This window comes from Dysidea avara, chromosome 10 (assembly GCF_963678975.1).
Source record: "Dysidea avara chromosome 10, odDysAvar1.4, whole genome shotgun sequence".
Lineage (NCBI taxonomy): Eukaryota > Metazoa > Porifera > Demospongiae > Dictyoceratida > Dysideidae > Dysidea > Dysidea avara.
The window spans coordinates 2,269,148-2,412,225 of record NC_089281.1 but is presented as its reverse complement, the minus strand read 5'-3'; the positions used below and the strand labels follow the sequence as shown (position 1 = coordinate 2,412,225).

The 143,078-nt window shown below is 37.9% G+C and overlaps 12 protein-coding genes, 1 long non-coding RNA gene and 3 other non-coding genes across 25 annotated transcripts in view; 11 read left to right on the top strand and 5 right to left on the bottom strand.

The window, feature by feature from the left end:
• Positions 1 to 9,367, top strand: part of LOC136236897 (inositol 1,4,5-trisphosphate receptor type 2-like) — a 62,733-nt gene extending 53,366 nt beyond the window's left edge. Inside the window, exons 59-75 of one of the 2 annotated variants that reach the window (XM_066027126.1) lie at positions 4,108 to 4,371; positions 4,417 to 4,506; positions 4,557 to 4,730; positions 6,176 to 6,278; positions 6,342 to 6,520; positions 7,034 to 7,156; positions 7,210 to 7,256; positions 7,307 to 7,393; positions 7,446 to 7,766; positions 7,818 to 7,935; positions 7,988 to 8,111; positions 8,163 to 8,356; positions 8,409 to 8,555; positions 8,603 to 8,683; positions 8,736 to 8,855; positions 8,909 to 9,046; positions 9,093 to 9,367. In XM_066027126.1, coding sequence (XP_065883198.1) covers positions 4,108 to 4,371; positions 4,417 to 4,506; positions 4,557 to 4,730; positions 6,176 to 6,278; positions 6,342 to 6,520; positions 7,034 to 7,156; positions 7,210 to 7,256; positions 7,307 to 7,393; positions 7,446 to 7,766; positions 7,818 to 7,935; positions 7,988 to 8,111; positions 8,163 to 8,356; positions 8,409 to 8,555; positions 8,603 to 8,683; positions 8,736 to 8,855; positions 8,909 to 9,046; positions 9,093 to 9,173 — 2,391 coding nt within the window. In that variant the 3' untranslated portion in view covers positions 9,174 to 9,367. Of the gene's footprint in view, positions 1 to 4,107; positions 4,372 to 4,416; positions 4,507 to 4,556; positions 4,831 to 6,175; positions 6,279 to 6,341; positions 6,521 to 7,033; positions 7,157 to 7,209; positions 7,257 to 7,306; positions 7,394 to 7,445; positions 7,767 to 7,817; positions 7,936 to 7,987; positions 8,112 to 8,162; positions 8,357 to 8,408; positions 8,556 to 8,602; positions 8,684 to 8,735; positions 8,856 to 8,908; positions 9,047 to 9,092 lie in introns of those variants that run through there. The other variant, XM_066027128.1, reaches the window with a different exon arrangement.
• A 921-nt stretch (positions 9,368 to 10,288) lies between these two features.
• Positions 10,289 to 15,123, bottom strand: LOC136236899 (uncharacterized). The gene is made up of 4 exons (XM_066027129.1): positions 14,850 to 15,123; positions 12,862 to 13,595; positions 12,093 to 12,194; positions 10,289 to 11,303 (listed from the first exon to the last, which is right to left on the bottom strand). Exons 1-4 carry the CDS (start codon positions 15,103 to 15,105, stop codon positions 10,386 to 10,388), a joined length of 2,010 nt encoding a protein of 669 aa, XP_065883201.1. The 5' UTR covers positions 15,106 to 15,123; the 3' UTR covers positions 10,289 to 10,385.
• Positions 15,124 to 15,214: 91 nt separating this feature from the next.
• Positions 15,215 to 23,964, top strand: LOC136268710 (inositol 1,4,5-trisphosphate receptor type 3-like). The gene is made up of 14 exons (XM_066064153.1): positions 15,215 to 15,363; positions 21,210 to 21,280; positions 21,750 to 21,872; positions 21,932 to 21,978; positions 22,029 to 22,115; positions 22,172 to 22,475; positions 22,524 to 22,626; positions 22,674 to 22,797; positions 22,850 to 23,034; positions 23,082 to 23,228; positions 23,283 to 23,363; positions 23,413 to 23,532; positions 23,578 to 23,712; positions 23,778 to 23,964. The coding sequence occupies exons 6-14, from the start codon at positions 22,426 to 22,428 to the stop codon at positions 23,844 to 23,846; spliced, it is 1,014 nt and encodes a 337-aa protein (XP_065920225.1). The 5' UTR covers positions 15,215 to 15,363; positions 21,210 to 21,280; positions 21,750 to 21,872; positions 21,932 to 21,978; positions 22,029 to 22,115; positions 22,172 to 22,425; the 3' UTR covers positions 23,847 to 23,964.
• Positions 23,965 to 26,821: 2,857 nt separating this feature from the next.
• Positions 26,822 to 33,479, top strand: LOC136236216 (receptor-interacting serine/threonine-protein kinase 2-like). Its single transcript, XM_066026339.1, has 3 exons — positions 26,822 to 27,122; positions 28,921 to 29,633; positions 32,358 to 33,479. Exons 1-3 carry the CDS (start codon positions 26,870 to 26,872, stop codon positions 33,294 to 33,296), a joined length of 1,905 nt encoding a protein of 634 aa, XP_065882411.1. The 5' UTR covers positions 26,822 to 26,869; the 3' UTR covers positions 33,297 to 33,479.
• A 3,251-nt stretch (positions 33,480 to 36,730) lies between these two features.
• LOC136236320 (probable serine/threonine-protein kinase DDB_G0281745) lies at positions 36,731 to 55,228 on the top strand. 2 transcript variants are annotated; one of them, XM_066026464.1, is made up of 5 exons: positions 36,731 to 37,096; positions 45,484 to 46,196; positions 53,286 to 53,396; positions 53,500 to 53,867; positions 54,443 to 55,228. In XM_066026464.1, exons 1-3 carry the CDS (start codon positions 36,844 to 36,846, stop codon positions 53,361 to 53,363), a joined length of 1,044 nt encoding a protein of 347 aa, XP_065882536.1. In that variant the 5' UTR covers positions 36,731 to 36,843; the 3' UTR covers positions 53,364 to 53,396; positions 53,500 to 53,867; positions 54,443 to 55,228. The 2 variants fall into 2 exon arrangements, with proteins under 2 accessions (XP_065882536.1, XP_065882535.1); XM_066026463.1 differs by having other exon boundaries at positions 53,497 to 53,867.
• A 2,588-nt stretch (positions 55,229 to 57,816) lies between these two features.
• LOC136269026 (uncharacterized) lies at positions 57,817 to 59,195 on the bottom strand. Of its 3 annotated transcripts, XR_010707193.1 has the most exons (8): positions 59,069 to 59,195; positions 58,954 to 59,015; positions 58,571 to 58,882; positions 58,405 to 58,519; positions 58,308 to 58,355; positions 58,203 to 58,253; positions 58,068 to 58,154; positions 57,817 to 58,013 (listed from the first exon to the last, which is right to left on the bottom strand). It is a non-coding gene; the product is annotated as an uncharacterized lncRNA (long non-coding RNA). The 3 variants fall into 3 exon arrangements; XR_010707192.1 differs by having other exon boundaries at positions 58,566 to 58,882; positions 58,954 to 59,195; XR_010707191.1 differs by having other exon boundaries at positions 58,954 to 59,195.
• A 3,783-nt stretch (positions 59,196 to 62,978) lies between these two features.
• Positions 62,979 to 98,715, top strand: LOC136268548 (spermatogenesis-defective protein 39 homolog). The gene is made up of 19 exons (XM_066063927.1): positions 62,979 to 63,070; positions 63,126 to 63,203; positions 65,506 to 65,672; positions 65,804 to 65,851; positions 65,896 to 65,987; positions 66,395 to 66,463; positions 67,482 to 67,574; positions 68,684 to 68,717; positions 71,061 to 71,163; positions 71,216 to 71,243; positions 90,293 to 90,366; positions 93,715 to 93,802; positions 93,856 to 93,972; positions 94,161 to 94,202; positions 94,430 to 94,519; positions 95,639 to 95,722; positions 96,516 to 96,605; positions 97,247 to 97,351; positions 98,523 to 98,715. The coding sequence occupies exons 1-19, from the start codon at positions 63,063 to 63,065 to the stop codon at positions 98,535 to 98,537; spliced, it is 1,425 nt and encodes a 474-aa protein (XP_065919999.1). The 5' UTR covers positions 62,979 to 63,062; the 3' UTR covers positions 98,538 to 98,715.
• Positions 75,939 to 77,170, bottom strand: LOC136268676 (uncharacterized). Its single transcript, XM_066064078.1, has one exon. It carries the CDS (start codon positions 77,142 to 77,144, stop codon positions 75,939 to 75,941), a length of 1,206 nt encoding a protein of 401 aa, XP_065920150.1. The 5' UTR covers positions 77,145 to 77,170.
• On the top strand, positions 82,480 to 84,573 carry LOC136236507 (uncharacterized). Its single transcript, XM_066026669.1, has one exon. It carries the CDS (start codon positions 83,533 to 83,535, stop codon positions 84,367 to 84,369), a length of 837 nt encoding a protein of 278 aa, XP_065882741.1. The 5' UTR covers positions 82,480 to 83,532; the 3' UTR covers positions 84,370 to 84,573.
• On the bottom strand, positions 95,884 to 110,758 carry LOC136268547 (polypeptide N-acetylgalactosaminyltransferase 5-like). 4 transcript variants are annotated; one of them, XM_066063923.1, is made up of 9 exons: positions 110,647 to 110,758; positions 109,301 to 110,589; positions 109,082 to 109,254; positions 108,084 to 108,462; positions 107,405 to 107,528; positions 107,030 to 107,350; positions 105,305 to 105,406; positions 102,366 to 102,515; positions 99,636 to 99,850 (listed from the first exon to the last, which is right to left on the bottom strand). In XM_066063923.1, the coding sequence occupies exons 2-9, from the start codon at positions 110,485 to 110,487 to the stop codon at positions 99,716 to 99,718; spliced, it is 2,571 nt and encodes an 856-aa protein (XP_065919995.1). In that variant the 5' UTR covers positions 110,488 to 110,589; positions 110,647 to 110,758; the 3' UTR covers positions 99,636 to 99,715. The 4 variants fall into 4 exon arrangements, with proteins under 4 accessions (XP_065919997.1, XP_065919995.1, XP_065919998.1 ...); XM_066063925.1 differs by lacking the exons at positions 99,636 to 99,850; positions 110,647 to 110,758 and adding an exon at positions 95,884 to 96,121 and having other exon boundaries at positions 109,301 to 110,640; XM_066063926.1 differs by lacking the exon at positions 110,647 to 110,758 and having other exon boundaries at positions 99,636 to 99,837; positions 109,301 to 110,640.
• A 2,241-nt stretch (positions 110,759 to 112,999) lies between these two features.
• On the top strand, positions 113,000 to 142,543 carry LOC136268105 (protein artemis-like). Of its 2 annotated transcripts, none has more exons than XM_066063336.1 (15): positions 113,000 to 113,223; positions 113,309 to 113,360; positions 131,257 to 131,338; positions 131,716 to 131,775; positions 132,219 to 132,274; positions 132,322 to 132,423; positions 133,419 to 133,491; positions 133,546 to 133,583; positions 134,435 to 134,534; positions 135,323 to 135,430; positions 135,484 to 135,620; positions 136,026 to 136,086; positions 137,256 to 137,347; positions 139,018 to 139,328; positions 141,930 to 142,543. In XM_066063336.1, exons 1-15 carry the CDS (start codon positions 113,112 to 113,114, stop codon positions 142,397 to 142,399), a joined length of 1,854 nt encoding a protein of 617 aa, XP_065919408.1. In that variant the 5' UTR covers positions 113,000 to 113,111; the 3' UTR covers positions 142,400 to 142,543. The 2 variants fall into 2 exon arrangements, with proteins under 2 accessions (XP_065919408.1, XP_065919409.1); XM_066063337.1 differs by lacking the exon at positions 113,000 to 113,223 and adding an exon at positions 113,427 to 113,607 and having other exon boundaries at positions 113,332 to 113,360.
• Positions 121,894 to 121,965, top strand: Trnae-uuc (transfer RNA glutamic acid (anticodon UUC)). Its single transcript has one exon. It is a non-coding gene; the product is annotated as a tRNA-Glu (tRNA).
• Positions 121,939 to 125,393, top strand: LOC136268107 (uncharacterized). Of its 2 annotated transcripts, none has more exons than XM_066063338.1 (2): positions 121,939 to 122,162; positions 122,218 to 125,393. In XM_066063338.1, exon 2 carries the CDS (start codon positions 122,243 to 122,245, stop codon positions 123,839 to 123,841), a length of 1,599 nt encoding a protein of 532 aa, XP_065919410.1. In that variant the 5' UTR covers positions 121,939 to 122,162; positions 122,218 to 122,242; the 3' UTR covers positions 123,842 to 125,393. Both variants share the same exon structure in this region, with proteins under 2 accessions (XP_065919410.1, XP_065919411.1).
• LOC136268108 (uncharacterized) lies at positions 125,077 to 127,759 on the bottom strand. The gene is made up of 3 exons (XM_066063340.1): positions 127,635 to 127,759; positions 127,332 to 127,580; positions 125,077 to 126,876 (listed from the first exon to the last, which is right to left on the bottom strand). The coding sequence occupies exons 1-3, from the start codon at positions 127,690 to 127,692 to the stop codon at positions 126,872 to 126,874; spliced, it is 312 nt and encodes a 103-aa protein (XP_065919412.1). The 5' UTR covers positions 127,693 to 127,759; the 3' UTR covers positions 125,077 to 126,871.
• Positions 129,744 to 129,815, top strand: Trnae-uuc (transfer RNA glutamic acid (anticodon UUC)). The gene has a single exon. It is a non-coding gene; the product is annotated as a tRNA-Glu (tRNA).
• Positions 131,132 to 131,203, top strand: Trnae-cuc (transfer RNA glutamic acid (anticodon CUC)). The gene has a single exon. It is a non-coding gene; the product is annotated as a tRNA-Glu (tRNA).
• Positions 142,544 to 143,078: the final 535 nt, after the last annotated feature.

The following is a 143,078-nucleotide window of genomic DNA, read 5'->3' as shown; positions in this document are numbered from 1 at the left end:
GTGATTCATAGGTGAATTCTTGGCTGGCCGCTACACGTTTTAGACAGGTGACCACGTAGTACAGACCACAATGCATATATTTGTATGGGAAAATATTTGGGACCTCGTGACCATGGCTGTTATACAAAGGTGACCACTTAATTCAGGTGATTGTTAACACAGGCTCCACTGTACATGGCATTGCAGCTGCTAACAGTTACGTTACTTGGCCAACAATCACTTTGTCCTTTGGCATACCGCAAAGGGTTCCTTATATTTCTTAGACTAGATTCAAACTCTCTTTAATTATCCTTATAGATATGGTAGCTAGATCTAACCATGAATGCAGCAGCTAATGATGGTGAAAGAATTCATCATCCGTATCATATTTGCACTAGTACATACAACAAAAAATAGTTAGCTACATCCAGTGTTGGGCAAGTTACTTTGTAAAAGTAACTAGTTATATATTACATATTACCTATTAAATAAAGTAATTGTAATAATATTACATATTATATTACTTTGTGTCTACAGCCTTAAGCTGTCACGTGTGAAACTACCACCTTATCACGTGACATGATTGCATTGTTGGACAATGTGCAAATCTTGGTTATAAGTAAGAAGCTGGTGAATAAGCTTCATTCAGTAGGCTTCATTACTTCGTTGTGGCTAGGCGTTACTCAGTGTATTACTAATGAGATTAGTAACTTCATTACTTGTAGTAATAATATTACATAATATTAAATTCGTTACGGTAACTATATTACTTAGGTAACGCCTTACATTTGTAAGTAAATTAACTTGAGTTATATTATCTGTTTTTATAGCGTATTGTATAGTTATACAACGGCCACGAGTACTCTGCCTGATATAAACGCACGAGCCTGAGGGCCGTTAGGCCCGAAGGCAAGTGCGTTTATACAGGCAGAGCACGAGTGCACGTTGTATAACTGTTATATGTACCACTCTGCGTGGGCAGTTCAAAGGCATCGCCAGTGCCATAATTTGTATATTGCACTGCTGCAAACCATAGCGAGTGCATTATAACTTATAACGCACTGGTTGCGGTTTTGTAGACCACAACGAGTGCATTATAAGCTATAATGCACCGACCGCAGTGCAATATACAGATATTGTACTGGCTGCGGTTTTGTGCAGCATAGCACAAGTGCCGGTGGCGAAGACCACTACGACACCTCACCTAATAGGTGGAAGGACACTTCACAGATAACTCGAATTCTTTTATAGCCTGACATGTAAAGGTTGATTGTGGGCCATAACGTCACCAATATGTATAATGTTTACAAGCAGCCAATGGCGATTGAAAAAGCCAACACGGGTGGCCACAACTCTAGTCTACATATATATAAACGTACTTATACACCTTACTAGTCTGGTGCCATCTTAGCCCAGATTAAACTGTAGTCCACTTCGACAATGACTCAATAAAACAAATATATTCTAAATAATACTAACCTTTACGTTCGATTGTGGTAACCAGTTTTGTCATGCCACCAGATTCAAGTTTAGCCAGTGTGAATAGTAAGAATTAGACTAGTATCGTTTAGTAGTTAGGTTTTGTTTACTTAAAACGTCTATTTAGCTACTTTTTTTCGCTCGAGGGAATCACTATGGCGATTAGTCTGGCGCTTAGTCTATATGGCGATTGAGTGATCACGCTGGCATGTAGAGCACTGCATAATGAGAGTCGAACAGCGAATGCAGGTTAGTGATATAACCCATAGCGTACTAGCTTTCAATATCTCAGGTGGCTGCAGTACTGCAGGGGGAATGTCATCGCAACGTCCGGCTTGGTTACCCACAATCAGTGTTAGAACCTGGCCTTTATAAGTGTTACAGCTGTCTTGTGAGACTCTCCCCACCTATTAGGTGAGTGGTACATAACAGTTATACAACGGCCACGAGTGCTCTGCCTGATATAAACGCACGAGCCTGAGGGCCGTTACTTATAAAGGCCAGGTTTCTAACATCGATTGTGGGTAACCAAACCGGACGTTGGGATGACGTTTCCCCTGCAGTACTGCAGCCACCTGAGATATTGAAAGCTAGTACACTTATATCACTAACCTGCATTCGCTGTTCGACTCTCATCATGTAGTGCTCAGCATGCCAGCGTGATCACTCAATCGCCATACAGACTAAGCGCCAGACTAATCACCATAGTGATTCTCTCAAGCGAAAAAAAGCAGCTAAATAGACGGTTTAAGTAAACAAAACCTAACTACTAAACGATACTAGTCTAATTCTTACTATTCACACTGGCTAAACTCGAATCTGGTGGCATGACAAAACTGGTTACCACAATCGAACGTAAAGGTTAGTATTATTTAGAATATATTAGTTTTATTGAGTCATTGTCGAAGTGGACTACAGTTTAATCTGGGCTAAGATGGCACCAGACTAGTAAGGTGTATAAGTACGTTTATATATATGTAGAGTAGAGTCGTGGCCACCCGTGTTGGCTTTTTCGATCGCCATTGGCTGCTTGTAAACATTATACGTATTGGTGACATTATGGCCCACAATCGACCTTTACATGTCAGGCTATAAAAGAATTCGAGTGATCTGTCAAGTGTCTTTCCACCTATTAGGTGAGTTGTCGTAGTGGTCTTGGCTACCGTCACTTGTGCTATGCTGCACAAAACCGCAGCCAGTGCAATATCTGTATATTGCACTGCGGTCGGTGCATTATAACTTATAATGCACTTGTTGTGGTCTACAAAACCGCAACCAGTGCGTTATAAGTTATAATGCACTCGCTGCGGTCTGCAGCAGTGCAATATACAAATTATGGCACTGGCGGTTCCTTTGAACTTCCCACGCAGAGTGGTACATTTCGTTATATTCACTAAAGTAATAATGCGTTACTCCCAACACTGGCTACATCATAGATAATATACCCCCCTATACCTATATTATCTATGGCTACACAATATATGAAATTTTCATGAATTTTATTTTCCCAGTTGCTCTGTTAACCATGAAACCCATGAAAATTACAGGTAGTTTTGTACTGTGAAAATTTCTGTGCATACAGTATATCTTGAGAATGGTTAGAGCTAATTCGATCAAATTTGGTGTGTGGTTTGCTTTACCTATAATCAAAATGTAATACAAAAAATATGCTTTGGAAAAGGGTCTATGGAGGTATATACCGTATAATGGGAATGATTCACAGAAGAAACTATTTCCTCATTCACAAGAAAACATTCATGATTTATTGCATAAAGTAATTTAATAATTGGGTACGTGCCTACAACGAAGTAATCTTTTTTTCCATGGATAGGGAAAGCTCAACTATATGGCTGACTCTGACATGTTGCGTGCTACGCATATTAGTAGCCATGCATAATTGCTGTTTCGCTGGAGAAGTAGGCATTCACGATAATGAGCGTGGACGATAGGCACACCTATAGCTAGCCTTGGGGGTGGCACTACAACCGAGGCTAAGACACGCCATTTCAGCATAATGAATCGATGGGCTGCAATTATATATATTTACCCCATTTAGTAGCACTGATTTTTCCACTATCACTGAAGTTTGCATCTCTGTTCAAATCACATGCCACGATCCTGCGCCTCACTGGCTATACCGTCACACAAGGCGAGTAGCTACCTGCTTATGCACTCATTACATGAATGCTACATCAACTGATCCATGAAAATAAAACTTTTTAATTGTAAACATTCGCAAATGCACCTAAAATCACGAAATTCATAAATGTTTTCTTCCGCAAATTATTCCCATTATACGGTATATTATGCACACATGAAAATTTTGTTTTTCTTTTTTTCTTGGTACAACACACTACTGTGTGGTAAAAATTTATATTTCGTAGATCTATCAGTAAATTGTTCTAGAACATTCTATGTTAGATATGCTCAGAAAAAAATGTGTGCTCTCTTAGAGTATTACAAAATATTAAAATAGGTTATATGACACAATAAATACTTAGATTCGCACAAAAATCATGATTCCTGCAGTAGAGAAGAAAAAAAAAGTTAAAAGGAAGCCTCAAAGTCAACCATAGGCTGACTTTGGAGCTTGCAATCACCTCCCTTTTCACATCTTGGCCGTTTTGATACAGATTTTATTTATTCTAGTACACTGATATTGGTGACAAAGCTGATCTACTGAAGTTCAAGGATCATTCACACATTAAACTGACACTTCATTTGCTTGGCCTGTTGTGTGATAACCAGTATAGTCCGATGCAAGACTATCTTCAACAGCAACCACTCTCTCTCAAGAATATCAACATGGTGACAGAAACTTGTGATTTTTTGTCAACATTTATTGATGATGTCAGCAAGGATAATATCAAGTTAATCATTCAGGTGCTTCAAACACTGATTGAAATGAGCGGGGTGAGTCTCATTTGTATAACTATATTTTAAATTGTCTTTTTCCAGGGAAATTTCAAAAACCAGAAGGTTCTTCTTGATCATCATGTTGTGGACACCATCAACCACTTTTTAAGGATAATGGACATTGAGACACATGTAAGGAACAACTCCATAGTCACTGGTCTTGGTACGTTTATTAAACTTAGGGATTTAAAGAACTTTGTAAACTAAAGGAGAAGGCAGTTGAACTACTAGAAATTATATGTGAAGAAACACATTCAGAAACTGATAAACTTGTTCAGAGTCTATGCAGGAATATTGATATTGATGCCCTTTATGACACGCTAGTTTGGTTTTATCAGTGTAGCCAATCAGCAAAGGTTTGTAGGATGTTACTAATTACTAGACTGGACTACTGGACTGGAACACTGGATTGGACTACTGGATTGACATATTTTTGGTTTTTTCACACAAGCTAAGGTTGGATTTATTGAGTCTTGCTAGTTAAGGGCCTTGCAACCTGCTACTAAATGATCGATATAAAGCAGTGGAATAAACGAAAACTGACCTCTAAGGATTTCATTCTACAGCACTTATACACTCCGTACTATTGTGCTGCATGGAATCCTATCTTAGCTAAATTCCTTCCTAATATGCAAAAACATTATGCAACTGTATAGGGCCTATAGTTTTTACATTTGCTAGGCCTACCACGTGTGATTGAATTATTTTGTACAAGCTTGCCGCTAAGGGCCTTCAGGGAATCTGTAGCCTGCTACTAAAATGATGAAATAATTATAGTTCTAGTACTATTTGTAACTGTCTTAGCAACAATCTGCCTAGTTCACACAACTTCCAAAATTCTCTTTATTTCTCAGCATCGTCTACAGTGTCTAGGAAATGAATCACCAAAATTTCAGCCTATTATGGTGAGTAGTTTTGGAATTATTGCACTAACAGTAGGAAGAGCAAAGTAATTGATATGTACAGCTACAATATGAAACTACAGGTGTTAAATTTTCAACCATAACTTCTGTTTGTATTGGTCCACAGAGATAGGATTTGGCTTAAAATAATGTTCGCCATGAAATGGAAAAGCAATTAAGGTATAGCTTTATCTCTGTAGTCACCTACACATGCAGTATGAAATTGTTTTGTAAGAGGAAATGAAGATGATAAATTATTGTTTAACTCTACTGCATCAAAACAAATGCATGTGACACACATACTGTTGGGGGCTACTAAAACAAAACAAAGATGTTTGAACTCTTCATGAGCAGGCAAATAACATGGTGTATAGGTGAGAGTAGCTTCCCTGAGTATTGACTCAATTAAAACTTGTGTATTTTTCTTTGTAGTATGCTTAGATTTCATTTTCTCCCAACGCATGCTTGTGTGAACTAGGTGGGTTTTTGCTGAGACAGTCACATTTATTGTGCTCTATGGCACTTACATAGCCCTAAACATTATGCTGCAGGGAAGGTGATAGCGATGGCTACCCAACAATAAAGTCTTGAAGAGCACTATGAAGACTCAATAAACACAAAACCAAAATTAACATCTCAGGCAAGCCAGTGAGCACTGACACTTTAGCTTATAGGCTAATTTGGGGGAAAAGATTGGGCAATGTTTCATTAGTACAATCCAGATGGGCCTGTTTTTGCTCTTCCATGTTGCCTTTTCTGTTAACTTAAATTTACTAGGGTAAATTGGTATTATGTCAGCCCAGTAGTCCAGTCCAGTAATTAGTAACACCTTAGTTTGTAGATTATGTTTCTGTATCTTTCACTTCACGTTTTCGTCATTTCAATTGTGTTATCTTAAGGACAAAAACGAGCAAGAGGAGGCAGAAAAAGTTGCATTTAGTACATATCATGTATTAGTGCACATGGCAGATTTTGAAGGAATTGTACTAGATGATAATGCAGGTATAGATCCCTGTAGTTCTTCTCTATTACAATATATATATATATATTAAATGTTTTATTCAGGAATAACACTTGTCGGATCAAACAGTGGTGTCAACTCTAAGGACTTGAAGAGAAGTACTGAGTTTGTGAAAGCTTGGAAGCATTACAAAAGGCAATCCAGGAGCATAGAAGTGTTTTATAAAAATGATGATGAGGACAAAAAGGTTTTGGCAACCGTGCACTTTAGATACTTCCCTACAGTAAGTTTACATCTTACAATCAATGGATTCTCATTGTAAATGGTAAATTTAGAAATTTAAATACTGGTAACTATTATAACATGAAAACAAACCTTAATAATTACACTTACCTCCACGTTATCTGTAATGTGGGTGTGGTCCATATTTGAAAACATTCTGAAATGCTTATAAATGTGCTAGAAGACTAGTTCTCACCTTTGACTAACGTTTCCTAACTTGTAGAATGGCAAGGATACTGAAACTCCTACACCTGAGTGTTTCTTGTGGCGAGACTCCAATTTGTGACAATAGTCACATGAGCATTAATTTATTCCCATAATTGATTTCAGTCTGAGCTTTTATAAAACAAACAGGAGGGTATTATACAGATCATTAATGTCTAATCACAGGGTAATGTGAAATGGTGATCTGCCCACGCGAAGTATTACAAAATAATCTTAGCATTGCACAATTTGAGAAAGCGAACTATAAGTTACTACATGTGTTCATATAAGCAACAACTTGTATTTGTAGGATGAACTACCAGAAAACATAATTGACAAAGTAAAGTTTAAAGTGAGTCGTGAATCTCCTGAGGACAAAGTCAGAGACTTTTTGAAATGGATGAAATCAGTGGAGAAAGAGATCAGCCATTTGGTACCATAAGTACTAACATTTCCATTGTATTATTGGTTTATTACCATATATAGAGTGCACTCCGTAGACACTGGTTTGCCAAGATATTTGTAGATGGATTGTAAGTTCATTGACTTCATGTATAATTTTGATTTCTACTTGTAAAAACAGAGAGTTCAAGAATTACTTGCTTATACTCTGGACACTTGTGATGAACATAATGCTGGTAATTGCTTGGAATGATGTTGAGCTCAAATCGTGAGGTCCCGCATGAAAAAATCTTTATAATTTGTTAGAATATTACATACAGGGGCTACACGTACAATACACCTGAACGTGGATTATCAGATAATGAGAGGATGCTAAACAATTATTGTGTGGAAACTTCGTGCTATAACAATTTGATTAGCAACACTACCTTTACACCTAGTGACTGTAACCAGAGCTTATGTACAGTGGCTAAGATACTCACTCCAACTATTCCTGAGGACAGAGATCACTGGTTTTTTGATCATGCCTTATATGTTGGTGGGGCTATTCATTTTCTAATGAGTCTGTCAATGTTGATATCTTACACTCTTATTAACGCATCCAATTTTGTCCTGCCAGATATAGCTGCTTATGAAGACAAGTAAGTATCAAATCGTGAAGTGTATATTATCTAGCATTCTCTGTACTGTAGAATTCAAAAAGTAACACTTGTTAGAAAACTGTGGCCGAAAAAATTATTTGCAAAGTTTAAAAGAGAACCCACTTACTCTGATGAGCCACTCTTTGGGTGGAGACCACTGTATCACATTGTAAGTAATTGTATCACGATTCTTAAAAATTATTAACTTCATTTTTGTACAGCTTTTTGTAGCATGTTCACTACTGTCACTACCATTTTATGGATACTTCTATTGTTTTTGTCTTCTTCACATCGTGATTGTTAATGATTTACTGAATCGAGTGCTACGATCTGTTACCAAGAATGGTATGAAGTGGTAAGATTTACCAGTAATCAACTACTCCTTGTTCATTGCAGGTTATTCACTGATATGGGTTGGTGCACTAGGCCTAGTAGTGATATACATTTACAGTGTAGCAGCATTTGCCCTTTTGCCCAATGAGTTTAATGACCCTGATCCTGAGGGAGAGGACAATGTTCTCTTCTGTCATACTCTTCTAGAATGCTTTATCAGTGTGCTGGAATATGGTCTACTAGACACTTTAGGTTCAGTAAGTAAACAAAACACAGTGAATTGCTTTGTATAGTATATCTTCCATGTAGGCTGTAGATTTACCAATGAAGTTTCAAAGTGCTGCCCTCCGAGTGATTTTGCTAGATTTAACCTTCTTCATAATTGTGACCACTATTGGACTAAATGTTGTGTTTGGTATTATTGTGGATACATTCTCTGAATTAAGAGATGAAAAGGTACAAGTTATAAGATCAGAGCTAGTTAATATTGCCCTCTCTTGCAGTGGAAAATAGAAGAGGATAAACAGGGTTACTGCTTCATCTGTAGCACACCAAGTTATGAATTTGAACGGAAAACCAAAATAGTAAATGCATTTATTATAGAGTATAATGATTATCTTGTTTTCCTACTTGCAGACATTTGCTCATCACATAAAACATGATCACTGCATGTGGAACTACATATACTACTACTTGCACTTGAAGAGAATTGATATTAGTGATCACAATGCTATAGAAAAATACGTGTATAACTTGGTATGTACATATGCTCAACCATATGTAGTATTTACTAAAACAATTCATTATAGATTAAAGAAGACAATACAGATTTTTTCCCCTTGTTTGCAGCAAAAAGATTGGAAAAGTTTGCTACAGACGAGACTCTGGATAAACTTGATAAGCTAAGTGCTGACGTCCATAAAGTAATGGAATGTTTAAAACAACAGGTAACAAAAAGGTCTTAATGTTACATGAAACTTTCATACAAAACAGGAACAAGCCACAGCTTTGCATAAGAAAGAAATGGAGGAGCAATGGTGGGATGAAGAGTTTGTTCCTAAAGATGAGCATTAGTAACTTTTAGGCTCAACGCTTGTAGTACAAAATAATTATCACATATGTACCTGTATAGCTATGTAGTTGTGTAGAAGTAGTTTATACCCAAAGTGGAAATTGGCTATTTCCCAGTCATCCAAAATCAAACAATTGTAAGTCTAATCATTTATACAGCTTGTTTATGACATATATGGCAATTTGGTTTACTGAAACTGTACTATAGCTACTTTTGATGTAAGACACTTTTCACATTCTGATCATGACTATAACCATGAAGCATGCATTGTACAGTCACACTTGTACTGACAAGCTTATAGGCCAATACAGTGGAACCTCTCTATTGTGGACATTTCAGGACCCAGAATTTTTGACTACTTCTTGCTATAATATAGAGGTTTTCCTCTTTTAGAAGTAAAAATGTACTAACCAGATCTGTTGGACCAAAATGTTTGTCCTTATTATGGAGGTATTTTCTCTATTGTGTCCTTAATTCAGGGAGTTTGTTAGAGAGGTTCCACTTTATATTATTGCTTGTTTTATTTCCTGTCCCTATAGCCAGATACAGTAACATCAGCAAATAAAAATGTGTATGTCATGCAGTGTATATGACTGTATGATTATCAGCTATATTATTACTGATGTATTAGAGTATATATCTCATTCTTATAATTGCAAAGGATCGATATGTGTACTCTGTCAAACAGAAGTGGGGAAGCCCCAATCTCCCCAGTTACCTTTGTTATGTTAAACTCCACACTATGGCTCTTTATCCCATCACTGTTGCACATTGCACTGCTTGAAGGTTCTTAGTTTACTAATTTGTTAAGATGCTTTACTGTTGTTGTACTGATAGTAAAATGTCAGTAACTTTAAGTATATGGAACATAATTGTTTTACTAAGTTTTAAACTCTCAGTAAACATCAGTGAATGCAGGTTTACTGAAAAACTACTAAAATAACAAACAATGAACTGTTCCATATACTGGGGATATACCACTCTAGTAAACTAAGAAACTTCAAGCAGTGTTGCCTTATATCAAATAATTAATTGTTAATGTGCATGCATGTAGCTATAGCTAGCTGCCTAAAACTCTATGTAGGTCGTGACAGGAAACAACGAGGAAAGTATGTCCTTAGGATTATCATTTATAATGAGTAATAAAATCAAGAAGACAATAAATTGCAATTGGCAAATATACGTACGCTCTGTATGCTAAAAATACATACACACTACAGACATAACCCGATCCATACAGTACTACTATAAATCTCAGAAGTCATTCCATCATAAATCACTCCCCCAATAATAACTACTTTATCATCAGCTATGTTGACCACAGAGGGTGCATCTGTTCCTAACGGTGTGTAGCCAACTTGTTCCCAGCTGTGATTGGCCATGTTGAGCATGTATGCGTCATTGCTACATACATAACCTTTCTTTGTTGATTTAACTCCTCCAAATAATAGTATATGTGTACCAAACACTGCAGCAGGGGCTGAACGATACCATGGTGTATCCTTTTCAAAGCCCCATTTCAGTTTATGCATTGATGGAATGTTCAGCATAGTGGTATACACTAATGAAGAATAGTGACCATGCTCATCAAAGCCCCCCAAAACGTACACAGTATTGTTGACTACAACAGATTGTAACCAGTAATGTGGCCGTGGTAAGTTGTCACAAATATACCATTGTTCAGTGGCACTATCAAATAGTTCAACAGAGGACAATACCTCTACACCAACTTTTCCACCTACAATTAACAGCACCATTTGGTGACCAACGGCCGTTGCACAACATCTTGGTCGTTTCATTATAGTGAACTTCTTCAACAGATTATTGCTCATTGTAAAGATCTTATTAGTAACCTTGCCATTGTGATTTTTTCCACCAACAATGAGCAAACGGTTGTTAAGAGATGTCAAAGCAAAGAAGCAGTTCTCAGTTGCAATAGAAGAACTCCATGAATCATTGCTAACACTATAAACATCTATCTGGTAGAGTGGCACTAAATAGCTCTTCTCTCCACCTCCGATATAGATCTTTCCATCAAGGAATACAGCTGTATGTGCTGACTGACCCACTGGTGCAGGGGATCCCTCTTTCCATTGCATGTTCCCTGGTTTACTCTGCATGTCTTTCAACATCTGGTATCAATATACAAACGTACATTACTTAAACTTTTACATCAATTCAAAGGTATAGTGACAAAAGGACTGATACAAACTACAAACAACAGTAAGACAACAAAATATTCCCATCCTCACATTAAGCACAAAAGGGTGTGAGGGAAAAACATTTTTAAAAAAACACATGCAAATACTAACTGCTATGTGCGAGAGTCACACCATTCGCTTTAGGGGATCACTTCTATACAGTACTACCAATGCATACTGTATGATGTGGTACTTAAACTTAATGAATTTTATCAGGAAAATTTAAAAAATGTATTTTATGCTCACAGCTGAATACTTAATTACTGTAATAGCATATCATTTGATAAGAATACTGATACAGCAGAAACACCTCAAAGTAAACTGGGGTGCTCTCATTTTGAAATATCCAGCCATAAATTGCATAGTGTCACGTCCCAATTAAGTCCTTAATTTTTTGTATTGAATTTTGCATTGATCAGTCAATCACAAAAAAACCACATCGATTGAGCCCAAATAGAGATCTGTGTGTGTCTACATGCTGGCTTGTTATCTTGTTACTTTTGTTTTTTGGTGATATCTATTTCCCATAATTTTTTTTTACTATAAGAGTAGATTGATACTTACACTTATGATTGATTCATTACAGAAACGAAGCACAGCAACCACCCCCTCTTAATAATATAGCTGAATTATAAATCACTGGTTTTGCCATCAAAAACTGACCACAATACATCACTGCAGAAAAGTGACCACACCCCTTGATCACACTGAAGTGCACACCTTGTTTTTAGCTGTCAACTGTGCTATCTCATCCTTCAAAGCACTGTTTTCCTCTTTTAAACTCGTCACCATTTTCTGCAGTTTTGCAGTTGAAGGAGCTTCCTATGGCAACAACAACATCATTTACACATCCTGCCTAATGTGTTTCAAACACTGGACTCAGTATAGTTCTATCATAACATAGAACAGATATGGTAACTGTATGGATATTGCTAGACAGATCAAAGTAGTATTGCTCTAGTTGTATAATACACAGTTAGGTAAATGCTGCAGGTCTAATACTATGATGATCCAAATATCCTATTCTCATCTGCCAAGTCTACTTTCTATGTCATTCAAGTTTTAGTATCATAGGGCAATTATGATGACATTGTAGCTAGTACTAAGAGCTCAAAATCTATGTATGAATTACTATTATTATACGTAAATAGTTATGGAGTTAAACAGTAGCAAATAGAAATTGTATTATCAGCAATGCAGATGCCCTCAATTTGACAAGAATTACTCTACAAATACGGATTACGTCAAAATGCTATCCCCCTAGGCTTTCCATCTTGAATGAATAGTTCAACTTAGCAGGCAAGGTGACTCTATCACCAGTAACTTCACTAACAGAGAATCTTAAAACATAACCAACTACTTTGAATATGAAATTCCTGCTCATTGACTGTGGTTATGGCAGAGTATTGGTGAGACTGTACATGTCCTTATTAACAGAAAGATCTTATGTTGTTACTAATAATAACAATTGGTTTAGTAGCTAACTAACCTGTGATAGTTGCTGTGGTGAATGTGATGCAGATGAAAATGATGATGAATGCAGCTGTACTTCAGTAAGCCATTCCATGACACTTTTCCCATCATGACCACCCATCTGACTGTAGGACTCTTTAACTCTCCTAATGGCCATGGATACATCTTTCACTAATGGACGCTTCTTAGGAATATCACCCAAACAAGATATCACTAATGGTTTGAGATCTGCAGTATATCCAGTCATTTTATCCAAGTAGCGCTGACGACGCTGTACTTCTGTAAGCACATTTTTATTGCCGGTCTCAGGATCAAACTGTACCCATTCTGTTGGTTCAGGCCACAGTTCAGTAGTAACAAACAGGACCACTCCACCATAAGAAAACACATCTAGTGGTAGACCATAGACTGGGTGGTCAGCTACTGATTCAGGAGGCATGAAATGCCTTGTACCAGGTGCTTTAGTCATGGATCGTGATGTTGTTGTGTGCAGGACCTGTGCAACACCAAGGTCTGTAATTTTGGCTTCAAGAAAAGAGCTTAGTAATATGTTGTTAGGAGTGAGGTCACGGTGTACAATTGGTGGGTTCCTGGTATGGAGGTACCTTAGACCAAGGCACACTTCATCTAGTTTGGACAGTTTAACATGCAGTGGAATATTGTCATACATATCCACCAGCTGTCTCAGACTGTATTTCATCTTCTCCATTATAATAACAGGTATTGAAGCCATTTTTGGATAGTACACACCTGGTAACAACAAATACATCATTACTGCAAGGGATATCATTAAACGAAGTATAGAATTTAGCTATCGAATTACTGTTACAAAAAGTTTACTTTTGGTTACTTGCTACAAAGCTAAAAATTCAAGCCTATAGCCTTAGCTGTTATTGACTTATGCTTGTCTGAAGGCATCAGGCAGTCAGTCAGTAGTAAAAAATTCCACAGAATAGTATTTTTGTAAACAAAAAATTGTAGCAATGTATTGGAAATGTTTCAGGTCGTACTAAAAACACTCAGTTATGCCTCCAAGGTCCCATGAAGGTATTGTGAGGCTTTTTTTTAGGGTGACCAGAGAAACCCAAAACTTCATAATCTCTATGAAAATTTACAGATTAATTAGCACTTATGTACTGATTAATTACTTAATCAGTATGTAAGTGATTAATTGGGGAGATGTCATGAGGTCATTGCCATGGGGAGATGTCTTGCATACTTTTAGACTAAGGCCAGGCCAAATTAATTCACAGTTTATCGTCACCGCCCGCATGGGTTTTTAGGAATAGAGCAATAATTTCATAATTCATTATTTCTCACGTGATAATCATTGCTTACGCTTCCGAACTCGTTTTTGTATATTAAAACATGGTGTGTGCACCAAACGTGACGATTATCCCCAGCCTGGACTCGTTAGTACCTTCAATAAAATTATAATGGATTTCTAAAGAGAGATTGCATAAACGAATAGCTAAGTATTAACAGTGACGTAATCAAATAAGCTCTGCAATCATTGTTAAAGTAGCTAGCAACTGTGTGAAGCTATACTTTTAAAATGTTTGTCCATGTTAAAAAATTATGAAATATGAAAAATGACCTCCCGCCCGCATGACTTTTTCAAATATCCTGGACGATAAACTGTCAATCAACTTGGCCTGGCCTAACAATTTGTGTTACAACGCTATTCAAACAGTCAGTTTCATTCACACTTCCTTCTATGCAGCCATAATACTGTGTTGTGGTAAGCACTAAGCACTTCTAACAATTTGCATCTACTTATTATTATTAACACTTTACAGTGACCAGCACTCTTATGTACACTTGTTTTCTGCCAATTAAGGATGAGCCTCCAAATTTCATTTTACCTAGGCCTCGGCCAATGATTTGGTATATTTTGGCTTCACCTTTCTAGCTCTGCAAAATACCAAATTTTGTGGCCACTTGGTGAGAAAGAAGTAATCAAATTAACTTGGGCTTTCAGCTCAGTATTAAATCTAATCAAACCTAGAAACTGGACGATGGAAGGATGGCGAAGAGTGCTCCAAATCTGACACTCCCTTAGGAAGTCGTCCTTGATCTTTTCGAGTTCATCATCTAGCGCATCTTGTACTAATAGTGTATGTATCTCTTTTGCAGCACAAAGAGTTCCTTCGTAGTCGACCTCAAAAACTCTACCGTAAGCACCTCTACCAATTTCCTCTCTGCCTGTCGGGTTTACTCCAACCAGAATTAAATTGTCAACAACTTGAGCACTAGTCATTTTTTCGCTAAACGTCCCCTGAAACAATCACGTGATTTACCTTTGAGGGCTTCTGGTATCTCGTGATTCGGAAGTAAAAATAGACACACCCAAATTTCCATATAGTACCGTAGTTGCGCGTAGTTGTGTCAATGTCATGGCTGTTTCAGAACAACAAAAGCAGCAACAAGTTTTGCATTTTGGAGATGTCATATTTCTCTATTATGACGCTACTGATCTAGGCGGGAACAGCGGCTACGTGTTTTCTGAGCCATCCAGGTAAGTGCTGTGCACTGCACACTTCAAGTGGCACACTTTAGTAGAGTCTATATGATTTAATATACAAGTATGTGCAAACCACAATACTTTTTTTCCCCCTCCGGCCTTAATGGCACTCCCTTCCATCCACACGTCTCTATGGAAAACAAGCTAGAAGAAAAACATAAAAAGGGAAAAAGAAAGAATTTGCCTACAGAAAAGACACCTAAAAGAACCTACAGAAGCCCAGAGAATGTTAGTGAACTGGTAGATGCCCCTCTGCAGCGGCGAGATCTATTGCCGGGGGCACACCAGGACGCCGCTTAGACCGTGATCGAGAACCACGGATGTACATGATGGAGGAGCGAAGCAAGGAGAACCCCAAACTGCAACGGAGCCAGCCCATCACCAATGAATATGGGGAACTCCACTTCTCACTGAGTAATTGAGCCAAATGCTTATAGGTGGTAGTGGCTGCTTTCCGAGGAGGAAAAAACTAATGGGGTAAAGCTGCCATGCTCTACTTCACGTATACGTTCCTCATAAGCATGCACAATGCTTCTCAGCCTCATGCCTACGAAAAGTGGTAGCCAAGGTGGTAGACCGATTGGAGGCTGCAAAAGAATTAAAAATGCGAACTTCAAAAAAGGTGCGATGATGTAAGCACCTCCAAAAACCAGATGCTCTGATATCCACTCTGGCATTATCATCAAGCACAGCTGAACGGTGATGCATAACCTCACCAGACAGGGCATGTAACCACAATACTTAACAATTGTCTATATCGTACAATGAACCAGGATGGGTTGGTACACGGCTCAGCCGATTGTGTGGAGTTAAAACAATGAATCGACAGATCAAATCATCATCATGCTGGGATGCCAAAGTGGTGCCATTTAGAAAGTATTATACCAGTAATGAATTTCGAGGTGACAGGGCTGCCCACGCCACCTGCCACCTCTAAATTCATTACTGCTATAATTGACACTAGTTCATTACTGCTGTAATACTTTCTAAATGGCAACACTATAAAGTATACTGTTCTCCGCCCTAGCATGATGATGATTTTTGTCCACAAAAGGACAAACGTTGCTCCAGAAAGGCAAATATAAGCGCCACTCCAAATATATTCTCTGTTTCCCATCCTGGGCCGCGGGACTCAGGCATATTTGCATGTGGGCAGGCAGTTCATTCAAGGCCGGAGGAGATGGTCCGGTTGGTCAGGCCTGAGCCGGACCAATAATCATCTAGAGCTGGACCAACTATGTAGCTGACCAGCTTGAACTACATTACTCCCATGCAATCTCTGGATGGTAATATCTGCACATACATTTTATAGATGTTGTTGAAAATGCATGGCACGAGTAGTTACCTATAGTTTCTCAGCCTAACTAAAGCACAAAACTACACATACAATACTTCCAATTACCTTACAGTACAGCATAACATTTGCATCGTTTTGTACAGAAATAATTGTGGGTTCTACGTATCACATTAACAGCTGGCATTAATTTATCACATGTACGGCAGGTTCCTTCTTTGTCTAAACCAGCACACTTATATCGCAATTCAATCTTCATAAAATAATCAATAGCATTTCTTGGTTTGTCACTCTTGGTTTCTTTTATTGGGCGAAGGGCCAGCAGTGACAAACTAGCTAGGCACCTCATTCCGCAGCAGAAGCTGTACACCCAGCCATACATTATATGGCGGCCATCTGGATGAGATTTTGAGTAGAAATCACTCCTCTTCAACTACGCACTTATCCTGTCGAGATACTGAGCAAACTCTCAGTCAGAGTCTCACCCCACATTGCGCCATTTTTGAATAATGATTGGTCTCGTGACTGTCCACCAGTATATTTACGTGATGATCCATTCACTTCATTGCATACAAACCAGTATAGTAGTAGTATACTGCATTTTTGTAGCTGTGTAAATTCACTGTATACAGCTAGCTGCCTAGTTGTAAATAATAAATTGATTATATGCTATTCTATAAAGGTGCCATGCTGCATGGGTTCCCTGTGAAATTTGGGGAAAAAGTTACAAGTTGCTCGCTAGTTTTACTTTAAAAATTAGCATCAATTTTAAGGCATTTTCAAGCCTTTAAATTGCAAAAGCTCTGCAGCTCCTGGGGGTTGCACCCCCAGACCCCCTGCACTTCTAATTGCTATAACTAAATGTACACTGAGCCATATGGTATAGATAGTCTGAGGAGCAACAGATAGGCTTGAGCATATTTAGCTAGCTAGTAGTAAAATATCACTAAAATTACATATCTGACTCTCTAATTTTTAAACATTTCCTGTGGGGGGGCATGCCCCCAGACCCCCCACACACCTAGAATGTGCTTCGCACACTGTGCAGCAACTACTCTCTCATTGGCAACACCATGTATATAGTAGAAAATTCAACATATACAATGACCTGACCAATTCAATTTTCCTCCTCTGACCCTGCCATTTCCATTATTCCATTACAAGATTGACAGCTTTTGTTTATTTTTTGCCTTCCCAGTTCTCCAGTTATTATAGTAACTTGGTAACCCTGAGCCTCACCCCTTGTAATTATTGGACATGTAATTGTCAAATTATTATGGCCACTTTTGCAACTGAAAATGAAGGTGCAAGCTTACGCATGCTTTTATGTAGTTTTTTTTCATTTATGGTTGTGCCAGGCAAATGATCACAAACGAGAGATAAATGTCATGATGATTTGACAATTACATGTACAATATAATTACAAGGGGTAAGGAGGCTCAGGGTTACCAAGTTACTAAAAAGGTAATAATAAGTGGAGCCCTGGCAAGACAAAAAAATAAACAAGCAAATCGTAGCTACTTATAATTATACATGGCATAGCTATCAACATTTCAACAGATTGACAATATCCCATGATGCTGAAGCCCAACAGTTAAATATCCTGTATGTCAGTATGAACAGGAGATTGCAACACGAGCTGCCTGCTGAAGTAGGCATACATTGCTAAGCTTTGTGACAATCACTGGCTTAAATGTCCTAGACAACCAACTTCATTTGTCACAAGATCAACTGGAAATCCGGCATGTTGAAGGTCAAGAACCATAGCGATCTTCTTTACGATTCCTTGCAGCTAAAAGTGATGCAGAGTATTAGTAACCACAGAGAGCTCTAATAGCATTATGGAATCTGTAGAAACTAACATAAGATCCGGTCTGCTTAGAGTAGATGTGATATAAGGTGGAATAGTACTTGGGCACTAACTCTTGTCTGGTAGCTAGGAAGATCAGCATAGAGCTTATAACATGGCATGAATTTGTGCCAACTTAATAACTGACTGCTGACACTGTTACAAGATAAATTTACTGAGCCTGTACAGTATGCAGGAATAACTGGAAGAATACGGAATAATGGAATATTTAGAGCTGACAGTAACCAGGTATGGGTGGTGGATGGGAAACTGAGAATTTATTTGGAGTCGCCTAAGCTTTAAGTAGGCATTCCAGTATCCGAGATTTTTTAATAAAAAACTTCTCTATATATTCCCCAATAGAACCCTGGTACAAAATAACAACACCGTTTCACTTAGGATTGCTCCATCATCTGAGCTCCAATGGGAATGAAAATCGTTTTGGGGTTTGTCCACATGCTGATCATCATGGAAATCTTAGTTGTATCATGCACGTTACATCTAAGTGAGTTTTGTGTCGTATTAAAGCCTTGTAATGTAATGTTTGAAGAATACTTGAAAGTGTTAAAAAACATACTGATGTATGGAAGGTAGTCAGTCACTGGTGCTTACTTTAAAGTGCGTAGTTGCTCGGGTTAGCAATTTTCAGCCACATAACAGTTCTCTGATAGTTGTGTCACTAACTCAAAAGTATGAACCATTTCAAAGTCTGTATAACAATACCATAATTGAATCCACAACTCCACCTTAGGTATTGTTGCATCATTGTGACACCTCCACTTTAGTTGTTTACTTTTATAAGTTGTTAACTTGATCTTTTTACTTACTTGAGATAGCCACTTGCCTATGGGTATGCACCATTGTATTGACAAGTGTGCAGTAGGTGAAACATATTTGCTCACCACAAAGCATGTAAAGACCACTGAGATCCAATAGACCCTGAAGTTACTCTCATTACATGTACCCAACCCAACAAACTATATATGTGACCCAGTCTGGAAAAACTGGTCTTATCGCGTATTTAAAGTATTGAGAAATGCCGGTTTTAAGTATTTAGTGTGTTGTAGTTCTCCAATGGTTGAAGCTATGTGTACCAAATTTTCACACATTTTATAATTTCCAGAGCATCCACTGTGCAAGTAGCCAACAACTAAGTTTCCTGCCATTTTAGATAGTTTTAAACCGAGGTTGACTGTATCAGGTGAGCTCCAAAATGGGAGGGAGGTAGGGGCCCAGAAGAAGGGCAAGAGGCTATTCAAAAAATTGAAAAGGAAGGCGTAGGGATGAACTAGGCCACGTTATGGGCCATTTCAGGTCTCACAACTGGCTAAAATAAAAGTACATTAACAGCAGAGGTGTTTATTCAACACCACAGAGCTGTACAGCCACATACAGCCATCCCCAAGCTGATCAGAGCTCCATTAAGGCCCCACACCGCACATATGGATTGCCACAGGGCTTGGGAAAAGCAGCAAGCAAAACCAGATCACTCAAGTCTAGCTGATTTTGATTGTGAAATTAGATAATTTATTCTTGTAGCTTTGTGTTCTTGGTGAAAAATTGAAACTGCTGACATGGGCGATAAGATTGGTTTTCCCAGACTGTATCACATATTTCTGAGATCGGCAATCACTACTCTATCTATTGAGCACATAAAAGTCCATTTTTCCAAAATTTATAAATCAGGCTGGAATGCCTAGGCTTTAATCCCTGTAGTGACAGATAACCTGTCATGATGAATAATGAAAAATGACCCCCTGCTCACATGAAAATCAAGGAAGTGGCTGATGAGAAACTAACAGTGTATTTTGCCTTATTAGGCATCAGATAGATGGCTTATGCACTTGTTATGTATAGATATACATCTGTTAATACTTAATGCATATATATTAAAGTTTCTGTGGTTCTGCTAAATGTTCTATTAGAGTAGTTAGGTGACTGCTCTATTAGAGTATCTTGATCTGTTTCACTCCTAATACTGATTCATGTAGTATTCCATTTTTGCATAACTAATAAGGCAAAGTAAGTTGACTAAAATGGTTGCTGTATACTTAGCTTCTGAGCAACTGAAAAGGTGTGAGGAACTGTTCTCCATTGAGGGGAACTGCCCCTTCTCATCATTATGATCAGTGCAAATCACTGACTCTAGCCTAGGATTGACCTACAAGAAGTCCAAAGTGCAGACTAAAAGCCTAAACATGGACTATCTATGACTGAAAGACTCCACTAACAGCTCATGATCACAGAGCCGAGCTCAACTTGAGATCCGTTGACCTACCTATTGGCCATGGCCCTACTCGCTATACTTAAGTCCAAGTGCTCTTACAGAACATTCAACCACTCTAATAGAAGATACAAAGTTTTTTTAAATTTTCTCTTTCTTCTTGACTCTTTTCATCTTCAATATAATATGATTGACAACATTTGAGGCTATCACTCCCTTAATGGACATGGCATGCTGATAACAGTGCAAACAGAAGCCAAGAAGAGAAGATACATATTTTAGCCCACTCAGTAGTATATTTCTTAAATTCTTTTGTGTGTTGTTGTTTAATGTTCCATAAGAGTATTTTCTTTTGAAAAAAACCACTATGCAGTATTGGCTACAAAGGTAGCAAATTGAAGCTCTTAAAAAATGTCACAGAACTGCTTGCAGCCTTTTCTTTAGATTATATGGCTGTTCTTTTTTGTGTGTAGCTCAGAATATTCAACATTAGCTGTCCGGCAAGTGTATAGACATGATGATCCAAACATTCCAGATTTGCACAGTAAGTGAATGTCTGTACTATGTGCAAAGTGACTTAGTCATACTCATGAAATGAAGCTAATTTGAGTTTGTTTGTGGATTGTGCATGTGTTTGTGTGCATCCTTATGTGAAGCATGATCAGAGGTAACTCTAGAAAATCTGCTTAAAAGTTACCCACAGCATTGTTTCACAACTGAAATAAGAATGGTAATCATGATGCTGGTAATGGAGGCCCTTGATGATCGAATGAAAAGGGGATGGTATAGCACTTCACCAATGGGAAGCTCTAGCACAGAAGTATTTTTGAGAGAAAGTACCACCTTTTTATATAACTTGAATCATATATAAATTGCTTTAATTTTATACAAATTATATAACACATTGTCCTTAAATTAGGTGCCGAGTACATGTGCTTATATCATTCGTGCAATCGTGGATAGACACTTGTGCTGTATATAGTACATTAATACTCTTACTGTCATTATGTTAGGATAAAATATCAGCAATAACACAAGAAATAGTGAAATATAAAGTAAACCGTGATTCTACTGAAGAAAAAGTTCAGGATTTTTTAAAATGGATGAAGGCAGTAGAGAAGGAAATTAATCATTTGGTAAGAGCATTCAATAATTGCATGCATTGTTACTTATTTGATGCACGCTGCATCATCAGGCTCATCTACAGAAATACTGGTACACTAAGCTGTTCATAACCTACCTGTAAGTTAATAAACTTTATATTTTGCTTAACTGTCTTATTAATGGAATAGACATCGGAGAAACCAGATACTCATGGTCTGGACTTTGCTGATGAATTTATTACTTTTGATTGCATGGAGTGATGTGCAACTAAAACAGTGAGTACATCCCACTACATTTTTGATACCTTTGTTGTTCATAATTGAATATCCAGGGACTACAATTCAGCACATAACACAAGCTGGCCAGGCAACAAATCAGAGCTAAATGATTACTGTTTGCAAACATCCTGTTACAACAACCACGTGCCTGTAGGAAGTTTTACACCTAATGATTGTGACCACACGTTATGTACAGTGGATACTCCCACTAAGCCAGAGAGTGATAATGATCACTGGTTCTTTAACCATGTGTTGTATTACTGTGGGACTATTCATTTAATAATGAGTATATCTATGTTAATTTCTTATGTACTCATCAAAGCATCCAACTTTGTTCTACCAGATGTTTTTCTATTGGTACGCATTTAACTGTATATACCCTATGTTATGTTTGACTGTTTGCAGGCTTCGAAATAAGGTTTACAAATATCTGCATAAACCTCAGGTAGTAAGAGAACACAGCTATTCAGATGAGCCAGTGTTTGGTGTAAGACCTATATACCACATAGTAAGCATCCTTGTCATTGAAGTTGCATAATCATTGTGTTGATTTAGGTATTCGTGATGTGCTCAGTGTTATCATTACGATATTATGGATACTTCTATTGTCTGTGCTTACTACATATTGTGATTGACAATGATATATTAAAGAGAGTACTAAAGTCTGTTACAAAACATGGTAAAGTATTGAAGTGTGTTATCCTCTGTCATGTACTGGGTATTTGTTATAGTTGGTGCATTACTATGGATTGGCACACTTGGTTTGATTATATTGTTTATTTATGCTGAGGGCACATTTGCATTTCTTGCCAATGAGTTTGACAACCGTGACAGCAATAATGTTCTATTTTGCAGTTCCCTTGCACAGTGTTTCATCACTGTACTAAGATATGGCCTTCCAGATCCCATCAGTTTGGTAAGTAAACATTCTAATGACCCAGCTAAATTACAATTCTGTTACAGGCTGCGGATTTGCCACAAAAATTTGAGAGTGCTGCATTTCGTGTTATTTTCTATGATGTGACATATTTCATTATTGTAGCCAGTATTGGTATGGCCATTGTGTTTGCTGTCATAGTGGATACATTCACTGAGCTACGAGATCAAAGGGTAATATAGTTGGTGGTATACATAGTTACATTGTGACATCATTATCCATAACAGTGGCATATAGAAGAAGACAAGAAAGCATATTGCTTTATTTGTGGTTATCCGAGTGTTGAGTTTGAAAGGAAAACTAAAACAGTAAGCTACCTGTTATTGTCTTAGTGTTACCTTATATGTACGTCAACAGACATTTGACCATCATGTCAAATATGAGCACTGCATGTGGGACTACATCTACTACTACTTGCACTTGAAGAGGATTGATGTCAATGACCACACTGCTATAGAGTGCTATGTGTATAACTTGGTGAGATTTGATTGTTTGGTAATAATGATTATATGCATTGGTCAGATTGAAAGTGATGAAGTTGATTTCTTTCCTCTGCATGATGCAAAATGCATTACAACTGCTTCAGATGAGGCTCTGAAAGAGATTGAGAAGTTGAATAAAAAAGTTGATAAGTTAGTAGAGTCCTTTGAACATCAGGTAAGTGATCATGGTAGTAATAAAATATGTGGTGTGGTTATATTATCTTCATTAACATAATGCAGAAACAAGCTGCAGCTTTGCGTAAGAAGAGGATGGAAGAGAAGCAATGGGATAAAAAATTTACCACATGAGTGAACTAATGTACTAAGGATTTATTAACAATTATTATATATTTATAGTACATCTATGATCTAATATATTATAGTACATCTATGATCTGGAACTGTGTGTACAACTGTTTTAGTAATGAAATTGTGAATTCTATAAGTTTCCAGTGAAACAGTCTGAATGCAGGACAGTTTTCATAAACCTAACAAAAAATACTCAGCAGTGTATTGTAAGTTACATGTAAAGGGCCCTTAATTACGTAAGCTATTGCATCAAACTTGGTAGGGGCAAACCCACACAAAATTGTCTGGAGCATCTGATCAAACATACAAAAGTAATTTTGATTGTATAGCTACTATTAGCTAGCTCAAACATTACATTTCTTACACTGCTGAGACTACAGAATGGCTTTGATTGTAGGTAAATTTATTTATTTTATTATTACTTTATGGCAAGTATGCCAAGGGTCTGCAAGCAACTGGTGCTTGCAGCCTAAAACACAAGTTATACATACATTATAATTACTTTAACTAATTATAACTTAGCTATAGTGTTTGAAAGTTTGATGGTGGCAAGAGATCGTGACATTTGCTGCACGGACATAGATAACGGTAGGTAAAGTTTTAACCTTCCAGCATTCAGAATTTGTCAGCAGCTGGAGATTGGATGTACCCAGCTACCCGAGCCACTTACTGTTAATTTTTAGCTATGTGTGCATAGCCCCTTTTTGTGCTTAGATAGCATGCCAATTCCATGCATATATAAACTCCCTGAAGATAACAAGTTTATTTGCTATTTTATTAGTGTTATTATTGTTGTTACTGTGCAGACTATTGAAGAGCACAAAAAACTGAGGAAATTGAAGTAAGTATAGACAATGGACTCGACAACGGAAGAGGATGGAGTTGTGCATGACCTGTCCACATTTATTGTTCAATGCTTGCAACAACGGATCAGAATACAGCAGCTGATCACTCTATAGATTAGTTACTAATCACTGTCCTCTAGTGACATATATACAAGAAAGCTACTATACTAAAACTTTGTGTATAGCATATCAATATGATTCATCAAGGTCAGTATCTACTGTATTGCCGTTAAGCAAACAACTATACATACATGTCCAGTTACACATGTTTGAACATATAGGCTTGGCTGATTGTAGCTGTATATATAGTGTGAGGAATTGGAGTCACATGACAATCAAAAAAACAACCATAAAGGGGCCAAGGACTTTCACAGTGTCTTTTAGCACAATACTACTTTCCTCCTGTATATTATATAGATAACCTCAAGCTCTTCATGTAGTTCATCACCTTTCTGCAAGAGGTAGCTCACAAACTGGGACTCTTGTACACTATCTGAGAAATCCAATTATAAATCCATGAAATATTTATTGAAATAATACAGAAATACTTTAATATTGGGACTCTCGTACACAATTTAGAAGTTTACGTGGGCGGTTAGCTACCCCTTGCCTTTAATTTCTGTGTACAACCTCACAGAAGAGTATTTCTTTGTATTACACATGCATATATGATATTGCTTTAACTCTGGATTTGGCAAGATATCTCAGTGCAGTAGCTCATACATATAATCAAGTGTGTGGCTATTCAACCAACAAAAGAAAAGAAATTATGTAGCTATATAATTATCCCCAGTGGGCTACAGTGGAACCTCAGTTAATATTATTATTATTAGCACTTTACAGTGGCCAGCACTGAAGGTCTGACCTCGGGTCTGACAGCAACATGTGCTGCAGCACTAGTCTCGCGTGCCAGACAGTTTGTGTGGGGGCGGTAAATTGTTTATTTGCCGCCCCCACACAAACCGTCTGGCACGCGAGACTACTGCAGCACTTGAAAATAAGAACTGCATAATCTGGACACTTGGTAATGGTCCCAAAGTATCCCTTAGCATGTAAACTGACCTGGAAAATCAGGACACCTTGATAATCAGGACACTTTGGCCGGTCCCAAGGTGTCCGCCTTAATACACAGGTTTCACTGTACTGCCAGTACCGGTATGATAGCTACCCTAAGGAAAACTATTGAGATATGTAAGGCAATGGCTCTCTACAAATATGCCAGCATAAAAAGCATAGATAACTGTTCTGTTCTTAGACTACTGACTACTTATATACACGTTGCCACGAGGACGACTCGCACGGCGCTTATCGATAAGGTAAGTGCGCCTAATTCCGGACAGTTCCTAACTCCAGACACTTCCAATGTTTGGCGTCATATCTCCAAAACTATCTACAGCATTTACTTGAAATTTTAGGTGATTAATGCTTCATATACAATGATGTTGTAATCCTAAAATCAGCTTAAAAGGCCTGCTAGATTTTCCAAACGAGGTAATTATTTATTGCCGTGTGTGGCAAAATTATCAAAAATTCTTCGATAATCGCTGTTTATTCCCAAACTCAAAGAGCTATCTGGCTGATTTTCATACAGTGCAGAGGGACAAATATGACCTACCACTGTACCAAGTTTCGTTTGCAAACAATCAGCCAAACACTTACTATGGACGATTTTGTAAGAGCCAGTTTCATTGGAGCTACATAAATATTTGCGTAAATACACCTAGATTTGAAATACTCATAACTCGGCAACGAAAGGTACTATGACTCTCAAAATCGAGTATGAGGTGGGAAATAGATGTACGTTTAACGTGGCGGTGTTTAAAATTCGAAATTAACTTCTGAAGTGCTGTATCAGGCGTGATAAAAAGTGTCCGGAGTTAGGAGCATGCGCGAAATTTACACATAGTTGAATATTGGAGTGCAGCTCCTCGACGGATGGAGATATTTTAATGAAACTTGCAGGACTGATGCACCATAGGATAGGCTTTATCACCATATTTTAAGGATTGAGAAATTCGCTTGCATGGCGGAGATAGAGCACCGAAAGCAAAAACTGTCCGGAGTTAGGTGCACTTACCTTAGGAAATTATCTATAAGTTAAGCGCCTGTAACTTAGCTTCCAATCGATAAGCTCTGTGCGAAGCGAGACTATATAGCCACAACACTATTCGAGTCAAAATGAGTGCACCGAGTGTCGCTGACAGTTTAATTCTTTACCGAGTTAATTCAACGGGGGAGGAAATCGGTAGAGGTGCTTACGGTAGAGTTTTTGAAGTTGACTATGAAGGGACTCTTTGTGCTGCAAAGGAAATTCATTCACTTCTGCTCGAGTATTCCAAAGGTGATGAACTTTCAAAGATCAGAGAAAATTTCCTTCGGGAGTGTCAGATCTGGAGTGCACTTCGTCATCCTTTCATTGTCCAGTTTCTGGGTGTGTTTACTGAATGCATTAGTTAGTAACTGAACAGTAGTTAGTAACATTATGAACTCTTGGTAGCGGGGTACTAGCATGTAGCAGGCAAGGGGGTGACACAGACACTCACTGTAGGTAAATCTGTGACTGCAGTCAAACTCTAATTCAAGGGTCAAGCCTACCAAATTCGTCAAATCAATGGTCAAGGGCAAAATTTCCAGCCCACAATCAAAAATCATTGCTATGTCGCAGATCAAAGATTGGAAAAGACTTACTCAAAGGTCACAGTGAAATTTCGGCAGGTCAAGACTGACTGCAGTCACAGATATACCTACAGTACATGCCTACATGACACAACCTTGGCAGGGTAGTGGATAAGAAATGGCCGTGGCTGTACGAGTGATACCATCAAATTTGTAACATCAAAACAAATGCCACAAGAATTTAGTAATTACCAACAACACAATCTGATTGGTGTTTTCTGTAACACTACAAATTTTGAATGCTAGAGTGAGACCAGACCCTATGCGAAGGGGCAGGCGCCACCAGACTAAGTACAGCCTACCGAGTGCCTGAGAAGACGATACATATTCTGAACAGTAAGAACTTCATCTTGGGGAATTAATGTGTAATAGCTAACCTGGCTAGACAACACTACAGACATCTCACTACCGTACCAGTCTGGTGGTGCCCGCCCCTTCACATGTAGTGCTACATGCAAAGGGGTGGGCACTGCCAGACTACTATGGTACAGTATTGACATACCATATATACTCATTAAAGTTTTTGCATATTCATTGTGGGAAAAATTGTTGGTGATGGTTGCAGTTCTGGGCGAGTTTCTGTGATTTCAATAGAAGCTCCCTTTGAAATTTAGCTCAGTGGAGCTGTAGCTCTATTATTGCTGTACTAACAAATTAACAATTTATCATAGCAAAAACACTATATACAGTAGGACCTTGTTTATCCGAACCTGTTGGGCCCAAGCCCTGTTCATAACTTTGGATAATCTGTAACTTTGAATCATCCATTAGTGCATGCATAAATGCAGTCACTTATTCACTATACTGATGGTACTCAATGGTCTACACTGTAATAAGAGCACTTAGACTTCAATACAAGTAGGTCTGCTATAGGGTTTAGCCTGTGGTTACCACCAAGCTATCAACAAATTAACCAATGGTTACCACCAAACCATCATCAAACCATCTAATTACATGCCAATGTCTTTGAATGGCTGCCCTCCAGCTGGCAAGCTGATAATTTACAACCACTTCCATTAGTCATGTGCAGTACTTCAGACCCGTTCCGTTAACCAAGTGTCCGGATGTTTGGGGTCCGGATAAACGAGGTCTTACTGTACCAATGTATTCAGCAGCACGCATACAATTGCATTTGACTAGCATCCGATATAGTTATGAAACCCTTAGCAACACTACTTTTACCTCCCACTGCTTTTGGATTCTCCAATAGAACAGTCAAGTAACTATTCTAATAGAGCAATCAAAGGTACAGCTTATAGTCACATTTTTGTCCCACAGTTCATAGCACTGGATTTACTGTGATTGTTAAGTTATAGTAAACCCCACCATGATTAGGATACCGTTAGGCCAAGGAGAAGCCGAGGTTGAGGTATTTGTAACAGAATTCCTACAAGTGCAGGTGAGGTTTAAGTTATGGGGATACAATTCAATCTCAGCTTTTAAAACCTCAAAATTTTGAGAACTTATTGTTTTAAATTGGCATATTGAATGTATGTGTGTGTGTGTGTTGTGTGTGTGTGTAAGCTTTATTCCCTCATGTATCATAATAATAGGAGTGTACTATCCTACAATGGGTACAATACCTGTTATGATAATGGAAAAGATGAAGTATAGCCTAAGACAGCTGGTGGAGAAGTACAACAACCTTCCACTCAATGTCAAACTAAATATACTACATGAAGTGTGCCTTGGTCTAAGGTACCTTCATACTAGGAACCCCCCAATTGTCCATCGTGATCTCACTCCAAACAATATTCTACTAAGCTCTTTCCTTGAAGCCAAAATTAGTGACCTGGGTGTTGCAAAAGCTGTACAAGCAACATCATCATGGACAATGACTGTAGCTCCAGGTACTACAGATTTCATGCCTCCTGAATCACTAGCTGACCGGCCAGTATATGGTCTACCATTAGATGTATTTTCCTATGGTGGAGTGGTTCTGTTTACTATTACTGAACAGTGGCCACAGCCAGCATCCTGGGTGAAGTTTGATACTGAGACTGGCAATAAAACTGTGCTCTCAGAAGTTCAACGTCGTCAACAGTACTTGCAAAAAATGATTGGCAGTGCTACAGATCTCAAACCATTGGTGACATCTTGTTTAGATGATAATCCTAAACAACGCCCATCAGTGGAAGAAGTTTCCATCACCATTAAAACAGTTAAAGAATCTTGTAGTCAGATGAGTGGTCATGATGGGAAGAGTGTTATTTCATGGCTGGCCAAGCAAGAGTCATCATCAACTTCTGATTCACAACAGCAACATGTTAGTTGGCTACAACCACCATATATGTTTCAAATACAAGGAAGATTACAAATTTTAATTCAAATGTATAGGCTACTACATTTAATCCCTAGCAATTAAATATCCACTAGTATAGCTGCAGGTATAGGTGACCTTCCTTGTTTCACTAATTTTATTTCTATGATTCTTACTTATAATTTTTTTTTAAAGTTTCCCTTGCACTATAGTACAATTTTATTATTATTATTATTATTATTATTGTTTACTGAGCAGTCAGCCCTGCTGGTGTGCTCAGGAATCACATAAACAAATACATTAGGTACAATAATATGATTGGAGTCTAGCTGTAAATAGATCAGTATCTGCAATTTCAATTGTGTCAGTTGGTAGTATGTTCCACTCGTTTATTGTTCTTGAGAAATAGCTGTTTTGGTATGCCGTGGTGGATGAGGTAGGTAAAATATAGTGAAGATGGTGGTATTGTCTTGTTGGTCGTGTTTTTGGTAAGTAATAATGAGGAGTTTGGAGTGATAACTGTTGGTAGTGTATCTTATGCAATATTTGTAACCTAGATAATTTCCGACGAATTTGTAATGTAGGCCATTTCAGCTGATCCAACATTAGAGAAACTGAACTGAATCTGCCATAGTCATTCAACACCCAGCGCGCTGCTCTTCGTTGTACTTTCTCTAACTCTGAAATATCTCCAATGTGGTAGGGATCCCAGACAGCAGATGCATACTCTAGTTGTGGTCTCACCATTGTTAGGTAATTTATGACTGGTGAGCCTCCCTATACCACATCAAAGGAAATACTGGTGCCAGACATATCATAAAATTATTTTTGCATCTAAATGAGTGCTCTGAATATCAATTACTAATGAGCAAAATGTCCATTGTAAAATATCAAAAGTGAAGAAGAGCATGACTGAGTGTAATGGAATACAAGTACTGTACAATTCTCACAAACTATCTTCGCTAGGGCTATACCAATACCTCAATTTACAGCCGATACATTTATTGTCTATTTCCTGTACAGGTTTTCTAATGAACCAATATCATATACACAGCTGATACTTCAAAGTCAAACCGATATGCTTTACAGCATAATAGAGTATGTAGCATGGTCGTTATGGCTCTGTGTTAATTACTACAATTCATATGCTTTTCAACAATGTAATACTTTTATCAAGAGTTCATAATATAATTATGAACTCTTGCTTTTATTTGTTAGTACTTACGACTGTTTACAAAAAAGTCTTGTCTGTTTTACAAACCACAGGACAAAAAAATCGATCACCAAAAAAGTTGTGCAAAAGAAAAAAAACTTGCACAACCTGATATTAGAACCTGATATTAGAACCCAGGCCAACCCATACTAGTTAAGAACTTTACCGATTGACAACTAAGTCACTTTAGCCAATATGTTGCTTTTTATTGTACTTATACTTCTTTTAGTAGTGTTTGTAACTCTAGTGAAATATCTGTATTGTAGACTTGCAATTGACTGGTACTGATACTTGTAATATTGGTACCGATATCGATATAATATCAGTATTGGTACAGCCCTAATCTTTGCCTTTTAAAAATAATGTAAAGTTTTGTAAATGTCTGTAGCTCTGTGGTAGTAACCTCTGCCTTTTTCTTGTACCAACTTCCTCGTTGTGACCCCCTTGCCTGGTTCTGGGTTAACCACTGGACAACAAGTACCGTATTGCCTAAATATTTTGGGGGGCAATTTTTTTAGGTTAAGCTATGTTGCTAAAAATAATTGTTTCGTGGATTTGCAAACACTCCCAAAATGTATTAGACTATATGGAGGTCTAAATATTTCAAGGATAAAATTTTTGCTGATAACCATGAAATCAGCGAAAATTTCCCCCCTCAAAATATAAATATATATATTAGGCTATGCAATATAGAGAAAGACCGTGTATGTCAGACATGCAAATAATTTTGCTCTGTTGTTTTGAATGTATCATGATCTTTCTGTATTGTCACATCTTGAGTCTTTGTTGGGTTCATATAGCATCCAATATATTGAGCAAGGCAGTATAGAAAACTAAATCATTTTTTTAGCAGTGTTAATTGTGTTGCAGGAATAGACTTAAGTTAGGATCATGATGGTTTGTACTTTTCCACAAAAAATTGACCAGAAACCAGCCTCACAATACCATCATGGTACCTTGGCCAGGGACGGAGGAGACACCATTATTGGGGGGGGGGGGGGGGGGGGGGGTAGTTTGGTGATGCCATGGCCTAGATGCAAGCCAAAGACCAAAAAAACAGAAAAGATGACTACCTGTTGACAATAGCTGCCCTCCACCAACTATATCTCCTAATTTATAACTTTAGTGGAATTTTCTGACTGACTGACTGACCGACTGATTTGATGATTCTCAACACTGATAGGGTTTCTATAGCAGTGCAGTAATAGAATTATATTGAAAGCAATTACGTTAATGTTTCTGTTTTATCGTATTGCAAAATGAAACACAATGACAGAATATCTATGTGATTGCCAACAGTTACATAAATATCTAAATTCCTTACACAAGGGACTTTGGCATGGTAATTTTACATGTAAGGCATGGGCACACTTATTACAGCAATTTATTTAACCAACAGCTAATTACTGGGTGATCTCCCTTTCAAAGATTTTACCCTTACAAATAATAACATTAAATGAAATCTTATAGCTGACTATATTACATAAACTTTTACTTGTATTGTTGTTATACTTTAGCAACATCAAATTACAAAAGAGTCAGGTGCAGTCAGTGGCCCATCCAGATCAGTAAACATCAAGTGGAAAGAAGGAGCTCCATCACCAGTGGGTCACTCAGCACATACTGCAGTGTTCCTTAATGGAAAGATATACATAGGAGGTGGAGAAATGCTTCTTCTTCAACCTCTGTATCAGATAGATGTTTACGACGTTAGCAATGATTCATGGGACTCTTCCATTAGCACTCTGTACTGCTACTTTGCTATGTCATCTCTTAACAACAGTTTGATCATTGCTGGAGGGATTGATCACAGAGGAGATCCCACTAATCAAATATTCACTTTAAAGAATGGTCTGTTGAAGAAGTACACTAAAATGAAAAGGCCAAGATATTGTGCTGCAGCAATTGGTCATCAAGGAATGCTGTTGATGGTGGGAGGTAAAGTTGGTGCAGAGGTGCTGGCCTCTACTGAACTATTTGACAGTAAAACTGGACAGTGGTCTGTTTGTGAGATTTTACCACAACCACAGTATTGGCTACAGTCAATTGTTGTGAACAACACAATTTATTTGCTTGGGGGGTTTGATGAAGATCGCAGGTGTTCCTCACATGTATTTACTGCCCATTTGGATACTCTGTCAAGCCACAAGTTGCAATGGAATTCTGTGAAAAATGCACCATGGGGTCGTTCAGCTCCTGCTTCTGTATTCGGTACACACATACTGTTGTTCGGAGGAGTTAAAACATCAGAGTTGAGACATTATACTTGCACCACAAATGTTTATATGCTCAACGATGCCAGTCACAATTGGGAATTAGTCGATCACACTCCATCAACAAGAGATGGACTGACAGTTGTTAACATTGCTGATGATAAAGTTGCTGTACTTGGTGGAGTGAATCATAGTGACGAGGCAAAATACACCAATACTGTGTGGATTGGCTTATGTACATAACTTAAAATGCATGCACTTATACGTTACTTACCTGCTGTAGCTACATGCATGCACAATTGTACACACACAGATAGCTAGATGGTTTTTGTGTTGTAGATAGTCCTTTTATCTTTTTTTCTGTTTACTTGTATTGCTTTTGTATTAGTGTATTGTCCTTGTATCAACGTTGAAACCGTTGAAACGCTGCCTTGTATCTTTTGTTTGTTATTTGTATGTGCTTGTGGGGAGCACATTTGCAGGCCCAGTCTTCTGTGCTTCCATCCCTCCTGAGCGTGGCACTTGACTAGACATTGGGTGGCCTGCAGTTTGAATCCTGTATGGGGTTGGTCCAGGATTTTTTTTCCTTTCTTTGGCCCATTTTCTGTTTCACCTTATTGATTAAAATCCCAATATCTGCTTATATGCATATAGGTTAGGTGATTAAAGGTTGTACTGAGCACACTACACAGCAGTCGAAACGCAAGTGGCAAAAATATGCTTTATTACGCATATTTAATTGCACAGCTTGTTTTCCCGCGAAGAAACAAGCGCTTCTTCGGGTTGAACACCATCTGACTACAAACGCTTGTAGCTTCCAGATGCAACGCTCTTTACTGTTTGCACTGGGTGTCACGCAACAACAAGTCACTTGTCTTTCCCACAGCAACCAAATTCGGCAGCTGCAGTTAGTTAGCAACAAGCTACAAAGCACTGAACAAAGTTGGTGAGTAATAACAAGGTGCTTTTGATGTGTAGTACAAATTTGTTTCAAGCCATATTAGTGTTTCTAATTAATTTGCACAACTAGACAAAAGCCCAAACTTGATAATTATGTTGTAAAAAGTTGTGCACTTTGGCTGCTGTTTACACATACAGTGATTGTTGACAAATAGCATTTTAAATCAACAATTTCTATAAAAGTTATCAGGCGGAGACTTCCTGTGCCAGAATACTGCTGCTACTACTCCGAGTTGACCAGAGATGAAAGTTTCTACCATCAAATTCAATAATAACTTGTAACTGCTTGGGTACAGCCATCTTCAAGGACTCCATTCCTACTGTGTCCAGGGTAAATCCCGCACAGTACTGCTCCTGTCATGGAGATACACAGAGGTCTGGTCATCCATCACAGTCCTAACCTGTATTAGTTTCAAAAATACAACTGGATGTACTAGCTGTTAGAACGCAGTATTACTAAATACATAGAATGTGAGGTAAATTGGTCAAAAGAAAAGTAAAAATGTTATCAAGAGTTAATAATAGTGGAGTATTAACTCTTGATGTTACTAAAATCTATTGAGGAATGGATAGCTAGCTACACTGAAAGAGAGCAGTCACAACAGACCAATTTACGTACCAAGGCCACTTTCATCTAGCCAAATTATTGTTGCTTCAGAAGGGCTTTCTCATTCCAAAACAGAGTTATCATGGTACGATCAGTTTGTTCTGAAAGCTTTAACAAACCAAGGTTATCATCAGTTACCTGTACAGTTCATACGTCTCAAGTACACATGGGTACACATGAGACTTTAAAAGACCATCATTCTAAATCAGGGGAAGATCCAGGATTTCACAAGCTAACAGGAACAAAATTTGTAAAGCAGGGACTCAGAAAAGAGATACCATATGACAAGAAAATTTGATGAATCTACATTTCAGCAGTTTTGGTGAATTACTATAAACATCCTTAAAAATCGAGAAATTATAGATCTAAACACATACTTTTAAAGGTGCTTATGAGCATTTATGAATTTATAGTTTACAATCTAAACTAATTATGTCAAATTTTCTCGAGCAAAATTTCCTGCCTTATGGTAAGCATCCATTTTGAGTAATTATCAATTTCCAGCAGTGATTACGATTTTAAAACTTCAAGAAGTTATATGTATTACTATATTATATATAGTAGCTCCATGTTTCTAATTTTATGTACTGGTAAAGTTTCATAGTGAAACACATAGTGAAACACATTAAGCAACTGCAACTGGTCTAAATAAAGCTTGTCAAAAATTCAGGGTACCGTGGGACAACATTTAAATCTACATAATATACAGCAATGCTCTAAATTGCCAGATTTTGCTGTGGGAAGCCCTTACCAATGGATGTGAATCACAAGTTCCTGAATTCAGCTGCACTGCAAGAGTCTGACCTAGTAGAAGAGGTCGTAACTGATTGATCTATTTTTAACATGTGCACCACTAAGGTAGCAGTAACGATTATTTCTCAAGATGTGGGATAAAAAGATTGCATGGATTTTGTAGGCATCTGATAATGTAGGGATTTGCAATGGTGATGTCTTTCCATAGGAATTAATAGTTTTATGCACGGGCAATCCTTGTTATGAGTCCAGACTATCTCACTAACTCAACTTTGCTTCCTCGTGAAATATCTTGATAGTTTCAATTTTACATTGGGTGAGTGTTATCAAATCACAGTGGCATGCAGCCAGTTTATTCCAAACTTCATCGCTATGGTTGCCCAGGTTTAACTATTTCAAAGCATCAAGACAAGGTATGAGAATTTTTTCAGTATTAGCAAAGATTTGCATGAAGGTTACATTTCTGTAAACTGAGGCTGATACTGTTGACTACTGAACTTGTAATGAGGATTGTCCATGTTATGAATCTCTACTTACACAGTACATGTACTAAAGGTGTGGAGCAACTGAGATATTTTCACTATTGAGAGAGCTATATCTGAACCACAAAAATTTCTTTCAAAAATGTTTTTACATTTTGGCAATCCACAAAAGTTGTTTTATCACCTTATGACACTGTGATGTATGGTTTATTGTGTATTACAAGATACTGAATAACAACCTCTTCTATATTAACAGAGTACAAATTTGTTTCACAAATGTATACAGTTTCATACAGCTACTAGACGTGCTCTATACAAACCTTATCACTTTCGTTGACTCAGATTTTGTGCACTCTTTTTCGTTTATCCACAGCAAAGTGAAATCGGGAGCAGTTAAATTCTTGTTCAATTCTAACACTAAAATACTTTCAGCCCGCACGTTTCAAGCTTAAATAAACTTAATAATTGTCTCCATAAATCATCTCCTCAAGTGTTTTTATTCGAAAATACGCCAGAAATTTACTGGTTGAACGCCATTTCTCTCGTCCGCGTGGCCGGCGAAAACGCCATTTTGGACTTGTCGTAAATTGCGCGTGCAAGTAAAAACTCCCGTTTTTTGTCGCTTGCGTTTCGACTGACAGCAGCACAAGTTGCCCATAGACCTTCAGCTCTGGTCACTGTAAAAACCCTTAGCTAATTGTCATTTGACAAAAATTCCTTGAATTTGATATTGTTGTGATTTCATTTAATAGTGGTTCCCCTTCTGAATTTAACAGGTTTCTCTTCTGGTTGTTATCTTGAAATACTTTGAAATCACGCCGCCGGATGTCAGGCCGAATGATCAGTGGAAAAAATCATAAAATCTAACCGGAAGTTGAAACGTTTTAGCTACATGCACCTAGTAGTGTGCCTATACGTACATGCCCAGTTGGGTGCCTGCTGTGTGCTGAGTCTAATTATAGCTAGCTAGGTCTATCAGCTTGACAAAATGACAGCTAGGGTTGTTGACGATCTAATTCCGACTCTGAGAGTAAATCCGACAGGACAGGAAATCGGTAGAGGTGCATATGGTAGAGTTTTTGAGGTCAACTACGATGGTACGCTCTGTGCCGCAAAGGAGATACATTTGCTACTACAACAGTATGCACAAGGTGACGAATTTGAAAAGTTGAGAAGAGACTTTCTTCGGGAGTGTCAGATCTGGAGTACACTACGTCATCCGTCGATTGTTCAGTTTCTAGGTTGGTCACAATTGTGTTGTGTGTTTTTTTTAATATTAGAGGCTATGCCCCTCGTCACTGCAGTGTGCCAGGGCATAAGGGCGTGACGTCGATTAAAGTGGATGAGCTCATTGAGCTGCTTATATATGAAAAGGGCTGATCAGCGATTCACGCAATCAGCTGTGTATACGTATAACTCAGGTTTATTAGACCATAGATATTCGAGTACAATCTATGATTAGACAATCATCAGAATCATAATTATTATATACAATCAAACGTGTATGATATCACGAGACCTCATGTGAGTACATGCCGTGAGCATACAGAGCCTAAATATAATAATCGTGTATGCATCTATTATAGTGTTCAGTCCGTTACACTACATCCCCCTTTCTCTAGAGGTTCAGTCTGTCTGGAGGATGTATGGCTTTCCCATGCAGTCCTAGTTCTAGTAGCAACAGGACTTTGTGCTGGGACCACACTTCTGTCGACAGTCATTGGAGCCATAGAGGATTTGTCTGGTCTAGAATGTAGATGACATCTGTTCCTTCTAACAACTCCAGAGGGGGTTTGTACTTCATATGACCAGTCTCTAGTACTCTGTACAATTGTTCCAGGTGAAGGGTTTGTACCTGGTCTAGTCGCAACAAACACTGGATCATCACTCTCAAACTCTGGCAGGTTTGTTACTCTGTGTCTCTCATCAAAGTTACGCTTCTGAGCCTGCTTAAACTGTTCATCTGAGTTGTGGAATTTCTGTAAATCTGGCCACTTAGGGTTGAGCAATTTAGCAAGACATTGGTACTGTTGAACGAATCTGTCTCCTCATCAGCAACTGGGCTGGAGACAATTGACACCAAGATAGTGGGGTTGATCTGTAAGCCAATAAAGGAAGATTAGGGTCAGTGTTTCCTTTCAGGAGTTTCTTGGCTGTTTTGATAGCTCTTTCTGCCTCACTGTTGCCCTGGGGGTGATGTGGGCTACTTGTGACGTGCTTGAAATTAAAATTCTTTGCAAATTCACCAAATTCTCGGGACGAGTACTGTGGACCGTTGTCGGAGACTATGACATCTGGTATTCCATATCTAGCAAAGATAGGCATCATTGCTGAAATGACACTCTTCGTAGTAGTAGCTGTCAACTTCACGACCTTGATAAAACTGGAGTAGTAGTCCACTAGTAGTATAGATAAGTAATGCACTTCAACTCGAACAAATCGGTTGCTATCTTCTCCCATGGTCGGCTTGACAGTGTAGATGGCTCACAACGTGTTTGAAAATTCTGACAACAGTCTTTGCAGTTTTGAATCATTGTATTAATTTGCTGAGATAGGCCTGGCCCCAAACAGATGTGCGAGCACAAAGTCTACATTTGACAATTCCTTGATGTCCCTGGTGAATACGTGATAGTACAGCGTACGTCCTGCTGAAGACATGTAGGAATGACAATTCTATCAGCACACAACAACAGTTCATTATGTATGCATAACTCACTTCGTACACACCAGTACTGTTTCACTGGACCCTTGATGTGGTGTTTGGCTGGCCAACCTTCTTGGCAATATTTCAGTACTTGTGACAAGGTGGAGTCTTCCTGTTGTACTTGGTGTATCTGTTTTAAGCAGTCAGTACTTGCTGGAATAGCTTCAATAACAGCAGTTATATATGCTTCCACTACTTCTTGTAATTCACAGGAATCGGTGGACTGTAACTGTAAAGGAGCTCTTGAGAGAGTATTTGCTGTGGTAAGAGCCTTTCCTGCAACATGAATGATATGAAAACTGTATCTCATCAGACGTAATCTGAAACATAAAATATGAAGTGGTAAACTGTCCAAATTCTTGTGTCCAAGCAAGGAGATCAGAGGTTTATGATCAATTTCTAGAATGAACAATTTTCCAATGAGGTATGTGGAAAACTTCTCGCACACCCATGTCAGTGCGAGAGCTTCCTTTTCTATCTGTGCATAGCGCACTTCAGTGTTTGTCATTGTGTGTGAAGCGAATGCAACAGGTCTCCAAGTAGAGTCATCCTGAGCCTTCTGCATGATCACCGCTCCCAGCCTAAATGATGAAGCATCTGCTGAAACTTTTGTTTCTGCTTGAGGTTCATACAATGCTAGAAGTGGAGCGTTCGTCAATTTCTCTTTAATGTCTGCAAAGGCTTTACTCTGGCTTGGTCCCCACTGGAAAACTTGTTTAGAACTGAGCAATTCTGTCAGTAGTTTCATCAACTCTGCTCTACATGGGACAAACTTCAATAGTTGATTCGTCATGCCAACAAATCATCGCATCTCTGAAATATTTTTTGGTAGTTACATCTTTAAGCTTGCTTTTGTCTTGTCTGGGTCAGCTTGTATTCCATGTTGATTGACAATGTGTCCAAGGAACTTGAGTTCAGATTTAGAAAATTCGCATTTATTGGTATTGAGTGCAACACCAGCTGAGACTAGTCATTTCAAGACTGCTTCCCAATGTTCATCTGATTCATACCAAACACAAGGATATTGTCCATTAAACAAACTACACCTGACAATCCAGTCAATACAGAGCTCATGCGTCACTGAAAAAGTTCAGGAGCACTAGTTATACCGAAGGGTAGTTTGTGGACACAATACCTTCCAAAGGGAGTTATAAACGTAGTTAGAAGACGTGAGTTTCTGGCAAGTGGGATCTGCCAGAACCCACTGTTAGTATCTAGCTTTATAAATACTCGCACTCCTGTCAGCTACACTAAAGTCTCCTCGACACAGGGTAAGGGGTGAAACTCTTGTTGAACGTTCTGATTTAAATGTTTGAGATCTACACAGATTCTGACTTGTCCATACGGCTTCGGGACAACAACCATGCCGGAACACCATGGTAAAGGTTTACTCACAGGGGGAATAACACTCATTGATTCCATATGTTTCAATTCATCACGCACTTTGCTACGTAATGGAAGCGGCACATTTCTAGCTGTATGAAGAGCAATTGGCTTGGCATCATCCTTCAGTGATACCTCATACTCATCCCCTAAAGTTCCAAGTCCTTGAAATAACTGAGGGTAGAGCTTCTGAACATTTGTAGAGTTGAGGTCAACAGAGTTTAGTCTGAAAATCAGGTTCAGGGAAGTGATGGCAGGCAGTCCCAATAGATTCTGCTTGAGGGCTTTCACTACAATTACAGTTTGCTTGCAGGAAGTATGCTTGTAAGCTAAATTGGCTGTGAACTGTCCTGTTACTTTCAGGCGTGACATTGCTGGGCCATAAAGATTTCTGGTAGGCTTCTTCAACTGAACAGTCTGTAATTGCCTTAAAGTGGTCTCACTGATAGCTGAAACCTCTACTCCAGTATTGATTTTGAAAGTAGCGGTCACATCATTCACCTTTAACTCAGTCAGCCACTGTGTTTTCTGCTTTGAGTCCACTGTACCTAGAAAGTTGTCATCAACATCCTCATCATTGTCACTGACAGTGATTGTGTCAGTACCCTGAACTGAATTTGTAGTGGTCTTCTTTGATAGACACATACTGCTGTAATGACGCCTCTTACGGCATTTATAACATGTGGCATCTTTTGCAGGGCATTTCTCTCAAGGATGCTGAGCCTTTCCACAGTGTGTGCATTTCTTATGGATTACTGTAGAGCTCGAGGGTAGGTCATGTTTCTTAACTGATTTATGCTTGTATGTAATCCCCTCAAGATCACTGGCAGATTTGTCTATTTTCCCCTTCAGAATGTCACTCTGCTGTTGGACTGCTTCCTTTTGCCTTATACGTTTCTTGGCCTTATCAAGGGTTAGCTCAGGATCCATTTGCAACTGCTGAGAAAGAGCCTGGTCTCTGATGCCTACTACCAGTCTGTCGCGAATCAAGTCTTCTTTCAGATTTCCAAAATTGCAGGTGTCAGCTAGATGATACACAGCGGTAATGTACTGCTCAAAACTTTCGCCGTCCAGTTGAACTCGCTTGTTAAACTTTGCTCTTTCAAAAATGATGTTTTGTCTAACTTTGAAGTGTTCAGCGAACTTAGCCAGGACGTCGTCGTACTTTTTCAGTTGCTCCTCCGTTATGTTTGTGGACAATAAAACGTCATCACCTAAAGAGTACAGAAGCGTACTTATTTGGCTTTGTTCTGCCACGGCTGAGAGACCAGATGCGTCACAAAAATGTTCAAATCTCTTTTTCCATCTTTGCCAATCGTTGGGATCGTTGAAGTTTAACTGCTTTGGAGGGTCGATGTTGAGTGTAGCCATTGTTCTTTCGTTTCTCGCTTCTGACACCATGTATAGTTCAGGTTTATTAGACAATCATCAGAATCATAATATATACAATCAAATGTGTATGACATCACGAGACCTCATGTTAGTACATGTGAGCATAAAGAGCCTAAATATAATAATTGTGTATGCATCTATTGTAGCGTTCAGTCCGTTACACTACAATCTGGTTGCCGACCAAGAACCTCTTGCTAGCTACCTACCCTGTATTTTGCTGGATGGCATGGGATACCGGCTCAGTAACGATATCCGGTTATGATCTGGTTGTATCTTGTAGGCCCGCTGGAGGCCACAACTAGATCAAATCAAATCCCGAAAGTAGGGAAATGTGGTTAAATGGATCAATCATGCAAATTTGGCACAGGCACTCAAATACCAGCCAGACCTAGTTTTGTGCAGCCAGACCGCTTTTTTTGTCTTTTGTGTGTGGGTGGAGAAAAAAGGGTCTGGTGAACATAGCCTATAGCACTGTTGTTCTGGCAGTCGACAGATTCTGGGGATTGTTGAACTGTTTCTGGCTGGAAGAAAAGATGACATCGATCTCATAATAACTCAAGCTCGCGTCATTTATGCGGTGACGTTGTGTCGAAGGTGATCTTGTGTCAAAATTAATCATGGATTTAGGCAAAGTGATAAAGGACGTATCAAGGGAAATTGGAGTGATTTTCAAACCTTCTATATCAAAACTTCTCTGATGGTTTCTAGGTGTGGCAACATTTTGATCAGTATGCTTTGGAGGTGCGGAAGATACCAGTATTGTCGGTATGTTTGATAACGGCCATCACTGGAACTCGTAGAGCTGACTCCATTGAAAATTGTTTGCTATATCATGCTTAAATGCCTCGAGGTCCTTCTATAATGTTGCAATCTTTTTAAGCATTTCCATACACGAGTTACAAATACAAATAATGCAACTTCACAGCACTGCTGGACACATGCAGCCAAAGTAGCTTTACCATTGTTGAACTTTCCACCATTTAGTTTTTTGTGTCGGTTTTTCCCTATCGCTGTTGCTAAAGATGATTTGCAAACACAGTATATTATTGATAACCTTTGACCATAGATAATATATAACCTCTGTCCGGAGGTAGCTATATATGCTATATAATTATTATCTATGTTTTGACACAAGGTCACCGCATAAATGATGTAGTCTTGTGTTGATATCATTCTTTCTTTCGGCCAGAAATTGTTCAACAATCCCTAGAATCTGTCGACTGTCAGTACAACAGTGCTATGCTGTGTTCACCAGACCCTTTTTTCCCCACCCACACACAAAAGGAAAAAAAGCAGTCTGGCTGCACGAGACTAAGCCAGATCACCAAGGCAATTAGTTTGGCGCCATCCGCCACTTCGCAAAAAGTTTGTGAAGGGGTTGTCACAAAAAATTGGACCCCCTGGTTCAAATATATCGAAAAATTTGGACCCCCCGGAACAAAAATGTTTGAAATATATGGACCCCCTCTGAAATATTTTATCCCCTTACAAAATTCATTATTAACGCCATTTGCACTCATTCAAAGGGAGTCCAGCTGAAATATTCGATCCCCCTGTCTATACTATATCCTTGCCGCATTCAGCTAACTACCACAGTCTCTATATACAGAAAAGTGACAAGTGTAATACCGTATAAAGTGTCTAACTATAAGGCAAGCTAGTGTTCATGCATCACAGAGTAAAGGGTCAGCCGCAGGGAAGTAGGAGAACATTTATTCTCCTGTGTATACAATTAGGATAATATAGCTATTAATTTCTTTTTGGAATACAGCTAGGGTATTATTATTGCTGGTTATTATTATTATTATTAGTCTAGTCACAAAAATGACAAGGTGAATACAAAAGGCTATAGGCCTATACCATACACAAAGCATAGTTAAGTACAAAATAATTCAGTACACAAAGACATGCAAAACTATTTATTTAATTATTTATTACACAAAGATTAATTACACAAGTACAAATACAGCTGAGACTTCAATACAATACGATTAGACAAAGAAACTTCTAATGTACACAATTCCAAAAGAACACACTATTTACAAAAAGAGACTCTATAACAATTAAGCGATGCCTGCTTACAACGGATAGTATGTGAATGTGATCTGCCTGGTAGGGACAGAAGACAGAGTAAAATATTTTTCAACATCTAAGCAATGATGGTGGTTCAAAATGTTATGGACAGATAGGATGGTAAAAAAAAAAATGCGATGAGATAGGAGGGAAGGCGGATGTATGTCAGTAATAGTGGTGTCCAATGAAATTAATTCAGGGTAGAACAATTAAATTGATCACCACATAATTGAACTGATTCTAATTGCTTAATACTCTGTTGGGTGTGAGGATTCCATACTTGACAGGCATAGCTACTCCTACAAAAAGGAAAAATGATTAAATGGCAAGTAAATCTTTGGGCGCATGTGACCAAACAGGACCACAACATAAAGGACCTGTGTGGACAGGTGTGGTTACAAAATTAAAATTTAGCATACATCAGTAAAATACAGTTATTATAATAAGTATGATTGGCTGAGTCCACCCACTCTTTGTATAACTGAGCTATGAAAATTCTTTCAGAAGATGAAATCTATTAATCTATTGCAGGCAGCATCATTCAACACCTTCCTAACAAACAACATGGAAGATGCTGTTGATTCAGCAGATTGTTCACGGAGACTGGCTGGTAGTGGCCAAGCAATGTACAGTAATTTCAAGTTGTCTCATAGTAACTATATACTTTTAAATCTCTGCAGCAATTGGAGGTACTCTACTTTGGATTGCTTCCTGGAAAGGGCTGATATTATAATTATGATGAGTCCGGAGGGAAAGTCAATTCTGTAGCTACATGACATTTTTATACTGAATAATATCTGGGTGATAGCACGTTGTTAGTATATTACATTGCTTTAACTTTAAGGTGCTTCAGCAGCTAGCTCAGAAGTTCTGTAGTTATGCATAGGTATAGCTATACTTCAACAAATGAAATTAGCAAACATTTTAATGAGTTTTGTAGATAGAACATGCAGCACCTTATTGTGATGGTAAGTGTATCTCTGCTGACTTATAGCAACAGGGTACAACCATATTAAAACATGTGCTGTACAAAGGCAGGTGGAGTTACACAATAGGCACTTTATATCACATTGCATGGATTAATGTTGGCAGTGGGCAAAGTGTCAGCAGAGGCAGCCCATAAGAGAAATACAATGGTTAGACACTTTACACTTGTTAAGAAAGAAACTGGAGTGGTTAGCTGGTTACAGGGCCGCCCACAGGGGGGACAACTGGGGCATTTTTTCCCGGGCCCCAGCCTGAAAGGGGCCCCAGCCTGAAAGGGGCCCCAGCCTGAAAGGGGCCCCAGCTTGAAAGGGGCCCCAGGAGGCCCCATGAAGGGCCCCTTGAATACCGGTTTAAAAGATCGATATACTCTAATAGAGCAGTCAGATCTAGATACTCTAATAGAGCAGTCAGATCTAGATACTCTAATAAAGCAGTCACAGTATTCTTTAGAGGAGCAGTGTAGCAAGCTTAGAAATAAGGAGATATGGTTGGTGAGGGGTAGCTATTGTCATTGTCAGCATGTAATGACTTTTAAAAAATTTTTTTTTTAGTCTTCAACTCACAGCTTGGGTGAAGTTGTGATTCAGAATGGAAACCTCCTTGTCCCTGGGGCCCCACTTTAACTCTTTGCCCTGGGCCTCTTAATTTCTCTGGGCAGCCCTGTAGCTGAATACAACAGGTAAGAGCAAGGATAGTATACACAGGGGGATCGATTATTTCAGCTGAAATATCTGGACCCCCCTTTGAACGTGTGCAAATGGCGTTAATAATGAATTTTGTAGGGAGGATAAAATATTTCAGAAGGGTCCAAATATTTCAAGAAAAAGTGTACCGGGGGGTCCACTTTTTGGGGGGTCCTTACAGGGCGGGTGGCACCAGACTACAAGGCAATGTGGCTGCAAGCTGGACTGGTCAGCTTGGAAATCTGAGGTGACTTAAACTAACTACTTGAGTTTAAAAGAGCAACACGATGTGATATCAGTGTAGACAACAAGGATAAGCACACCTACTAGTACGGGTAACTTTTTTAAAAATACGTAGTCATAGCAATGCTTTTACTCTGATGCTATACTGTCTTTTTTATTGTAGGAGTGTACTATTCCACTACAAGTACAATACCTCTTATAGTAATGGAGAAGATGAAGTGTAGTCTGAAAAACCTGCCAAATATATACAGCAACATTCCACTGAATGTTAAACTGTCCATATTAGATGAAGTGTGCCTTGGTTTAAGGTACCTCCATACCAGGAATCCTCCAATCGCTCATCGTGACCTCACTCCTAATAACATATTACTAAGCTCTTTTCTTGAAGCCAAGATCACAGACCTTGGTGTTGCTAAAGTCATGCAAAAAAGAGCTGCACAGACTATGACTAAAGGTCCAGGTACTGCAGATTTCATGCCTCCTGAATCACAAGCTGACCACCCAGTATATGGTCTACCATTGGATGTATTTTCTTATGGTGGAGTGGTTCTGTTTACTATTACTGAAGTCTGGCCACAGCCAACATCCTGGGTGCAGTTTGATCCTGTGACTGGAGACAGAAATGTGCTCTCAGAGGTAGAACGTCGTAAACACTACTTGGAAAGGATGATTGGCAGTGCTACAGATCTCAAGCCATTTGTTAGATCTTGTTTAGATGACAACCCTCAAAGGCGCCCATCAGTGACAGAAGTGTCTATTACCATTAGAAGAGTTAGAGAGTCCTGCAGTCAGATGGGTGGTCATGATGGGAAAAGTATCATCGTATGGCTGGCTGAGCAAGAGTCATCATCCACTTTATATTCACAGCAACAGCAGGTATGTAATGCAATTAGTCATATAGCACTCGCGGCAATGCTTTAACATATACATAAAGGAGTAGGCGTGGCCCATGAAATAACATCACCCAAAAACCAGCCTCAATTTTCCCTGATGTCAATGAGACAGTATTGGTTAGGTAAAACTAAGCCCAAACAAGCCTTCAGATTGACCTGAAACGCTTTCAACAAGTTGCTGCGAAATTTGAAAAAAGAATTATTTAACGGAATTTTCTACTGACTGAGTAAGTAAGTAACTGACTGATTTCTTCAGACAAGCGTAACTTGATAACAGCTAAGGCTACGGGCTTCATTTTTTCACAGTTCAACGTCACTTCGGCCCGAGAGGTGCCTTTTGGCATACCGCAGTATGTACAATACATTCTTCATTGACTTACCAGTGTCCTCCTTTGTGTCCCATTCATCTTTGCTGACAGCAAAAAGTATCAATTTGGCGGTAGCACATGATGGCTTCCCTTTGTAACGGAAATCGTCCGTATTTTTCATAGTGGCTACTTTGATTGCAGAGGTGCTTTTCGAACAGTTCTTGATTCAAACTGCTGTGTAACGGATTGAACATAGCTGACAACGAAGCATAATGGATACTTCACTTTTCAGATGATAATTGATATAACTGGGGCACGTGGCACCATTTCTTTCTTTCGGTGTGCATGGATTGCAGAGGTGTAGTCCTTGATCCAAAATGATGTGTTAATGGGTGAACATAACTGACAACGAAGCGTAATGGATACTTCACTTTTCAGATGATAATTGATATATGGGGGGCGTGGTGCCATTTCCAGATGCAGTATGCGTGGGTTTACCAGTCATAATAATTATTTACAAAAAAAAATTAATAAACAAATACACAGAAAAATTTGGAATTTTCCACCAGAGTAGGGACCATAGCACATCAATAAAAAGTACTGAAACAAGCTGGAGTAGTGCACAATATTAAATCACAGTAAAACAATAAGAAGTGTTATATCCCTACTGTGCTCAAGATACCATAATAATGGAAATGCACAGTAGGGATATAACACTTCATATTGTTTTACTATTGTGCACTACTCCAGCTTGTTTCAGATACTTTCTATCGATGTACTATGGTCCCTACTCTAGTGGAAAATTCCAAATTTTTCTGTGTACTTGTATAATGTAAGCACAGATCATCACAGCATTTAATGAGATTACTGTGTGCTCATTTTTACAAGCCTCAAACTAGCTGCCGGTTTTTAAAGGTACAATTGTTGAATTATTTTTGGATGGGCAAGCAGTAGCAAAGAAGCTGCAATTGTGCATAAGTTGATTTTTAATACTCACCTCTGCCCGGCAGTGGCAAATTCAAAAAAAAAAAGCTGTTTCAAGTCTTTGTGTGACATGGGTAGAATTAGCGTGTGAACTAAAGACCTGATCAGAAAAGTAGCTTGGCACAATGGTATATAATCAGGTAAATAGTGTCTAATAGCAAATCTAGTACCAAGTGTGAAGGAAGTATTAGCTTTGAAGTGCTAAACTTGGTACTTGCATTACATGCATTCAGATAGTTCTTGTTTGTTGTGAAGCCATATGGAAACTGTACCAAACCACCTTAATCAAACCAGCATGGCTAAAGTGAAGATTAAAATTTGGACTTCAGGTGTGATCGCCTTGTTTAAGCACTTTTCTTGTTTAAGTACTTTTTATTGCAATGATGAACATAAAGAAAGAGACTACTCAAGTCAGGATCCACCATGGAACAGTGCCCATTGTTAACCTTTATATGTGACTGGATCTGGGGAACTGATCTTATCGCCCATGTCAGCAGATTCGATTTTTCACCAAGAACACAAAGCTACATGAATAAACCATCTAATTTCACAATCAAAATCAGCTAGACTTGAGTGGTTAATTTCACAATCTAGACTTGAGTGGTTTGCTTTTGCTGGCTGCTTTTCCCAAGCCCAGTGGCAATCCGTATGTGCGGTGTGGGGCCTTAATGGCAGCGTGGGGATAGCTGTATGTGGCTGTACAGCTCCGTGGTATTGAATAAAGACCAGTAATATGAATTTCCTTTCATGGCCCATAACTTGGCCTAATTCATCCCTATGCCTTCCTTTTCAATTTTTAAACAGCATTTTGCCCTCCTTTTAGGCCCCCGCCTCCCTCCCCCTTTTGGAGCTCACCTGATACAGTCAACATTAGTTTTGAAACTATCTAAAATGGCAGAAAACTTAGCTGTTGGCTACTTGTACAGTGGATGCTCTGTAAGGTAAGGAATTGGTGTAAAATGTGTGAAAATTTGGTACACATAGTTTCAACCATTGGCGAGCTACAACACACTAAATACTTAAAACCGGCACTTCTCGATAGTAGTAAATAGACCAGTTTTCCCAGACGGGGTCACATATAATGGTTTCTCACATGACAGCAACATCAATTTAGTGCATGCATTTAGTAGTTTATTACATGTGAAGAAGATCAAGGCACTCTAATAAAGCAGCAGTCAGGTGATAACTACTCCACTTAGCTGCAGAGAATGTTTTCTCCCTGAACCAGAAAACAGTGCATGGCCTTCAAAAAAACCTGGGTTTAAAAAGTTGCAATAAAATCAAAGGTGATGACTAAAAAATGGCTACAATGATGTTAATAAGGCTCAACGATACTGTCTATGTAACACTACATTTACTAACTCTGGATGTTTGTAACTGATGTACACTACACTTCATTGTATACACATCATGTACATTAGTTAGTTACCACTTAGACATGAAGTTATGCTGTTATTGCTGTGTTGATAAGTACTGTTAGTCACCTTGTCACATTGGAGGTCCTACCAAGCCCTAAACTAATTTTAACATGGTAACTGGAGAAGAAAACCTAATTTGGCCATGGACAAGGGAGACAACTACTCCAAACCATAATCAGAAGTTACAGAAATGGTGAAGAACATTGGAACCATATTTCTGAATGGGAAAATTTATCCCTTGAAATAGTTGCTGAACAGGTATTCTACATAGCTACACTACTGGACTTACTGAGAGGAGCTTTGGTGGCAGAAACCCGCCAGGATGACTGTTGAAATTGGAACACATGCCCAGGTATGTGCAGATCATTGTTAAAAGGAAGACAGGCAGCATGATATTTTAGACAATACTTGTCAACAATATAGTGTATTCTCTAAACCCTAAGAACAATGGAAAGAAGGTGCAGTGGTCCCCAAAAATTCAGAAAGGCATTCTGGAGGAGAACCGTAGTGGTCGAATGGCAGGTCGTTTTGCCAAAAGTCATTTGTTTGCTGTACTCAGAGTTGTTCATCGAGCATGGGAAGTAATGTACACTGAGTGTACAAGCGTTGTCAAGGGTTTCCCACAGTGTACAGCTACAGGGGGAAGGAAGGAAGTCCAAGCCACTACTATACAGGTTCATCCAACCCCCTTCCAAATTATTGGGGTATAGATGTTTTAAGACTCCAAGTTCAGGGAACAAGTTTGTAATGGTATTCCAAAACCTCTTGACCAATGGTCTACCCAGCCCCAGACCAGAAGGCAGATGAAGTTGTGCCCTTGTTTGGTGTTCCAGAGACACTCCTGTCAGATCATGGCACTAACTTGTTGTCTTACCTGATTAAGAAATGTTTGCAGTTTCTTAGGCATCCAGTAAGTCAACACAACAGCATACCATCCATAATGTGATGGGATGGTTGAGAGATTTAACCGTACATTAATAGCCATCCTAAAGAAGTAAGTTGAGAAGCTTGGTGTGCAACGGGACAAGCAAATTTAGTGGGCTTACGATAATATGACTCATGGAGAGAAGCCATTGTATCTGTTATTTGGGTTTGATTACAGATCACCATAGAGGCATCACTGCTACCAACCTCACCCAATGGTGAAGGTGATATTACTGACTTCTGAAAAGAATTAACTTTGTCATTGAAACATGCTCAAGAACTAGCACAATAGTATTAATACAGAAAGCTCAGACAAAATATAAGGAACATTACTGTGGTGTCTTATACACCATTCACAATTGGAGATATTGTGCTGGTGCAAACTTCCCCAAGAAAGTCTGGACCTAAGAGAAACTTGTCTCGGCCTTGGCATGGACCTTACAGGGTTATTTCAAAAATAATGATCCAGATATCGAGGTTGTCAAGGTATACTTCTACAACAATATGAAATTGAGACCCTATAGGCTTCCAACTCAGAAATCTACCATAGACACATAGTCTGTATATGCTTGATGCAAACGTAATCTTCTCAGCTATATACTGTTAGTGGAGGACTTGTCTTATTGTGTATGTTATCATGTTAATGTCACAGCGGGGCTAGCTCTGTCACGCTGGACTTTACTCGTAAATAGTTCAATGAGCTTTGACTAACACAAACTAAAATTTTATTCATTGATTCAAAGTATTTATAGGTACAAAACTATGTACAAAATTCTATCCTATATTACAAAGCATGCATGCAGAAAAATAAACAAAAATTCCTAACCTTACAGTATACAACAACAAAATCAAAATTCCTAAAGTAGCATTACAACACCTACAAAATGTGCCTACTCTACAAGTTATGCAACTACAAAAATCACCATTACAAAAATCACACTAACAATAAAACAGTTCAATCTCTTACAGTTAATCCCAAGTTAAAACTTGTAGTGACAAAACTATATTCTACTACACAACATTATATTGGAAACCCAAATATTTACATCAGCACCATTAATACATGCCCTATCAGGACACATGATAGTGTGTCACGCAGCCAAGGAGTGTATTATGCTGAAACCAAGAAAACATGATTTTCACGTATCCATACCTCAGTAATGGTGAAACAGAATTTTTTTCTGTGTAACCTCCCTTGTTACATATATCAAATTTGAGCTAAATTGGTCTAGTGGCATTCCTTCAAGGTTTGTTTTAGTTTTTCTTCATATTCTGTTTTTTTTTTTTTTTTTTTTTTTGTCATAACTTCACACAAGCTTTATCGTGTTCTCTTGAAATTTGGAGGGTATAAAAACATATGACAGTGTATTTATCTTCCAATTTGTGTTACAGATTGGTAAAAGTAATGCCAAGTTTTTAAAAATTACAGGTACAATTTTTGTCATGCCTTCGGAGAAAACTACTTACAGAAATAATTATAGGCCGACTTATTGTAGTGCAAATTTTTTTTGTGATTTGAAAGTAGTGAGAGTATTAGATAAGAAAATATAAAACCACTCAGCCAATGCTGTTAGTTGCTGACCTCACTTAATTTTCTACCTTATCATACAGTATGGTAGTATCATGCAGTATGGTAGTACTGTATACTATAGTAGGGATCATGCAGAACTGGACTTTTCCAGCCAAAAATATCACCCTAAAACCAGCTTCAATTTGGCAGTATTGGTTGGGCATAGCCAAACACAAAAATGTCTTCAGATCAGCTCCAAACCCTTCCATAAAGTTTCTATGGAATTTTAAAAATTTTCTATGTAACAGAATTTTTCAGCCAAGCATAACTCGACAATGGATATAGCTATGGGCTTGCTTTTTCACTGTTTGACGTTGCTTTCCCGATGTGCCTTTTCACCAACCACAGTATGTACAATTGTAAGAGTTGTTTACTACAGTTGTACTTGATGAACAAGGTCTTGTAGTAGCTGCTACATCTTGTTTTCGTGTTTTCTCCAGCTGCCAATCTTGTTATGGACAAATTCTAATGCCAAAGTGATGAATTTAATTTCCAAAGTGACAAATTCAATTGCCAGGGGGCGAACTCATTTGCTGAAGTGACGATGAATTCAATTGCCAAAGCAACAAATTCAATTGTCAAAACCTGTATCACACTGCTTAAGTCTGCTTTGCTGTGCCATAAGTTGTACTAAGTTATTTCATTCTATGAACACTGTTAATTGTGTGTGTTTGAGTTCAACTGACTGTTCCAGATGACAGGTGGATGAGAAGTCTTCTTAGCAAAGTAGAATGGGCACGTACTGGCATGGTTTAATCGCTTGCATTTCTTAATGCACTGCCTTGCTCTGTAAGTTCTTTGTAGCTACTAAGGTATTTCATTCTTTGAACACTGATGTACTGGCTTGCAGCTGTATGCCCAGCTTGTTGCAGGTTGCTTAGGGCACTTTACACCTGCGACACTGATCAATGTATCTCAAGTTACCATTCAGAGCTATTAATCAAACTTCCAGAATTGCAATATCCTGCTCATACAGAATTTTCAATTCTCGCTCCTTAGAACTATGGGATCTGTCAGATCTGTTAAATTAATTTAACTATATCAATTGATGTATGTGTGTGTCTTGTTTCTCTTTTGCGTGTGTGTGTTTGCCTTGCCAGGGCTCCAGCTGCTTTACAGCTTCTTGGTACCCCTGCATCTAGATCCCTGTACACTTGTCTTAAACCATAAGACGTATAAATCAATCAATTAAATCAATTGTAGAATATCAGTACACCAATCTATGTACAAAATTACAGTCTATGTTCAATGAAAAAATTGATGGTGTCTTCTTACCAAAGCTACATCAATTCATCTTTAACTCAAAGCTTACTTTTTATTGGTGTACTATATTCTAGTTGATCCCTACTTTTAAAATTCTTAATTTTTCTTATACTTGTAAAGTGAAAGTTGATTACTATGTACTTTGCATGGGAAGATCAAAGTGTTGATGAGTACTATATTTTCCATACAGTAAGCTACATAACTGTACTGTGTGAGTCATACAGTGCGGCAAATATACATACAGTACATTTGGGCAAATACAGTACAGATATTTAAAGGAACGTCACAAAAGCAATCCCGCTCAGATAGCACAAATTATCATGTGTGTGACATTGTAAACCACTAAAACTAGCCAAACTAGTCCTACCAGTTAGTTCTATGACTAGAGATAGATTATGAACATTTACTGATAGTGTGACTGACTTTTATATGATGGACAAGTAGCTATTAATGTAGCTCACAGGCCAACGAAAAACACTAAATAACAGTATTAGCAACAAACTCAAAAGTCAGCAACACAACACTAGCTATTTGGATAATTTGAGATATCTAATGAAATGCACATAGTCCCCCCCCCCCATTTTAATCATAATTATTATTATTAGATAACTTCACTGACAACCCAATTGGAGGAGATGTCAGTAAACTACAGGGAATTACAACAAGAAAATAACACTTTATAGGATGAAATAGTACAGTTGAAAACTGAGAGAAAGGTGAGTGCAGTTTAAATACTTAGAGTATTTAAAGTGTGTTAATATTTCAGTAATTAGGGTTGGTTAATTAATGCATTTACAAGTTTTGTTGGTGTTTTAGCAGCATCGGATTGTGAAGCAGTCTACTACCAATAATCCGCTTCACAGAAAAGTGAAAATTCAATGGACTGAGGTAGCTCCTGCTCCAGTGGGTCATTCAGCACACACAGCAGTATTTCTGGATGGAAAAGTTTACATAGGTGGTGGTGACAGTAACCTCAAAATACCAATATATCACATAGATGTATACAATGTATCAGAAAACAATTGGACTTCTCCAATCATCACTAAGTACTGTTACTTTTCCTTGGCGTCGCTTAATGAGAATTTGGTTGTTGTTGGTGGAAAAGATTGTACTGACAAAGTTAGTAAAAAAATGTTTATATTATGCAACAATCAGCTGAAGAAATGCAATAATATGATCCAGGCAAGGTAACTATTGTTTACATAACTTATACTATTCATGTCTTAGTGAATGAAAAGCTCATAATAGAGATCGCCTGTGTTTTTACCAAAATCCTAATAGAACACTCAACTAAACACTACCTTAGAAACCTTTTCCAACCTTAAAAAAAGCCTTAGAAGTTAATTTGGAAGAAATTTAGGTCCACCAGTAAATATGTAGTCGAAAGGCTAGAGCAAAATGTGAGTACTTTTTGGGGATAACGTTTCTTCCTATGTCTTTCTTCATGTCCATGCATATATGTACGCAGTCTTAGTAGTAGATCAATATATTTTTGATCCTTAAGTTGTTGTTGTTGTTTTGTTACTTTATGTACCTTGATCATATATCTTGGTGTTAAATCAGGGTCAGATAAGTACTGAGAATGTTTCTGTATTTGAGTCCAAATAGAGATCTCTGTGTGTTGAACATGCTGGTTTGTTTGACTCTTGTTTCTTAGCAATCTCTATTCCCATGTTTTAATTTTAAAATTATTTTTACACTATTACAATTTTTGTTGATTTAAAAAAAGTGAAATCACCATGTTGGTTTACTGATGTTTCAGGTATTGTGCAACAGCTTCTGTCCATCAAGCAGTGCTGCTGATTGTGGGAGGAATTAATTATGTTGAAATGGTGCTGGATTCTACTGAACTATTCAATAGCACTACCAGCCAATGGTATGTTTGTGAAGACTTGCCAAAACCACATTTCTGGTTGCAATCCGTTGTGTTAAATGATGTTCTTTATTTGCTGGGAGGATTTGATAAAGATGGTAGATATTCTCCAAAAGTCTTCAGTGCTACTTTAGACACTCTTTCAAGCCATCAACTGAAATGGAATTCTGAAAATCTTACTCCGTATTGTCGTCCAGCTCCTGCTACTCTGTTTGGTACAGATATTGTCTTGATTGGTGGGGTGGATTCATCTGGATCCGAAGGCTCAATATCCGATGTTTATATACTTAACAAAACTAGCCATAGCTGGGATGTCATTGGTCATACTCCTTCAGGAACTGATGCACCATCTACTGTAAATATTGCTGATAATCAAATCATTGTAATTGGAGGAGTAAACTATGATGAAAAGCTTTTGTACACCAGGACTGCATGGATAGGCTTATTTACATAACATTGTATTGAATTATTGATCAGTATAGCTTCTTTGTAGCCATGTAAGTGCATTCAAACTGAATCTGTCCCATTTATTCCTATCATTTCAAGTAGCATAGTGCTATATAGCTGTTCTATAGGTTAATTTGCAGTTGTTAAACAACTTTATGTATCACATGAATACACACTTATAATTAATTGTTCTATTTCAGTAAAATGTATTATATACTTTGCTACATACATATATGATTGTACATACCATCCTTGAGCTTACAGTCAGTTGGAACTCTTCCTGACTTGATGATTTTGAAGCCAGATTTTCCATAGATTGTACGTGTTCAAGTCAGTATACTTAGTAAATTTGAGGAAGTGTCATGCTAAATTGTTACGTGCATATTTAGCTACAAAATTTGAAATTTTTATATTTGAGTAGGGATCATAGAAATAAATTATCAATATAGGTCTTTAGGCCAACATTTATCAGTCCCTGTTTCCTGTCAACACTGGTGAGGACAGGAAGTTATTAAAATTTTGTAGCTAGCGATGAAATATTTGTAATAATGAAATATACAGGTATATGAAAATTATTATAACAGGCTTACAGCAAGCCACAAGGCCTAAAATCAGGCCTTAACACTGCATAGATTTGTAGTGTTAAAATTGCATGTGCAGTGATAAAATGTAACTTGTTAAAATTTCACAGTAAAAGGTAAATAACTAGTTCATCTTCAAAGATAAGGCTAAGGAAATCAGTCTTACTGACTAGCCAAGTCTCTGAATGGTACACCTTACAAGTATTTAGCTGTGAATGGATTAAGGTAAAATGTTTATGTTTCTGAATGTTTCATGGCTCAAGCAATAGTTACATATAAGCTACAGTAAATGCATGGATTAGTGTCGATCTTGACTCAGAGTTGATATTTGAATTCTATTATACTTGAATTTTCTTTAGTCTGGTAAGTGCCATAGTACAGGCAGGAATATATATATATATATATGTATATGAACAACATGCCTTGTGATTCTGTGACCATGTAAATTGAGTGTACTATCGTGTGGCAATCAATGGCTGTGTAAACATTGTTCCTTTTAGACAGGTATATATAATAACTAATTATCTTTTCTGCACAAGGAAATGTTGAATACCATAGGCTATAGCATGTAACTTTGCTGTGTATATACGTAATTTTGAAATTTATTTTAGATGGCTGTGTTGGTCTGCAACGTGTGTGATCAGCTATACATGCCTTAAATATTACCGTTGCATAATGATATACATTTTGAGCATTTTAGATAGATACTTATGTGCATGCAGTAACTTGTGCTTCATGAATGTATAGCATATCTTGAGGCCTTATCATCCCCTATAGCTGCATAATAAAAATTGTGCAATTAAAAAATGAAGCGTGTCTGTGACACCAAAGTGTGCTGTTTTAGTGTCACAGGGCACACTTGATTCTTTACAGTGTACACTGAAGTTGAGATACCCTAATAGAGAGCAGCCACTCTAATACAACAGTCGATATAAACTGTTGAAATCACTTACAAATTTAATTTCAAAGGGAATAATTTTTATCTGCATGGGTGTGTACACCCAAATAACCTATCTCAGCTAGCTTTGTATGCACTCATATTGTAAGCTTTGTATAAGCATCATTTTGGATGAGTTTCCTTTCCTGTCACCCATAGCTAGTGTTTTGTAGTTAGGATCATGGTATCACAAAAAGTCAGCCCCCTCTCAAAATACTTACTTCACCACTGATATATAACATAGGAGTCATGCAGGTTTCTTATGTGTGTAGTGTTATTTAGGCACTGCAATAAGGATTTGTTAATCTGTTAGTTATGCAATATACACTATAAATACAGAGGAGACCAGACATATGAGCTTCGTAATAGGTACAGAATCCTTGCAACCTTGATACACTCTATTACATTATTACATGTTTATGCATAGTTATTCCTAACATCAGTACTATAGTGTTGGCATAGATTGCTTTTTTGCACTCTGTGTGCATGCTCATGAGTGATCATGATTGCTCTATTGGATTATGAGTATGATGACTGCTTTATTAGAAAATAGCTGATCTGGGCAGGAAACAGGAAATTTACTAGTGGACATTAATCTTCAGTCATGGCTATATTGACAGCCTGTATGTATATAACTAAAGTATTAACTAATAGTATAGCTGCTGCAGGTGTGCATTGCTTTTTATTTGTATGATCTCTACAAAGTTTTCATAGAAATAAAGGACAATGAAACAATGGTACTAGACTATTAGTTGACATTTAATTCCTACTTCAGTCATATACAGCCTGGCAATAGTATGTATATAGTCATGACTGAAGTAGGGACACCATAATACTAGAGCACGCTCTTTCTGTACTAATCTGCTTAAACACCATTTAACATTTTCACAGAGACATTTTCATTGCAGGACCTCACAGTGATGGAATGGATTACCTAATGATGAGAATTTTACTGTTACTATTAACAACAGTCATTTTTTTCTATTTTCATTCAATCATCTTTGTAATTAGTTACCTTAAAGTAGTTGCATTTGTTTTGTATTTGTGTCCATGTTTCAAGTTTCGTACTTGTTAGCTAGCTATACACTGTTAAGAATAAGGAGTAACCATTACTCCCCTAGGGGAGTTCCCAGTGTAGGGAGGATTTAACACCCCTATATTTTTGTGGAGAGTAACTAACACCCTGCAAAGGAGTAACAGGAACCCTTTGAAAAATCTATTGTAGGGAGTTTTAGTTACTCTAGGAGAGTTCACATAAGCATGCAAGGTGTTTCCTTTACTCCATGAAATTCTGCAAATAACTCCGTATAAAATCTCAAATGATGTTAAAGACATATAGCAAAAAAAGAATGTTAACAAAATGTTTACAAAATCCAGCTTTATAATATTGGAAAGTCACTGAAAAAAGAGATCAGTAGCAAGGCTTCATCATCAGCAAACGATACTTCACTGCCACTTCACTGGAGTCACTGCCTGCCACATGACATGTTATCAGCTGTAGTAAATAGCAGTATAGTAAAGAAATATTCGACAATCACATACTTGTTACCTGTATAGCTGAAGGTACGTCACACGCAGTTGCCAACAAAGTTGTATAAACAATTCTGCTAGACCAGCAGCATTGGTATAGTGTAAACTAAAATAAGCACAGTTGCTATCACATAAAACAGCACTTATTTGCTACCTGGAATTCATCATTTTGTTTGTCTATTTGTTCACTGATTTCTTGTGGCACCTGTAATTTATGTTTACAAATTGATGTACAGTCACTGTATGTTAACACACTTACTGGATGTTGTTTAAATTCTATGTTCTCAGTGACATTGAGGTAACCGTGCTAAAAAAGTAAATATGTGCTTACGTAACTATAAACATTATCTCCTTACAGGTCAAGATTAACTTGGAAAGTTGATGAGGTCGAAGACACACAATGTACATTGTATCATGAAGAGATTCTTGTTAACTGCAGACGATACATCTTACTAGTTAATTCCAGTGAATCTGCATGTAATTATGTAAAGACACTGACAATGATCCGGCTACTGACCTTACCAGGCAATATCATTGTGTCCAGATTCTAACGCGGTAAAGGCTGAAAGCAGAGTGAGACGGACATGATATGTACGCCATGTTTAAGCTAGGTGGCTTTCCTCTCCTCTCTCAAGTCTTCAACTTCTTACACACTGAATACTAGTAGCTAGCGGTGAGCTTGGATGGGCTGAATACTTGCTGTCCGGCAGTGATATATACGACTGAGTCCGCCGAATTTTATTCTCTTTCCCCGAGTCTTGAACTATTTCTGCCCTGTCACGATAAGGCGCCTAAACCCTGACGAGCAGTGGTGACTTCCATTGGAGCCAGTACCTGAAGAAACAATGAACGAGATAGTGAACGTCCAGTAATTATTCACAAACAAGTAAACACTTTAGTATCACCTTTTAAGCACAACAATTCCTCAGAGAAGCAAACCGCTTTCAACTACAGACGATTGCGGAATCTATGCAACACAGGAAGTCAATGGAAACGTGAGCTTGTTACGTAATTCGGCACCTTTCAAAGCAAATGGATCACGTTTTCGGTTTTCGCTTGACGGTTTTTGTTGCAAAGATCGCGCAATCGTCTGTACTCAACACGGCTCTGTTGTTAAAGAAACCGTTTCTATGGTAATACTCTTCATTCTAAATAATGCGCTTGTAGTAGAAATAGTATTTAATAATTATACATACGTATTTCAAAATATTCTTGATTCTTGAGTAACAATTCGTCCTCCTGCTTTCGTACTGTCTGTTTCCTTCTCTATGTCTTGGTTAGTCTGCAAAAATAAAACGTGAGTAAATGGCTGCCATTGAAAAGGAAGCCTAAATAATTACTTTCATTTTTACAATGAGTGGCTAGAATTGAACTGGCTAATTAATGGAGAAAATATCATAGTGAGAAAGCTATAACTTGCATGTGGCTCATTCAGTTGTAGGCTCAGTAGGTATACTGGCTCACTGAGGGGTTCACCTTTGCTACTAGCTAGCTGGTAATGGGAACTCTTCAGTTTGGTGCCTTCACTCACTTGGAGTTCTCTTCACCCTTAGTGGGTTACTGTTACTCTCCTAGTAATCTGAACTCCCCTTTCAGAGTAAAATATTTTACTCCCCGGCCATAGTTACTGTTATTCCCCTTTTTTAACAGTGTATGTATTTGTCTGTATTGTATGCTGCTCTGGCAAGGAAGAATAGGTAGTTGCCAGTTGTCAGAGAGTAATTTCATTGTCTATATTGTTATGACTAGGATCAGGCCACCAATGGGACAACTTAACTGCAAAACAAGGCATATATATATAGTGTGTAGGCAGGTTAAGAAAATACAGTAGTTACTCCAGTGGTGCAATATAAACACCAGTCATGAACATAGTATGAATACTATACAGTTACTTTACTTCTAGATCATAAAGCAACCATTTGAAACTGACTGCTATATTAGACTGTTCTATATATTGACCTGTGCCTGATACACACATGCAGAACTTAGCTATTCTTTACCTGAACTATAAACTAATAAAACAAAAGATGGCAAAAGTGTGCATGACTAAACAATTCAACAAAGTCTCTGTCACTACTTTCTGTAAGATATCTCATCATTGGCTTTAATCTCCACTTTGTTCGTGATCCTTGCACACACTACTCAAAAATATCGCATTATTATTATTATTATTACTGCTAATACAACTATGTACGTACCCCAATCCATGTGACAATCTGCTATGTACAAACATGTCATAGCCAGCTTCAGTGGTGCATGTGTGTGTGCGTGTGTGCATGCGTGTGTGCATGCGTGTGTGCACGCGTGCGTGCCACTGGAATTGAAACACATACATGGGCAAGGGGTTTAACTGAAAATACCTACAGTAGTATAAGCTGTTTACCATATAGGTGTGAAATGTCAGATGTCTCTGAAGATGACACAGTCAAGAAGTGAGGCTATATACATGAAAAGGTGATGGTATACATAATCAGCATAATTATGATCAAGCCATTATGGCATGGTAGTGCAGGGGCTAAAAAAGGGGCTAGTTGTGGCCAAAAAGCTTGTTGTAAATGACATTTGGCTAGTTGTAAATGGTGATTTGGCTAGTTGTAAAAGTCAGACTAAATAGCAAGCTGTACCACAGAAAAGAATAAAGTCAAAAATTACATGCATACTTGTGCATGCTGCCATGTTTACAGGGATTTGACTAAAAGTGCCATTTTCAAAAATTTTCCACTTGCGGTCTACTAAAATTGCAACTTATAATTATGGTCATTTTCACAGTCCACTATTCATATAAAATAATTCCCTTAAAATCATATAAAAACAATAGTTTGATCTAAAGAATTGGCTTGTACGTGGTTTGTTTGTTATTTCCTAGTTCCAGGTCTCAGTCACTTATCTCAAATTGCATCCAGATTCAATCTTGCCACAATTATGGGTAAATATGCTCCCATACTCCCCTGAAATCCCTTCAATCATATTCATTCCCTTCACTGACATTTTGCTACACAATAATTGTAACAATATAGAACACAACATGGTGCTATAGTCACTGAAACTGAAAGCAGTATAAATCCTCTATCTATAAAAGACATTTTAAGACTGGGCAAATACCATAATCAATCTAAGAAACCTCAGCCAATTCTTGTCAGATTCAACTCAGTGTTATCAGTATTATCCAAGATCTAAGGGTTAGACCAGACATGACTCAAGAAGAATGGCACTTCTTTTAAAACAAAGATGGCATTTAATTTAAAAGGGAACAGAACGTAAAAAAAATCAAAGTACGCAGCAATAAACTTTTAATTCAAAATAAGTTTTATGGAGAAGTTATTAATTCATTCTTTGTCCATTCTCAATCTTCACAAGCTAGAGCTGAGATGGATACCTCTAACAATTGACTAACCTCGGATTGCAGACGCCATGACTAATCAATGGTTAATAATTATTTGTACACATACCCAGGGGCATATGTAGGATTTTTGCAAGGCGGTTTCCAAATTTGGTAGTGAGTTATAGGTGTCAAGGTCTGGGGACACAGCCATGTACAATAAAATGCTTCAAAATTTGCTAGTTTCTCAATTTCATGGGTGATAAACTGTTATTAATATAATTTTATGCTTGGTTCCCTTAAAGTCCTAAATGTACTGGCCAGGTAATGTAATAGTCTAAATGGCCTCATATTCAATTTCTCCTGAATATTTTTCATAACTAAACTTTAAATGCAAGATTGTGTTCCGTTATAAATGTTCATGAGAGTAGTTTGACTGCTGCATGTACCTGACTGCTCTATATAAACAAGAGTATATAATGGAGAGCCCCCATTAGCTTTTGATATAAGAGTATCTCGATTATCCCGCAATACATAACAGAATTGTATAAGATTCCTACACTGTAGCTATGTCCTGTTCCCATAGCTAAATTGTGTAGACGCAGTTGTGCTGTTATCATCAAGTTAGCATGGTTCTCCTGCTGTAACAAGCCTCAAAATTTCAGAGGGGGTTTCTGGAACCCCCTAAATACGCTCCTGCACACCACAGCCTTTATATGTACGTTTACACTTGCTTGTCAAGTTACATATAATTAATTAACTAGCTCAGTATAACTAGTTGATATTTAATACTGAATTTTTTGTTGACATCATGATTTTGAATTGATCAAAAAAAAAAAAAGAAATGAAACAATAAAACAAGCAATCTATCTGTTTACAAACTGACCAGATCTGTCTGTTTACGAACTGACTTCTGACTTTACTGCACTGTAAAAACGATTTTGTCATTTCAACAAATATTTCGTTACCACCGTTTTGTAATTTGTTGTTTTGATGCAAAAAATTGGCCAAACAAGAAATTACAAAACGGTGGTAACAAACAATTTGTTAAAATGACAAAATCGTTTTTACAGTGTGAATGCTACACACTATTCCAATGATTACCATCCATTCATCTTTTCATTCAATCTACCAGTTCCCACTTTTCGAGTTCCCCTTTACCCTGTATTCATCCTTCCCCACTATGCCCAGCGTCTCCCTTCCAACTTGACTGTATCAGGCCTGCCAACTCTCACGGGTTTACCGTGAGTCTCACGGTTTCACTACCCTGCTCAAGGGCAGCAGATCGAATCTCACGGTTTTTGAGAAAAGTCGAGACCTTTTTTTTTTTTTTTTGGTCTCAGCATAGCATCTACCAGTTTTTTTTACTACACACTGCAATACTACAATAAAGGTACAGAAATCTCAAGATTTTTTTACTTTCCAGGTTGGCAGGCCTGCTGTATATTTATCATTATTGTTTTAGCTTACATGTGTATGATTAATTCTATTTTAAAATTACTGGATCCAAAAAAAAAAATGAAACAAGCAAACAAATATTGTTGTAAATAGCTACTCAGCGTATTATTCAATTTAGAAAAGAAAAGCTATGTGAAGAGTTGCATGCATGACAACTTGCTGTCTGGTTGTATAGCGCGCGCCGCAATGATAACGCAATTGTTATTCTAATTTATCCGTTCACTCTTTGCGTCCACCATGAATTCGTAAGTTTATTCTTCCTGGAGTTAGTGTATGTATAACCATCTCGTTTTGCGAAAGGCGACAAGACCCAAGCTCGATAGCTGGATCCACTGAACAGCGAATACTGGACACCCCGCCCACTTCCAGGGGAAAGAGGTGACTGTAGACATAACTCATTGTATATTGGTGTACCCGCAAACATGAGTGTGCATGCTTTTATAAACCCCAGTACCTAGCTTTTGTAAATCTATGTGTGTGAGTAGACACAAGTTGCTGTCAGACCTTCAGTGCTGGTCACTGTAAAGCTTTAATAATTAGAGTAACAATTAGCAAGTTGCTGTTGTGCTACTTCTAAAAACCAGGTGCCCATGCAGTTAATACTATCCCATTAGACGATCAATCACCATGTGTATAATGCAACTATCAATGTCAGGCCTCATTTTCCACCCTCGGGGGTCCCCATACACCTACTAGGGATTTGACATCAACATCCTGGGGCTTTGACAGCGGCAGCTTGCTAAGCCAAAAAATAATAATTTTAATAGGTAAATCAAATCCTTTATTAGAAACCCCTCTTGGGGCAATATAGGGGATTTGATAAAGTCTAGTGTCAAATTCCCCAGTACTGGGGCTAAGGAGTTTGTCAAAATCCCACTATGTCCCCACCTCGAACCCTACCCGGGGTGGGGCATGACATTATTAGATGCATAGTTAATGCTATGCTAATATTAATTCAGCTAGATAAGTTAATAGTGTAATTTAGTGTATTTTGTAAGTTACAAATTAATTGGTAATTACATTGCTATGTACTGCTAAGGAAAGCGTAACTCAAACAAACCACTTTAAACTGCAAGTTATGCACAGAAGTATCTTCTCAACTGTCTTGTAGTATGTTTTCTCGTGTGAATTGTTTAGAGATAGCTTCAAGGCTGCCCTTTGTTTTCATTACGTAAGTATGGGACATGTCCCCTCTTGCCTTGAAAGAATTTGTTATTCTGGTAGCCCACAATGCTAGATACACCATTTTTCAGTTGTTTTATACCCATATAGCCAATTGTGAAAGGTATTCATAATGCCTTCAGGAAGTCGCTTTACCCGTTTTTCAAGTTGGAAGCCATTTTGCCCACATGGGTGCTGAAAGACAAACATTCATACATACAAACATACAAACACACACACATTTTGTGGAAAACAATTTCAGAAAACCAGGCACGTGCACAGTCAGCCTTCAGCTGGTTGTGGGTGTGTGTGTGCCTGGTTTAATAATATGCATGCAGCGAGTGTGTACTAAGTCTAAGTGTGTGTGTGTGTACGTGTGTGTACGTGTGCGCATGGCACGCATTATAGGGAAGTCCTAGCTGTTATGGCTACATGCCTGACGGTGTGTTGTTGGAGGATCTAGTCACTAATTGTCTGGATTATTTCTGTATTCAACAGTCTTAGTGTCATATTTACAAGTTGTACCTTCTCATATAGTATATCTCTAGGCTATGTATAGCTGTCACTTCCAGACCCATCATTACCCGCAATATAAAAATCTCAAGGAGATGCGTACATATCTCCTAACTAGACTACATTTTAAACCAGACACGCATGCCCACAGCTGGTTGCATGTGGACTGTGAGTACTTGCCTGGTTTCCCAAATTGGTTTCTGAAAATGTGTACCTATGGTTGTCTGTCCAGCATGTGAACAAAAAGTTTTATGTTAACAGCAGCCAGTACATTAGAGATGAAGGTTATATAGAGTCTGCATGAATCTTCCTCAAGGCCTATGTTTGTAGGCAAAATGATTTCAGATTTGGGTTATTTTTGCTTGTAAAATGCAATATCTGGTCAACAGTTTCATAAGTGGTCAATGTTGGAAGTATTGCATTGCATAAGTAACGTGTTACATAATATCTTTTTGTCATGGACCAGTAATGTGTAACAGGTCGTTACTTTTTCGCTACTTCGCATTTTACTATAATAATATTTGTAACAAACAAATAACTTGTCTTCTGACTACAAGAAATCACCTTCTAACATAGTACACTGTAGCCTATAATCCATTACAGGAAGCCAGCATGACAGATTCTGATTTGAAGTGTTGACAGGTTAAACATGGGTAACATGGGTAACATGGGTCAAGCACACGTTAATGTGTAAATAGAGCAAGCTTTGGAACTGGAAGAAAACAATTCAGTGATTTTAATTAGACTAACAAAAGAATGTGACATTTAATTACTTCTATTTTACAGTAATGCGTAACTGTAATGCATTACTTTGGTCGGTATATAGCTAGTATTTAATAAGTACCGCAATGCTGTAAATGGTATGATGATAAAGCAAGCACCAGAAAGCCTGACTTTTGCATCACACGTGACAAATCAAACTCCACATTATACACATAACTTACAATGTATGAATTGTGCAGTGAGCCAGGGTTTGTGTGTTATCCATAGTGATCATTGTGTGTAGGTTTGACATAGACTGGGATAATGAAGATCAGCCCATATCATTTGATGAAGCAGACTTGCACTTCACCAAAGCAAAAGTGAAGAAGGCCAAACCAGTTGGAGGATTTAGTGGTGATGTGGATACCATTGGAGAGCCAAAGTTCCGTCAGAGAGAGCGACCTTCTAAAGGTAATCAAACAATTATAGTGTTATTAATTAGTCTATTACTTGAATTTTGTCACAGGGATTTTTATCCTCAAAAAATGCTTATAGATATTATGTATCAAGCTCTAATAGTGAACATTCATATATATTTACAGGATACAAGTCTCCGATTAGTCCAGATCAAAACAGCTTATCACATCATGGTAAGAAGTCATACATGTATACGTAATGCAGTGTGATATCATAGCCATCGGTGGAGAGCCGTCCTCGACCCGTGAACGATGTAAGACTTCTATAGAACTCCAAACTGAAATCGACTTCTTAAAGAGACAGATAGAGGTAAGGCGGATTGTGATGTCATACCATTCAAATGAAGGTTTTGTATTGGTGTAAAAAGTTCTTAATGGAATGTACATTTGTTTACTAATGCATCATCAATTAGTTTGGCTTGAATAGTTTACCAAAACAAATCAAGCTAAGGGGCTAGAGATCAGATCCGTAGGGTGGCCCGTAATAGCTCTTCCATCATCCCTGCATCTTAGCCATAATGTTTAGACAGTGAATTTGTTAGATATGTACAGTAATTCTCTAATATACATACCTAGTTCCGACGTGTAACTATAAGTTCTATTAGAATATTTAACTCTATATGCATACGTAGGCTTCATCTGAATACTTGGTCATTGCCTGAGACTATTTGGGTCCACATCACAAACAATGTGAAATATACATTATGATTGTTACAGACATTCAAAGAGCAGAGGTGGAAAGGTCCACCCATCGAAGAGACAGTTAGGAGACTGCTCTGTGGAAAAGTATGTGTAACTATTTCGTGTGTTTAGTTATGTGAAGTGTGATGTATTAAGTGTCATATGACAACCTTATATTGCCAATTCACTATGCCAGTTCCTGGACCAGCTTATGATAGTACTATAGTACAATAGGGATCATGGAGGTTTACTGTCTTTAACAGAAAATATATATTGACCAGAAATTAGTCTCAACTTTCACAGTGCCTTGGCAGTATTGGTGAGGCATAATCAAATCCAAGCATGCTTTCTGAAAAGCTTTTGATAAGGTGCTATGAAATTAGTGAAATTTTCTGCTGACTGAATATGTAACTCCTTGACTAATTCCTTCGAACTTCAGGCTAGTGTAACTCAATATTGACTATTGCTACAAACTTGATATTTTGTTGCACGTCACTTTAATCTGACAAGTCTTTTGGTATATTGTGTATCTAGCCTTTGTCCTCCTTTGTGTTCATTTGCTTGCTTTGTATGCTGCGTGTCATGTAAGAGTAAAATGGGAGCCATCTGTACCATGACTCCAAAAGTCTCTAGACTATATTGTTCTCCATGTGTAGTCCTGTATAACAGATAGAGTGTCACCTATAACTAAGCTGCTAGTAATTAATATATAAGGTAGGGTTGCCACAACGTACATAGTAAAACTTTTATGGCCTATGTCACCACTATCACGGCACCCCTAATATAGGGGTGAGTGTTTTGTTGTGCATTTATAGTCTCGTGTGTCTGACACTCTTTTTTCTTGTGATATAGTGAGGTGATGATCCCCCTTTGTTTAAGAACTCCTTTTTTTTTCATCTTACAAGCTTGTAAAATTTTCTATTTCCTTAACCTTGTAAGATTATAGTAAAGGCTAGTAATTAGAATGGATTTATATACACTCAGTGGTAAGTAAGTAATTGCATTAAAACTGGCGATCCCTACAAAATGAGGATCCATTAATTTCTGATCTACGTACAGTGTGTGCACCTTCATACTTGTTGTAACATGTCATTATTAACACTCACTGTTATACATCATGTAGCCATGTGCTCTGGACTACTACAAGTCAAAGGAAGAGAAGAAGGAGCTACTACAGGCTGTGATAAACACCTTGGATAGCAACTGTATAATGAAGGTGAGCTACATATAGTCAGTCAGTCGTGGTGATAGTGTTTAATGTGAGATTACAATACTGTTTTTAGTGCAATATTAATTACCCATGCCAAATAAGGTGTGGGCTATTTTGGGTTTTAAAATGTTAAAGGTGGCAGCCAAGAAATGACTGCAATGCTAATCATTTTAATGACAGCATTTTTATGTCATTAATAAAACTGATTGGCATTAACATCATTGCAGGGTTTTAGCTGCCACCTTTGCTTTTTTTAACCCTGGCCCTTTTAAGCTTGAGCCCTTTTTGTAGCTAGGCTTTTTCGGTGTAGCTGACTAGGATACATGTATTTCAAATTTTTTCAATTCGTTTTATTTTAACAACAGAAAATACAAACTACAGTTGGGTTTTGTCCAGTCGGTCACAAATAGTCTACCAAACATGTCAAGTCACACTTAGATATACCACTGTGTGTGTGCGTGCGTGTGTGTGTGTGTGCGTGCGTGTGTGTGTGCGTGCGTGTGCGTGCGTGTGTGTGCGTGCATGCGTGTGTGTGTGCGTGCGTGCGTGCGTGTGTGTGTGCGTGCGTGTGTGCATGTGTGTGTGTATGCGTGATCTTCAAGTAAATATTTTGCTTATATAGAAATTTACGACTTGGCACCACTGAAACATTAAATCTGTGAAATCATTAAAAAAGGGATGTGTGTGTGTGTGTCATCTTCAAGTAAATATTCTGCTTATATAGAAATTTATGACTTGGCACCACTGAAACATTAATTTTGCTTAATTCTATGAAATCATTAAAATAGCGATGTGTGTGTGCGTGCATGTACATGTGTGTGTATGCATGATCTTCAAGTAAATATTCTGCTTATATAGAAATTTACGACTTGGCACCACTGAAACATTAAATCTTAATTCTGTGAAATCATTAAAATAGCATATCTAATTTCAGGTATCCCTTTAGCTCCAAACTTTTCTGTACATTTTATGTAATAGTGGTAATCTTGATAATATATATACATATGTAAACCAATACTTTATCATGAATGACCTCAAAGGCTAAATAACACGAGAAAGGTGATGCATGCTATATTCATGTTAGGAGGTGATTGTTACAGTTGTTTCACACACAGGTAATACTGTACATCAGAGCCACCAGTAGGATAGGTAAGTGATAATTCTTCTGTACTATCTTGTGTTCCTCTGACTAATAGGCCTGACTTGTTGTTGATTTGTTATTAAATCACTTTGATAGCTTGACCACATACAGCTTGTATTCCCATGAGTCAGTGTGAACTTTTGCTCTAACACTTGCCTGAGCTCATGTATTTTCCTTATTTCTGTATTACCAATATAAATGTCATGAAACACTTTAACTACCAAAGCTGAGGTAGGACATGTGCTACATGCCGCTTGATCATTACTGTCATGTGAGTCTCACCAATTGCAGTACAAACCAACCAACAATGAGGTTTATTGGGGCTTAGTGGTTATTTAGATAACACTTTATGTGAACTTCAAGGCCACGTCCTTTGTTTTGTAAGGGTCCCTGGATTCTCTGTGAAATATCAAAAATAACTGTTTCGCATACCTAACAAGGGCTCTGTAAAACAAATCTTGAAGTACGACTATTGAGACTCACGTGAAATTCCAAACACTAATTATACAATTGAAGTAAGTGACACGCACACATATAGCCTACCTCCACTGGCTGTACAAGACTTTAATACCAGTGAGAAAGCACAAAGGCGTAGGAATGATTTTCAGAGTGGGGGGACCAAATATAGCCATAACCAGTTAACCATAAACTGATCCACACCCACACAGGTCCCATTGTTACAGCTCCTCTGCACCCAGTTCATATGTGCATTTATATAAAGGTGTTGTGGGGTGTGTTATCACTAGCTAATAGCCCTACACCTATACTGCATAGCTATACCTCTTCACTCCCTATCCTGCTAATGGCTGCTATGCTCCTCTACACCTACTGCATGTGCTCGATGCATGTATATATCACGTGAGAAATCATGTTCACGTGAAGATCTTCTCTTTATGCTACTTCACACTACAAGGATTACAACATTAATAGTGGTTATCCGAAAAGTGAAACATTGTTATCTTTAAGGAACTACAAACTGGGTGTCTGCTCTAGCAGGAGTTCCCAAACTGAGTGTAGATCACGTGAATACCATACTGCATTCATCGTTGGCCACTTTCATTTTCAGCATCCTTGTATGTTTCTCTTTAGACTACTTAATAAATCAAAGTCTTCATAATTTCTGGTTATAAATCGCCGGTAGTCAGCAACTCGCATACACTCGCGCACTACAGTGAGACTGCCCTTAGATCTGTTACCAACCTCAGTTCGAGTTAAATCTTTTCCACATCATATAATGCCACCGATGTGGCACTCTTTCTACTGTTTAAATTTCTCACTGCACGGGATCCAGGAATTATTTGAACAACAGATATCACGTGCAAGCATAACAGAAATAAAGTTACAGACGCTTTTTGTGTTTAATACTGTACAATGAATGGCTTGACAGTTGTGGTGGTCTGGTGATGCCACACCCCAGAGAGTGATTTTGCATGGTGGTTGTATGGCTTCTTGTTTGGAGGTATGTATTTCTGTGTGTGTGTATAGGTTTGGCTACTTGGCCCAAAAAGTGGGGGAGGGGCAAGACATGCTTTTGAAAATAGTGTGGGGGCCCGGCCTCCCCTACCCACCCCCCCGGTTCCTACGCCCTTGAGAAAGCATGTAGCAAATATGTTGTATACATGAAGAGTAATATACAATTCATTGGAAAATTTATCAGTCATTAATTTGTCAGACAGGAAGTTTATCAACATTTGTGCAGTAAAGGACCATGACCACTACAGGATAAATGTAGTGGCTATTATAGCATGCTAAAAGGTTATAGCCTTACAAAGTGGTTCTATGCAAAGTGGTTCTATGGGGGTTTATAGTTGATTATGCTATATGGTGGTTACCGTGGTGAGTGAGTTTTAACTACATGGTAAAATATGGTGCATAAGAAGACATTGGATACTAGTATTCTGCCAGTGTAATTTAAATACAGTTTGTGTCACTTAACTTTGTGTAACTGTAAATGAACAAGTGAATGAATAAATAGATAATAGTTTATATAGGAGGATTGTATCAGATAAAGTTACATAGGATTTTATGGAATTTAGTAGCTGCATGACATCATCATTATACAGACTACTAATGACTTGTCTATGGTATACGTGTATATGTACTTTAATAATTTCGCTCAAACCTTAAGTGACTTTACAAAATGCAGTACATTCCCTTGAAGCTTACATGTATCATGATCTGAATTCTATCAAATTCCATCAAACAATACATTGTCTCTTACCGCAACTATTGGGGCTCAGGTGAAATTCCAAATAAAATTATGCCATTACGGAAATACTGTATATTTAAGTAGCGCTTGAATGTGTATCCAGTATTGTAGCCTGTATTGTGAATTGGTGTGCATTATTTAGGTGTTTTAGTTGCCATTGTAAAAGACCAGCCAGTAGCTATCAACCATTTTGCCAGCTACCTTCGTCAGAATCGTGAATTTGATGAACTAATCAGATTTTATGAGTAAGAGTATGATATCTCCTGTATGCTATGTCACATAGTACATCATACACAGAATGATTAAAGACATGGAATCTGCTGGGGTAAGTTTGTCATAGTAAATACAACTATGCTGTGAGATTGTAGTTATGTATGTAACAATGGCATATGTACATATTACTGTACTGCAAACTACTCTCTCTGTGTTAATGGTTGCTATGGTACCACTCAAATGCAACATCGTCTCGTGAGAGTGCAAGCAATTAAAAAGCTTACTAATTAAAGGGTTTGGCACCTGTTTCCCTCGTGAGTATTCATCCCAAACGAAACAGGATGAATACTCGTGAGTGAAATGGGTACCACACCCTTTAATTAGCAAGTTTTTAAATTAAATTGCTTGCACTCTTGTGAGACGACGCTGCATTTGAGCAGTATGTACCATATCTTAGATGCTTGTGATTTCAGTAATTAAGTACTACCTCACTTGTGTACTGAATGTACAGTAGGTTGATATGTAGATAACCTTCCTCAAGACATGATATACAAATTGTGCAGACACGTACATTATGTGTATCGCTGTATGTGTAGTTCTAATTGATCCACAAAAGGACGACATCACTGCTGAAATTGTTAAGAATACAAATCCTCACTTCCACATCATCCATAGTAGCCATTAGAGTTGCAACAATACAGTGTATAGACATATCGATACATTGCCTCTGGTGTATCACGATACAGCGATATATTGCAACAATACAAAGTGGCGTCTAAACAATGGTCTCTGTCATTTTTTTACGGGAAATAAGTGACCTTTTTTGAGAAGCCTTACATACTGTTCAGTTTAACCACAATATACAATAATTTGATAGTCAGCCATGTTAACAAGCCATGATATATCATGATACACAATATATCGATACGGTTCAACTTTGTATCGATACAGTGATATTGTCTTAAAACGATACGATACACGATATATCAATACATTACTGCATCTCTAGTAGCCATATCCAACCTCCTATAGAACCATGGTAGGTACAACAATTGTTATTAGTAGGACAGTCTAAACCATCCCACTGGATGGATGGCATCCCATAAGCCACTGTTAATATCTGATTCATAGTAGTAATTAAAGCCAACGAATGTAGTTGGGTCTTAATCCAGTTGAGGAAGTCACCACACAGCACACCTCACTAATGATCACCGATGTGCTGAGTGGGGTTTACATTTTGTGCAAGGTATGATGATGTTTTACTCAATCCACAATCAATCCATCTATCTAGTAGTATAAATACACTCATACCATTTTCCAAGTCAATTAGAGACTGCTCACTCAAATCTTCGTGGCTTTTAAAAACCTCAGCTTCACCTCAGGTTTTTAAAATCACGAAGATCCTCCTGGTAGGTCTCTAATTGGATAGTACACAATTCCACCTCACATTGCATCATAGAGTCCAGCAAGGACGGCTCTAGAAAGTTTGTTGACTGCTTGACATGACTTAAGCCCAAGGCATGCCTTTTTGCCAACCAGAACAGCTACGATGCATACATGCATCATTGGCTTACCTTTGTCCTCCTTCTTGTCCCATATTTCCCACTACCATGTAAATGTTGATTCTAGTGAGTCATGGCTTCATAACTTCAAATACCCTGCGGAGTTGCTACAAGGTAAAATTTGCTTTGGAAAACAAGCAAAGACTACTTTTGCTTGTTTAGTTATGCTTCATTGTTTTACAAATTGTCGATATTATTTTGTGAAATTCTATCAATTACATGTCATATAGGTCTTGAATTCAGAGCTGTGTTTATCAGTGCATATGAAGCTACTGGTGCACATGGAGCTGCAGTTAATCCTACGAAGAGTATTTGTGATCAGTATGTGTTCAATACGATCATCACTAGAGCTCAGTCACTGGTGGTGTGTGTGGGAAATCCTTTCCTTCTCTTGTCCATCGAATCATTTAGTAAAAATACCAGAAAGTGCTGCTGGAAAGAATACCTTAAGAGATGCTTAGAAATTTCTTCTTTTAAAATTGCACCACAGTACCGTAGTAGCATGCCAGATATTCAGCCAAGCATTAGTGCTCTTTATAGAGAAGTTTTTGGTGACCTTCAGTCTTTTCTATCATCATCCTACACAAGAGTAGGTGACACTATCGGTGATAGTATTTGTTAGCATACAAGAGAACTTTTCAGTCTCTTCCTCAGTGTGAGAAGTTGAAGGTAACCTTAGGAAAGATTGCTGATGATGACAGGGCCTATGTGTTCCATGGTAGAAAAGCAGCTGCTTTACCTATGCAGGCCATAGCCATAGGAAGCCTTAAAATACTATATATATATATATAAGAAATTAAAATTGTAATAATTATTTTGAGAGGTGCATAATGCATTTGAAGGTGCTGCAGAAGCAATTTTGGGTGATTTCATGTTAGATTGACACTAATTATGAGGCTTGAGGATTCTAAATTGTGCAGCAAGTGATTTTTTTAGTAATAAAGTTATCCCAGGAAATGTTTTTGGCTTTAGATTACTCCAATTGTTTTATTAGGGCATATAAATCTTTAATTTTTTAAAGCTGACTGGTTTCCTGAAACCAGTGAAACCCCCTAGAACAACAAATGACCAATGTGTTGATCGAGTGTGAGTATGGACAGTCCAGTCATTTCATCTAACAAAAATGTATCTCGGTCGATTACTTCTGATAACCTCTAGCCATTCCACAAACTTTTTGGTAACTTATTCCTTTAGAGGAGAATAGCATTGTCACTTGGTGATCTACAGAAACTGATGCCATCTTGTGATCTCTTGTTCCATCCAGTTGGACATTCATCTCCTCTGGTAATGTTAACACTAGCAATTCTAGTCCATCCACCAATATTACCACATACTACTTGTTGCTCCATATCACAGTATACATCACGAGGAGGATTAATAATCCCAATAATATCCTGACCTGTGGCTGTTACTAACTTGCTAGTGCAGTACATTAATATTACTGGTGCCATAAATTTGCTATTACTATGGAATGATACTGAACCATATTATTATAATGTGTTCCGGTAAGCTATCAATTACCTGAATGTGATGTACCTTAAACACATTTCCTGGTTGGAATGGAATGTGACAGTCATTGTACATTTATTTTGTCAAATGACTTGTAGTAGTATAGGATGACTCATGGGAATATTGTACCATATATTCCATTAGCAAACTCTGTTACATTTATAGTGTCCATCAGTATACCACATACTTCCATGCCCCACACCAGCACCAAGTTGTGCTCCAAGAGGAGGATTACAGGTCACATTAACCTTGGTTAGAACTAACCATTATTTCTACATGCTATCACAAACAGATGCAGTTATCATCAAAATATATTGTACTGTTTTACAGTAATAATATATGTGATTGTCTCTGTTAAGGTAATCGTTCCAAATAACCAATCATAACTCCTTATGTGATTAGCCAATCAACATCGACATATGTAGTAGTTGTAACAGTACCAATTCTCAAAGCAATGTCTTATTCACAGGTCAAGTTATGACAGCAGTATTGAGAACACACAATACAGCAGTCGGGGTGGCACCAGTAACAAATAATGGCATCTGTATTCTGTAAAAGTAATCTGGTAGTTAACATGGAAGGAAGTTCATGTAAATTAAAACAGAAATGGACCAAGCTTGGGCACTGCCCTGGGATATTCCACTTCATAAACCTCCACGATGAAAAGTGTATACGTGGTTGTCTTTTGTCACCTAGAGAATGGGTGCATCAGCATAATTCTCTTAGAGCGTTAATTGCAACATACTTCTTTTAATTACACTATAAAACCAGACTCCTGTAAAACAGTTATAAGGTGATGACTGATAATGCTGCAATGAAACTATACATGACTGTCTTTGTGAAAACCAGGTTTACACTCTTTTCAGTTACATACTATACAAATGACTACTGGATTATACAGAGTAAATGTGTAGTCAGTTTCAGAAAGTTTTCTTTTATGTGGTTTAAATCACTCTACAGAGTTTACCTATCTATTGATGATGTGGTGTTACAGGTGATTGTGAGAGAAACAGAGGCTTATATCTTTGACTGTAGTCTGTCATGGACTCATCGTGTTGTTAATGTGTATAGTATTGTCTATATCTGCTTACCTTCCATTGACAACAGTTTGTTGGAGATACTATATCCCTGGTGCTGTCGCAGTTGTCATGTTGTGTGACAGTTTGGGAATTATCTTATTATAGAGACTTCAGAGAACGCAGAATCGTGCAGTAAAGCTGCGTTGTGACTTACGAAAACATGATCATGTGTCTGCGTTTTATCACTCTTGCTTCATTCACTTCAAATCACTCTGTTCGGTATTGTTCGATGTACCATCAATAGCATCAGTATAAATGTATTGTATTTCCCTTGAGCCACCTTTTGTTTTCAGTGTAAATTCATCTTATTGGAATGCCTGGATATTTTGCCAACACAACTGTGTTTTTTTTTCATTACAAAGCCAAATTGCCACCACTAGTAACAGACTGCATTAATTCTATGACTATGTGGATGCCCTTAAACCTGTGACTCACTTTGATCTTTTAATTTTTGTTTTGCTGTTGTAGTTTGGTAACCACATTATTGGTCTTTTTTATATTAGATAATAGCAGCATCATTTATGTTCAACTGTATTTGTATGTGTACCTCTAGGCAAGGGCTGTACCTGTTGCCTGGCAGTTAAATATATAAATAAAATTATATGTTTACTAAAGACAAAGATACACTTAGTACCAGTAACAGTCATGATATGTACATCATTGTATGTACAGTTCTAATTGATCCACAAGGATGGCTTCATGGATAAAGGCGTGATCAGTACAAATCCTCACTTCCACATCATCCATAGTAGCCATATCCAACTCCCTATAGAACCATGGTAGGTTGGGGTTATCACAACAAGTGTTATCAGTAGGACAGTCTAAACCATCCCACAAAGGATCAGATAGATAATATACAGCATCATTCCATTGTCCATCATTCACACCAGACTCGCAATAATAGTTGGGGCCAACAAAAGAGTTTGGGTCACTTCCAGGATCAGCAGCACAAGGACAGTTAGAGCTGAAGTGTGGCCCTGAATTTGCATCGACCAGTCCAGCCACATATGACCATATGTGTTGACTATAGTTTCCATGAGTAATGGATAGCTCATCAATGTCAGCAAACCCATTAAGTGATCCTTTCTGATAACCTCTAGCCATTCCACACACTTTCTGGTAACTTACTCCTTTAGAGGAGAATAGTACGGGATAACATCCACCATTGTCACTTGGTGATCTACAGAAACTGATGCCATCTTGTGAGCTCTTGTTCCACCCAGTTGGACATTCATCTCCTCTGGTAATGTTAACACTAGCAATTCTAGTCCATCCACCAATATTACCACATACTACTTGTTGCTCCATATCACAGTATACACGACGTAAAGGATTAATAAGCCAATAATATCCTGACCTGTTGTGAGTTTGTGGGTTGAGGTCATAGATCTCCTTACAAGAGTTATAAGCTTGTACTCCATGTTCCATATCACAGTATACACGACGTAAAGGATTAATAAGCCAATAATATCCTGACCTGTTGTGAGTTTGTGGGTTGAGGTCATAGATCTCCTTACAAGAGTTATAAGCTTGTATTCCATGTTCCATATCACAGTATACACGACGTAAAGGATTAATAAGCCAATAATATCCTGACCTGTTGTGAGTTTGTGGGTTGAGGTCATAGATCTCCTTACAAGAGTTATAAGCTTGTATTCCATGTTCCATATCACAGTATACACGTCGTAAAGGATTAATAAGCCAATAATATCCTGACCAGTTGTGAGTTTGTGGGTTCCAGTCATAGATCTCCTCACAAGACTCTCCAGGATAGAAAGGATGACTAAACTGATAAGTATCACATTGTTCAGTAGCTGTTACTAACTTGCTAGTACAATACAATAGTATTACTAGTGCTAACATGTTCCGTCACAAAGAAGCGATTACTATGTAATGATATTGTTCAAACTTGGACTATATAATGTGCTCTCGTATGCTTACAATTACTTGAATGTGATGCACCATTAAATAACCATTTCCTTGCTGGAATGGAATGTGACAATTGTACTTTATTTATCTGTTGTCACGTTAGTCCAGTATAGCAGGAAAATGGTCTATAATATTTTATTGTAGTTTTAGAATGTCATGTATATACACCTAAAACAATATTCCACCTATTGGACAGGTGTCAGCATTAGGTATTTTTGCCAAGGCAACCAAAGTAACTGCATAGCAACCATGCCAATTTTACAAAATATCTTCTGTAGGTTTAATCTTTACCCAAAATTGTTGATAACCTGACCTTTTAGAGTATTACAATTGATGTCAGAAGAACTGAATAATTAAATTATCCCATAAACTCCTGAAGGCATTATTATGCATACTATAGTCAAATATGTGTCAATAACTGTCTTAACTTGCTCTCTGGACTTTCTTCAGTTTCCTCATTCTTAAAACGTGTTTGATAGATATAGCTACCATTATACTTTTAGGCCTGAGAGAATAAAATGAATCCTAGCTCTTATAGTGTAAGTCACCGATTATCGACCACCTAAGCTTTAACGTACCATAACTTGGGCATCTGACATTGTAGAGCAGTGAAATTTTCAATGGGACTGCAATCAAAAGTATACGAGAATAGTGGCGATTATAGCAAACGGCGTGTGTCTATCTATTATCAACTGTCTCTACCTATTATCGACTTATGTGTAAATTTCAATTACAGATTATCAACCAATTCCAAGAAATGGAGTATAACTTGCTATGAATTTGCACAAGTAATAAAACTATGCTAACAACCACTATAACATGACAAGGGTCTACACCTAAAAAATTTTATCAAATTGAACATTCTGTTCAAGAGATATTCACACATTTAGTTAGATAATTTTTACATGCATTCACATCATACCTCACACATGTACACATGTTGGCCATAATCAACTTGTAAACACTAGCTAGTTGTCCATTCACTAGTTCTCATTAGTGCATATACAGTCCACCGATTCCCTCATCAACTTTCCAATGTGATAGACAAGACACCTTGGTAGTTGCAGTCCGGATCATGTCACACCTTGGATATCTGCCTGTTGAGCAATTGTAGTCATTGTCAATATCACCATTTTCTGAGTCAAGTATGGCTCAGGCACCACTGGTGTCTTCAACTTATTTTGCAGATCTCTGTTCCTCGCTTCTAAAATTACCACTAAAACATATATATGCAGAACGATTACAGCAACAAATAGATCACATTATTCGGACCTTGTACAGAAATTCAGCTGATAGCTAGCTAGCTAGACATTCAGACAAAATGCACTCCTAAACTTCTCACAAGATCATTTATTACCTCTTTTTTGATTTTTCTTAATTACCATAGATTGTTATACTTCTATAACTACCTGTGTTCTCAATCCCAATCCGGCTTGCCAATTTGTTTATCTCAAGATTTATCTTCCTCAGGGCTAGTGAATGAGCGCCATTCAGGTTTTGTCTGTGCTTCACCCATCCAGAGTTATGTATTTAGTACTGTAGATGGAACACCATGTAGTTATTCTGCCTCATTCACCCCATCTCATTCAACAAAACCATGTATGATTGCGAAGCTCATCACCTTTCAGTACTACCAGGTGAGTCATCAGCTTGTTGTGCCAGTTCAACGCCACTATGCTTGGTGCCTTTCCATGCTTGATTTCTTGTCTTTATGACATCGTAAGAGTCCACAGGAAGAACAGTCTCTTAACTTGCGTGTTCATAAAATCACGTAATTATTTGGATACTACTGGTCGATATTGGTGCAGTCTACTGGTCAATAATAGGTGGTGGTCGATAATCAATGAGTTACACTACCATGTATTTAATTATACACTTTTCTGGTAGGAATTTCATAAAATACTTTAATTCTGATCTCCCTGTCAAATGCTTCTCACTGTCTCAAGTGTCCTTGACTCTCTGGTGATAATGGTTTGTCTCCTTTCAGGTTTTGCTGCTTTGGGAAAGCTAATATACCTGTCTCTAGCTAAAGTCAATGAAATGTGAACTATTTATCAGGTACAGTATTGATATGCAACAAAATGTCAAAATCTCTAGCATTTGACTATATATAGCATTGGTGCTAAAGATAGAATTTGAGTTTTAGAAGTTGACATTCTCTTAGACTCAGTATATAAGTATATAAGTAATTTTTTCTCCTTTCTCCACTTTTTCAAACTTTATACAATAACTTTAAACAGGCTGTAGGACCAGACGTCCAGCACTTGTGCTATAAAGCCTTAGTGAATAAAAAAATAAAAGTAATGTAAGCACAAGTAAGTATTACTTCTACTACCACCCGCAGTTTTAATAGGAGTGAGATGTCACAAACACTCTCTGCAGCGTACTATGTGTTCTTTATATAAACTTAGTAACTGTCTGGTACTCAGGTTCTTTACTTCTGGTCCACTATCATCTAATTTTAGCTTACAAGAAATAATGAAAGTTATGTCTTATTTGGGGGTATCATATGAGGTATCCATGCAGTGATGTAATAATACAGTAGTTGCAATTAGGCCTCTGAGATGGGTAGGTAAAAACAGTAGACCCAAGGACGGAGGACCCAGGGACCTGACTCTTCTTGGAATTTTATACCCTTCACAATATTCTATACTTATGCTAGGTACCTTTGCAAGTAGACTTGCATGACTAGCACTCTTTCCCCCGTCATGGTGTCTCACACAATGTTTAAAGTTCAAGCACCTCTGAAAAAAAGTGTCTGAAGCTGACTGCATTTATAGGCCACTCGCCTGCTGCACAATTAAAATGATGGTATCATACTAGTCAATGAACATACTAGTCTATTATGTCGACTCACTACTAAAATTTAGAAACATTGTACAAATGCACCACGATGTATGAAGTCTGATTGAATGTTGAGCTGTTGGACTGAAACTTGCTTAGCTAGTAATTGCTATTTCCTGTGAATATTTGTTTGCACAGTGTTTCTAAACTTTAGTAGCGAGTCAAAATAATAGATTAGTATGCTCATTGTGCAGCAGGCGAGTGGCCTACAGCTTCAGACACTTTTCAGAGACACTTATAATTTCTAATTGGTTTAAACATTATGTGAGACACCGTGACAAGGGAAAAAGTGGATTAGTCATGCAAGTCTACTTGTAAAGGTACCTAGTATCATACCAGGGGTGGATCTAGGGGGTTTCTGAGGTTTCCAGAAACTGGTCAAGTGTATTCAGGTAATCAAAATTATATTTTACAGTGATTTGCAATGGTACAAAAGTTCAGATCGAAATACTCTAATAGAGCAGTCAACTACTCTAATAGAACAGCCACATTTTGTATTTCTGTAAGTAGCTAGTTAGCTACTTTATTTACCTGTGCCAACACAGTAAAAAATAGTCCAAAATCTTATAACAGAGTGTTAAAATCTGAAAATCTTCCTAGGTGCATGTGCCAAGACCCCCAGAACAACATTCATGATGTTGTATGCTTCAAATGTTAAATTTGCTCTGTCCCTTAACTCTTTATTCTGCACCTGATACTGTACCATAAGCAAGCACAATTAAGCAGTCTTCATTATACCTAACATAATTCTATTTTTAAACTGTCAAAATTACTACCAGATTAAATTTCAAATTACACAATTTTCTGGAAAATCTTGCCCCCATACCCTCTAGGTTTAAATTTGCGCATAGCAAAAGTTTGGAAACCAGTCACCAAAATTCCTGGGGCCGCCCTTGCATACAGTACAATAGTACTGTATATTAGGGACATTGAAGGTGTGGGGGCAATCCGTGATATAATATAACCCAAAAACCTGCCACGATTTTTCCTCACAATGACATGACAGTATTGGTTGGGTAAAACCAAGCCCAAAAGTGTCTTCAGATCGACCTGAAACGTTTGCGTCAAGTTGCTACAGAATTTAGAAAAAAATTATTCAACAGAATTTTCTAATGTCTGCCTGCCTGATGCCTTCAGTCAAGCAAAGTAGAAAAGTGGCTACAGCTACAGCCCTATTTTTTCGCAGAAACACTTCTAGTTTGCTTAAGAAAAAACCTTTGTTATATTGATAAGCATACAATGCTTGTGCTATTGTCTTACCTTTTATCCTTCTTTACCATGGCCATCAGTCAAGGTTCTACCGCCGAGTGTGACTACAGTACAGCTTCCATACCAGTGTATATTGCATCAAACTATTCGAATACACGTGGTCGCTGGTTGCACCAAAATCACACGTATACATGACTCGCTGTTGATATCGATCAGAGAGAGCAATTCACGGCAAACTTTATAGCAATTTGTAAGTCAATAAATATAGTTTATTTAGTAATAATGTTAAACCGAGTCAGGTCATCCAGGTCCTGATATTTGGGTCTGACCCCATGTGCTAAATTAAATGTGGACGTGTTACTACATGTCATAGCGTAGCTCTGCTTCTTTCGTGAGCCACGCCTACTTATGTAAATTACAGTCTGTAGACATATGGTAGCCACGTCCATTCATCAGTGTGTAGGTATGCACGAATCCACGCCCACTTACGTAAATTACTGTCTGTAGACATATGGTAGCCACGCCCATTCATCAATCCGTAGGTATGCACGAATCAACATCCATTATTGTCTGCAGGCTTATGTAGATACACGCCCACTGATCAGTTGTTATTGTATGAGTCATAATCTAGTATAATAGTGCTGTGAGTAACTCAGCAGATATTTAGTGGTCATGAGCTTGCAAAAAAACTTCACAAACAAGTATAAGAAAAAAATTGGAATGTTAAATTAGATTAGGGACAGTGTATAATGCTGCAATAAAAAGTACTGAAACAAGCTGGATCAGAGTAGTACGTAATGTCCAAATACTGTAAAACAATAAGAAGTGAATATCCCTACTGTGCATACTTGTAAATATAGAATATTGTGAAGGGTATAAAATTATCTTCTAGCTATTTTATACAGTGAAACAAAGAGCAGCTATGCTAGAGACATGCCTGCCTGCCTGCCTGCCTGCCTGCCTGCCTGCCTGCCTGCCTGCCTGCCTGCCTGCCTGCCTGCCTGCCTGCCTGCCTGCCTGCCTGCCTGCCTGCCTGCCTGCCTGCCTGCCTGCCTGCCTGCCTGCCTGCCTGCCTGCCTGCCTGCCTGCCTGCCTGCCTGCCTGCCTGCCTGCCTGCCTGCCTGCCTGCCTGCCTGCCTGCCTGCCTGCCTGCCTGCCTGCCTGCCTGCCTGACCACAGTTGCAAGGCTGGAGGCCAAGCAAAGCAGCACATGGCAATTTTTCATTGTCTCACAGCCCTGTATGTATTTACACAATGTGACATACGAAATGTTGTTCTGTTATGTATACAGAAAAACTACTTCATTAGGACAAAGAAAGAAACCACAACTGAACTCCAAACATTCATACCTGTCATGGTCGCCTACTGCAATGGTACCAGTAGGTAGGGTATACACATACACACTTGATGAAGCTAACAACATACGTTAAACAACTGCACCTGTCTTTAATTACCAGACACAAGTAAAACAGTGGAAATTGAAAACCATATAATTTAAACTAAGTAGTTCTAACACCTGTCAATATTCCACTACCCCTCCCTGAGGATTTGATTCAATTTGACCTAAAAATTAATTTGACTGATGAAAATTTTTAAGCGCTTGCTTGACCTTATGCAGGTTAACTTGAAAAGTCAAATCCTTACCTTTCTCCCACTGTTGCTCAGAAGAGGGATTGTGGGAGAATAATGCTGATAGTTGCATTGCCAACAATAAGACCACAGTGACTAGCTGTACTGAGTAGGATTGAGAGTAATGCTTAACTTTTTTTACAAATGTTTTACAGCCTTTATACTTACTACGTGATGTGTTTCTCACAAGTAAAATGTAATATAGGAATTGTTTATAGCGAGTTTGATGTACATATGTAAGTCAGAGCAGAAGGGTGTGCTGTGTATTACTATGTTCTTATCATCACACACAATTCTGCTAGTTATAGCAGACATGGGGCCAACAATATGAGTACTTATACTTCAAAGTACACACTGGCTTGTGCTAGTTGGCTCTAACCTAACCTTGTGTTTCAATAGAATCAATACTGATGAACTATTAATTTGTTTATGGTATAACTACACCTGACAAATACCTTACTGTACACTAAACAATGTCTCTGTACACACCACACAGTTTCAATGTTGTGTGTAACCCCCACACTACCTACACTAAGATGACTATAACTAAAGTAACTTGTGGCTTGTGAAATGACATCACAAGTAGTTCCTGTAAGATATAAAAGTCAAATCTCTAGACAACTTGAAAGCATATGACAGAATGTTAGCACTAGTGATATTATTGTATTGTACTAGCAAGTTAGTAACAGCTACTGAACAATGTGATACTTATCAGTTTAGTCATCCTTTCTATCCTGGAGAGTCTTGTAAGGAGATCTATGACCTCAACCCACAAACTCACAACAGGTCAGGATATTATTGGCTTATTAATCCTCCTCGTCATGTATACTGTGATATGGAGCAACGAGTAGTATGTGGTAATATTGGTGGATGGACTAGAATTGCTAGTGTTAACATTACCAGAGGAGATCAGTGTCCAACTGGATGGACCAAGAGCTCACAAGATGGCATCAGTTTCTGTAGATCACCAAGTGACAATGCTGGATGTTATCCTGTACTATTCTCCTCTAAAGGAATAAGTTACCGAAAAGTTTGTGGAATGGCTAGAGGTTATCAGAAAGGAACACCTGATGCATTTCGTAATGGAGACACACTATCCATAACTCATGGTAATGCTCACCAACATATTTGGTCATACGCAGTTGGGCTATATGATATGGGTCCTTATGGACCCAGCTGTCCTTGTGCTAATAATCATGGACACATACCACCAAACTCTTATATTGGATCAAATTATTACTGTGAATCTGGTGTTAATAGAGGTCTTGATCTTGATGCCTATTATCTATCTGATCCTTTGTGGGACGGTCTTGACTGTCCTACTAATAACACCTGCTGTGATAACCCCAACCTACCATGGTTCTATAGGGAGTTGGATATGGCTACTATGGATGATGTGGAAGTGAGGATTTGTACTGACCAGGATTTCAGTGATGAAGCTATCTTAGTGGATCAGTTAACACTGTACATACAGTGAAGTATACCAACTACTGCCACTTGAATGATATAGTAATTATATGCATATGCTCTCTTTGATAAGGTATACTGTAGATAATCTCTGTTGTGTTTCTATGAAATTATTAGCAATTGATATGCATGTAAATGTGGACAGGTAATTGAATTGTGCTGCTGTAGATTTGTACACACATTCATTTATACAAACAAACAAAGTAGATTTGCAGATTCTGCAATACATATAGGGGACAAGATCATCAAGATGAGTGGTAATTTCCAAGTAATGTCTCTAGACAGTATTAAAAATTATAATTGGGCCAAGCCTCAGCGAGCCCCACACTAGCAAGAGTCTAAAATATATTCCTTATTAATTGGTATGTACGTTCTTCAGTGTCACAAAATTCACGACACTAGCCAGGATCATGTAAGTCATTCCATATTCCTTTTTTTCGTGCATCATCCAAATGGACAACACAGATTGCTCTATAGGCACCGCAGAGGACTTAATGGATAGAGGAACACCAGAAGAAGCATAATCGAAAAGAACAAGAATAAGGGAGTGCAACAGACGTAACAAACAGAAATGCAAGAAGCCCAGAACCAGTAGAATGAATGCAGCTGCGAGACTATAGGCACAGGAGAGATCACTTGCAACAACATCAATTCATCTTACAACAGTGAAGAACACTTTACAATGTTAATCCTCAACTAGACGCTCAAGGTAGCATGATGCTCAAGTTAGCATGACGCTCATACATTGATGATGTGTCACCAGTAGCTACCACCAACACTGCACAGTTTCCATGGAAGTGTTGTTGCTAAAATTACACATTCGTTGTAATACATTAAATGTGAAGTAGTGATCACATTACTATTGTGAGTCTGTCAGTAATGAGGGACCACCAGATCCTGTTGTATATTACTTGTTCAATCTTCTGTGGGATGCATGGTCTTAACTGTACTACTAATAACACTTGTTGTGATAACCCCAACCTATCATGGTTCTATAGGGAGTTGGATATGGCTACTATGGATGATATGGAAGTGACAATGTGTACCGATGAAATTTTTTTAAAATGAAGTTATCCTTGTGGATCAGTTGAAGTTGTACATACTGTGATATAATAATTCAAAGCTAATATACGTACACATGTGTGTGTACTGTATATACATATGTGAATGAATAATGTAATTTTGTCTTGGTGAACTTGAAACCATGTGTTATCAAACAGTACGGTAGTACCATTTAAGTAGGGATCCCCCCAAAATTTCACGCGCCACCCAAAATTCTGCCTTTGAAAATCATCCTAGAGACATCTTATGAGACGAAAATCACCTTTACAGAATAGTACTAGTCCATATGATATATAACACAGCATTAATTATAATAAAACACTTACAGGTGGCCGGATATAGAATTTTTTTAAATCGCCAAAACTCAAATTTTAGACTGACTGCCTGCCTGACTGCCTGACTGCCTGATTGACCACAGTCGCAAGGCTAGAGGCCGAACAAAGCAGCGCACGGCCACCATTTTATTCCACAAAAACAAACTCACCAGTGGGATGTGCCCTTTGGGGTTTTGATGAGTGTAGGCCCTCTGCGCCTTGTCTTTACTTTTATCTTCAATCAAGCTGCTTGTCTTCTTCATCCAACGAAACCATATTGAGGCATTAATTTTCTGTATCAACACTTTCTTTCAGCTGCATATTTAGATGTCACAGAATTATTTCAGAGCTGGATTTCATCAGTCCTGGTGCTACTATAACAGGTATACTCTGCAACTTGGATCCTGTTCGCAATAGGTTCGCAACCACACCCATCAAATAAAGATCTAGGTGGACTAATAGCGATATATAGAGTACGAAGACCATGCACACCTCTTAGCAGTCTAGCTATATTATATTTACTTAACAGTGAACAAGATGACCTCATCCCTTATCAGACATGGGGCCAAGTACTTTTAAAAGTACTTAAGTAAAGTACAAGTACTTTTGAGCTTTGAAGTATAAGTACAAGTACTCCAACTGAAATCATGAGAGTACTTAAGTAAAGTATAAGTACATACTGAAAGTACTTAGGTAAAGTACAAGTACAGTACATTTTCCTATAGCAACAGCCGTGCATAATAACTTAAGCTTGAGGTACAAACATGCAAGGTACAGTTTTTATATTTTCACAGAACTATTACACTGTATAATATAATCATTTTAAAGCCTACTATGCTTGGATTTAAATTCTTTTCCAGCAATGCTAAATAACCACTTAATTAGGTAAATAATACAAGTACTATTTTGCCACAATGGAAAGGATGGTGTCTGACGTAGAAGGATACTATGCACTATAAATGATAATTTCTTACCACCAATTCAACAAACCCCTCATTACAGTAGTTATATTTAGCCTTACAGTCTCCTTCAGATAAAACTTCAGGAATTGCAAAATATTTCATGACAGCAGATAGTTTCAGGTTTTTGTCAACCATTCTCTTCAACTCCCAATTTAAACAACAGCATTGCTTTTATTATATAAACCAGAATTCCAATCAAACAGCTGCTTGTGGCTACATGATACACAATAAGGTTGTATAAAGTACCAAGAGGTTGAAACTACAACTTCACAAATTTATTTTCATTGACGTTCACTGTGTACAAACTACAATGTTTGCAGTACTTAAAAGTACTTTAAGTACGTACAAGTACTTGGCAAAAATACTTGAGTATAAGTACAAGTACATTACGGTAATTAAGAAAGTATTTAAGTAAAGTACAAGTACTTTCAAACTTGTACTTAAGTGTACTTAAGTATAAGTACTCATGTACTTGGCCCCATGTCTGTCCCTTATTGGTCTAACTAGCTGCACACTCCTTGGCTGACTCGCGATACTCTAATACAACAGTCATGTATATGACATTGTAATTGAACAGTCACAAGTTACACTGTAGCTAGCTAGTTGTGCTCCAACAAAAAACTAAACAAACTGGTATTTGTTAATTTAAAAGTGAAGTAGGGATCTATGCAATAAAAGTAGTGAAACAAGAGATGAATGATGGTATTACAGCATAACTTGGTGGGAAAGTCCCTACTTTGGCACATGAGCTATAACAACTTATTTTGTTCAATGGACTTCCTACCGAGCTATGCTGTAATGCCATCATTAATCTCTTGTTTCACTACTTGATCCCTACTTCATTTTAAAATACTCAGTATATATTTATGTCTGCATAATTTCCATATTTATACATAGGATGGGTGGTCAGCACATCAACTTACTCCGTGGAATTGTCATTAAGTTGCTATGGTGATATTTATTGGTTAAAAGTGGGTCAGTACTGCTGACCTAGCTGACCTACTGACTAGAAAAGTAATCCAGATGGGACCAGTATCTGACTAAAACAGAGATGTGTATCAATAGCTAGGTTTTGACATAGATAGTAAGCAGGGCAAAATTCCAGCGTACAATACTCACGTACACTCATCAAGTGCATTGTTTGCCATGTTACAACTACTAAGCTGGGACACAACTTACCATTGGGAGCATTCTTTGTCATTCTTCAGAATGTTGCTAGAACAATGAAACACTATTGTACAAAACCCTCAGGTAGTACCAGGTGACAACACATGGATTGGCTTTGCTGATTTGTCCCATTTTCTATAGCAGGGCCATGATTACTATGATCACCTTGATTAGCCCACAAAGCAGGTATTTGTACCTAACATCCCATTCACACTATCCTGGGTTAGCTAGAGTGTTTCAACTTGGGTTGGCACTTGTTCACATGGTGTGTTTAAAGTGACCATATGAAAGGGGTATTGTTAACTTGAGTTGGCCAGCTCAGAATGTGTTCACACTGAATACTATCCCAGGCCAACCATGCCAGCCACCACCTCTCCTTGTCATGCTGTGCTGGACCCGGTTCGGCATGACTTGATTGATTCACACTGCAATTTGTTTCAAGCTGTGCCATGCTCTATACCCAGGTAGTGTGAATGGGGTGTGATAAACAACTTCCAGTAGCTTTGGCTCCAATTTGCACAGAACAAGCAGCAGCAAATATCATAGTAATTTGTGTGACAACACCTCGGACACCACTTGAACCGTAGTCCTGTTAGCCATTAGCCTTTTATAGCACACTGATCATGTGTTCCATGAAGGCTTGTTAATTTAAAGAGCCAAGAAGCTTTTGCTGACTAGTCTAAATCCGAGGGATCCGCAGGAAGCATGGCCTTAAATGTTGTAGATCGCTGGTAAAATCTGGACTATTTAATGATATTAAGATTTTAGGAAATCTTGAAATCTCATTTGAAATCTTAACCAGTTTTGTCGAGTTTGTCGATCCCTTGTTTGAATCAGTGGAATGTAATACACTACTATGGTTGAAAAGAATTTATTGCTATTACTTTTGCACATTGAGAATACATCAAGAAGTGAGGAAGGCCAAGATGGACAGCAAATATCACCATAACTTTTGAATGAAGTGCTTGCGGAACAGTCCACACATTTTGTTTGTTAAACTCATCAAGAGAAGCCTAATGGCACCTTGTTTTTTACCTATGAATGAAGTACGCAGCAGTTAAAGTAACAAATTCACACAGCCATACAAGACAACTACAGTAACACAGGGATAATAATCCAGATGTGTTTCAGTGTATTGCATCATAGATATTATATACTACAATATCTATGATTGCATAATATTACAGGGTTGTGGCTTATGGATAATTGGCACCATACAGTACATAATGGTGTAGCACTTTTACACAAAGTTTACAAATAATGTATAAAACTCATGGTTTCATACTGGTTCACATATTGTGATAATGTATTGTATCATGATAATAAAGTGTGTCATTTAATTAGCCCTTAAAGCTGTACAGGCTGATATATCAGCTGCTACACATGGTTGTAGCTGCTACACACGGTTGTAGCTGCTACACACGGTTGTAGCTGCTACACACGGTTGTAGCTGCTACACACGGTTGTAGCTGCTACACACGGTTGTAGCTGCTACACACGGTTGTAGCTGCTACACACGGTTGTAGCTGCTACACACGGTTGTAGCTGCTACACACGGTTGTAGCTGCTACACACGGTTGTAGCTGCTACACACGGTTGTAGCTGCTACACACGGTTGTAGCTGCTACACACGGTTGTAGCTGCTACACACGGTTGTAGCTGCTACACACGGTTGTAGCTGCTACACACGGTTGTAAAACAAAGCGCTGTATCCTGTAGCTACGCAACCGACGTCAGTTTACTCGTGATGCATGGTTGTAATAAGGATTAAAATGGTACCCAGGGATTTACCCTACAATGAAAGTACGAGGCCGAAAACATGCCATGGAAATAAATTTCAGTTTGTAAACACACAAATCCTTTACATACCTTTGATTTATTTGATATGGCTCATATATACAGTTTACTAACTTGTTAATTTAATAAAGCATTTGGTTCCAGCCCAAAGGTATGTCACACTACCTCCAAGTATGTAAACAGCTGTTTTACTACATTTTCTATAGACTAACTACATACGTAACTAATGCTTCACATGAGAAATTGGATACTAAGTAGGAAAACACCTGTCAGACAACCAACACAGCACATTTTGTTTGCTGTTTAATACAAGAGCTTTGGTACAATATCATTCAACTTTGCCATGGACTTGTGTGACAATAGTGATATCATTTTTTATTAATTGCTTCTTTATCAAAACCACAGAGTGATATGATTATAACCTACAAGACTTGTTAACAGTGCTTGTTTCTTGTTTTGTTATGCGTAACACACATTTTAATCATATAAACACACACATACAACCACCTAAGTATCTTCACCACCAGTGCATGTGTGTGTCTGTATGGAAGCAATGGAGTACACACACACACACACACACACACACACACACACACACACACATATATATCATAAGGTGATGTTGTTACAGATGGTGATGTATGAAAAGTGTAAGAATTTTAAGAATCCTATACAGCAGCTGCGACAGCTGGATGAGTGTGACATGTAAGTATACGTCCATAAAAATGACCATATATGTGCACAGCACCAGTACCTGTATAATGTGCAGTGTTTTTGCTGTCGTATTATTGAGGAGTATGTATAGTTTTTGTATATAAATTTAGGAATTTTAATTTCAATTATGGATCATAGAAATAACAGTAGTGAAACAGGGGAGGTTGCCTACACCTGCAGATCATATAATTCCTGTACCCATGACTGAATTAAGGATTAAATGTCCACTAGTATATCTGCAGGTATTGGCAACCTTCCTTGTTTCTATGATCCATAATTAAAATTCCTAATTTTTCCTTTTACTTGTTTGTTAGTCTTTATAGAGCAATTGTTACCAACAAGTTGTCATTGATGGTTCCTTTTCTGCTTCTTGTGAAGTCACATCAGGGGTACCACAAGGCTTTGTCTTGGGTCCTACCAGTTTTTACTACTGTATATATAAATGACATAACTGAAGCCAGATGAAACTCTTCGTGGATGATTGTTAGTACAGCTGACCATCTAACACTCCAACAAGATCTAACAACATAGTCAAAATGGGTAGAAAAAATCAAGTGGCTTTTCAATATTAGCGTAATGAATGGCACTCACTGACAGTCACCGACAACACCTGTATGTTGGAGTCAAATTACATCATAGACTTTCATGGAAACCACACATTTGCAATGAAGCTAATGAAACCGTCAGATTTTTTACAACGAAATCTTCAGCATTGTCCTAGACATCTGTATCAGTTATAGTATGTTCACATTGAGCTGAATCCTGAAAAATACCTAAAAATTAAAAAGTGGATTTTTTTTCTCAACAGAGTTAACTTTTCAGCCAACCAGATTATTATTGGTAACAGCAAAGGTGTCAACAACAAACACGTATGGTTTAGCTCCATTACAAGTTCGGGAAAGGGCTGTAATGGACACTATACTTGTATGGCTTCCCCATAGGAAATGTATTGTGAAAATTTTGATTGGCCATAAATGTTATGTCAAACATTTGAACAACAAGATTTTGAAATATTTTTAGCTGGTCAAGAAGTACTACAAATGAACCAAATTTCACGATCGTGTGTAATTGCATCCATGAGTTATTAAATGTTTTTGAGGATTCAGCTCAACGTGAACATACTATGGCATAAGCAATTTGTGATACCCATAATAATAATATGGGATCCTTACCACAAAACCCACATAAATCAAGTTGAGATAGAGCTGCTTGTTTTATGACATGGAGAAGAAATCAAAGAGACAGCATCACAAACATCTTGAAAACTTACTGTAAATTGGCCAACATTACAAGAACATCGCAAATGGTCAAGTTTAGTCTTACTCTATAAAGTGCTACACAAGTTATTAATTATACTCAGTTGTTATCTTCCCACGAGATTGTCTGTGTTGAGGACTTCATATTCACAAACCTTAAACTAGCACCCTACCAACCAAGAATCGACGTATACAAGTACTCCTTCCTACCAAGAACAGTACCAGATTGGAATAGACTTGATCTGTGATAATTGAGTCAGATAGTGTAGAAGTATTTAAATGAAAATTAGCAATTGCTAATAATTGTAAATTTATTTGTAATTGTATGTTAGTGTATACCCCTGGAGGGTCTCCTGCTGATTAAAATAATAAATAGTATAATGATATTTTCTGTAATACAATTGTGACTTGTGCACTTGTGTATACCGCATCAAAAAGAAGAATGGCTTCATAAAATTAATTTTACATCTGAACACGCCCTAACCATCAATTACTGAAAAGTATAGTTGCGATTATACTTCATTACACAGTGTTACAAATGAAGAACAGTATGAGAATCATCTTCGCAATCAATTCAGTATTATGGTAAATATGGACGAGTTTCATGATAAGCGTAACAGCCAGCAAAGGGAAGCCAAAGCGTGCTACAGCAAGCAGCACCTTGGCACTGTCAGTGAAATGAAATGGGACACAGGAGGACAAAGGTAAATCCATGATGAATGCACTGTGCATACTGCGGTATGTCAAATGGCACCTATCTGGCTGAAACGACTCAAATGAAGCCCATAATGTTAGCTGTTATTGCGGAGTTACATTGCATCATTTATTTTTATTTTGTAGCAACGTATTGGACACATTTTTGGCCACTCTGAGAACATTTTGGGGCTTGGTTGTATCTCACCAATGCTGTCAAGGCACCGTAAAGGTATTGTGAGGTTTCTGGTCAATATTTATTTGTGAGAAAGTACAAACCTTTATGATCCTTAATATACAGTGTTACTGTCCTGTATGATACGGATTCATTCTCTTGGTTTGGAATTACCAATACTTGAGTCCATTTTCTGTACAAATCCTTCATATGAAGCATGAGTTCCATACTATAGAAGACTGTGTCTTCATAAGCATAGTGAATGAGACTCATTATCATTTGTGGTGTCTTGCACCATTGACTAACCTCTAGCATTTTTCTCTTGAATGGCTGCACCTTGCATGTGTTGGAGCTTCATGTCTATATACTATATTAGGAAAAGAAACAAGTATGCCCTTAACAAATACATAATATGCACTTGTGCACATAACCAGACTCTACAGTATTCAGGATTCTTTCTGATTCCTAATGGGATAGTATTCCATCAGCTGGATTCAAACCTGCAACATTATGAGCTTAAAGTATGTACAAAACGTTAAACTACGGAAGAAGAAGGTAGAAAAAAAAAGAATGCGTCACCAATGCGATTCCAACTTGTGACTGACTACATCTCTCACTTGCAAGTCACACATTGTCCCATACCTTGCAAAGGCCAAGTTTGCTACACCGTGACCTTCAGTGCTGTAGAATTATTTGTAATCCCAGATGATAACTGATTTGTTAGGCTGAAGTGTTGCTTGATACTGTACTTCCTGCAATTGGTTTCAGCTTTATATTGATATTGTAGTTGAAATTACCTTAGCTTTGCTTGAGACCTACTGAGTGTTTGACATGGTCACTACAATAAGTCATAGTTATTTTGAGACATACTTGAATGAAGCTGACATGGTCACTACAATGGGTCTGATTTATGGTCATATTCCGTATTTTAATAATGCCTTACAACAGGTATAAGAGTTAGGCTACCCTTTTCAACCCAAATTAGCTAATGACTTCCTATGTTGTTCTTGATCATTATTATGACTACTTGACTAGGAATGGTTTGTTACCCACTAAAAATTTTTTTTTAAAGTTAGCACAATAAACGAAATTAGTCAAAGCTGTTACAAGCTTTACAGGTGAACCTGTATGTTTGTTGTAATTGTAGTTCATGTGTAGCAGGACATCCCTGATATAGACTCATTGCTGGTTTAATTTACATGTTAAACATTTCAGGATCTTCAGACGATGTCCTGAACTAACTGCCTATGTGCCAATAATACAGGAACACGCGATGTTGCTGAAGAAACAAATAAAAGTCAACGTCAGTTTGTCAATATCATTTGTTGTTGTTAGTGATAATGATTTCATCAACAGGATATTGTATCAACTAGTTCAATGGTCATGCCAGCTAGTTCAGAATCTGTCTTGTTCCATTCTGTGATTACAACATTGTTTTTTCTGTGCCGTTATTTCTACAAAGAAAACAATCAGGTACAGTATATATTGTCTACTGATTTGTTTGATACTTTACAGTGTGTTAAATGTACGTATGCATATTATGTAAGAGTGTTGCATGGAACTAGTTTCTAGTAGTGTACTGGTGTCCTGTATTGACAGTACTCATAAATATGCATTGTGGTAAGAAAGTGTTTCTTGTTTCTATTTTTTTGCTGTTTTAGAATTCACCGTGTAATCCAAGGCTAATGAAAACAGAATTTAAGGTACATATGTAGTCAGTCTTTAGAAGAGGTGTGTGTTGTGTGTGTGTAGTGTAGTGTAGTGTGTGTGTTGTGTGTGTGTGTAGTGTAGTGTAGTGTGTGTGTGTGTGTGTTGTGTGTGTTGTAGTGTGTGTGTTGTAGTGTGTGTGTCGTGTAGTGTGCGTGTGTAGTGTGTGTGTTGTAGTGTAGTGTGTGTGTGTGCACAACTTTCAATAGCTTTTTTCCTTTAGCTGTCAGAACAACAATACCAATTCATGGCTATCAAAGCATGTGCTTCACAGCGAAACTGGAAGGCAATTGAAGAACTCTTGACTGTCAAGGTTTGTCAACATAAATTATTGTATAGTGCATGACTACACATTATAGGGATTATTTATTACATAGTTCTTTTTGTTGTCAAGATATTAGAAAGTTGATCACTTTTTAAAACCAGGCACGCACCTGGTTTATTGAAATTGTTTTCATAAAAGTGTGTGTGTGTGTGTGTGTGTGTGTGTGTGTGTGTGTGTGTGTGTGTGTGTGTGTGTGTGTGTGTGTGTGTGTGTGTGTACCTATCGACCTATCTATGTTTGTCCGTATGCACCCACATGAGGCAAAATCATTAGTGGTAACAGCAGCTTTTACAAAAGCGAAATGAAATCTGTATTAACTTATGCACTGGTAAACTTTGCTCTGAGGTGGTTTCTTTTCGGCGGTCTGAAATACAGGTGTGGCGACTCTCCTCAGACTTTGTGAATTACCTTCCCTTTGGGTTTTACAGGTGTTTAACAATTGAGAAACAGCAGTGCAGGCCTCATCGACTACCAGGAATAACCTATCCCTTTGAGTTGGAAAGGGGGCATATCCCCGACGTACACAAGCAAAATTGAAGAGCAGCTTTGAGACTTTGTCGAGAAAATTTGTGGGAAAAACACTATAGTCAAACTATAAAACAGTTTAGAAGATACTTCTGTATGTAATATGTTGTTTAAAGCAGTTTGTTTAACAAGCGCTTCCTTAGCAGTGCATAGCAACGTGATCGAAGAATTACAAAAAAATTCATGAATTATGAAATCTGAGAATTACAACAAATTAATGCACAACGTAATAAAGTAGTAATACATAGTTTCCAGATGAGTTAGCTAGCTGCATGGCGCCTGGTTTTTAGAAGTAGCACAACATCAACTTGTTGTATTTTTGTCATGTAGCACATTTAGTTGTTAGCATTGTGTTTGTAAGCCAGTAAATCTGAGAGTCAGTTTATAACCAGACAACATGGCATATTCACTCACTCAGCCAGGTGACAGAATAGATTCCGCATGCAGTTACTGTCCCAACAGCTAGGTTGTATAATCAGCTGGGAGTTCAGTTGAACTAGAAATTCTGAATTCTGGGTATCATGTATTTCATCTTGACAGTATGATGTATTGCATATAAGTTATGTATTGCTGTTTGTGTAGGCTGTATTTGGTTCTAAACTGAAGTGTCCTATTGGCTTCAAGAATGTAGTGAAGTTTGTGTGTAAACACAATGCTCCAGAGGAGGTATGTATTGTTAAAACACAAGCACATGAGCCTGTGGCTGCTACACACACATACACACACGTGCACTTTCCCATACACCTGGAAACAAAACACTAAGCACCCACAAATACTAATTAACTGCAGGATTGCAGATGCCTATTGGATGTGATCAGTACAAATCATTCATTTAATAAGTGTCTATATTCTGCTTAAACTTATCAGTGACAATGTCACTACAACATGTTCAAGTAGTGTATTTCAGTCTGTAGTCTTCTTGAGAAAAAAATTCCTTCAAAAATTTTGTGATGCATGCTTGAATGAATGACTTCTTAAATAGGAACTCTACTCATTTTGTTCTGCCGATGATTCAATCCAAGTCGGTAGCTCTCCTTGTATGCCATGTGCTTTACCAAAAGTTTTCTGTGGGAAATGATTTGTGACATACACATATCCAGATAGTATACTAACGACACACTGAAGACCACGTAAAGTAGATTACCAGTTTCTCATCAGCAACTTCCTTAATTTTGATGTGGGCAGACAGTCTTTTTTTCATTATTCATTATGAAGGAAGTCACCCACAATCGTATAGTCACTACCATCTTTCTGGAGCAGTTTTCTTAGCTGAAAATGATAGCTAGTTTGTCTAAACATCGAAAACTAGCGCACGTGATCAATTTTAGCAGTAATGAAATTAAAGGTGACAGGTGGAGGGTGACATGGCCGGGTGATGAGAAACAGCAAGTCAACTTTACCTGGCTTAAATGCACATACTAGTATATATTTTACATGTTCAATTGTTATGATAACTCAGGTGAGGATGAAGTACCTTAATGAAGTTAGTGATATAGAAGAAAAGATAAAGCTGGCCACAGACTACAAAATGCACAACACAGCAATAGATGTGAGTATATAGTACTGTATAATAGTAGTACTGTCAAATAGTATATAGTCTGTATACTGTATAATAGTACTGTATACACACATACATGTACCTCAATGTGTGGGAGGATCTAAGAAATATAGTGGATGGTCACTGCATTTTTAGTTTATATAAATTATCATCCCCATGAACCCAGTTACCGCTAAGTAGCTGGAGGGAAACTTTGTTATACTAGGAGCCCGTAAATGCTGTAAGGAGCCTTGCGACACTTACCCATGTCATGTGAGTAGGGAGTGCCAGACTAGGTAATATACAGTGTAGTTGCATTGCTTGGTACTCAGGCAGGTCATGGTATATTTGTAGGTGGATGGACTATTGTTTATTGTCGTTTTGGTATACATTTAAAGTACATCCCTCTACACTCTAGCAATATTTTCATTGTCACTTTTAGTTTTGTCCAGAATAGTTGTTTTATGTGTTGACTGTTCTATTAGAGTCTTTTCAATTTTTAAAAAGCTGACTGGTTCTGGAAATGAGTTAAACTTCACTGCAATCTGATAGATACAACGTTTAATACATTAGGTGATTGTTCTCCACCTTTTATAAATATTAATGTTGTAATACATTCCATTGGTAATTCAATCTAATGTTGTGTTATGCAGTTACTTAGTCAGATAAAGGATCAGAAAAGGCTGGAGGCTTATTTCAGTAGGGTTCCTCCTGGTTCAGAGGAATGCAGAAAAATACAGTTCAAGTTGCAAATGCTGGTATGTTTGTTGTGCATATACTGTATAGTATCTTCTTGGCTTTAACAATGTCCCTGGCCATTGATACCACTAGTAACCACTTCACTCAAAACCACCATATTAGCAAATATATTAGCTACTAAGACAGTAAGATACTTCTCTGCTATTGGAATACCCACTGCAATCACTTTGTGCACTCAGTATAATAAGTGACCACAAGATTTTACCCAAACTAAAGTAACATCACCGTCAATAGGTTGAACAATTGTGAATACCTTGCTTGGTACATGCCTGCTAGCATATATAACTTCCTCCATGCTGCAAATGGGTACCTCTGATCCACACATGTCCTATACCATAGAATAGCTACAGTGTTCCCTTGATTATCTGACCCCCTTGGGACCAAGACATGTTCAGATAATCAAAAATTTTGGATTATCAAATCCCATTTACAGAGTCCTGTTCAAATACTCTGTAGAACATACACATGTTAGATAAAATACTCTAATAGAGCAGTCATTTCTGCTGTTCGGATTGCCAAGTGTTTGGATAATAGAGGTTCGATTAATCAAGGGAGCACTGTATATTTATTTATTTATTTGTTATTTGCTTTATAGCGTGCACACAACAAGATACGTACAGTATAAACATTAGTAGTCCTTAAAATCTAGTGTATACTGAAGGTCCACTAGCATAATAATAAATGATATCATACAGTATTGTGCAAACATTTTGACCAGAGACTGTGTTTACAAAATTGGATACAAACCTCCAGGGTATATGTTACTACTACTAGTTAAAGTTTATGGAAATGCAGTGGGTTACATTACATCATTGTCTATATAGATGCTTTAGTGTTGCACTTCTCTAGAAACTTACATATGTATCATTATCACAGCAAAAACTATACCAATGGTTCAGCAATTCAAAATTTGCAGTATAATTTCAATGTATTGTGTGATTTCAAGATTCAGAGCAAAAATTTTGGAACACTTAATGTTTAGTATCCAGAACAAAATTTTGATTATTGACACCATACATCTATTGCTCGTAGTGTGCATTTTTAATTAGTGATCAGCAGTCACATGAGACAATGTGGCATTTCACTGAGTAACTACATGTGGTTTATGTGGTGTCATTGTAGTGTGGTTGAATGTGTGTGGTATAGTAGTATTTTTCATTTGATTTACAGACTGCAAGGAAATGATTTTACAACCTTCCACACCCGCACAACACCATCAGGATTTTATTATGTACATAGAGTTATTGTAATCATTGTGTAGTTTAAAAGAATTGTCAGATGTGTAGTTTATCTCGTAGTACATTGCTTTTTAGTCAAATTTTTGGTAAATACATTATGAGTACTACTTGTTATTACAATCACAGATCTCTGTTTTAAAATGACTTTTCAATTGCAGTAGCTGATTCCCAAGTTTATGCTGTAGACAGCTGGAGTAGATAAAACAACTCTTTGCACTTCATCTATCAGACAGATTCCTTGAATGTTTAAATGCCATGATGAAAAAAAAATTGAAATACAGGCCATATACCAGTAGAACTTGTATTAAGCTTCCAGGCAGGCACATTTTAATGAAAATAATTTTACGAAACCAGACACACACACACAGTGGCATGTGATGAACACATGCACACTTGTGTTATTATCATGTCATAATGTACAGTAACTAATAAGTAAAATAGCTACAATAATAATGCTTTTGTTTGATCATGTTAGTTCACAACGGGAGTTATATCCATTACAATCTGTTACCATAAAACTTATTGTTTTCATTAAATGTTTTATATAGCCCAATAAGGCCTCATGTGTCTTACTTTTGATTTTATTACCCAGCGTTGCAATTGGTCCTACAGATGTCAGGGACAGTTTGCTGCATGGTATGACACGGGTGGCAGACACATGATACAAAATGTTGAATCCTGCTCTGGACTAAGAAGCTATTATATAATAGTAACCAAAATCTTTTTGTTCAAATGCCTGGCACAATATTTACAGTCAATCTAAATTCTAAATTTTGCTGTAACTCACAACCAGCTCAGCACAGAATCAGTTTCACAAAACACATCTTCAGTACATGCGATGCAAAGCAATGACATACCCTGTATAGATGCCATGACGAAAAAATCAAGACACAAACAATTTTCCACTACACGTTGGTGCTCACTACTGACCAATGCAAATTTCATGGCAATTCTAATTTGAATTAGAAGTTATGCATGATCAAAAATTAGTAATTGGATGTGTGTGAAGACCCCTCTTTTGCAAATCTGACCACACATAACAACCTAATTTAAAAAATTCTTTATACATAATAATAATACAATAAAATAATATAACAATGTAATTAATTAATTCTTAGTAATATATCATTTTGTCTTTCTCCAGTCAAACTTCCATGTTTGTGTATAATCCAAACTACTGCTAGAACACTTTGCTAATGTCAGTCTTCCCTTGTCACAGTTCATACATAACCGAGATGACATGTGCACTAAATGGGAAAACTGTCAAAAATAAGTTATAATGTTTTAAGTTTTTAGATAGCCATGACTGTGCATGTAGCCAAGAAGGTAAAGGAATTTTAAAAGCCTTTTGATCTGATCATGATCTAGTATAGATATTAAAGGTTCTTGATCATGATCAGTATAAATATTAAAGGCTCTTAGTCATGATCATATAGAAATTAAAGATTTTATTGTGGCTAATTGTCCAGGTACAATACTAGTCTCGCGGCCCCCGACCCTAAAAAGAGGGTCTGGTGAAACTGTGTACAAAAAGTTTGGTGCTGTCGGAATGTTGGAAGCTCCATTTCAAATTGATTATGTAATGCATACATTTCAAAAGGTTCGCGGCTTGTGGTTAATTACATCTGGTGACTTTGCCGCTTAAATTTGTTGAGAAAACGGCCATACAATTCTGTTGGGTTCGTTTTAATGCAGAATCATAGATGAATAAATAAAGTAGTACCATTAGTTTGGTGATGTTGTAAGCGGATCTAGTTGAATGAATGTTGTGACGTAAACAGTGTACTTACACAACACGTAAACATCATCCAATAAACATTCCAAAGCTCAAACTTTTTGTACAGAGTTTCACCAGACCCTCTTTTTAGGGTCGGGCGCCGCGAGACTAATATTGTACTAGGCTTCCTTGCAAACTTCCCGAAACATTTTCACATAATCCTCATTCAAATATGCTCAAGAATTTTCATGACCATACATTATATATACTCCTCAGTACTTCATGTAATATTCTTAAATCAATGATCAACTATAATCTTTATTAGAGTATTTCACTACTCACTGACTTAAATTAAAGTATATATTTTAAAAATGTTGATCTATGAGTAATGTCACTTAAAACATAGTTGAATTGTGAAGTTATGTTGTTTCTAGCTATAGGACACTTTTAATTTTGAAACAGTGTAAAATTAAGCCTCAGGTAGATAAAGACAAAAATGATGAACATTCAATGAAAATGGCTGTGAAGACCACCAAAGGTCAAATCTGTGGTGGCACTACATGTATCACAAAATAAATGTCACAAAGAATGCAATTTGTGAGGAAAGTATTAGAAAATGTCAATTTTTGTGCTATGCTACTGTATTGTACATACATAATTTATTTATTATTAGTTACTAATTTAATAAGTTAGCTGTTTACATATCACTTTCTATTATACAGGTCCATTTTAAATACATGATGTGTAATGGACACATTTCATAATAATGAAAATCAACCAATGCCCCTAGCAACTTAAATTTTTGTAGGTGTCAATGTCTTAAGCCACCTCTCCAAGTTTTAAAAGGATATCGATAGCGTATATAAGTCATGAGATATGACATTTTGAGTAATAATAATAATAACTTGGAGAGATTATTGTTGACATTTACACCTACCAATTATGTAAAATTGAGATATATGTACTTTTGAATTTTTGGTTTTTGCATACGTTGAAATACCTCATTTTGTGATTACCCAGAAGGGGCAACTGCAGCCCTCTCACATAGATGTGTATAGGTAAATTTCTAGGCATGCATACATTATGCCAGAATAATTTTTGGAATAATCAGTAGTAAAAATAATCAGGGATATATAATTCCGGAATAATCAATTATAATTCACATATTTTTCGTGTAGTATCGCAGAAAAATTCGTAAAGGAACATCCACAATCATTGCTAGCACGAAATCGGGCAAAAAAATCGAGATACTCTAATAGAGCAGTCACTTACCCTAATAGAACAGTCAGACAAGTTTAGTTGTGACTGCTCTATTAGAGTATCTCGATCTTTGGGTATAGTTTATATGCTTGCAAGTGGTTATATTTTCAGCCGCAGAAGAATATCCATTTGACTTTTACAATTCCAGACATTACTCCAGGAATATTTGGGAATAATTTTGGGAATAACAGGTGAATAAAAAAAGAATTGCCAGAAAGAATAATAAGAGCATAATGTACTCAAGCCTATAAATTTCAAAATGTCATATGGTATGACATATATATGCTATCCTTTCAAAATATGGAGAAGTTACTTTAGACATTATCACCTACAAATAATGGGAAATTCAGGTTGCTAGGGGCAACGGTTATTTCTATATGCTACAAAGCTATATTGTGGAATTTGTCTATTGTAAGGCAACGTAAAATTAATTATTAGTTTCTCATCCCCACCCACATTGCCAATTTTCTTACCTCATTAAATTAAGGATTTTTTGTACCACTGGTGGCTAAGGGAGGCCAATTAGCATCTTTTATAGTTGGGACCTTGCTAGAGCAGTCTCTAAAAAATTGCATTTTGAGTCATTTTAGCTAGGCAATTCAGCTATCTAGTTAGTGAAAAATACAACAAAAATCCGCCCTCTGCTATTTTGAGTACAGGAGGATGAGACCTTCAGTGCTGGCCACTGTAAAGTGTTAATAATAAATAATATGAGAAACTAATAATTAAGTTCATGTGGCCTAAGAGTAAACTTAAATGATTGCCATAGAGATACAGTGTACAAAAGCTGGTGGTTACCTTGTTCATGTACATCCATTCTTGCTTGTTGGACGTTGTTCTCTTCTTCAACACTTCGACTGGATCTCCAGGGGATGGCTTTGGTTTTCTTTGTCCTAATATGAGGTCCTCATCAAAGGTTAGCTTACCCTTCAAGTCCAGCTCAAATCTCTACAAGATCCATCAAGCACGTTATACTGTTATACAGTGTTAGCATTGATATTTACTACTGATGTGATACATAATTACATTCTGATAGTATGATGTTAAACCATATTAGGTGGATTGTTGCTCATTACTGACATTGGTCATGCAGGGGTGGAGGAAGCACCTACAAGTTGGGTAGGCAACTGTGGGATCATACATCTATGACCACCACCAGCATCATAGTTGTGCAGTTAGGCTAGCCCCAGAAATATTTTGAAAAATTGGTTTGAATATCTGGAGACAATTTCACATCTATGAAATAATAGGATAACTGCTAAAACATTTTTTTTAGTCACTGACTGCTCTATTAGGATGGTTGTTCTATTAAAGTGTCTTGAGTGAAAAGTAATCCTGGAAAATCAGAGCAACCAGACTGCTTTCTATGGACTTGAAACATGGCTTAATAGTTACTACTAAAAGTTGGGTAGGCATTTGCCTGGTTCTGCCGCCCTGTCATGGGAAACTGGAGTAATGGTAATAATTTTAATGGGATTTCATTTTGGCAGAAACAGCAGAAAATTGTCCAAGTTAATAAACCACATGTGGGTATAGTTTATAAACTCTCTTACTGTGTGAAAATACATGTGGTGTGTGGGTGGATCAATGGATACTACAACAACATTATGTCTGCAATACGAATCAGGTTTATAGAATTATCGTAGCTACAATGTAGGCAGGTGAGGCAGTTTCTTTGGCGATAGAACTGAGAAGATAACATTGGACCTTTTAGATGCATTGAAGCTTGCATTAGCAAAGTTTATATATTATACGTTAGTAACAGTCCACCCAGGGGGGTAGGGTTTCTAAACCTTTTCAGAAACTGGTTGAGCAAGCTGATTAAGAGCAGTCACCCTAATACAATGGTCAAGTAGTATGTATTATTTCTCCTGATGATTATAATTATAGTTACAAGGAGTAAATTCTTTGGTGATTAATGGAATCAAATATGAGTACTGTAGTGTTTGTGATGGTTGTGTCATCATTCAGAAGATGATATACATTTCAGCTGGTCTAGTGTTAATGCTAATGACTTTGATGACAGCAATCACAATCAAAAATCAGTGGTGGAGGAAGGTATGAAAAGTTTTGGGGAGTGAGTATAGCTATTGTGGCTATACATGCACTGCAGTATGCAAAGTGCACTCAGAACATCATGCTTTTGCATGTTCTTCTTCTAGGGGGGTCTGGGGGCATGCCCCCCAAGAAATTTTTTGAAAATTAAGTGCTATGAGATTGAATCTGGAGGCAGTTTTAGCCAATGATTGTAATCACAGTAATGCTAGATAAATAGTAATAAAGCAAGTAAGCATTGCTATAATTCAGCATTAAATACTTGAGCTACTAGCCACTACAGTGACCCTGTAAGCATGCTTACAAGCATCTACAGTGTTGATCATGTGATACATCTTATGGCATCACAAAACACATTAGGGGGGCTCTACCCCTGCTTTTTGAAAGTTGTGGGGGGGGGGGGGGGGGGGGGGCTTTAGTCCCTGTAGTCCCCACCTTCCGCAGCCACTGAAAACTGAGTATATGCACAATTCCTTATATAAACTTGTAGCACAGCCATTACCCTATATCAATAATAATAGATGTATGTCTATATTATGCTCAAAAATCTTCCAAATATTCTTTTGGCAATTCTTTTATACACCAAATAATTATTTCAAACTTATTCCCATAATTGGTGCAAAACATATAAGCATATTAATTTGCTATATAGGTGATTGCTGTGTTAAGAATTATGGACTCAAAGTCGACTACTTTATTTATTAGAGCAATTTTATATTTTGCATTATACATCAATTATAATTCTAGAACTCATCCAATTGTTGTGGAGTATTCCCTAATTCCACTAGCTATATATTTTTCCAGTGGTGTAATAGGCACATGTCAAGATACAAGATATCACTCAACTATGCATTCACAAGTACTGGACTTCTTCCATATTTAAACAACTGTGTAGTTGTAACTTTCAAAACTACAACAAGCTGGTAACCAAGTTTTGCTTAGTCCATATTACGCATTTGATACACTTGAGCACTAGAGGAAATAGCATTTAGGTGTGCCGGTCTTAACCTAATAGTGCTTGGCTTTATGCCATATTAGTATTTTGACCACACACCTTGTGCTAATTTATACCATACTTACAACATACACAGTTTAACAAGACACACAATTTGTCAAATATTTGCCATGATTATATGGAAATATCACAAGCATGCACTGAAAGCCAATGTGCACGCCATAGTAACTTAATAAGAGGCTATGATTGTGTATGTGGCCAATAAAGATTCTTCCTTACACATAGAAGTGCTGCTAACACAGTACATGCACACATATATATGGCTTCTGGTATACTATTGTTTCACCTGTACTATAGTATTGGTGAATGACTCCATGTGTTAAGATTTGGTTACAAAGTGTTTCCTTACTTTCTATACAGTACATAAATCTTGCTGGTTAAATTAGGAGCAGGATTGGTATATTAATTGTTTCCTCTCAAACGCATGCGCAATACACATACACCACTGCATATCCACTACACACACACACACACACACACACACACACACACACACACACACACACACACACACACACACACACACACACACACACACACACACACACACACACACACACACACACACACACACACACACACACACACACACACACACACACACACACACACACACACACACACACACACACAAATACTTAATATACGACAATAAATTTGATCTCACCTGGGTGAAACTTCCATTGTAACAAGGCCTACAAAGAGCTTGTCTTCCAGCAATGTAACTTCCTCCATCTACACACAATTTAGTTCCTCTGGCTTGTGTAATCTGAAAAAAACCTCAGATATAATGGAATAATAATAATCATATACCAATTGCTTATATTGAACGGCAGAGTTACAGAAAATGTGAAAAAACATTAAAAGTTAATTATATCCCTTCTTGGTCATTATTTTGCTGAACGAATTGTGCAATCGCTTATATCTGTTGAAAGGTTTTCATGTCATTAACTTTATTCTTTCCCTACAATTCCCTATTTCAAATAGGGTGTATACCACATCAAAAAGTTGCAAAGAAAAAGCCTGGTCACCTGGTCAATTGGTAGGACCAGAAACATATAATCAACTTTAATGACACATGTATATGCTGCATGTGGACTCCTCTATTCTGGACACTTTGCACTATGCTGAGGGGTATAGCTAAATGTGAGGCTGTAAGGCTATTACGTGAATCAAGTAGCCTTTTTTGAGTGGCAAGACATTTCCTGTGCTAAAAATTCTTTCGCACTGCAATTGCTAGCAGTGTAGAATCAGTGATTCTATGAAGCAGCGGGTAAAACATGAGGTGGGCCTAAATCAGAATCAATTACTTATAAGTTAGTTAGCATCCGTGGCCTTATGCATGACATCAAGACATGTGAAAATAAGTCTTCTTTATAAATAGATACCTGGGAATTGAGAAAAAATTCACAGGTGGACTTGACGTAAAAGGCTGCTTTATGGTAGTTTGAAAATAATCATTTAATTTAAATCTGTGCATGCTTTTATTCATTTGTTTAGCTAATGCTGTTTTAGAACCATAGAATAGCCCACCCTACAGCTCAGTCTACAGCTGTTCATGATCAGTTACACAAAAAGTATAGCACGTATATGTGCTGTAAATATTGTGCATTTCAACAAAAATATATTGAAATTTTTTTAGTGGGTCAAGCAGTGCTACAAATGCACCGAATTTCAAGATCATGTAATTGCATCATCCATGAGTTTATGAGGATCAGGTTAATTTAACACATACTATAGTATCTTTGTTGGTGAAGCCACTTGCTTCATCACTATAAAACAGAAGCCATTATTGGATACATATGTTGATGTGCAGTAATTCTATCTGAAAACAGAGACATCTCTAGCATCTCAACTCAAGCCATACATTTGAGAACTTCATAATTAAGGGACAGCAGGAAGTATGGCAATAAGTGAATATCTCTTGATACAGTCCAGTTGCACAGTCTCTCATTACATATTATGTAGCATATCCAGAACAAGTACATGAGGAAGAAGGCATTAAAATATCCCACCAGGTGCGTTAGCAAATTTTACAAAAGTGATGCTTGTTCCAGTACCATACAACCATTGGATAGAAGACATACTATACAACACTTGTTGAGGCTCTCAGGCTTATGTTTGAGTGGACATATCATGCAGACTACTTGTTCCCATAAACATTACCAACTTTTCTTATGATAAAGTGACACTCTAAATGTATACACTCCCGATGTTAATGCTTTAACTACTTCAATGAATGCATGCATATGTTTTAGGATATGGGAATTAGTTTCATGGGCCATGATGAATCCAAATTAACTTATATATTCATCACCTTAAGATAGCAGAAATATGATCCGCTAAATATTGACAAATACATACAGGCACATGTGTATGGCTACACACATACCAGTCCTCCATATTGACTGTCAATCCTTGGCTCTTTCTTATCATAGTACACCTCATCTAAATACCATTTAAATGAATTGCACCCTAGCTTTTTTCTCAAGTCCTGGGTTGCTTGAATGTCTTCACCAAAACTTTGCAATATTTCTTTCCTGTAAAGATGAGTATGAATTCCATAGAAATGCTTCTTGTAATTGTCCATCAGTGATTCGGCAATAATTTGTCGATTTTTTAGCTGTTCAATGTTGACTGGGCTCTCCGTACTATACAAGTAACCGACTCTTGAGCAAGGAATGGTTTGCAGCATGCCCCCACACATCCATTGCTATCAATGGTAAAGTTAATGATAGTACAATCATGCAAGGCAAGTTTGCTTTACCTTCATGGATAACTCTAAGGCAACTCCTTTTTCATCAAAACCAGCTATAGCTTGATTTACACCAGTCATATTATTGTAATGAACACTGCGTACTAACATTATTGCACCATTGTAAACAGGTGTTCTACAGGATAGAATTGGTATGATGAGACAGAAAATGAGAAGTTAAAAGTTCACAGTACAAATGATAGAACCATAAATACAGTGAGCACATGTACGTACAGATGGTGTGCGTGCAAGCTGTGCATGCATGCGTGTGTGGCTTTATAAAGACTGACCCTGGCATGTCTGGAGCAGAGGGTTGCAGTGGTTAGGCTACTTAAGTTTAATGGATGGGAACCACACACCTAAACAACTTCTACAAGATGGACTGGTGAAGAGCACCAGCTTCTCACTAGTTTGGTAGAACATGCTATCACAGCAGCTACCATGTACCGAAGTCCAAAATAGTGGTGCATGTGCATGTGTATGTGTACATGTGTAGTAACTGCATGTTTGTTTACATGTATATGCATACATGTGTATCCATGTGTGAATATGTGGTGTGTATGTGTGTGTAGTCATAGTATAAAGGATCTATGATGTAGTGAATGTATGTATAGTGTGTGTTTGTGTGTGGCATGTGTAGTGTGCATGTGTAACAAGTGTGTATATATACTTCGTGTATGTGTTCATGCACCTTAGTTCAATTGAAAGATTTTGTCTCCTTTGCTTCTCAACATCAGGTATCTCCTTCCAGCGGAAAGCCAGGGCCCATGTAAACCCACCTCTAACTTGTACAGGAGTTGTTGACTTAGAGTACTCCAATGTCTTATAGTTTATTGTATCTATCATGGGGACCACCATATTGTTGGGGTGGTCTGACAGCCATGCCAGTAGAGGAATATGCCAGTTGTTGGTGAACTCAATTTGTGGGCTAACAAATGCTAATACTTGTCCAGTTGCCCTCTTAGCTGCAGTATTCATGCAGTTGGCTAATCCCATTGATGGGCTTGTTGCATTTATAATCTTCACTATAGGAAACTTGGTTGTAATGGAATAAAACATCATTATTTCACCTGCGTGTGACAAAGACACTCATGTACCAAATGCTTCAACTATACACATGATATACAGTTAATAAATCTTTTTTATTATCAGTGAACTTTATGGGTTTTGCAAGAGCTAGAGCAACCTTTCTTATGCTAAGGCATTGCCAGTATTAAAATTTATTATCGTTACAACAGAAATTCCATAATTTAGATTAAATTTTTTACAACTACTGAAACCATTTTCAAGAAATTCCTTTGCATCGGTATTTAGCTATCAACATTTTTGAACATTTATTGAGCTTTTAAAAGCAACCACTTTCTCTGTATTTAATTTGTGACCCTATGTAACAGCTCCATACTTATCCCACTTCACCACCCAGCATACTGTAACAAATAGACTAATAACAATATAGTCATACTTTTATGTATATAGAAATAATTATACAGGCATTCAATGCTTCATAAAGTTATACATACTAAGTTATTTTATACAGCAATATAGTCATGTATCTGTATGGGCAGGGCACAATTGCTAGCTAGTATCAAGTCTGTTGTACCAATAGCTTTATAGCAATGTTTGTAGCAATTTTAAGTCTTGCCAAAGTTCGATGTAAGCGATATAGCTGTAGGTAAATAATGCTTCTACCTTTATCCCATGTAGGTACATCCATTACGAGAAGGACCTCCTTCAGAGCTTGTGATGGTGTACGATGTAGCACAGAGACAAGCATCCTCAACACAACTGAAACTGACTCAGAATGCACCACACTTATAACACTCACTTCAAGTTTACTGGAGGTAGAGCGTTGTGTCTTACACCTGCAAATAAGTCATACAGTTTGTTACATGATCAATAGCAACTAACCTAATGTCTCGATTATCTGGTAGATCTCTCAGCAGCGGCAGGGAATCACTTAACTCTTTGTTGTATCTGAATTTTTTAGATTTATACGTGCTGTTATTTGCAGGTGATGAAGTGGCTGTTCGCTTGAGCAGCATAGAATATGGAGAAGTCTTTAGCATTTTCAAGAATTGATCTTCAACATTCATCTTACTCTTTAACACAAACAACTTGTCCTTTAGTATTTCTTGAACTTTTATACCTCCAGCGAACCTGGAGCTTGCTAGCTCCAATGGTTTTACTGCAGAATTTGTAGAGGCATACTGTTTACTTGCAACTTTGGAGCCTTGTGTAGGTGCTGCTTTTGGCAGTGTGGAAGTTAAGACAGTGGGTTTTGGTTTGACAGTATTGGTAACTATGTTATCCCTGGCCTTATTCTCACCAGGGCCGGTACTTTTGACCACAAGTTTTGGTGTGCTATTTCCTTTGATGTTTTGATTTCTAGCCATTTGACTTGGCTTTGGCTCAATATTTTGATTGTTCTTGTTTTTATCAATACCTGTGTCATTGTTATCAAGACCTTTCAAAGACAGCATTTTTGCAGGAGATTCACTACTTGACAACTTTATTGTTGGTTTGTTAATTCGTTTACCATCCTTATTTTGGTCAATGCCTTTATTAAGCGGGTCCTTTTCTTGACCAGCAGTTTGTTTATTTGAGGATTTGGTGCCTTTGTTGTCTGACGCATTTATGGTTTCTTGTTCCTCTTCATCATAATCATACTCAACACGAATATCTAGTACATTATTCTTCTCTGCGTCACTTAGTACAGCAACATCATCACCCTGTGCTAGGTCAACAACAGTATCAGCTAGCTTCTGCAAAACTTCTTCAGCAGTTTCAACATCTACAGAGTCAGAACCCACCTTCCGTAGTGGCCTAGCGTTCGTTCGATGGTCCCGCACCCTCTCTGCAATGTAAGCGGTTTCCTTTTGCTCAGTGTTGTCTTGGTGTTGTGAATATCGAAAAGGACCGCGTAAAATCCTTTTCTCCTCCTCTCCGCTGCGAGAAATTCCCAAGGACGAAGAGTGTCTTCCTAAGAAATACACACCCACTAAAGCAACCACTATCACCAGTCTCCGCTGGTTCCGAGACTTCTTCATATTCGGACATAACACTTTCGTCATTAGCTTCCTCACTGCTCTCAACATGTTGGCAACGATACAATAATAATACCCGCTCTACAAAGTACCTTCGTTGAGGTCTCCAACGAGTGGACGTTGCGGCTACATACCAAACTAAGTCTTTTGTGCCTGGGATGTTGGCATAATGTTAACAGTTGAAATGGTTTTAGTAGTTACGTGGCTTACTGTTAAGGTTATAAGAAATCACAAAATCCCCGAAAGTCACTGCTCCGTCTTCTATTTACATACTGAACGTTCTATTTGAGAAGCCCCTAGCAGCAGCCGCGGTTTGTAATTGTGTTACGGAATAGTTTAAAATGCGTGGGCGGAACAAATTACAAAACCTGCTTTAAACCAAGTAGGGATAAATAATTTCAACTGTGTTGTGTTAGCAATGCAACTAATTGTGCTTGTTTGTTTTTACTGCAGAACAACGACTGTTCTTGGGTGTGTGGCCCACAATAGAGCAATGATTTATAAAAAAACGCGCTACCAAAAACCAGACTAACAGATTAATGAATCCTTATAATTTCAACACAAGTGACTAAACAACTAAAATATCTAGGTCCTATGGAAGCGATTTTTTAAGTTAATAGTTGTATAGACGTTTTATTGAACTTTTAGTAGTTTTTTCGAGCGAAACAAGCTCTTTGAAGGCTTGTATCTGAGTCACTGGGAAGAAACACGCCAAAAACGCTTCCACAGGACCTAATAAATTTAATATACAGTATCACTATGCCCCAGAAATGCCAATAGAGCCTACAGCTTTTGCTGTATTTGGCGGCGGAAAAACATGGTAGTGACAGCTGGAGCTGAGCCTTACTTGTGTTGCTACAACAAATTGTACTGTTCCACCTGCCTCAAACTAAACTGTAGCTATATAAAAAACATTAAATATGAAGGGCTTCACCTTTATTTAAAACTTTTCACGTTGTTAGACTGGTTTTATGGGCTTCTCAAAAAGTATCGATAGGCATTCAAAATTTTGAATGATTGCCCGTGACTAAGGTAAGGGCGGGCGTTTCCGGACAAAGTTTGTACATGTGTTAGAAAATTGTTTAATTCTCCTCAACGGAAGAACGGATTCTAACATGGTTGGTGTCGAATTGTAGCCAATGAAATAGGCTATCAGTGGTATAATTTGTGAGTGGTAAAGTGTGAGGTGCTAGAAGAAAGAATGGTCTAAACGTGCAATTTGAGAAAATACTAAAAATTTATGTGGCTGGGGTTTCCGGACACCAGTAAAAGTAAGCGTACCTGGCATTGCTATGGGAATTGCTGCACTCCACTGAGTGCCATGGCCCAGCAGAGACTGATAGCGTTCTGTTTGGCCGGTTACTTTGTTTATGGCAGCGATTTTTTTTACAGCAGAATTGTGTTATGCTGCTTCGGATCTTGCAGTTGTCTTGCAACGCTTTCAAAGATGCGACGTTTGATCTACTGCCTGGAAATCTGTACCAGCCCTTACCTGAACACAGAAACAGCATACTGGCCCAGCAGATCCTTGCTGCAGGCTTCTCCGGGCTGCTGGTTGTGTTGATTGTAGAGGTGTACCGATATGGGTTTTTGGCATGTAGACTACCGATATCCGATATTCATGCCACCAAAAGAAGCCGATAACCGATAGTTGATCCGATATTTGCATTATAGTTAAAGGTGTACATTTACCTACTCTACAACAACATGTGCATGTATTCATTGCTATACTCTGCCTGTGGTGGTAAACAGCTTGGGTTTCTATTGTGCAATCCAGACAATTAGCTAGGCACCCACAAACATTTTTATGTATACTCCCATGAAGCCTTATATGGATATTTCTGCATTCTAATGGTTTGTGAGAAAGCTGGTACAGCAAGTTTCCTTGTGACCCTTCTTTTTATTACAAGGTACTCCATAACTGCTTCATTTATAAAGACTGTGATGAGCTTTCCAGCAACAGACAGTAGAATCTATGTGAAGCAGTTATTTGTGGTGGTACAGTAGTTGTTCTAGCACGGCTAATGTTGTGAGTGGTGTGCCTCAGGACTCAGTTTTGGAACCCTTGCTGTTTCTACTTTATGTCAATGACATCCCTAACTATATCACCTCAATATGCCACTTCTATGCAGATGATTGCATTCTAGATAGACAAAAAGACTCCTCTGCTGGTGCAGCTACTAATAGGTAATGGGCGTGGAATCCAGTTGTACTATCTCTAAATCATATATCCGTTCACTGTATAGTGTGATTGACAATTTTTGGTGCATACGGTCGCTCAGAATTACGAACGATGCCCTCAATCTACTGTTAACACGCGTATAGAAAGTTTTTTACACAAAAAATTCTACATGCGCAAGCAAATCGTGACGAATCTCACTAATCCTTGAAGCTATCGAGATAAAACTTTGGTATTTTATAGCACACAAGTGGGGTACTTAGGCACTCAAACCATAGCCTGATTGGTTTCCATTCCATCCTTCAGTAGCGGATTAAAAACGAAGTGTCCGGAATACCCAGCTGTCCGGAAACCCCCTTACTTACCTTATACCGTAACCTTAATGTAATTTGTTAATTACTTTGGTAATTACTGAAATCTAAGTGAAAGGAAGAAATTGCCACGGTAGCAGTTTCTAGTTTAAGCAGCGATATAAGATGTGGGACTGACATTAGCGATGAGCGTGTTCAAGGGTAGAGTAACAGAGTTGCCCGGTGTGATAGTCGACCATTTCTCTGTCTCCAACTGTAAATATGGACGGGCGTTCTTCTTGTCTCACTGTCATAAAGGTTCGACACATGCATGCGTATTGAATGGCAGCATTGTAGTCTTTATTAGTGGAGAACATATACGACGTTACTGTTTGTTGTTTAGATCACATGACTGGTTTATCATCGGAGGAACTTTTGGTCACTCTGAGAGGAAGGTGTGTTGAATGCTGCTGGTATTTCTATTGTGTTACAATAGTCTTTTGTGTAACATGTGACTTTAGGCTGCAGTGAGGATTACCCATACTATTCCACTAGTTCTATTGCATGTGCTCCCCAATAAACGAATTGCCAACCAGAAGCCATACAAAATATTGGTTACAGAACAACAATGCTATGCTACGTTCACCAGAGTACAGACTGTTTCTTTTCCTGCCCATGCACAGAAGGAAACGAAACGATATGGTAATGCATGACTAGTATTTTGTAATAAGCCCCTACCCGGATTTATGAGAGATAAGTATTACTTTCTGGGGCACAAGTATCACCGACATGTATGCTAGTTCCCCTATATGGTATTCCTGAATGATCTTTGGTTATAGTGGCATGTCTCACAGTGAAATGGATTCCCCCTTTTATATTATCAGGAGCGCATCGAATCCAATGGACAAGGGAGCATGTAACTCCGTACACTACCAATACTACAGGCATGGCATCCAGTGTTACTATGTATATAATTGGTTACATCATTCTTACACGCAACAGGGATACACTGAATGGGCTGATACTCCATCGTCTAGTGTGAGGTAGTAAAGCTGCTTTGATAGGAAGATCGTTGAGTCGAAGGTAAAACTTGGAATAGTCAAATGGAGTAATTTTGTGTGATAATTGTAGAAAACTGTCCTGCTAAGCCTGTGCTACTGTTCCTCCGTTGTGCCAGTAAACTTCATTTCCATAACTTCGCTTTGTCGCAGCGGGAACATGACGTACTCAAGCATGTGCCTCCGCATAATATCCTGATTAGGAAATTTTAAAAGTTACTTATTACAGTACATGGCAGCCATGTTTGAATTTCTCTCTTTACAAAGTTACATACTCCCTTGTCCATAGGATTTGATGTGCTCCTGATAATATATGAATCCGTCCCTCAAATGATAATTTTAAAATGCGTGGGTGGAACAAATTACAGAACCTGCTCTAAACCAAGCAAGGGATAAAATTAATAATTTTACCAACTGTGTTGTGGAAGCAATACAACTATTTGTACTTGTTTATACTGCAGAAGACAACTGTTCTTGGATTACTGAATCCCTATAATTTTGACACAAGTAACTAAGCAACTGAAATATCTAGGTCCTGTGGAAGTGATATTTTAAGTTACTGTTTGTGAAGACGTTTTATTAAACTTTTAGTAGTTTCTTCGAGTGAAACAAACTCTTTGAAGGCTTGTATCTCAGTCACTGGGAAGAAATACGCCAAAATGCTTCCACAGGACCTAATAAATTTAATGTACAGTATCGCCATGCCCCAGAACTGCCCATCGAGCCTACAGCTTTTGTTGCATTTGGCAGCAGAAAAACATGGTAGTGACAGCTGGAGCTGAGCGATGTATGGGCTGGCTTTCCTGTCTTGCTACAACATGTAGTGTTCCACCTGCCTCACACTACACTGTAGCAACATAAAAACATTAAATATGAAGGGTGTTGTGTTCACTTTAAACCTTTCACGCTGCTAGACTTAGTAGACTGGTTTTATGATCTTCTCAAAGAGTATCAATAGACATTTAAAAATTTGAATGATTGCCCGTGACTATACCGTAACCTTAACCCTTCGAATCCAGAATTAATTTTGATCATGAAATACAAGGCAGGTTTCTATTACTGTACAACAGGGTATTCTTCTACGTAAATGAAATGAAACATAATTTTATGCATTTATACAACACTAAAGAGTACTTTTGAACCGAAGCGATGAACAGCAGACATAGTCTTTGTTGGAACTTGTAGCGCTTTTAATGATCTATTGTATACCACTAGATTCTATAGCACATGAGGTTTCTAATGGCGCTTAGCCCCAGATATTCCTTGTTTAATGAAGCAGTGTACAGCCATGACGGACATTAATGAAGTTTTCTAAGTGGTGTGATGAAAGGCATTGTACCCAACTGCATCGATGCTTGGTGCATTTTATCGTGGAGTTCATTGTGAGTAATGTGTAGTGGCTGTGGGATCTTTCCATCATTAACACTTGCGAAGTTATTTTAGTTTGATGTGTCAAAGCCTAAAAATTATAGGCTTACTGGATTGGAAGGGTTAATTAATCAAGTAAAATACTACCTCAACCAATCTGTAAACTAAATTTATCAAGACTCACGGTAGTGAGTCGCGTGGCCAGTAAAGCAGAAACACGCGCCAAAGGCAATAAATGACGCGACCACTACCGTGAGGATTTTACAGGAACGAACGTTGTCAAATTTGGCTTGTCTATAACTCACCCGTCTTTTACGCTATCGCTCTGAAACTCTAGAGTTAAACTCATCGTGTCACTAGTGACTACCACACAAGCAGTGAAGCAAATCCATGCCGACTGTTTTGTGATCGAGATTGCCGACATGAAAGGGGATGTTTCATTTTTTTTTTTTTTTTTCCGCATGCGGTTAGACGCAACCGCAGGTGCATGCATTGCGTTCCTTTGTGCATTCCGAACATTAATTGCCCTGCTATCGCTTCAGTACTATCTCGATCGCCTCAAGATTCACATCATTGATTTCACCAGATATCATTACCCTACAGTCGTAATTTCAGCACCAAACGAAGTTTCAGTCGTCCTCAGTCGACCTAGAGGCCAAATACAAGCCCCAGATTGTTGTTTTCCACAATACTCGCTTGGCATGTAGGGCAATGTGTCTTTAAACTGTTCTAAAAATTTCGTTGAGATTGAAACATATGTTTTCGAGAATGGCTAGTTTGAAATTTGAATTTAGTCGCCCCCACGTAATTTGCTCTCTGTAAGAATTTAACTCGGAATTTAAAGAATGACGTAGAGCACAACTGCGGTCACTGGTTATTGATGAACTGGCGCTGTGTGTAGTTAATCAGTGCATGTAGCCACAAAGAGAAGTGTGCTGCCATAGATTATAGTCTATAATCTATGGTGCTGCATACCATCGTTCGATTTTGAGATTAGTCGCCCCCATGTAATTTGCTCTCTAAGGGTGCGGCTTAAAGAATGGCACAGAGCACAACTGCGGTTACCAGTTGTTGACACAAGCTATAAGTAATTAGCACATGTAGCTGAAGGAAGTATGCAAAATCACCTGAAAAATTTACAATTGTCACCATGCATTTTATAGCACCCCCACACAAAATTACACATGAAATTACAACATACAGAGGACACATGAATACCAAATAGTTTTCACAACAATAATGTAAGAATTGTACAACAATGACTGTGATATAACTGCTATGAAACTCTCTCCAGTAGCCCGCCATGGTAGCAAGTCTCACACGACGGCATGTATATTCATCCAAACACAGTGGGAGTAACGAGTAATAAGTGCAGTCACAAGTTGGTATGACTCCATTTGTAGAATCCAGATGAGTGGGTGTGGCTCCAGTATGTCTAAACAGTTGACAAACATTCCTGTTATAAATATGTGCTAGAGTTGCAATATAATAGTATAGTTTACAACAATACATAGTCTCCATTGTAGCACTATCAAACGACACTAAGTGGAGGATATTGTTGCATCTCTAGTATGTACACTCCATCAGTACAACCTGTCTTAATGGGCCACCAGTATAGAAATGCAACCTCTCTTGAAAAGCCAATTCCAAATTGAGAATTTATACACTGCTACCTGCTTATTGAGTGAAGGTGGCAATAATCAAGTTCCACCGTAATGTATGCAGTGATCTGATCTTGTATATTCTGTCAGTGGATGAGATCCACTTGACCAGGACAAAATTTGACCCAAATGTCCTGGATGATCCATACTCAACCCACTTATGACCCAGTGGCACAATGGAACTGACTATTTATAGAGAATACAGTTATAATTATTTCTAAGATGTGTGGACACATTACAACATGTGCATACAAGACATGCTACATACCGTTTAGCATTTCAAGTCACCACATTATGTACGGACCAGTCAACAATGCTTCATAGTGCCCATCAGTAAACTTGAAGAAAAGTTACAAAAAATAAAAATGCACATAAATACAGTGAAACCTCATTTATAGGGCCAGCTCTGGGACCAAAAAAATTTTGGCCTGAATAACAAGGTGGCCTTATTAATGAGGTCATAAACTACTGTTTATCTATATTTTGAACCTTCTATAGGTGGCCAATATAATGAGGTGGTCTTATTGAAGAGGTGGACACTAAGTGAGGTTTCACTATACATATGGTTAACAATGGTGAACAATATTAATGGTTAACAATAATACGCTGAAACCTTACTCAGGTCACTTCTTGTGGCAGATTGCTCTGTACACAAAATGACACATTCAGGGATAGTATTTAGATGGATGATAAAGTAATGCATTATGACTTAAATACTCATGATGTGTCACTGCTAGGCAGTATCTGATATGGCTACCATATACACGGCACTGCCAAAGCACAACATCGCACTCGCTTGCACGCACAATTTTGCTCAAAATTTTAAAGATTGATAATTAAGGGTATGGCAACTGTTTCGCTCGCAAGACTGTGTGGCAGCTGTTCCCCTTCTGTACAAGTGGCCACCAAGACAGGTCCACTGTGGATGAAAGCCAGGCATTAGATATTTGGTATTTCATGTGTTCAAGGCATCCAGGGCTTCTGGTAGTCTCAAATCTCACCAGTTTAACTCAGGCAGTGTTGTGGTCACCACTAAACCACTGGAATGCTGTGTTATGCTCATCTTATGCTTGGCTACTATATAGTAGAACTGAAGGGATACTCTGAAAAATATAATATAATATCCTATGGATAATGACTTCATCATTTTCACTTATAAGGACCAAAAGTGAAAAATTTTACACGTTGGGCTGACAGCCAACTGCCTATGTCTGAAGCAGTGCCTTTGGTGCTCTAACAGATTGGCTGCCCCCTTGCTGCCGGTACTCACTGTCTCATACACTGTTCACACTAAATCCATCTCTATAGCCAGTTAGAACAGCATGCTTCTTATTACCATTTTAAGGCCGCAAAATGCAGCCACCTCCTTAATAAACTAGGTCAGAAAATTTTGTCTACCTGAATAATGACCAGTTTTCACTGTACTATTAGTGATTAGTGATCATGGAGGATTATTTATTAAGATACTAAGATATACAAATGCTACAACCTCTAAATATAGCAGTAAAATTTTTGCCCTGGTCCAATAGAGCGATAACTTTTACGTCACAAAATTACGTTAAAATGTGTAACCGCAACTTCCGTGGGACAAAAGTGGGGCAAATTCAATGGCGTAGCACCTTCAAGAGGCTGCAACTTGGCTTCTGGTGCTCCATTCGGCATGAAACTTACTCAGGACATAGATGAGAAACATGATGAAAATAAATCACTTGGGCATCAGGTTGGTTTGAAAGGTAGCTAGTAGCTTTGATAATAATATAAATCAATAATAAATGCTCACAGTGGGCACAAAGACAAACTCTGCCCAATCTTGTTGTCAGGTTGGTTTTACCCAGGTTAAAAGGATAAAACGGCTTCCCACGCAATTATCAGCCATAACTCGCCCAGCACGGATCAAACTAACCTGCACTACTTAAATATCTGTTATACTACTCTCTTCTTTGTTCCTGACAACGTGGTTTCATTTAGAAAGACAGTCTCAACAAACCTCAGGCAAAGTAAACTTGTGCCCCAATGGTATGCATACATTTTCTGCCCCGGGGAAGTGATTATGTAACGACTGTGATGTCAGGTGTTACCACTCTATCTCTAATAATCGTGAGAGACTCTACTGTACAAACTGAGATACAAACACATGTTTTAGCATGCCGGTATGCGCTAATCGCCTTTTTACAATTAAGTTTTACAACACAAATACATGTATAGTTAGACTCACCAATTGTGTCTCAGTAGCACTAAATCCCTTCTACACGAAAAGGCAAGCAATGAGACAACAGCCTCTCAAAGATCACAGCCTATTCTAGTGCACTTATTTAGTAGTAATATAAATTTTAACGGCGTTTATTTACAACAGGACATGATTACGCGCCCCTCTATTGTCTCTGTACATACTTGCCATTTCTCTACTATTCTTATTTCATTTCACAAGAGTTCCTATTGCAAAGGCGTGGTTTCTCCGCTTGAATTAGTCAATGCGTGAAGTAGATCGAGATACTCTAATAGAGCAGTCAATGACTCTAACAGAACAGTCACGTTTCTACAAGTGCTGTATTTTTATATTGTAAAGTCTGTAGGTAGCTAATGATTTAAACTATGCAATCCAGTGTTAGGCAGAAGTTGTAAATATGCTGTAATATTGATTGCTGTGTTACAGCTGTTTTGTGACTGCTCTATTAGAGTATCTTGATGCAGTACAAGTTGAAAGGCAAAGTGTTACTAAGGGTTTACTAGTGTTAGTTGACTGCAGTTGCATGCCACTAAAATTACAGTTGTATTTTAATATTCTATCACTGTAATCTGGAGTTTCTGTCAAAACCATGGAAACTCACCTATTGTTTTCAACAGTATATGCTTACTCTAAGTCTCTAACAAAAAGTATTGAAATCCCATCCAAAAACAGCTTGTAGCTGTAAAAAAGTACGTGTCCAAGTAAAGCAGAGTTAACTGCGACGAAAAGTAATGATATCATAATGCGGCCATGTGTGAGGTGTGCAAGTTGTAAAATTAATATTAGCTAATCAGATAATACAATATTATTGTTAAAGTGTTAATGAGAACTATGTGATGCTGCTAGTTTATAAGTGTGTGAGCATCTTCATAAATGCCACATAAATTTGATTCTCAATAAAGCAATGTGTATAGATTCTCTGATAGCAATAAATAGTTTGAGTTTGGCTGCCTTTCCTTTGTTTATAGCACTGCCGTACACAGGAAAGGCGGCCAAACTCAAACTATTTATTGCTATCAGAGAATCTATACACATTGCTTTATTGAGAATCAAATTTATGTGGCATTTATGAAGATGCTCACACACTTAAAAACTAGCAGCATCACATAGTTCTCATTAACACTTTAACAATAATATTGTATTATCTGATTAGTTAATATTAATTTTACAACTTGCACACCTCGTACATGGCCGCATTATGATATCATTATTTTTTGTCGCAGTTAACTCTGCTTTACTTGGACGTGCACTTTTTTACAGCTACAAGCTGTTTTTGGATGGGTTGTTATTACACAGGTGTACAAGAACTGTGATGTAACTTTACCAGCTTATTGTTTTTTGTTATTTATTTTTTTGCATATCGTATGTACATAGCAGGATATTTTTGAGAGGGAAAATTTTCACAATTAGGCAAGTGATATTTCATTTGTAAAATTTTATTCATGAATTGTTACTAGCTAGAGTCAGTATTGTAGTTCCAATGATTTTGAATTTTATGAGATCAGTTTGTCTAGTTATCCTGGAGTGTCCTCCTTTGCAAAAAATTCAAAATGAAGGGGCAGGAAAGAAATATTCCCATTCCAGGAATTGAGTGAGGTGTGTTACAACACCTTGAAACAAATCACAAGCATCAAGTTATTGTATTAAATCTATTTTGAGATCTTACAGATACGTACATCCTATTTCACAGTATGGTAGTACCATGTAGTAGGGATCATGAAGGTTTGGACTTTCCTGTCCAGAAATATCACCATAAGCCAGCCTCACTTTTCCTCTAGGACTATTATTATTATTATTATTATTATTAACACTTTACAGTGACCAGCACTGAAGGTCTACAACAACATGTGCTGCAGCCTTAGGATTACCTAACCTAGTTTCAAGGACTTAGACTTAATAACTTATACAGTAGCTGGAAAGGTGTAACAGAAAAGGGGCCAAAGTAAGGAAAAAAAAATCCCTCCAGCCCCAGGAATCGAACTGCAGGTCACCCAATGTCTAGTCGGGGCCACACTCAGTCTTCCTCCAGGAGGGATGGATTTTCTTCCTTAATCCTAAGGTATTTATTATTAACACTTTACAGTGACCAGCACTGAAGGTCTACAACAACATGTGCTGCAGCCTTAGGATTACCTAACCTAGTTTCAAGGACTTAGACTTAATAACTTATACAGTAGCTGGAAAGGTGTAACAGAAAAGGGGCCAAAGTAAGGAAAAAAATCCCTCCAGCCCCAGGAAACTAAACTATTGATTACAACTTTATACTGTTGACAAACTGTAAAACTGAAGTAGGAATTAAGTATACAGTATAGTTGTAGTTGTATTTGTAGGAAGCTTCTATAGTTTCTTTACTATGATCCCTACTCGAGCTAATCTCGTACATATACCACTTTAACATAGCCTTAGGGCTAAATCAGCAAAATCTGACACAGTTGTGATATAACTATTACCAAGAGTCCATGCTGTTACTTGTAGTATTTGGATTAAGTAGGTATCGTCAATTGTCCACAGTAATATTTCATATAGTTACAAGGTCTAAAATTTCTGTGAATTGAAATTTTGCTGTAAATTTTAGTGAATGAATGGAGTTTTCCAGTGTCTTTTGGGTTCTGATTTTTCATTGTATTCCACACGTACGTATAAAATGTTGAGATTTACTCTTTCATCACAGTTGTCCCATTTGGTCTAGTGGTTAGGATTCCTGGTTTTCACCCAGGTGGCCTGGGTTCAATTCCTGGAATGGGAACTTTTTATTTTTATTTTGCTTTTACAGGCTGTGTAAATGTGAGAGGAGATTGGACATGTATTGCACACTGCTTGTTTTAATGGACTTTATCCACAATGATGTCACATAACAAAATGGCCGCATTATTTGGGGTAGTTTTGTATTGGCGCTAACGAGAGTTTGAGCAAATTCGAGCGTTGAGCAGTTAAGACACGAAGGTAAGGCTATCAGATGCGGTGATAATGGTAAGTAAGCTAACTATCGTTATCACAGAGGGATTGAGTGCCAGGTAACAGACATGCAGGCTGATTTTGACGAGAATTTTGACGATGATGCCTTTCAGTCGAGCTCCCAGTCTGAGGATAACTCGCGATCAGGTAGTGGCGATTCTTCGGTGCCCCTCCGTAAGAAAGTGCATGTAACTGCAGCAATGAAGGCGTGGAAAGGACATTATTGTTGTGTCCCACTGTGTCGTAGTTCCTCAGGGGACCAGTCTGAACGGAGAAGATTGGGAATGCCAACGCTTTCATTTCATAGTTTCCCTGACTTGAAGACAGCCAGAGCAAAGGATTGGATTGTAAAGATAAGAAGGGATCCTGGTGTAAACTTCAAAATAAACATAAATACTAAAATTTGTTCACTGCATTTCAAACCTGATGATTACACACACAGTGAGTATCAACTTCCATCAAGCAAGCCCCGCCTCAGGCCAACAGCTGTCCCATCAGTCTTTCCCTGGACAGGTCAGGTTTTTCAGCGTAAGAGTAGGACATCAGTGGTAGCTATTTCATCTCAGCAGCGATGTGACTTCAATCATGAACTATTGCCAAATGATGGATTGGATGACACAATGGACTCACAATCAAGTGAACTCCAAGCTTTGGAAAGCAAAGTACATGCATTGGAGTTAAGGATTAGGGAGTTGGAAAATGAATTGTACCAAGCTAAAAATGAATCAGAAAAGCAACTATTTCGCTTGGAAAATATCAAAAACAATGATGAGCTAGTGAAGTTGTATACAGGCATCCCAGACTATGCAACTTTAATAATTTTTTATGAAGAAATCTTGAAGGGGGATGCAGAAGTAATTAGAATTTGGAAAGGAAAGAATTCGAAAGATGATTTTGACGAAATAAAATGTGGGCGATCTCAAAAGCTTCCTTTGTTAGAGCAGTTGTTTATGACAATAGTGCGACTGCGTATGGCATTTCCAGAGTTAGATTTGGCAAATCGATTTGGTGTTTCACAATCAACTGTGTCGCGCATTACAATGACTTGGATAAATTTGCTTTACCACAATTTTAAAGCTATTGAACGATTTCCATCATGGAGTGTTGTTAATAAATATATGCCAGAAGTTTTCAAAAAGCTGTATCCAGATACTAGAGTTATAATAGATGCCACCGAGTTTTTTATAGAACGACCTTCATCGCTTCTAAATCAGGCCTGCACATTTTCCAATTATAAAAACAGAAACACTGTTAAAGTTCTGATTGGAATTACACCAAGCGGAGCCATATCATTTGTGTTTCAGAGTTATGAAGGATCAATATCTGATCGGAAATTAGTTGAGCTTAGTGGGCTCCTACAAATGCTAGAGCCGGGAGATGAGTTAATGGCAGACAAAGGCTTTTTGATTCAGGACCTTCTTGCGCCACTGGGTGTAAGATTAAATGTGCCTCCACTTGTGTGCTCAAAGCAGCAAATGCCAATGAAAGATGTTGTCGTTACAAAGAAAATAGCTCAGTTAAGAGTACATGTGGAGAGAGCTATTGGACGAGTCAAGGAATATAGAATATTGCAAGGTGTTATTCCCAGTGCTATGTGGGACTCACTTAATGAAGTAATATATGTTTGCTGCATGTTAACAAATCTTAGCCCCCCATTAGTTTGCTGAATGATTGATTACATAACTATTGTTTACACAATTGAATGATTGAATGTACACACAGTGTTATTTATAAATGAAATTACTTACACATTGAATCATAATGGCTATGTCCGTTGTATATTACTAGTAATGGAGTGGCATCTAGTGATGTCCACTGACCACAAAGTTCATTAGAAGATAGCGGGATAAAAATTCCTCCTCTCATCTTGGGAATTGGAGGTGCTTGGCAAGGAAATTGGCGTGCATAAGTAGAGCCATCATGTACGGCAGTTAGTACCACAATATCTCTTTTCAGACCAATGGCCAATAACCGCAATTCCAAATCACCACCCCATTCAGCAGGGTCAAGGATTGTCTGTTTCTTTTGCAGCCACTGTATTGGAGATAAGCCATCTTCTAAACGAACAGCAGGGTGATCTGTCATCATTCTCAAAGCCGTCTGTCTTAAAAGAGTACTGATGATGTTGTCACCCCTACTGTCTTTAGGGATAAGGCCTGCTTGATGAGCTACAGCATGGTACATACAACTACCATCCCCACTTACTGAATGTTTTCTGACACGCATGTGTTGCAAAACACTATTCAGAGTTGGTGAATGTCTCTTTGTAACAGAAGTGATTTTGAAGTCTGCTGAAATTGTATTTTTCACTGTAACTGGTGGGATTGTCTTCTTCACTGGTGTGGCTGGTGGTAAGGAGTTCTTTACTGCTGTGGCTGGTGGGATTGTCTTCTTCACTGGTGTGGCTGGTGGTAAGGAGTTCTTTACTGCTGTGGCTGGTGGGATTGTCTTCTTCACTGGTGTGGCTGGTGGTAAGGAGTTCTTTACTGCTGTGGCTGGTGGAATTGTCTTCTTCACTGATGTGGCTGGTAGTAAGGAGTTCTTTACTGCTGTGGCTGGTTGGATTGGTATGGTGTTCTTTGCTGCTGTGGTTGGACTCTGTACTGCTGTGGATAGTGGTGCTGTGTTCTTTACTGCTGTGGCTGGTAGGATTGTCTTCACATCTGTAGCTGTTGGTACCATATTCTGTGATGCTGTAGCTGGTGGGACTGCACTTGTCACTGTTGTGACGGGTGAGATGATACAAGTAGCGGATTTCTGTTCAGTGTCACCAGTTATCACTATGTATGGTACCACTGATGGCAAAAATTTCTTAAAATAAAATTCTTGAGCTTTCGACATTGCTGTTGTCATAAAGGCAGGATCGTAGTACACACGTTCAACAAACACATCTTCCATCGGCGACCACACTACAAAATCACACCATGAGATGTGTGTGACATGCATTTGAGTCTGTACTTGGTAGTAATATGCATGTGTTCTTGACAGAGACAATTCACCATTTTTCTGCACAAGACAAAACCCGGAAATATTCTTACAGGCAGCTGCAAACAACATCTTTTCACACGAAAGGGGGCACTTTACTTCCAGACATCCTCTCTTAGGATGCTTCTGTGTAGGATCAACTACAATTACATCTGGACTTGCAGCCAACCAAGGTGTTGACAGGTCAATCGAAAGGCCACAGGAATTTACCTGAATCATTATACCACGTTTGTTTTGGTAGTTCACATATGATCTTACTGCAATTGTTTCATTATGTTGTCCATAACGAACTGCAGGTGTATTGATCGACTTTGACCCTAGTTTCTTTCGAATGAAAGCCTCACAGCTGGTAGATGACTTTCAGTGGCAAACTTCTTTCATTATAGAAGCAGTAATTCATAACTTTCTTTCGTGATGCCAAGTTTGTGATTGTGCTTGTGTCTTGGCTTCAACTTGTACACAAGCTTGTGGGCTCAGACAAACATGATTTCTGTACAGCCTATTTACTAAATCCTGCTGCATATCCATAGGCATTTCAATAGTTGAATCATTACACCTGTCACTCAGAGCAGTGGGACAGCTGTACGGATGGTCAAGTTGAAGTAATTTCTGCAAAGCAGATAAATCGTCAAGCAATTTCTTCTTCTGTGCTGTCGCCTTTTTCAGCCTTTCTGTCCTCATTCTCTCCACTCGATTTTCAGTACTAGGAGCCTCTTCATCCAGCAGCTGTAGGAAACAGGAAGTTCCATATTGATTAAGTAGTGATCTTGTTTTCATTGCTTTCTTCTTTTCAGTCTCACTCCTGGCACAAAGGAGAGCTTTGTCAGCAGCTTCGACTTTACACTGCTCAAGCAAAGATAAACGTTCCCTGAGATTCCTAGCTCTGTTGGGATCAATAATTCTCCTTGATACAGGACAACAGTCCCATGAATTTATGCGGTAAAGTTTTGGTCTTTTTTCAATTCCATACTCCATCTTGTTTAATACAACCTCATCAGTTGGACGAGCTTCCACATTTTGCTTTCTTGGTTTAATCCATGTTTGCAACCGATCTGTGCATCCTATCAGCTCATCTTCACATAGACCTGCATGAATGTACCCCTCCAGAAAGTACAAAGTTGTTGTTACATGATTGCAGCATCCGGAGAGACCAGCAGTACAAGTACAATAAGCACTTGCAACACTTGCAGTGGATTCACAGAGGACAATTTTTGTAGTGTAAACCCGGTCCTTTCTCATAGATGGTAGAACACTTGACCTTATACACACATAATTTACTTCATGTGGCATCGGGTGATATCTAACTTCTTGAACATGGCCATCTCTGAAGAAACGATACCCTTTGTTAAATATTCTGGTATATTCAATAGGCTCGTACGCATCATACTCTTTACGCTTCTCAGAATCCTCAATTTCATCATTACTCTCATCCATGCCAGTATTCTTATCAACAATATCTTCTAAATAGCCAACTTTCCTAAGAAGCACTTTTCGATCTACCAAAAAGCCATAGATTGTACTGTATGATACTTTTGGTAACTTGTGCAACTGGCTGGTCCATTGTTGATCACTAGCTGGTGGTATAGATTGATGTAATCGAAAAGATAATGACTCTGGTTCTCTAGATGCTACTGAGGCTAGTTTCTTGTGGCAATTTTCACCTCTATCTGAATCTACCAAGTACTGATCCCATCCATGTTTAATGTAACAAATCACCCTTCAAACACATTACACAGCATAAAAATAAGCTTATAAATATACCATTACAGTGGAACCTGTCTTCAGTCACCTTCCTAACAATACCAGCCCGCTATGAGACAAACCTCAAATTTTGTGAGTAAGAGATTTATACTGTAATTTGTGTTTAAGGCCAAATCCATTCTTGGTTAACTGGCTTAGTCACAGGTTCCATTGTACCTATACAACTATATAATTTTATCACTGTCACCTATAAATATTGAGCTATAACTACTGTAAGCCCCAAGTAGAGCAGCAAGCAGTAGGATTCATCAACTGCAGTTGCCTCCAGAGTATATTACAGAGCCAAGGGAATTCATCATAACATTTACAATTCCCCCTACTGAGCTGCACACTGGCTAATTCACTACCAATATTACATACACAATGACATTTATTTGATTTGCTACCTTTCAAGAAGCTCAGGCTTATTACCCTTCACCGGTGCTCCGCGACAAGCCAACCACCTCTTCAGTTGTATAACATTCAACTGGCTTGGCTCTTTACCATGAAGAGATGCACCAGGAATATCCAATTCCGTTAACGTAAGTAATTCATGACTATCTGAATAGGACTCTGCTTCACCATCTACGTCTTGGTTAAAATCGAGGTTAAAATCTCCGTCGCCGGGGCTAAGCAACACACAAGGGTTGCTGGGAACCTGACTGGGAACTGCGCATCCATCTGAAACATGACACAGTGTTGTATTATAACTAATACTAATCATTTAAGGTGTACCTTGTTTGTTACACTGCTCAACGCTGTCTGAAAACTCGAATTCATTCGAATTCTCCATTGGTGTCAATACAAAACTACCCCAAATAACGCGGCCATTTTGTTACGTGACGTCATTGTGGATAAAGTCCATTGTATACTGGTATCACATGAGTCTCTGTGATCACATGAGTCTCTGGGATCATAGAAAAACAGTAAGGAAACAAGGGATGTTGCCTACACCTACAGATATACTAATACCTAGTTCAGTCTATACCCATGACTTAGTTAGGGATTAAATGTGACCGGATTTGCGAAAAGGGGTCTTCCACACACATCCAATATAGCTGTTATCAAGAAGGAATCAGTTAGTCAGTAGAAAATCCATTAAATAAAAAAAATTTTAACAATCTATTGGAAGCATTTAGGGTCGTACTGAAGGCAGTTTTGGGCTTGGCTATACTTAATTAATACTGACAAGGCGGCAGGATGGTATTGTTTTGGGTCCCAACCCTCCGTGATCCCTAATATACAGTACAGTTGTACTGTATGCTACCCGTACTGTATGATAATCACAGTACAAAACCAGCCAACGATGCAGGTAACTGGGGCTAGAGTACTGTATATTAGGGATCATGGAGGTTTACACTTTTCGCATTTAATGAGGTGGCCTTATTAATGAGGTCATGAAGTACACCTTAGCTATGTATGGGACCTACTTGACATGGTCACTATAATGAGGTGATCTTATTAATGAGGTCATGAAGTACACCTTAGCTATGTATGGGACCTATTTGACATGGTCACTATAATGAGGCCATGAAGTACACCTTAGCCATTACACCTTAGCTGTGTTTGAGACTCAATAACATGAATGAGGTCGTGAAGTATGCCTTTGCTACATATGTTTTGGACCTATTTGGCAATGAGGTGGTCTTACATTATTGCTGGATCTTCTAGAGATGACCACTAAGTGGTCTATTAAAGAGGTGACCGCTTTGTAAGTTTTTAGTGTACTTTTTTCTTGCAATTTTTAAGGCAGTTGCCAAATGGCATTGTCACAGCTGCTTGGATCACAAACATATATGCTGTTGATATACAGCTATACTGTAGCCTATAGATATTACAGTATCATGGTAATGTCTCGAGCACAGATTTACATCAGAGGAGGTAGGACATGCGTTGTGTGCTGCTTACTTCAATTGCATATGACAATTTGATAGTGTATCGGCTTTTTAACAAGTGGCTATCTAAATGATAATTGCTGGAAACTGTGCTTTTCTGTGTATCACACATGTTGTTATTTCATTACAGAGATTTTCACTATCTTATCAAGATATAGACAATGCAGGCCTAACCCTAACCCTAACCCTTTGATAAGATCACTGTAGGACCTAGTAATTAATAATAAAGGACCTAAGTAGGCCTGTCGTGCTTTATAGACTAATGATTGGTACATGAAAGTGTATTACAGGTATCTACGTTTACTGGATTCCATTACTGTAGTAGTATAAGGGATAATGAAGGTTAGGACTTTTCTACCTAAAACATACATCCTACAATCAGTCTCACAATACTTTCATGGCGTCTTGGCAGTATCGGTATCCAAGCCCAAAAGTGCCTTATATTAGTATGACCTGAAATACTTTAAAAAGTTGCTACGAAATTTTAAGTAGTAGAATTTCTACTCTGACTGATGCCTTCAGACAAGTGTAACTTGATAACAACTAAGGCTATGGGCATATACAGTACATACAATGCACGCACCGCCTTTGTCCTCTTTTGTGTCCCATTTCTTTTGCATGCTAACAGCCCAAGGTGTCGATTTGTGGTAGCTCAAAGGCTTCCCTACCAACTCTACATTTGTAAATGGGAATCATTTGTATTTTCCATGGTGACTGGATTGATTGCTGAGGAGCTTCTACTACTGTTCTTTGTTTGTAGTGCTGTGAAACAGCTGAGCATAGTTGAAAGTGAAGCGTAACAGCCACTTCACTTTCAAGCCAGTAATTGATAGTTGGAATGTGTGTTCAGTCGAAAACATTACCTCTGGCACCATACATAAGTAGGTGTCCTCAATGTCCACTTCTATAGTGTATAAAATGTTGAGATTTACTGTTCCTATCACAGTTCTCCCATTTGGTCTAGTGGTTAGGATTCCTGGCTTTCACCCAGGTGGCCCGGGTTCGATTCCCGGAATGGGAATTTTTTTAAAAAGAATTTTTATTTTTGTAGTGCAGGAGTGTAAACTCAAACCAGCATGATAAAGTACAGTAGTAACTGAAGGAAGATCTACAATAGCTACCTTCATTACATACTGATAGTCAAGTGTCCATATCATACATTGTGTGATAACTCTATGGTAGGGGGTGTAGTTTGCTGCAAAAGAAATAACATCAGCTAAAAACCAGTCTCACAATACTGTCATGGTATTGGTTAGGTAAAATCAAGACCAAATATGTCCCTAAACACTAGTGTGAGGAAAATTGTTTTCGTAGAGTAGTAGGGATTGTTAAAAAGTGCCTAAACACCACCAAAAGTGCATATTTAATCCCAACCAATTTTAGGCCATACCAATCAGCATGGCTATTACATTTGTGCTTCAAGTGATGTTGCTCTTGTTTAAGCACTTGTTATTGTAACGATCCTACTATAGTATGTTCATGTTGAGCTGAACCCTGAAAAACAGCTAAAAATTAAAAGTGGATTTTTTCTCAACAGAGTTAACATTTCTGCCAACCAGATGATTATTGGTAACAGCAAAGGTGTCAACAACAGACACGTACGGTTTGGCTCCATTACAAGTTCGGGAAAGGGCTCTAATGGACACTGTACTTATATGGCTTCTCCATAGGAAATGTATTGTGAAAATTTTCATTGGTCATAAATATTATGTCAAACATTTGAACAACAAGATTTTGAAATATATTTAGCGGGTCAAGCAGTACTACAAATGAGCCAAATTTCAAGATCGTGTGTAATTGTATCCATGAGTTATTAAATGTTTTTGAGGATTCAGTTCAACGCGAACATACTATAGCTTGTAAAATTCCAGGTGTGTGTGGGGGGGATGTTGGGGATGTTGGGGATGTTGGGGATCACTGGGGATTAAGTTACATTTGGTTCTGTTTTTCAATGTTACAAATTTAAATGTGACCATAAATGACCGTATACAATCATCCATGTTTGTTATATCACTATGAACACGTACAAGATAAAATACTTTTACTTGCACTTTTGTAATCTACATAATTTGATTGGTTTAGTATACATATGTGTGTGTCCTATCCTCCTGTAACAAGTACAAGGAAAAAGGTGGGGGTCATAGAAACAAACAAGAACAAGGAAGGCACTTATATGTCATAAGTGGGGCTGGTTTTTTTTGAATTTTTTTTGGCAGGACCTTCATCACCCTTGCTATACAGTACTACTGTACTGTATGTTTTTTTTTCTTTGCTTATGTCAGGTTCTACATGTATATTTGTATAAAATGGTGAGATTTACTCTTCCCATCATGGTTGTCCCATTTGGTCTAGTGGTTAGGATTCCTGGCTCTCACCCAGGTGGCCCGGGTTCAATTCCCGGAATGGGAAAATTTTTTTCTATCCAAGAAGTTACCATTTTATGTGTTGCATGTGTTTTGTAGGGACTGCAGTTTGTATTGCTCTGAAGTGACTAAAGCTTTACTGCAAGTAGATGAAGAATTTGCCCACCTAGTGCCTTATTTGGTAAGCAGTGATGCTTGTACACAGACATGAAGGTTGTAAAAGGAAGTGTTGCAAACTAGTTCCACAGATCTTTTACTGGAATCCGGGGAGTGCAACACCTCGCATGGTGTAATCACAATGGGTTCACTATTCTCAGGTATTTGTCCTTATTTCCTTACTTAAGAAAACAATTTTCTTACGCTCATGGCAAACACCTTGTGTCCTCTATGTTCCCCCTCCAGTGCTCAACTGTAAAGATCATCAACACAAACTTTGTAATGTTGTTATACAGAGTGTTGAGTACTGAAGTACATGCTCTTGTTTGACTTTGTTTTACCAATGGATTAGTTTTTTTACCTGTAACTCATTTATTTTTTCATTTGTTCTCACTTGTTTAGAAGTCACTGCCGATTGAGGAGACCGTGCTGTTGTCACTGCCTGCTCACATGCACCTGAAAGTGAGTAGCACTTGCTTTTATGACTAGAATGAATTACAAGAAAGATTTACCTTTTGCAAGAGAAGTTGTTCCTTGGTTAAAGTATTCACAGTTAGACATCATCATAGTGACATTGGTTCAAATGAATGATGACTTGGTAGTGCTGTAGTGGTTTGGTGATTGTATTTTATCACTTATAAAATACAAGTTGTACAGTCCTAAGAAGCTGTTGTTTTCGTATGCCCATGCATGCATTTTGCAGGGAATGGTATGATATTTATATTGTCGGTATTTGTTAAAAAATATTAGACATCAATAGATGTACAGTACACATGCACAACATGCACACAACACACACTACACAACACGCACGCACGCACACACACACACACACAGAACACATGCAACACACGCACACACAACACACACACACTACACAACACACTCAACCATTTTCCCCACAGCCTCTACAAGTAACAGTCACACTACTACCAGCTGGTCATTGTCCAGGATCAGTCATGTGAGTGAACCACTGATCACATGATCTTAGTAATGATGTCAGTACAGGTTCCTGTTACAAGATGGCACTTATTCCGTTCTCTATACCGGAGACTTTAGACTACAAGCAGAAGACATAAAACACATTCCAATTCTTCACTCCAGTGGCAGGTAACAAATTTTCTTCGTTTAAATGGTGTCCATGAAAAATTCTAGCCTCAGGCTCGAACAACCGTTGGTGGCTTGTGTATTTCGCATGCCTACGCTATACCAACGATATATTACCACCTCTATTACTAAATATCACAATATCCATACTTAACTGGTATAGCAAAAATAACCAGCACTTTTTTGGAAATAATTTGACTAGCACTTCTGTCAAAGAATTGTATGTAAATATGTACAGAAAATTACGATATGACAATATTACACTAAATACAGAAAATTACAATATTACACTATTACAATTTGAAGATGGTATCAGATGTAAATATGCCAATATATGATAATGTCATGATATTGCCAGCACTATACTTGGGTATGCACATAACTGACTGTTATATTAAAGTGTATTAAAATGTTTGACTGCTTTATCCTGACTACCTGTAGTACACTTAATAGTCAGTGGTAGAGTATACAGTAACTAGTACAACTTAGGGTAGAAGTAGTCATTTAGAAGCACACAACATGACTAAATTTCAGTTGTATTGTCATCGTACACTGTGGTATAAATCATTAATATTGTGAATGACCACTCCTGCTTGACTGTGAATGTTTTATGGTATGAAGTGAGATATGACTACTGAAAGCTGTCTGTCCACTTGTTAGCAAACTAACTTGCCAAGAATTGTAGCAATCAACCTCATACTTAGTGTGTATTTATTGTCACCACCCTCAGGTACCCTAGTATCTACAAGTTTATTCTCATTTTGTTGTATGGGGCCAAGAAACTACCATCAACATACTCCAACACACATGTTTTTCAGTAGACAAGATACTCGTTGCAGTAGAGGCACTAATGGTGTGCAAACCAGTCCTTACACCATGATGGAGTGACCCAACCTATTTCAAAGCACAGTAGACGCATGTTTTTAAAAAACACCTTCACAACACACACAAATGTATATAATCACCAACAGAACTTTAGTATGATAGTATCTCACTAGGTTGTTGGAATTAGACAGTGTATACCTTGACACCACATTCTGTCATCCTAAAGCAGCTAATATCCCAACTAGGGTAAGTGTTCCTTTAGCCTGTGAGTTGTTGAGACAACTTTTGTCTCCACTGTAGGAAGAATCACGAGATGTTGTGTTGTCACTAATGGATGAGTAAGTGATTGTTTTAATAGAGTACAGTGAAACCTCTTTATCACAGACAATTTGGTACTCAGAAATTTAGACCTCTATTAGCTGTAATATAGAGGTTTTCCTCTTTCAGAAGTAAAAAATATATTGACCAGACCTGTTGGGACCAAGCTTATTATGGAGGTGTTTTCTTTATTTGGAGAATTTGTTAACTGAGGTTCCTACTGTGTAGAACCCTATCTTACTGAGGTATCCTGATTTCAGCGATCTAAATGTGTGTACACTATACAAATGGAAAAGTGTCCTTATTAGTGAGGTGTACTGTTTTCAGGAGTTAAGTGTATGTACTATAGTATGTTCAAATTGAGCTGAATCCTGAAAAACGGCTAAAAATTAAAAGTGGATTTTTTTCTCAACAGAGTTAACATTTCAGCCAACTAGATGATTATTGGTAACAGCAAAGGTGTCGACAACAGACACGTACGGTTTGGCTCCATTTTAAGTTCGGGAAAGGGCTGTAATGGACACTGTACTTATATGGCTTCCCCATAGGAAATGTATTTTGAAAATTTTGATTGACTGTAAATATTATGTCAAACATTTGAACAACAAGATTTTGAAATATTTTTAGCGGGTCAAGCAGTACTACAAATGAGCCAAATTTCAAGATCGTGTGTAATTGCATCCATGAGTTATTAAATGTTTTTGAGGGTTCAGCTCAACGTGAACATACTATAATACGTTCACATCCCAGACTATGGATAAGTGTCCTGATTATCAGAGTGTCCACACATTGAGGTTTCCATTTTGATGTAGTTCCACTGTATGACATGTTGGAAGTCTTGTGATGTGCTACACACTGTTGTCTTCCTCAGGTGGCTCAACAAAAGTGACAGACATGTTGTTCACCTAAACTTGTTCATGTTTGGGTTCGAGCATGTTATCCTTGGGGTTGCTGAGAAGTTTCACACTAAGGTATACTCTATAGTACGTTCACGTTGAGCTGAATCCTGAAAAACAGCTAAAAATTAAAAGTGGATTTTTTCTCAACAGAGTTAACATTTCAGCCAACCAGATGATTATTGGTAACAGCAAAGGTGTCAACAACAGATACGTACAGCTTGGCTCCATTACAAGTTCAGGAGAGGGCTGTAATGGGCACTGTACTTTTATGGCTTCCCTATAGGAAATGTATTGTGAAAATTTTGATTGGCGGTAAATATTATGTCAAACATTTAATCAAAAAGTTTTTGAAATATTTTTAGCGGGTCAAGTAGTACTACAAATAAGCCAAATTTCAAGATCATGTGTAATTGCATCCATGAGTTATTAAATGTTTTTGAAGATTCAGCTCTGTGTAATAATTTGTCCCAACTTGAAAATCCCGAATAAGGTCACTGTGTAATAAGGTCACTGTAATAAGGTCATCTGTCTAAACCAGCCAACTTGGAGATCACTAATGTGTCATTTGTGTACAAAGTGATCTACCTCTTGTAGGTAGCAATTTGAATGGTATGCATGTACCACCTTTAATCTCCCAAGATTTATACTCAATACGCAACTAAGATACCTTGAGGGTGACACTGGGAGACTTGAAGACACTGAAAGCTTCAGCATGTTACCTTGACATCTCTTCTGCTTTGTCATTTTAAGATATCAGTTTCTTCAATGTCTTATTAGTAAGGTTGGCCATTTGTCCTTTGCGTTAGCTGGATTAGACCTGTAGGTACAGTACATCACATGATGTGTATGCCTCCTTGTAGGTGCATGTATCTGGTAATAAGGTACGAGGTTACAATGAGATGACAGCTGTTGGTGACTGTGTAACTGCTGATGGTACAAAGACTCGTGTACATGCTTGTGTTCCAATGGTCAGCATAATGACATCATTGACAATTACATCATCATTGTGTTATTGATATAGAAGGGGAAACGTTATGGTAGTGGAGTGCCTTGTGGAGCATTCACTAATGAGAAGGAAGGGTATCCGAAGGTGATGAAGATTAAGCTATCAGCTCAGTGGTTCTTCATGCAGCCATCTGTACCAAAGAGCACTTGTGTGTAAGCAAGTCATCGTGCTATTACATTGCTCTAGCCTTGTTAGCTAATGGCTGGAATATTTCTGACATTAAGAGGGTGACTAGGTCACTTGTGCACAAATAACATGTTTGGGGATGATTTATCTAGACAGGTGACCTTAGATGATAACATTAATTTAGTGTTGGTCCCATAAGATTCAACTTAGTAGATATGTGTATATATGGACTCAATATCTGTCAATGTTTTGTCTTATGTGCATGTTGTTAAAGAATGTGATTCTGTGTATCACTGCATAGTACAAATTAATTGATAACTGCTCTAATAAAGCAGTCACTTTTGTTATAGTCTCATTTTAGCCATCTGCTTGCAAATATTATCTGCTGTTGCTGCTGTAGTTACAACTGTGTAATGTTCATTTAATGATAGACATCTTCCTCGTCTCAACCTCTACAGAGTGTTCCATTCAATGCATGCCAGTTACAGTGAGGTAAGGCAACACCATTACCTAGTTGTACATGTAGTTTAATACAACTGGCTGCTCTATTTATGATGTGTATCTTAAAAGTTTATATAATGGTAAGGTATAAGTTTTCAATGGACTGATAGGCAATCTACCCTGTATTTACTACATACAGCCATTACAGTGGATCCGAACTCCAGTAATCCGAATGCTCACTAATCTGAACAGTAGAAGTGACTGTTCTATTAGAGTATTTTGTCAACTAGTGTGTGTTCTATTAGAGTAATTAAACTAGGCTCTGTATATAATCAATGGTTCACTAATCCAAACGAATTCACTAATCTGAACAGACTTTTCTCAACTTGAGAACAGAGCTGTTCAGATTAGTGAGGATCCACTGTATAGGTTATTTTGCTTTTAAACTTTTCTTTGAGTTTACATTTCTATTTGTGACTGGCTGCTACCAAGTTTACACATTCCTTGAATTTCTCTAATCAATGAGGAGTGGACTGCCAATGTTTCAGACAAATACTTGGGAGTTATAGTACTACATAGTTGGAACAGCAAGAAATTACGAGCACTTAATTATTTACTTGAACAGGGTATACAGATGGGACTTGGTTCAGTGTGTTTGCTATGAACAGGTGAAATCATCATGGCATGTTTCTTTACTGATACTCCTCCATGTGTGCAAATAAGAACACTTTCCAGTGAAATATGATGATAATAAACATTGTTTCTACTGCATCATAAGCAAGCGCCTGTAACTCGCCTGCCCTAGACACAAACAAGGAGATATCTAACTCCATGAACAGGCCAATCTGATGGTGTATAAAGTAGGTTTTGTTGATTTGAACTTTGTTTCACGGTGTACTGAAGTGATTAAAACATTTGTATTGTAAATTATGTAGCATGAGTTTTCTACCCATGTATTTCAATGTATTTCAATACTTTTTTAAAAAGCAAATATAACTTTGTGAGCATGGTAGGTTTTTGCTCAGCTGGTTGCATTTACATGTATTTGAATTGATTTTTAAAATTAATGAACACACTGATTGTAATACTGGCCATTACTGGGGTCTCTTGACATCTTATGTATGTAATATTGTGGGATTCATACTCAACACACATATTGTATGCACTTTGGTTTCTAATGTTGTGTTTATAGTCAGTAATGAAGGAATGTTATACTGTAGATTAGAAGTTTTGTTGGGTACCTCAGGCCAAAAGCAATTGTGCCATGTGTGACTGCTCTAAATGATAATCACCCGATGGATGTGTGCGACAGGTGAGCTACAGTATTACACTGGAACCTGTTGATGTGGACACTTGAAGAATACATAGCATGTCATTTAGTACTCACCAGTACATTTTTGTACAATCCATGTGTATACAGGTTCTCCTATGTATTTTGCTTGACAGCCATACTTTCATAAAGTATACTATTTCCTTGTCAAAAGCTGCACCTTTGATAGTTGCTGCTTTTGAATAGTAGCCACACTAGATAAAGCATAAACACCACTACTATTATTTGAATCCATAGTCCTCGATTGTTCTAAAGTGTTTTCTGCTTATCCTTGGGTTAGGAAGGTAAAATAGACTATCCTGCAGTATCAAATAGTACAGTTCCCCCTAAAATGACAGGTGCCATCCAAATGCTGCCATTAAAAAAAAAAAAAACACTTTTACAGAATAGTCTAACTTCAAATTCATGGAGTGTTACAAAGACACTTACAGACGACCAGATATTTTTAAATGCTATATATATATATTTGGCTTGCCTACTTGCCTGATCATAGTCACAAGGCTAGAGACTAAACAAAGCAGTGCACAGCCACCATTTCATGCCACAGTAACAGACTCACTGGTGGCATGTGCTTTTGGTTTAAAAGGTTTAATTGAGGGGCTGTAACCATTAATGCACTCTGTGTTTGAAGGCACAGTGCTGGAAAAGGTATCAGCTTCTACCAACTTTCTGCAGTGGAATCTCTCCTTGCTCAAGTTCAGTGATTTCATAGGGTAATGAAATTCACGTGTTTATGGATTTCACATGATTGAATACCCTGGGTAGACTTAACCTCCCATGGGTTACCTACCTGGCTCTGGTATTGTTCAAGGGAAGCTACACAAGTCTGGTTTGACCTTCTTTGCTAGGTCTATGAATAGTGCTGTAGTAATGGAGTGCTGCAGTATCCCTGCAGTTTTACAGTGCTAACTTGTAGCAGCTTGTCAATTTTCCCCCAATACCCACCTCTCTAAACTTCGTTTTCCTTTCATGGTGATTTAGATGGCCCCTTTCCATTGGCTGGTTCCCTTAACCAGCTGATGTGACAATGGGTTGGTGCTGTGTTTTTATAGTTTACCATGAATATCCCCGGAATGCAGGCAGGACAGAAATCAGCTTGCATTGGGAATACATTCTACCCACCACTGCAGCAGGTACCAAGAATGCAGCTCACATGTTCTATTTGATCACATGATCCAAAATGTTTCACTCTGCCTGCTGTGGGTATATAGCACTATCATCCCAACAACCCGCTACTCCATCCTCCTTTATGTTGATGCTTATGGTGTACTCATTCCTCTCTCAGTACCAGTACAACCTCTTACAAATAATGTACTAGTTATTCAGAGTGTTATCAGTAAGGAAAAGAGCAATAGTTGTTCTACATCATGTATTGAGAGGCCTTACCATTTATCTGCTGATTCCTTTTAGTGCACATCACAGTGAATTGTACTAAAGCTACTAGTACATACTCTTCTTATAACAACAATTTTTATTTACTATTAAAACTATAAATGTCACGGCTACTATTCAAGGGTAACAACCTATTCTAAAGTGGCATTTTACCAAGTAAAGATGGTAATTTGTTTTGTATAATGGGATACTGTGTATGTTCACATGAACTTTGTATTAAATTTTAACATGTTTATACTTGTAAACAATAATTTGGTCAGGCTCAAGGACCTACTACAAACAGGTCATCATACAGACGTTGGTACACAACCGTCAGATTGTTTTGGTGACCAGGTCACTGATGTACTTCCTAATAAGGATACACCTGACCACACCCACTGGGTATCAGGTGATGACACTGATTCTGATTGGGCGTCACCAGTACATCATAATGACAACGCCAATCACAAATTGTTCCCACAACAGACCACTAAAACAAGAAAATGTCCCAGTACTAAACGATCGTTGTTCTCTTCACAAGGGGATAGTAGTTTGGAACAGTTGGAGTTGTGTTCAGTGAAGAAATACAATGGTAAGGTTGTAGGTTTGAAAAACCACATTGTAACCATAGTTACAAACCTGAATCTGTGGGGACCATTCTTTGAACATCTCTAAATTGTAATATTGTCAGGGGCTTTAACTATTTTAACAGAACAATCATACAGTAGTTGGTACCTAATGCAATGGTTACAGGTAGCAGTGTATACTGACGAAACCTTATTTCTAGGCCTTCATACTGCCCTATATACTACAAGCACAAGGGAAAAGAATGAGTAAGGATCATAGTAATAAACAAGGGAGGTTACCTACACCTACAGTTATACTAGTAGCCCTTTTTGTTATTTCTATGATCCTTCTCAAGTGTAATTTTTATACTTGTTTGCTAACTTTGTAACATGATTTACGAACTAGTATTTTAGAGGATTGTAAATAAAGTAGGGATCTATGCAATAAAAAGTAGTGAATGATGGTATTACAGCATAGCTTGGTGGGAAAGTCCTGACTTTGACTGACTATGATCAGGACTTTCCTACCAAGCTATGCTGTAATACCATCATTCATTTCTTGTTGCACTACTTTTATTGCATAGATCCCTACATCTTTTTTTAATTAACAATTTTTTTTTAAATACTAGTTCGTTTAGTTTATTTGTTGTAGTACAGCTAGCTGCAGTGCAACTTGTGACTGTTCTATTAGAATATCATTAGTACTAGTAATAGCATGGGTAGCAGTGAAATTTGGGATAAATATCAAGAGTGTTGTATTGGAAATGGGGATAAATTTCACGAGGCGAAGCCAAGTGAAATTTACCATTTCCAATACAACAAGAGTGGTATTTATCCCAAATTTCACTGCTACCCATGCTATTCCCAGTTAATACCATACTCGCTGCATATACACATGCTGTGCATTAGCGTTGCCATGTACGCAATTTGTCACTATGTATTAAACACGCGTCGACACTAATTGGCGCTACATTGTTAACATAAATTCTAGCCAATGAAATTGCAATTACAACTTTTTCACTGCTGTCAGTGAAATACGGGATAAATTTCTCTGCTACTATTGAGACTTTTGTATGGGCAGTGAAACAGGTATGGTATTAATGTATGAACTGTTGTATTAGAGTGACTGTTGTATTAGAGTATCTCAAGTCAGACAAGTGATGTGCAGCTAGCTAGACGAACAAGGGGTGAGGTCATCTTGTTTACTGTTAAGTAAATAGCTAGATTGTTAAGAGGTGCAGAGGCAGATCCAGAGTTTGGAAAGAGGGAGGGCACCTTGCTGAAAAAAGTTGAAGAGCAAAAAAAAAAAGGTCACAGCAATAGTAGCTAGTTATTCTTTACCAAATATATATTATATCATGTATGTAAAATAAAATCCTTATTTATAGTTTCACACGTAAGCTACACTGCCTCATGAACACTGTGACTGCTTTAGAGTAATTGACAATTGACTGCTCTATTAGAGTATCTCAATCTGTATGCAATTTTTTGAGGAGGGGGCATGTGCCCCCCGTGGTCCGCCACTGAGGTATGGTCTCCATACTCCATTGCTATTAGTCAATCTAGACCTTTATTTGATTGGTGTGGTCATGAACCTACTGTAGGGATCCCAATTGCAAAATTGCAGATATTGTACACCTTTTATAGTTGCACCAGGACTGAAGTGCTTCTAGAATCCAGATCTGAAATAATTCTTTGGTATCTAAGTATGCTGCTGAAAGAAAGTGTTGATATGGAATATTAACGCCTCGATACGATTTTGTTGGATGAAGAAGAAAACAAGCAGCCTGATTGAAGATAAAAGAAATGACAAGACACAGAGGGCCTACACTCGTCAGAACCCCAAAAGGCACATCCCACTGGTGAGTTTGTTATTGTGGCATAAAATGGTGGCCGTGCGCTGCTTTGTTTGGCCTCTAGTCTTGCGACTGTGGTCAGACAGTTTGGCAGTGAGACTAAAATTTGGCAGTTTTTAAAAAATTCTATATCCAGCCACCTGTAAGTGTTTTGTTATATTTAATGCTGTATTATATATTATATGGACTAGTACTATTCCATAAAGGCGATTTTCGTTGCGTAAGATATCTCTAGGATGGTTTTCAAAGGTGGAATTTTGGGTGGTGTGCGAAGTCTTTGGGGGCAATCCCTACTTAAACAGTATTACTGTACTGTTTGATAGTAATGCACTAACTATGAAGTGACATGGTCATTCCTTCAGTTGTGTTCCAGCCATTATGCAGTGAAGAACAGTAGGAGAAGTACGTCTGAAATAAATATGGAAACCATACAGACGATTTTCATAGTACAGAAATCATTACCACATTAGTAACGTTACCCAAGACTCAACACCTATGCAGTAATGGAGAAAGCTAGAATTGGGGCACAAAGGAGAGTCCATGATGAACATATTGTATAGCTACAGTAGTAGGCATGGTCCTCTCAGGTCTGAGTAACTTCAAACAGTGAAGAAATTTAGCCCATAGCATTTGAGTTATGCTTGGCTGAAATATAGTTAGGCAGTTGTGAAGGAAAGGTGAGGGTTTGAGTGAAACTTTGAAAGCACAAATCGTCGTGATCCTTACTATACAGTACTTATTTACTCTTATGACTTATATTTGTTGTTACAGGTGCATGTGCTGATGATTCTGATAGTGACCAGCAGACATCAATTGAACTATCATATCCTCTATCAGATATTGGTAACAACGATGATGCCATACCCTGCAACTTCCAGCCACACCCACCAGCACCAGCTACACCTACTACAAGCATAAACACTTTTGCAACAAAATCACACCACACATCACCACGACCACCCCTAACTAGTACACCGTTGAAAGCTTGTTGTGAAGATGAACACATTGATGTGATCGATTTGACTGAAAGTGATGATGACTCAGATGTCACGTATTGCTCCAGTGGTGAAGATGATGATGTTTATGTCACCCATACTGCGTCACTCAGCCCGACCGCTACCTCTTGTCATCACAACTCCTCTCCTCCATCACTACATGATCATTTTGTGTTACCAGCCACCCCAGAACACAATACACCACGAGCTGGTAGTATTGTACTGTCCTATCGTGGGACTCTTTAGGTTAAAGAGTATAATTGTATTGCAATTGTATATAATTTGAATTCTGTAAATATATAACTTTATTTATGTGGAATACTAAATATTACATTTAGAACTATATTATGTGTAATTGTGTATTGTGACATCACTTGCTTATTTTGCAGATGTGTTTTTTTCAGTGGCTGGTTTCTATGTTGCATCCAAGTACTGCATAGTAGCTAACAAGAGTATATTAATTCATTGTGAACAAATATCAATCCTTTGTAGTTAAATGATGCCTTGGGGTAGTAAAGGCCGCATTGTAGTAAAAATGATCCCTAAGGAAAAAACATTTTTTATATTATCATTTTGTTGGGTGGAGTAGTTATTAGAACAAGTTTAAGAAAAAATTTAAAAATTTAAGTTTGATTAGTGATCATAGAAAAAAAAGTAGGGAAACAAGTAGGTGGCCTACACCTGCAGATATACTAGTGAACATTTAATCCCTAATTCAGTCTTAAACTTGTTTGTTTAATTTTTACAACAACAATATTATGACTGGTGAACCCACGCATACCGCATCAAAAGAAAGGATGGCACCAGAATAAATGTTAACGTCTGAACGTGCGCCCTAGCTATGAAATACTGCTTCGAAAGTGCAGTGGCCATTACGCTTCGCTTTCAGTTATGTTCGACCCGTTACACAGTGCTACAGACAAAA

Excerpts from the sequence above, each read along its gene's own strand:
- LOC136236899 (XM_066027129.1), bottom strand. The coding sequence starts at position 15,105 with ATGACTAGTGCTCAAGTTGTTGACAATTTAATTCTGGTTGGAGTAAAC. Across the intron at positions 13,596-14,849 it reads TTCCATCGTCCAGTTTCTAG|GTGTGTACTATCCAAAAATG; the intron begins GTTTGATTAGAT and ends TGTTGTTACCAG. Across the intron at positions 12,195-12,861 it reads CACCACAGCAACTATCACAG|GAAGCTCCTTCAACTGCAAA; the intron begins GTTAGTTAGCTA and ends TTGTTGCCATAG.
- LOC136268710 (XM_066064153.1), top strand. The coding sequence starts at position 22,426 with ATGTACTCATCAAAGCATCCAACTTTGTTCTACCAGATGTTTTTCTAT. Across the intron at positions 22,627-22,673 it reads TAAGACCTATATACCACATA|GTATTCGTGATGTGCTCAGT; the intron begins GTAAGCATCCTT and ends GTGTTGATTTAG. Across the intron at positions 23,533-23,577 it reads AGTGCTATGTGTATAACTTG|ATTGAAAGTGATGAAGTTGA; the intron begins GTGAGATTTGAT and ends TGCATTGGTCAG.
- LOC136236216 (XM_066026339.1), top strand. The coding sequence starts at position 26,870 with ATGAGTGCACCGAGTGTCGCTGACAGTTTAATTCTTTACCGAGTTAAT. Across the intron at positions 27,123-28,920 it reads TTTCATTGTCCAGTTTCTGG|GAGTGTACTATCCTACAATG; the intron begins GTGTGTTTACTG and ends TCATAATAATAG. Across the intron at positions 29,634-32,357 it reads CTGATTCACAACAGCAACAT|CAACATCAAATTACAAAAGA; the intron begins GTTAGTTGGCTA and ends GTTATACTTTAG.
- LOC136236320 (XM_066026464.1), top strand. The coding sequence starts at position 36,844 with ATGACAGCTAGGGTTGTTGACGATCTAATTCCGACTCTGAGAGTAAAT. Across the intron at positions 37,097-45,483 it reads GTCGATTGTTCAGTTTCTAG|GAGTGTACTATTCCACTACA; the intron begins GTTGGTCACAAT and ends TTTTTATTGTAG. Across the intron at positions 46,197-53,285 it reads TATATTCACAGCAACAGCAG|ATAACTTCACTGACAACCCA; the intron begins GTATGTAATGCA and ends TATTATTATTAG.
- LOC136268548 (XM_066063927.1), top strand. Across the intron at positions 66,464-67,481 it reads GGAGACTGCTCTGTGGAAAA|CCATGTGCTCTGGACTACTA; the intron begins GTATGTGTAACT and ends TACATCATGTAG. Across the intron at positions 93,973-94,160 it reads TCTACAAAGAAAACAATCAG|AATTCACCGTGTAATCCAAG; the intron begins GTACAGTATATA and ends TTGCTGTTTTAG.
- LOC136268676 (XM_066064078.1), bottom strand. The coding sequence starts at position 77,144 with ATGTTAGCACTAGTAATACTATTGTATTGTACTAGCAAGTTAGTAACA.
- LOC136236507 (XM_066026669.1), top strand. The coding sequence starts at position 83,533 with ATGTTAGCACTAGTGATATTATTGTATTGTACTAGCAAGTTAGTAACA.
- LOC136268547 (XM_066063923.1), bottom strand. The coding sequence starts at position 110,487 with ATGTTGAGAGCAGTGAGGAAGCTAATGACGAAAGTGTTATGTCCGAAT. Across the intron at positions 107,529-108,083 it reads AATCTTTCAATTGAACTAAG|AACACCTGTTTACAATGGTG; the intron begins GTGCATGAACAC and ends TCTATCCTGTAG. Across the intron at positions 107,351-107,404 it reads CCTTAGAGTTATCCATGAAG|CAATGGATGTGTGGGGGCAT; the intron begins GTAAAGCAAACT and ends TACCATTGATAG.
- LOC136268105 (XM_066063336.1), top strand. The coding sequence starts at position 113,112 with ATGAGCGTGTTCAAGGGTAGAGTAACAGAGTTGCCCGGTGTGATAGTC. Across the intron at positions 132,275-132,321 it reads CATTGTCCAGGATCAGTCAT|GTTCCTGTTACAAGATGGCA; the intron begins GTGAGTGAACCA and ends ATGTCAGTACAG. Across the intron at positions 136,087-137,255 it reads TGCATGCCAGTTACAGTGAG|ATTAGAAGTTTTGTTGGGTA; the intron begins GTAAGGCAACAC and ends GTTATACTGTAG.
- LOC136268107 (XM_066063338.1), top strand. The coding sequence starts at position 122,243 with ATGCAGGCTGATTTTGACGAGAATTTTGACGATGATGCCTTTCAGTCG.
- LOC136268108 (XM_066063340.1), bottom strand. The coding sequence starts at position 127,692 with ATGGAGAATTCGAATGAATTCGAGTTTTCAGACAGCGTTGAGCAGTGT. Across the intron at positions 127,581-127,634 it reads TGAGCAGTGTAACAAACAAG|ATGGATGCGCAGTTCCCAGT; the intron begins GTACACCTTAAA and ends GTCATGTTTCAG.